The 105159-nt window shown below is 42.0% G+C and overlaps 4 protein-coding genes across 5 annotated transcripts; 2 read left to right on the top strand and 2 right to left on the bottom strand.

Annotated features, from left to right (window-relative positions):
- The first annotated feature begins 19759 nt into the window (after window positions 1-19759).
- Window positions 19760-46332, top strand: CALB1 (calbindin 1). The gene is made up of 11 exons (XM_035125950.2): window positions 19760-19947; window positions 20532-20608; window positions 25803-25874; window positions 33417-33500; window positions 33606-33662; window positions 36754-36831; window positions 39270-39325; window positions 40310-40349; window positions 40461-40514; window positions 40654-40725; window positions 42553-46332. The coding sequence occupies exons 1-11, from the start codon at window positions 19866-19868 to the stop codon at window positions 42664-42666; spliced, it is 786 nt and encodes a 261-aa protein (XP_034981841.1). The 5' UTR covers window positions 19760-19865; the 3' UTR covers window positions 42667-46332.
- Window positions 46333-48747: 2415 nt separating this feature from the next.
- On the bottom strand, window positions 48748-61606 carry DECR1 (2,4-dienoyl-CoA reductase 1). Its single transcript, XM_035126016.2, has 10 exons — window positions 61088-61606; window positions 58880-59067; window positions 57259-57316; window positions 57039-57125; window positions 55352-55499; window positions 54979-55078; window positions 52143-52215; window positions 50597-50743; window positions 49382-49444; window positions 48748-48953 (listed from the first exon to the last, which is right to left on the bottom strand). Exons 1-10 carry the CDS (start codon window positions 61361-61363, stop codon window positions 48894-48896), a joined length of 1200 nt encoding a protein of 399 aa, XP_034981907.1. The 5' UTR covers window positions 61364-61606; the 3' UTR covers window positions 48748-48893.
- A 190-nt stretch (window positions 61607-61796) lies between these two features.
- Window positions 61797-87035, top strand: NBN (nibrin). The gene is made up of 16 exons (XM_035124810.2): window positions 61797-61996; window positions 62402-62535; window positions 63199-63347; window positions 64271-64430; window positions 65555-65658; window positions 70193-70310; window positions 73185-73375; window positions 74146-74243; window positions 75378-75510; window positions 76042-76329; window positions 77072-77507; window positions 79337-79420; window positions 80017-80172; window positions 81273-81386; window positions 81849-81898; window positions 83170-87035. The coding sequence occupies exons 1-16, from the start codon at window positions 61960-61962 to the stop codon at window positions 83195-83197; spliced, it is 2280 nt and encodes a 759-aa protein (XP_034980701.1). The 5' UTR covers window positions 61797-61959; the 3' UTR covers window positions 83198-87035.
- Window positions 87036-87198: 163 nt separating this feature from the next.
- OSGIN2 (oxidative stress induced growth inhibitor family member 2) lies at window positions 87199-100347 on the bottom strand. Of its 2 annotated transcripts, none has more exons than XM_035124812.2 (6): window positions 100056-100347; window positions 96430-96584; window positions 94404-94540; window positions 93190-93381; window positions 91982-92073; window positions 87199-90573 (listed from the first exon to the last, which is right to left on the bottom strand). In XM_035124812.2, exons 1-6 carry the CDS (start codon window positions 100097-100099, stop codon window positions 89532-89534), a joined length of 1662 nt encoding a protein of 553 aa, XP_034980703.1. In that variant the 5' UTR covers window positions 100100-100347; the 3' UTR covers window positions 87199-89531. The 2 variants fall into 2 exon arrangements, with proteins under 2 accessions (XP_034980703.1, XP_034980702.1); XM_035124811.2 differs by lacking the exon at window positions 100056-100347 and adding an exon at window positions 99474-99661.
- Window positions 100348-105159: the final 4812 nt, after the last annotated feature.

Below are 105159 nucleotides of genomic sequence, written 5' to 3' on the forward strand. Positions count from 1 at the left end.
GGATGTTTGCACTGAGCTCCATTTGCTCCCCATTTTTCAATGCTAGCAAGCATAATGCGGCAAAATCAGGACTTGAAAATGGCAGAGATCAAGTCTTGACACGTGGTGCTATTGAGGTCATGTAATAAATTGCAGGAAAACTCAAATGAAATCCCGTTAAGCCCTTGGGAGCATAGAAATACAATGCCATAAAAATGAATGAATTTTATTTAGCCAGCCATCTTTTGCACAGACGAGTGATTGGTTAATCCCAGATATATGAAGAGAAATTAACACCCCAGTCTGTTAACAGCCATAAATAAGTGACTCACCAGTGCCACCAGTAACCCAGCAGTGAAATTGATGGTACTTTCTCAATGTTACTGATTCAGGGGTGCAGGGCCGTCTTAACCATATCTGGCGCCCCCCCCCCGTGAGTGAGGCGGGCAGGAGGGGTGCGCGGGAAGCTGAGAGGCGCGGAGGAGGCAGCCCCACACTCACGCTCCCTGCATGCCTCCAGAGAGTGGCCTGAAGCCGCTCAAAAGCTGAGAGGCGCGGAGGAGGCGGACCCAGGCTCCCCGTGCAAAGCTCCGGAGGCACACGGGGAGCGCAAGCGTGGGGCTGCCTCCTCCGTGCCTCTCAGCTGTTGAGCGGCATCAGGCCACTCTCCAGAGGCGCGCGAGGAGCGTGAGCCTGGGGCCACCGCGCTGCGCCTCTTAGCTGTTCAGGCGGCCCCAGGCCAGCGCTCCTTGCGTGCCTCCGGAGAGCTGCCTGAAGCTGCTCAACAGCAGAGGCGCACGGAGGCAGACACCAGTGTTCGGCGCCCCTTCCACGCCCCTGGTGGCCAGGCGCCCTGGCGCCTTGCACCACCCAGCCCGGGCCTAGGGGCAGCCCTGCAGGGGTGTCAGGCTGAGTCCCCCACTGACTGTAGCAGAAATAGTGTACTGTAATGAAATACAGAAGTGCTGTATCTCCAACCTTGTTAAAGGTTGCTAAGAATGATACACCTGTGAGGGGTAAACTACAGTTCCCAGGACTCTTGGGGAGGGGGGAAGCCATGTGCTTTAAATGCTTGATGTGAACGCAGCCTGTGTGTTTCTTTTCTGTTTGTTATGCTGTTTGTTATTCAAGGCCTCGGCACACCTGTCAAGGAAATCTAGCAACCCTAGATTATTCAGGCTGTTCTATCTGGCTCAGAATTCTCAATGATATACACCAGTTTATCTACTTAATAGAGAGAGGGGCATGCCCTCTGTTTATTTGATGAATAGAAATCAATAGATGTGTGTTAAGAAGGAGGTCCACAGTCCTCTCCTGGATCTCTTTAGTAGAGTAATGAGGGAGGCTGGCTGTTTGAAGATCCAGCCTAAAGGGGAAATTGTACCCAAGGTGAATTCTGAAACAACTGTGTCAAACAGAAACTGATCCTTCAATGATCCTTATCTGCAAACTCTGGAATATTTGTTCCATTGAACGTCACAAGGATAAAATCAGTCTAAAGTCTCAAGTTAGCTATCGGCAATGGCGTAAAGCCAATAAACCTGGGAAAATGCTTTATTGGTCATAAAAAGTCAACAGAACTTTTGTGGCTACATATGCAGCAAAATCCATTTACGTGAATGTTGTTAGAGGTTTTAAAGTCTACCTAATGTGCAGTTTAGCTGTTTTCAGTATGTATGGGCACCACTACTTACTCTCAGGTCCCTCCTTGTAAATTTTATACCAGCAGCATATCAAGGAAACTCAAATTCTACTATAGACGTGTGACAGCTGATTCATATATTTGAAAAGGGCAAACGGTACAAACTTCATGGAATTCAGAATCTTTATGGGGCGTCAGCTTAAGTTCATTAAACAGTTCTGTTTACTGATCTTCAGCAGTGGGTTCCCACAGAAAAAGCTGTCAGCTATTTTGGACAGCAGTGGCTTTAGCTAAACCCTGTCAATAAGAAAAATGCTTTGCTTTAACTAAAGGCTTCTGATGTTTTGTCATGTTCATGTGACATTCACAGTGCTTTTCTTCTAGAAAAAAGCTGCCGGTACTGCATACTCTTGAGTACCCACAGAAAAAAAGCACTGCTCAGTCACGTTTGTTCTACAACATGGGTTTGGTGGTTTTGTTATTCTCATGTTAAGCCATAGGATGTGGCACAAAAGTTTGAATTACTACAAGCAGTAGTAAGAGACAGTAAGAGCTGTTCGACAGTGGAATTTGCTGCCAAGGAGTGTGGTGGAGTCTCCTTCTTTGGAGGTCTTTAAGCAGAGGCTTGACAGGCATATGTCAAGAATGCTTTGATGGTGTTTCCTGCTTGGCAGGGGGTTGGACTGGATAGCCCTTGTGGTCTCTTCCAACTCTATGATTCTAAGCATGCGGATGGTTTTAGTACCAAAGAAATTGTAAGTGAGCCTGTCAAAAACATGGCAGATTTCAAATGTCTGCCAGATATTTAGATCAGGATTAAGAAGTGAGGGAACCTGCTTAATAGCATTAATAAATAAATAAATAAATTTCAGCCTCTTAAATGCACATTAGGTGGTTGTCATATGTTGCCAGGCAGGACTGGATATTACTGTGTTTATTTAACAGCATTTGGGGAGTGGGCTGAATCCTTACCTTCCAAGTCCCGGACTGCAGAATCCGGGACCGGCAGCCGTGTGACACCGGAAGTTGCATCGACATAACTTCCGGTGTCGCTTTGACCTTCTATGGGCACCAAAAATGGCCGCCGCTGACACCGGAAGTCGCGTCTATGCACTTCCGGACATGCGTAGATGCGACTTTTGAAGCCGACAGCGGCCATTTTTGGTGCCCATAGAAGAGCAAATCAGGGAAAAAAAATGGCCGCCAGCAGGAGAAAATAACGGAGAAAAATGGGAGACGAAGTGATACGGGGGACCACCGGGAAAAGGTAAGTAAAAACGGGGGGTTTCCCGGGGAAAACGGGGTACTTGGCAGCTATGGCTGAATCCCAACTGAAACAAAGAATCATCTGCACCCACTTGAGGGCACAATACCACAGTCACACACCTGTCTGGAAAAGGTTTCCTTCTGGAAACCCCATTTACTTAGAAGAGCCTTATTGTGACAGAGGAATAAAATGCTAGAGCAGGGCTGGGGAACCTGTGACATTGCAGAAGATAAACTACAACTCCCAACATCCCTCATCCCATGAGTTCCAGCCCATGAACCTCAACAAGAATATAACTCATGGAATTCTCGAATTCACTCTCTATACCAGTACTGAATTACTCCTTAGGTCAATTCCTTAGCCACTTGTCTGCATTAATCAGAACACCCAGAGATGTAGATATACAATTCACGGCACAATCATACGCATCTCTGTAAACTCTATTAAATGTAACAAAGGGCAGGAGTGTAGCCTTTATAGCAGTACTACTGGAGTGCCATGTTTTGATTTGACCAAGTACTTCCTTGTCACTGCTAAAGGATGGGCATTAAAGCCACATTAAAGCCATTTTTGAGATTCTGTCAATAGTCTAGGTTTTTTTGTTTTTTCCATAATGGTAAATATAGAAATGCTATCCTAATTAAAACGTTAATTGCATTTATTAGTTCCAAATAAGCTTTCATTTTAAAGAGGGAGCTTTTTCTCTCTTTAATTATAAGGAAGGAGAACAAAGAGGATTCTCTGCCTATTTGTGCGCAATACATGTAACTACAAGGCCGACTCATACCTTACTTAAAGCACATGACTGGGAAAGGACAAATTTAAACTTTAATGTGGCTTAGCTTGGTTGCGCACTGAGATTTTTTTTTTTTTACTACAATGTTCATTTCAAGCATTTTCTTTTGAAGAGCTGGGTCATCTTCAGCCTCTTAATTTCAAACACGGTGTTGGATCCTATTTAAGTTTTCTTAAACCATTGATTTGTAAACAATGGCTTTAAACCCTGCTTGTAGAATACGAGAGCATGGGCAGGAGATCTCCCAGAGTGCCAGCAGTTGGTGCTAAGAATGCATATATTTTTAACTATGAAGTATGAAACGAGTGACAATGGAACAAAAGGCAAAGAAAAACCCCAAGGATTAGGTGCAGTAGATACTCCTGTACTAGGGCTACAGAGACACAGATCTCCCAGTGAGGACGTCAAGCATTTTTTTACAGCCCTCCAACCCCAACCCCACCACACAAACTCTTTCCAATCCCACACATATTTCACTTCTTTGAATTTAGGGAGTCTAATGGAGGCATTTCTGTCCATCTCCCGTTCTCTGGCCAATCAGCTCTCTGCACCGCTTAAGTATAGCTATGGCAAAGATTCACCATAAAATATAAACATAACACATGCTAATCTCTTCATCGTACTGTGCATACATAGAAAAAAAGTTCTTTTGGAGGAGATCTGTTGATAATTTTGCACAGTGGGGGAAAGCCCTTGCTCACCAAAAAAGGAATGTATATTTAGGTTCCATTAATTCATGCTTGGTTAATCTGTGGGCGGCAGCGGCCGAGAGAGCAACTGGTGTTAACAGGCTGCTGGTGCATTGCCTGTAGCGCTGCTAACTTGTTAATCTGACCTTAAAAATAGATCTTGGCCGATAAGTGAAGTTAACTATATCTGACCGGGCTAGTTTTAGCTGTTCATCTCGGCCTCTCTGTTTTTAGTAGAGGACAGCACAGGAGGCTGCAAACAGCCACAGTTTGATAAAGTGCCCATGAACTGATTTGCCATGAATCACGGTGTTGCAGACTCATTGATTTATTGTAGAGAATGTTGTGAAGTGGCTGGTAAGAGTGTGGCTCCCACTAAATCAGCAGAGCTGGTACCAAACCTTTTGCCGCCTGAGGAGGAGATGGTGACACCAACTTCATGTATAAGAAGCTGATGCAACAACCAGTTCAATCTTGTTTTGATGCTGAAGATGGGCTAGTGCAGACATCCCCAAACTGCGGCCCTCCAGATGTTTTGGTCTACAACTCCCATGATCCCTAGCTAATAGGACCAGTGGTCGGGGAAGATGGGAATTGTAGTCCAAAACATCTGGAGGGCCGAAGTTTGGGGATGCCTGGGCTAGTGCTCTTCATGAGGACAGCTTGGCTGGGGTGGGTGCAGGATAGGTGCAGGATCTCCGTGTTGCTCGCTGTCCTCTCCAGCACCTGAACCAATGGATTCAAAGCTGAGCCAATGAATTCAAATGACAAGAAAGTAGATTCCAGCTAAACATCAGGAGGAACTTTCTGATGGGAAAAGTTTTTTGATGGTAGAACAGACTACCTCGGAAGGTGGTGGACTCTCCTTCGCTGTAGGTTTTTAAACAGAGGTTGGATGGCCATCTGTCAGGGATTCTCCAGCTGTGATTCCTGCATTGCAGGGGGGTTGCACTAGATGTTTAGGGAAGCTTTTAATGTTTAACAGATTTGTATTTTAATATTTTGTTGGAAGCCGCCCAGAGTGGCTGGGGAAACCCAGCCAGATGGGCAGGGTATAAATAAATAATAATAATAATAATAATAATAATAATAATAATTACCCATGGGGTCCTTTCCAACTGTACAATTCTATTATTCCATCTCCCTCACTCTCCCCAATAGTAAACCAACCTGTGTAACGTGCTGAAAATACCAGCCATGCTCTGTAGTCCATCAGTTGCTTGATAATGCCTCTGCTTTTGCAGTCTTACCAAAAAAAAGCTTGAGTTGATGGGCTTTGTCAATACACGACCACAAAAGTTGTGAGCATGTGCATTCAACGGAGGATGCGTCATTGTATTTTAGACAGCTCATTCCTGAAATTTGCTGAGTCGAGCTAACTAGCTGCACGGCTTTGCATATGGAGGATGTTGCTGCCTGCGAAACCGTGGAGCTTCATGCAGCTCAGCACATTGTGAGGAGGAACTGTCTCAGATACCGTGGCATTTCCGCAGTTCAGTGCAGGCTTGCAAAAATTTCTGAAAATCCCAGCTAAAACTGGTGCTGGATAATCTTCACATATGATCCCTACCCCAACCAGAGATGTCCAGTGTCTTTTTATAGTCTGCAGATGGAGGTTGCCAACCCACGCTATAAATGGCACCCCTGGATGGCTGCCTGTTCACATTTGCAGAAATGCAGGTTTAGGACGAAAATGCATGTGATGTGGATCGCATAGTTTGCCCTTGAATGCAATTGCTGAAATAGCGAGTATTTGGAGGAGGGCTAGTTCAAATTCAGATGAGCCTGGGGCTAGAGGGCTTTAAACCTTTGTCCCCTACTGCGGTCCCATTCAGGATCAGCACTCCCCGCTTCCCAATGCTCTCAATTTTCATGGGAGGTGAAATCATAGGAGTGAATGGGAGCTTTCACCCTAAAACCGGATGCCTCGGGACCGGTTGCTTGGGTTCCTGGCTGGTTCTCACAGCCACCACCTCCAGGGACACAGGAACAGAGGAGTCAGACAGCAAGACACAGTAGCTTCAAGGCACTTGTCTAATACCTCTATAGCATGGGTAGGCAAACTAAGGCCCAGGGGCCAGATCCGGCCCATTTGCCTTCTAAATCTGGCCCACGGACGGTCCGGGAATCAGCGTGTTATTACATGAGTAGAATGTGTCCTTTTATTTAAAATGCATCTCTGGGTTATTTGTGCGGCATAGGAATTCATTCATCCCCCCACCCCCAATATAGTCAGGCACCCCAACAAGGTCTGAGGGACAGTGGACCAGCCCCTGCTGAAAAAGTTTGCTGACCCCTGATCTATAGGCAAGGTGTTCCACAGAATAGGTGCTACCACACTAAAAGATCTGTTTCTTGCAAGTATGAAAGAAGCATTATGTGGCCCTTGTAGAAGTGCCATTGCACAGAACGAAGTGGTCCATTGGGCACATATGGAGTAAGGCTACACTTCAAGTAAACTGAGTCATTAAGGGCTTTATAGTATTGCCTCAAATTTGACCCAGTAATAAAACAACAGGGAACACTTGTGCACAGATTCTCAGGCTAAATGTGAAAGAGGCTACCATACCTTGCAGTAGTTCCTGCCTGGATTGGGCGAGTGTGTGAGTGTGCAAGCATAGGATCTGGTGCCATGCAGGAAATATTCCCATTAGCCATTGACAATACTGTAACAATAAAATACACCGCAGCGCTGTTAAATTTGTGATACGATAGATGGTAGGGCCATTAGAAACAGCACTGGAGGAATAATATAGCGATCCAGATATAATAGGCAATAAAGATAAACTTCTCATGAGTGTGAATACTGAATCTTTGGGACTGCACCAGTAGCCAGATAACACTTTGCCACTGTGGTAGAGCTTTGACGGAACTTTCTCATCACCTTCTGTTTGTTTAAACTTGCTACTTACATTTTCCATTCCAAGAATGTTGTAAAGGTCACTCTTTTCCATTAGCACACAGGGCTGTGTCTTGATCCTTGCTCTCAGAGGATCCAGTTCTGCCAATGCGTGTGTACCTGTGACCTCTTCATTTCTTTCTTTCTTTCTTTCTTTCTTTCTTTCTTTCTTTCTTTCTTTCTTTCTTTCTTTCTTTCTTTCTCTCTCTCTCTCTCTCTCTCTCTCTCTCTCTCTCTCTCTCTCTCTCTCTCTCTCTCTCTCTCTCTCTCTTAAAAAAACAGTGCAAGTTTCTCTATATTTGGCGACATGTATCTGCTGCAGGAAAGACACAAAGTCATGAACTCCAGCATAGCTAAGGAAATGAAATCAGATTAGACATTCAACTGTTTCAGATTCGGAACAGGGGCGCCATCAGGATTGTGGGTGCCCACCGCCGTAACGCGGGTGTGTGACAACACATGCACACGCCTGTACGTAGTGTGTGTGCCGTTGCGTTGTGTTTTGGCAGGGGGCGACGGTTCTCCTTCCTCCTTTTCTCCACAGCCAGTGAGGCACCCTTTTCTGTGGGGAGGGATGCAGAAAAGGGTGCGTCAGTCTCTGACTGAGGAGGGTGGAGCTGAACTGCTGCTTATTCTGTGGCTGCAACAGAGAGAGCAACCGTTCAGCTCTGCCTTCTGCAGCCAGCGAGGCACCCTTTTCCATGGGGAGGGGCTCAGACTTGGAGGCAGAGAGACTACCTGCTTCTCTCTGGCTTTGCTCATTGACTTTGTGGGTGCCTGGCCCCCACAATTATATTATTGTGGGTGCCAAGCACCTATGGCCCCCTAGAGTTGGCTCCTGTGATTGGAAAGCAAAATGAATCAAGCCTTTGCAACTCTTAGAGTGCAATCCATGTTGATGGCTACCCAAGGGTTAGGATGGCTTGTAGTTGTCAAATTAAGTTAAAGTGTCTCCCACATCATGGATGAGTTGCCTCCCAGAAGCGGTTCCAGTGGGACTCAGTATGGCTAGGATAATGAGCAGAGCCGACTGCTGGACTTAGAACCTGCTCATTATCCCAGTCATATTGAAACCATCGGAAACGACATCTGTGGGCCAGCTGATCCAGGATGCAACATACTGATACCTGATTGACATTTTATGCAAAAAGCGGCCTTTTCACTGAACCACAGGAAAAGTATAGGAAAGTTACATTGATAGAAATATAATCCAGTTATTTCCAGTTTATATCCATGTCTGTCATGGGCCAGGAGTCGGCTTCACCTGCTGAGCAGCAGCCCGAAGGAGCAGAAGACGAAGTGACTCCACCTGTTTCTGATGAGAACCAGCTGGCTCCAGCTTTCTTAAGCAGGGTTTCCAGTCTCAATCAGTAGCTGGAAACAACATTTGTCATTCCTGGCCAGACATTGCTGCTTCTTGCAACCGTGGACCCTTGGCTTTCTTGACCCCCGGATCATCTGATTATGTGAACTGAGACCTTAGGACTGGACTGAACCTTGTATATGAATTCTGCCTCCAGGCAAGTCCCCCCCCCCCCCCGAGACTCGGCTAGTTCCACTGAGCTCTGCTGTGTCTGGAAGCACCAAATCTCAGCTGCTGAACCACAGTGATCCATGTGCTTTAAATGTATGGGGTAGTATTCAACTAGCAGAAGTATTTCCACTTGTGCAATGGGACTTTCTCCATCTCCTCCCCCCATGTTTGCCCCTCCCCCCAGTTCTGCTCCAGAAGGTTGAGGAACCCCTAGAACACATTTTAGGCATGCACCGGGGGGGGGGGGAGAGAATGTCCCATTGTGCAAGCAGAAAACTTTGCACTGCTGTACAATTCATGTACCACTATGCTGGATACGACCCAAAGAGTGCAAGCAGCCATCAAGTCCATTTCATAGCAGTAATACTCAGCATGGCAGCCGATAGCTACACTTCTCATAGCACACAAGTTTGTGGGACTTCCCTTTCACACACACTGTCTGTGCCTTTGGTTTATGGGTGGCGGGGAGGCCGTTGCAGTGGCAACCAGGAATATAGATGTGCTTGAGTTCCCTCATGTTTTAATATGCAAGGACACAGAAGCTATGTTCTTGCAAATCTCAGCTGCTGAACCACGGGTGAAGTTCTTTGGTGACTTTAATAGCTGCACCTTGAAGCTGTCACACAAGTTTCCATCACTGCAAGCGACCGAGTTTGCTGGGAAGTAGCACTTTGAGTCTAAAGAGACTTTTATGATCGCCAGCAGCACTTAAGATATTGTGCTGAGTAAGTTGTAAGTTCAGCTGTGTTGTGAGATGACCCTATTCACCCATGCAGACTGTTTGCCTTCATTATTGGTTTTTCCATATTACGCTTTACTGAGACTTTAGTCAGGCAATTCTACTCCTTCTAAGTCACGCGGGGTTGACCTGTAATAAAGGAATTTGGGGTGAGATAAACCACTTTCCCCTCCCCATTACATGGGGAGGGCTTGGAACATCTATTAAAATACAGTCTTGCTTTATAACAGTGCTTGAATGTGTGCTTTCCCAACCAATAATTATGTCCAACCTGATTCACACAGTGCAGGGATTGTCTAGGACTGTATCACACTGGTAAGAGTATCACATATATTATTTGTTTGTGGCAATTTTTTAAAAGTGTATGGGTGAGAGCCAAAGGTAGCCATACTTAAATCAAACCTATTGAAATAAATGGACATTGGTCTATTGATTTCAGTGGGTTTACTCTGAGAATAAGTCCAAGACTCTGGCCAGGTATTGTCTAAAGGGTGAGAACCCAGTTCATAAATCTCACAGCGAACCCTCCATACCAATATGTACATAATATGGTCTTCCAAGGAGCTTGGGGTAGTATACAGGAAGTTCCTTCACTGCATTTTATCCTCACAACAACCCTGCAAGAAAGAACAGAGTTTGTTCTGTAGCCTGGTGTTATGAAAAAATTAATAGTACAGATGCACATGCTGGAATATAGCAGAAGTGGAAGAGGGCGGGTAAGCTCTGGTTATCCTCTATTTGCAGCCTTGGCTCACTTAGTTGCTTCTTAGTGAAAAGGGTGCGGGGAGAGAGCCTTGCATAATACGATGCATTTAAAAAGAGAAGCAGGATGCAGGCAGTGATGTCAACATACAACTGATAGGCAGTTCTGCACCATCAACTTTCTTTTTGACACTGACCATATTCCATTAATACAACTGCAGAGCGCAATTAACTGCGCTCCATTCAAACTCCCTGCTGATGCTCGTAGCCATGCTTGTAGTAAAAGATTCATTTCTCCAAATCCCTGGAAGGCAATTGGGTTATGCAGTCACCTAGGATACTCTTCCTGGCCTTGTGCTTGCAGTTCCATGTTCAGGCAGACTGCTTTCTTTAGCCTAATGCTGGTTATGCAGCATTTTTAGCTGGTTCATTCCTGGCTCTTTCTGTTGGCCATATAAAACCTCATCAAACTGGACAGTATCTACTCAGTTTTCTGTTAACAACCAGGTGCCTTCTGGATTCCCCACCCCAAATCGCTCGATCTCAATTTGACTCCAGGACAGGGGTGAGGAAACTGTCTCCTCCCCAGGTGCTGATGTACTATGACTACCATAATCCCTGACCATTGGACATGCTGGCTGGAGCCAGTGGTGCAGTGTGGGAGAGGCCACAGGGGCAGTTGCAGCAGGTGCAAAATTGTTAGGGGGCGCAAAATTTCAACACCCGGTGCTGCCTCAATACAGCTGCTCACTTCCATAGCTGGGCGAACCAGGACATGACCTCTCCAGACAATTGAACAGTTCGTCTTTTCTTATCTCTGCAACTGTGACCACCTGGGTGACGCAGACACCATTAGGCAGTTGAATGTGCATGTGTACTCTGTCCATTTCTGTTCCTCTCACTCACACCCTCTGTGTGGCCCCGGGTGCTGGCAATGCATGCTATGCCACTGGCTGGATCCAATGCGAGCTGGAGTCCAACAACAGCTGGGGGGGAGTAGGTTTCCTACCCCAGTTTAGGATTTGGATCACCGCCATTTTTTCCCAGCTGTTCATGTGCTGATCAATGGAGTTAGTGAACTAGGGAACTCAATGAAGTTAGCAGAAAGCGTTTACCGCTTGAAACATCTAGCAGATTTTTCTGATAGTAAGGTACCAGGTGAATGCTAAGCACATCTGGTTGTCCTCTGCTTTACCACCTGATAAGTGTCAACATGTCACCACTAAAAACCACTATATGTAATTACTATATATATGGTAGGAGGTATTAAGGTAAAGATAAAAAAGGTAAAGGACCCCTGGACGGTTAAGTCCAGTTAAAGGCTACTGTGGGATTGTGGCGCTCATCTTGCTTTTAGGCCGAGGGAGCCGGCGTTTGCCCACAGACAGCTTTCTGGGTCTTGTGGCCAGCATGACTAAATTGCTTCTGGTGCAACAGGACACTGTGATGGAAGCCAGAGTGCATGGAAACGCCATTTACCTTCCTGCCACTGTGGTACCTATTTATCTACTTGCACTGGTGTGCTTTCAAACTACTAGGTTGGCAGGAGCTGAGACAGAGCAACGGGAGCTCACCCCATCGCAGGGATTCAAACTGTCAGCCTTCTGATTGGCAAGCCCACGAGGCTCAGTGGTTTTGACCACAGCACCACCCACGTCCCTTCCTAGGAGGTAGTAGAGAGTGGGAAATCTGAGGTGGAAAGAACTAATGACCCCCTTTCCTTTTAATGCATTTCTTACAGAGCTGCGAAAAGTCCATTTTTAAAAGTTGATTTATTGCACTTTAATTGCACATGCCTAATGTTTCAGCATGCATTTGAAACCCTTCCACAAAATACTGACAGCCTGGAGATGCCCTTATACATTTTGTTGTTATGCAGTTTTATTTTTGTGGTGTCAGTTTTAAAGAGAAAGGCACGGTATACATCTGAGAGGAAAGAAAGTGAAGCCATGTTGCTAGTACACTGTGAGTTCAGTTTTCCCTGCTCATGCATCACCGGGGGAGGTAAGAGACATACTCTAGTTGCTTAGCAATCACAGGATACACTCCCTATTCACTCAGAAACTTTATTGGAAGTCTGTTAAAAAAAAACCCTCTACCATCATTTATTCTTCATGCACAAGAAACTGCAAAAACCACAAAACCACAAAGAAGACAGCAAAAACCCCTCTTTTCCTTGTATCAATGCCACTGCAAAATTACTTTGGAGAGTTAAAACTGTGGTAGAAAAAAATGTATTTTATTACTAGTGTGTATTTAGTTAATTAAAAAGCATTTGTAAACTGCTTCGGTGCTTAGAATTTCTAAGCAGCATGCATGAAAGTACAAACATAAAAACAGTAAAACGGTATCAGAAAAAGAGATTGGAAAAAACCCAAATCTAATAACAGGATCCAGTCTTACAGATCAAGGAAAGCCTGGGGGGGGGGGGGGAGAGATAAGTATTGTAATTAAGGCTGCAATCCAATGATCCCTGGGGCCGTAGGATTCTCAGGATTGGACTTTCCTAGGCTGTATACGCACCATACATTTAAATCACATCCCTGCCTCCAAAGCATCCTGGGAACTGCAGTTTAGCAATGGTGCTGGGAATTGTAGCTCTGAAGTGTAAACTACGGTTCCCAAAATTCTTGGGGCGTATGTGTGTGTGTGTGTGCTTTAAATGTGCAGCATGGGTGAAGTCCAATAAAGAGAGGCACCTACCTTTGGAGAGGCAGAACCAGCTTCATACACTTCCTCTGTGAAGCTGAGTTGGTGCCCCTCCAACGATATCGGGTTCTGGTGTTGAGAGGGCAAAATGAAACATTCTGGGAGCATGATGGGAGAGAGGTGCCGAATCTGGCAGTTTCTACCCATCAGCTGCACAAACACCCCAAAATGCATTCCCCCACTTTCTGTCTTGCTGGTGTGAGCCTGGCAGGGCACTTGAAAATGCACCTTACCCCACTTCTGTTCTCTCCACCACCACACTCTGCTCATAGATCACCCTGTAAGCGACTGTTAACCAAGGAATTAATGACAGAGGATAAATTTAGATGTAAACAGCTAACAGAGGATCCAAGTACAACTTTCTTAAGCATTCAGCCTTGAATTGGAAGCTATGTTGTATGACACAGTTATAGTTAAAGACTTTTTCAGAAGGGGACAGCCTTTTACCAAGTCAGGTCATCCCGATATTCATTGCCTTTTTGAACTTCTTCTCTTATCTGAAAAGTAATGAGATTCATTCTAGAAACTGGTTTTCAAACTCAGCTCCAGTACTACACATGTTTTATGTACATGCTCAACTTCAATAACATGAAGCCCACATGGAAATCCATCAGGTATTCAAAGAAAAGACAGGCTTTGATTAAAATTTAGGACTTTTCTCTTCATAACCTGATTTCTAGATGTATGAGAGATGTCACACAGCCCAACTGTATAGTTGTTTACTCAGACATAAGTCTCTCTGTGCTCAGTGGGACTTACTCCCTAGTAAATGTTGTTTTTAGGACTGCAGCCTAAGTAACTTCTGAAAAGTTTTCTGTAGTCATTTGTATACTATGAGTGGTACCCAACTAAGTTATCCAAGTAAGTCATATTCAGAGAAGACCCATCGAAACCAGTGGATTTACCTTAGTCAGGACTAACTTAAATCTATTGATTTCAGTGGGATTATTCTGAATATGATTTAGATGGATATCATCCTAGATTACCTGTAACTTTCCAAATTTTGTAGCACTAACTCCCATCACCCCTTTCCATTTGCCATGATGACTGAGTTTGATGGGGGTGAGTCCAGCATCTAGGGAGTCAGAGGTTCTCCATCTCTGATCTATAGATAAGGTGAATCAAGGTCTTTTTATTTCCCTTAAAAGAAAGTCTGTATTGCCTTCATTGTTTTTGAGGTTGTGCTGTTGCCTTTAAAATGATTATATTGCGGAGGCTTATACTTGCCTTTCACAGTGGAAAAAAGCAATTAGAACTAGTCCTGTTTGCTAAAGCAGGCAAGGTGCCAGGTATCTCAAAAAAGGTTAGAATTCAGTTTGCTAACAAACAAAGTAGCTTAAGTTATGACTTTCAACCTCCAATAATGTCATTTTGCAGAAAAGATAATGGCATATATAAATTTTGTAGATGCTCTAGAGATTCAGTTAATCTGCAGTTCTGTACTTAGGGATAAATCCCACTCAATGTGAGGATATCTGATTAACAGGGCTGCACTATTAAGTGAGAAATAGTTGCTAGCACCCATTGACAATGAAGTTACAAACTTTATTGTGTTGTGCAACGAAGCACTTACTTTTGTGCCTGCTGATCTTACTGCCTATCATTTGTTGTAGGACGACACCTGAAGTTCTACTATTTTCAGTCGCATCCATACTATACATTTGATGTGGGTGAACTACAGCTCCCAAAGAAACATATAAACTGTAGTTTACCCCTCACAGAGCTATTGTCCCCAGCTCCCTTAATCTACAGTTGTGGGATTCCTTGGTGGAAGTCATGTGCTTTTAAATGCATGGTGTGGATGTAACCTTCATTGTGTTTAATTGTTCTTTGGTATAAAATTGGGCTTCCTTGTGATAGCATCATACACTATTGATTTCACATACGTGCAAATACTACCACAGCATCTTCCATGTGTACTAAAAAGCAAACTACTCTCATTTAGCCCTATAATTAGATACATGACTTATAGGAACCTGCAGGGTGGTACAGTTTGCACTGAGTAATCTGCACCATCTCCTACGTTGTGGTTCCAGTCCAAATTGGATACATCCTGTGGTTGCTTTTAGCTACATACTGTACTCACAAAAGTTGGGCGATGCATTCATGTATCTTTGATGTCATATATAGCTTGGCCCTTAAGAATACTGCATTTGTTTCTTTAGAGCTGGGATACTTGATTTGGACCCTTGGCACACTTGCAAACTGGAGAAACTGTTGTGAGCACCCGTCCCCCGACCAGTTCTATTGGCTATACCATAATAGGCCTAATTTCTAAGGGGAGAGGGGACCCTGTGGGAGTTTCCAGGGGAGTTTTCTCCATGCACATCTGCATTTGCAGGCCTTTTGCTGGCGGCCGCTGCCTTGGAATGACAGAAGCTGGGAGTGAGGCATGAGGAAGATTTCCTATATGTATTTTCTCTTTTATATCTGTTTAGCAATCTTTCCAATGTTTGACCTCTACAAGCAGGGTTAACTTGCACTATATATGGAATGCACTTCAAAATTCATTAAGCATGAAAAAGATGTGGATCGCAGCTTAGGTACAGAAGTGATTATTTTTCTAAGTGACTGTTTTTTATGCCTTCATAAAAAAATAAGTAAGCTGGTGTCAGCCCAGCCCTTAGTGAACTCGTTCACCTCTTTGTCTGGTTATACAAGGAACATGAACATGATTTCATTACACAGTAGAAAAGGCATAATGGCAGTGTAAGGCTTGCAATTTCCATTCTTAACCATTCTGGAGTAGATTTAAAGAGGAGGCTTGGAAAGATAAAGCGAAAAGAAGGTGTTAGAAAGTGAGGCAGGAGGGCGGTAAATGGTAGCATGAGAGCAGTGATAGGATGGTCCTGATTTGCCTTTACATTTAACAAGACAGTGATTCAACTTTGCCTCATTATAGGAACCTTTATTATCTCCCTACTAAAACAGTTTCGTTCCAGCACATTGTATGCAGGCAATGTGTCAGCTAAATCTGCTCCACTTACATGTGGGGAGGAGTTGCGGTGGACCACGTGGCTGCCCACTCCCCTCCGGGAGCGGGGGACAGAGTCCCGCATTGCCCAGAGGATCCTGGCCATGTCATTGACCAGCCAGCCAATCTGCTGGCTGGGGAGGCATGGCCGGGACCCATTTAAATGGAGGCGCGAGCCGGAGAGCTTCCTCTCGGCTTACTTCCTCAATCTCCCATCCACCCTCCCTAATTTGCAGGTTTTCTTTTCTGGCCTTGCTATGGACCTCGGTTGGTCGCTGTGGAGGGGCCTGGTAGGAATTTTTCCACTGCAAATTGGCATGGGTCATTTGTTTTTGCCTACCTCGTAGCAATCATCACAACTTTGTAAGGTTTTGTGGTTAGGCATTGGTTGATCTTAGGATGGGGGAGGGGAGGTGTGGCCATCACCTGCCCATCCAAGCTTACGGGTATTCCGTTAAAGGAATCTGGGGGTGTGGATCTTGTCCGAAGCATGGGGCGGGGCTAGGGCCATGCCACAACCCAATTGGGAACTCTGGGGGAGCTCGAGTTGGTTTGCAGCAACGGGGCTCCCCCGTCTTGTGGTTTACCCTTACTGGACTCCCTGCATGACGGACAGGAGTCAGATATAGTCAGGTCAATCCAATGCCTAAGCCAATACTGCTCACATTCTGTAACCAATAAAGTTGTGGCCAAAAATTGCCCAATTACATTAACCTAATATCTGTGTCCTGGTGTTTTATTCACCAACAAGGGGGTGGTTACGGGGTCTCGACATGCAATCGAGGATTTTTGTGGTTGAATAATCTGCCTATTAAACGAAATGCAGCTCTAGTTGCATTCCAAGTTGACCAAATCATATGTAAAATGGGATGGTTTCCTTCATTTCTTCAACCTTAAGCAAAAACCAAGCAACTCAGAGTGCCTTATTAATCAGCTAGAATGATTGCAGTTACTACTCATGACAGATAAAGTATTCAGTTTGGTATGACTATTATTAGGAGTAATAGATTTGGAGTGACCCAGCATTTCCTGTGTTACAAATCAGAGTTCAAGGGAAGACAACGCATTCACTGTTGTCATTTCAGAACAGTGTGCCGCCAGTAGTTGTACCAATGTCAACAACAAGTAAGATGACAGTAGAAACTGGTTCAGTGCTGATTTTCCACTAGGACATGCTGCTAGAAGATGAAATTCTGCACTGTGCTGGGAAATTCAATATACTTGGCTGATATAAAAGGTCACCTCATTGGAAGGGCCTGTTTCATACAAAAATGATGGAAATGCCAACTCTGTCATTCTTTCTCACCTTCCAGTACCTTCTTTCACCCCTCTAACTTTTCGCTGTCTTTTAGGCACACTGATTGGTCCCAGAAAGCCTGCTGCCAAACTCAATTCCATTCTTGCATTGCCAGTGTCCTTCTCTTGGGCACTTGGAGCAGATTATTGTTATATTACCCTTCTTCCCCGCTCCTCTGTGAGACTTAAGATACTTTTAAGGCAGTAAACATGTGGCGAGACATCCTTAAGCCAGCTATGGACTCAAACCCTTACCCACCAGCCTTTTCCTTATGGTTTTATTAACACATGCCCAAAAGTGGCTGGGAGAATTTCTTGTGTTGAGGGAACATTGCAATTAATAGAAAGATCCATTCCTTAGCACAGTGCAGTACCAGCATGAAACCTTAAGGGTTTCTGAGACATTGCTTTAGGCTTATGGTGAAGGAGATGGTGGAGAGCGTTGTGTCGATGTGAAACAAAATTGCTTGTACTGTAGATTCTTTGCGACTGCAGCCAATAGTGAAGTTTCAGCTACTGCTTTTAACAATGTGTTGTGTGCTTTATGGTACACAGAAGTACCAGCCTCAAGATCTACTCCTTCAGAAATTAGACTTGAGGGTGCATACATGAGATCATGAACCTTCTGTATTGATGAATTCAGTATAACTGCTCCTTCCTGGTTCTACATCATGTCTCCAATATGACACCCCTGGGCATTACGGTGCCCTTGAGGTCTTACCCAGTGCCTGTTAAGTCTCTGTGCCATGGCACATCCCCTTGGTCATGAAATGGTGAGAATCATTCACCTTTTATCTTTGAACAGTATATAGAGTGTACAGGAGGGAGTTGGAAGAGTGACATTCTTCTCTACATCCTCTTTCAGTTATATATGCTTTTAGATACAGTACTCAGATTACTGGATCTAATTTTTACCCAGATTCCCTGTAAAAATGAAGTGTGTGTGCCCCATTTCTCTTTCTCAGGATCGGGGGGGGGGGGAGTGTGACTCAAATGTGCCCATAAGCCTTGGGGGGGGGGGAGCAAACTCTGTTCTACATATATGACCAGTAACACCAGTTATAATCCCTTATCTGTTATCAATATTCATAGAAGAGTAGCAGAAAATCAAATCCACCTTTCATTGCCTTAATTATGAGTACCCCAAAGTGGTTTAAATGTGTTAAAAGGTAGTTAATATGCGCTCAGCTGTTTCAAGTAGGCACCCTAATTTTATACAGGCATTAGTCAGAACTGCTAAATATAATGGGGAATAAAAAAGCTATGAAATGCAGGCATGCGATGCACAAAGCTCTGCGACAGAATTCAATAATCACTTATCAATTGTGCAGATGGTTTTCTCCAGTATGTCAACATCCTAGCCACAAAACCCATCAAGGTGTTTTGCAAAACAAACTGCCCCTTTGAATTAATACTGCCTTCTCATATTCTCCAGGGCCCTTTTCATTAGCCAGTGCATACCTACTTCTAATTTCATCCATTTGTGTGATATCAGATGTTTCAAGGAACACTGTGGGCAGCAATTATCATTATTATTTGCAACAGTTTGAACAGTTGGCTAAATCTACCAGAGAGATGAAAAAAATATGCTTCCCATGCTATTGGAAGTTGTCTAACAGGGTAACCTTCCTTTGAAAGGACTAATGATTGTGTAAGTCATAAAAGATTTTTGAGGAGACAAAAAGCATGCACACCAGTGAAGATGGTAGCCAAGAGCACAATGTTTCTTTATTAGATGCATAGCTCACCTAGTCATCAAGGTTTGGTGTGGATAAATGTCCTACTTTTCATTCACCGATCTTCATAACAGCTCTGTACTGTGGGCCACTGTTACTCCAGAGTGAGGCTGACAGTTGGTCTCCCTAAGAGTTTACAGAGTCCTCAAGTGTAGATGATTTGGATGTCTTCAAAAGATGCATTTGCAGAGAGGAAGTCTATCAATGGCTATTAGCCATAGCGGCTATACAGAACCTCCAAGTTCAGTGGCAGTATACCACAGGCTTCCTCTTCCTGGGATGCAGAATAGGGAGGCTGTTTTTCTATTCTGCTGGTGGACATCTCACTAGTTAACACAGCAAACAGGATGCTGGTCCAGATCAGAGGTAGTCAACGCGGTGCCCTTCAGATATTTACCACAACCCCCACCATCCTTGACCTTGAGCTGGCTAAGACTAATGGATTCAGAGTCCAGCAACACTGCATTGGCTACCCTGGTCTAGCTGGACCTTTGGCCTAGATCAAAACTGGTAAGCAAAGACGAAGGGGAAAACTGAATTGGGCCATCCTTATCACTTTCCACCCAGCACCTCCATGATGTCACCGGTGTAATCATTAACACTTTTGGGTCCCTAGTGGTGTGGGGGGGGAGGGGCAGGCTGCCTCCTCTCCTCTTGTGAACGGGGAAAGAGCAACGGAGGTGGAACAATGCGAGGAGATAGCAGGGGGGAGGGAGCGCTCCGGAGGCGTGGCTCGGCGAGTGGAGCACTGGATAAATAGAGCGCGCTCAGCGGAGATCGCCCAGGAGTGACTAGCCCGGGCGGAGAGTCAGTACCGCGGACAGCGACATCCCCAGCAGCTGCAGCAGCACCGCCACCACCAGTCGCCGCCTTTTCTCCTTCCTCCACCCAAAGGTGCACGCCATGGCCGCGGAGACTTACCTACAAGGCGTGGAGATCTCAGCAAGCCAGTTTTTCGAGATCTGGCGTCATTACGACGCTGATGGTGACTACAACCCCCCACCCCACCCCTTCTTCTCAACCTGTCCCACCTTGGCACCCAAGAGCGGGTGGAGAGGGGCTCCGAGGGCTCAGCTGGGCAGGGGAGACAGAGGCCCCGGGGGGAAGAGGACTTTCCTCGCCACTCCTCTGCCGCGCGCAGGAAAACTTTGTCCCGCGCGCGTGCCAGAACTTTTGCCTGCGAGCTGGAACGACCGCGAAGCTTTTGCGAAGACTTAACTGCACCGTTCATCTATCTCTCTGTCTGTCTCTCTCTGTCTGTCTCTGGGTTCCTTGGGAGCGGACCCTCTTGGGAGCAGGGTTCCTCGTTTTCCTCTCTGGAGGCACCTCAAAAGTTCAGGCGCACCCACTCAATAAAGAATGCATAGCCTTAGAAGTTACCTGGCCATGTTGCTTTTCTTGGGGAGAGAGAGAGATGGATGAAAGTTCTGTAAACAGGTTGAAAGGCACCGCTGTTTTTCAACGCGCAAATGTCCCTCCTTTCCCCCACCTTTTCCAGCTGGTAAGGGAGAGTGAGCTAAACCTCCGCAGCTGTAACGAGCGATGCTCTCCCTTTTCTTTGTGTTGCAGGCAATGGGTACATGGATGGAAAGGAGCTGCAGTGTTTTATCCAGGAATTGCAGCAGGCGCGAAAGAAAGCGGGCTTGGTAGGTTAAGATTTCTTTTCCCCATTGCTTTATCTCATCTTCATTAAAGAAGAGGAACTATCCTCAGGTGAACTCCAGCAATGAGGCGGGACCCGTTCTGGGTGCATACCTCTCGTGTAAAATGCAGGTGACTATGACCTAGCCATTATCAAAGGAAAAGTGACTTTGGGAAATCTGGGTGAGATGGGAACTAGATAAGAAAGTTTCTTGGGTCCTTCCATTCTATACAAGACTCAAACCAGGTGATACTGGAGTTCTTAAAGTGATGTAAAAAAATGTGCAAGGAAAGGATTGTTCTGTTGCTTCCACAGTTTTTCCCACCCCAGTGTTTAAAAAGAATTTCAAAATTAGCTGAATGCATTGTTAATACGTTGGCTGAAATACATTTCTGCCCCTTGGTGGCCAATAAACAGATCTGCAGATTAGTCGTACCTAGAACTAACTAGATATTAGATATTAGTATGGTTTTAGGATACTGGAATATTAGCACAAAATAGGGTTATCTGACTGTTGCAGGTGATGAACATGTTTACTGGGGGAAATGGGGTGATTAAAATGGTAATCATTGATGTGTTATTTGGCATTAAAGGTGGAAGATGTTTGGGAATTTTAAGCAAAAAGTTTTTAAATAATGCAAAACATATTAACTACTATCCCTATTTGAAATAAGAAACTATCTCTTATCGGAAAAAGAAATGGGAAAATAGGCTTGCTAGTTAATGAATATATCATTAAGAGAAACAAGAAAAATGAAGTATTGAGAGTCAGGCTTAAGAATATGTGCCAAATACAATGAAAATCCAATTAAGAGAGCTCAGCTCTGAAAGATATTCAGTGCCCCTTGAAATAAAGCTGAAGTTATCCAATGATATCTGACTAAGTCATACTTGGAATAGACTGACTGAAATCAATTAATTTAAGATCATTGAATTCAACTGATCAGTGTACTCCAAATTTGACTGATGTTGTTTATTACCAAGGATGTGTATTTGTAAAATATTTACACAGTTCCTGTAAGATTATTCCAATATTAAAATACATTTGAGCTGTCCTTTAATGATTGTGAGTTAACTGCATAACTGAAAGTTTGAGTCTATCTACAAGCTTACAATTTATGTGCGTACAGTTGAGGCTGCCTACAAAAATTGTAATCGAGCATTATAAAATACATATTTATGATTGCTATCAAGGACCTGAAGATGTGATGCAAAAATGGATTTTCAAATGAAGTGATGGCTGGTCCCTATCATATACTTTTTTATTCTTTGAAGTTTCTGCACTGTTTTCACTTTTGGCTTTGCAACATGAGTCATTGTCTACATCTCCATAAGAGAAAAATAGATTCATAATTTAGTTTTTAGAATCAATCACTATTAAATCTACTCTGTTTGATAAGTTCTTCATTCAACTGAAAAGATTGCATTTTTTACAAGGCATTCATTCCATTTTCCCCCAGGTTTGAAAATGGTATCAGACTGCTACTAACAAATTCAAGTGCTCGTAAAGTGATATATAAAATCTCTGTAGGCACTTTCTTGTGTGCCACCCACAGTGTAATATTTACCTTATATGTCTGCTTTGAAAGTCCTCAGGTGTTCTTGTTCAGTTTTCTATTGACATTGCTTCTGGACAAGACTATTTCTGGAATTTTCTGAAAAGAACAGCACCAAAAGTTCAGTTCTCTCATTGGATCATTCTTAGCTTCTTGATCCTCAAAGCTTTTCTCTTTTTCTGGACTAATGCATGTCAGACTATCAGTGGTTTCAAATCTAAGCTGATTCTTGGATTTGAAAGGCTTCTTTTGCAGACATTTCTTTAGATCACACATCTTGTTTCACTGGATACTATTTCAAGCAGCTTTTGAGTTTCCTTTGAGTGTCCTTTCTCAAAAGTGGTATGTGGCAAAATTAATGTATGTTCTAAGCAATTTTTTGTGGTTTTACCATTATTTTCATACACACGCAACAAAAACTTCAATTTCCCTTGCATTTCAGAAAGCTTTTGTTCCTTTCCTTTAACAACAGTACTTAATGAATTTTTTACAACTTAAATTTAAATCTCGTTCACCTTGCATATCTTGTCAATATTTCCAGTTTTGTTTTGTTTTGTTATTTTAAAAAAGACTGCTTAATTCTCTTTTCTCCCAATATTCATGACTTGTAATATATTTGTCTTAATTATGTTTCGGCATAGACTTGGTGGGTAGGATTAATGGGTGAAAATGAATACCCCCCGTAGGATATGCAGTGTATATTCTATAGGTCTGCCAAAAGTCCTACCCTCCCTCCCCGCCCCGTGAAGAACTTATTTTCTTCTGCCATTTTTAACCCCTAATAAATTAAAGAAAATAAGGCTTCTACAATCCTATGTATGTTTGCTTGTGAGTAAGACTCACAGAGTTTGGTGAGTCTTATGTAGTTGGTAGGACTGCTATTTAGAGCAGTCATAGGATTGGACTGTATGCATAGCAAAGGAAGATGTTTCAGAAGCTCTAAAAATCTATATAGTTAATCTTCCATGCTTCAAATTTACCTCATCAATAAATTCTGAAAACGCATTGCTTTGTGCATCACCTTGCTGCCCAGGAACTTAAGATCTGCGTTCAGTTGTGCTTTATGCCTGACTGACAAGTGCCCAGTACAATGAAGTGTGGACACAGCTGCTTAGTAACAACTTGATGCTTAATCATTAACTAGTTGTAGCTTGGATATAATATTCATTATGCTTCTCTTAAGCCCTGCTTGGGCATTCAAAGAATGTATGGATGAATAAAGCATGGAGTATTGGGGGGCGGGGCGGGCGGTGAGAGCATCCAGGACTCCTCTTTAACCTCTCAACATTGAACAGGAAGTCCTGAAGGGAGGGATCTTCATGCATTCAACTGAACTCTCCCTGAAATCGTGATTCTGGTTGCTTAGAGTCCGTGATCTGGGAGGCGATTCCAAGCATCTTCAAATGTACACATGAAGAATCTTTCCTTCAGACGTTTGGCCTCACTTTGAATTGTGCTCGGAAACGTACTGGGAGCCAATGTCTGTACTTGCTTGACTTTTCAGTACAATGCATGCAAGGATACAAACACACATTTGGGTTTTTTTGGGGGGGGCACATTAAAAACTCAAACTGCTCACCACAGAATTGGGAAATAGACCATAGCGAAGTGTGCCTTGTTCAGGGATCTATTATTCATAGTGAATAAGATCTAAGAAAATATTTCAGCGGCGCCTGTAGATGCCTTCCATAGTTGTGCTAATTTTATACCTGCCAGTAGCAATCTTTTTCACTTCAGTATCTTTGAGAATACAGCGTTATTTGTTTTCACTCCACACTTGAAATAACTAGTGTGGATTTCTGGTAGGGAAATGGAAGTGAATTCAGCGGTGCAGGGCATCTAGCAGTCTGATCCTATGCAAGTTTCTCAAGAGGAGGTGCTTCTGATTTTAGTGGGACCGACTTCCCAAAAAGCATCCTTAGGCTTTGAGTCCAAAAGGCTGCAGTCTCACGCACAGTTGCTTGGGAAGAGGTCCCTGTGAATTTAGTGGGACTCACTTTTGAGTCCACACACAGGCTCAGACTATACAGAAATTGACACTCAGCTGACAATGAACCACTGCCTCATATATGTGATTCATCTTAGATATGTGATTCATCTCATAGCCAGGTAGTGGAACTGTGGAAGGGAGGTTTTTGTTTATTAAACTTCACTTCCACTAAAAACACAGGTGGTTATTATTAACAAACTCCTTTTGAATGAAATTTGTAGTGATGATGAGAGACAGTGTATGCTACTGTGAGTGTCCACAATTTGATCAATGTTAACAGTGACAAGTGAATGTGGACAAGCCCAGACAATTTTCATAAACGTCAAAAGACTCAAAGATACATCTGCCAAAGTTGACAGTTGGTTCAATGCGATTGTCAACATTCACTGCTATATGTTCATAAAATGGCATTCTACATACATTTATTAAATTTGTCTGAGATGGTCAGAATTCGTGCATGAATCTAAAACCAGGACAAATTTTGGACATTGACCGTAACATAAAATGAATTGTACTGATGTTGTTTTATGAGTTAATAATAATATGCTCTAGAAACTTAATAGCTGTTATATATTTACTTGCTTGGAAATAGTTTTAATCATCTCTGTGTTAGCAGGGTGGAGAGAGATAGAGAGATTGCATGTTTAAACTGGGCTGAGTTTTTGTGAGGTTGAATTTTTGTAAGGAAAAACTGCTGTTCTGAAGCAGGTGAAACTGTGAGGGGAAAACCTCTACTTTTTCTTCTTTTGCACATTTCCTCCAGCCTGTTTGTGTCCGTTGTGTTCTTCACCAGCTAGTGCTGATTTTTGAAGTCCTCTTCGTTGCACGATTCTAGTTAATCGGATATACTTTCAAGAACATGGTGGCATCATGGGGCTATGCAGCCAATCAGATTTTACTGTGTGACAATATCACTGAGTGCAAATGGAACCCTCCCACTGCCCACACTCTCAATGGGGAAGGAAGAGGGACTCTGCCCCCATTGCCCATCTGGGGTAGAATGAATGAGAGAGGTGCATATTCAGATGAGGATGTATCCCATACTGACTGCATCAATTCCAGTGGAATATTCATTTGGATATGAATCCAAATGCACATGTCAGTCCATATCCTGTCCCAATTAGTCAAGTAGGAAGGACTGAAGGAGTGCTTACCTGGTTGCCTCAGCAACATGGGTGTGGCCCGTTTTCACACCCTTTTGCAAAGAGATGCAAATATCACCAAGAAAGAGGAGGGGGAGACTTTAAATAGTGTAAATTGCGGGAAAGCACAATAGTCAATGTTTTTGCATTCATTGCTGGATATGTGATTTTTTTTTTTAATATGCCACTGCGTATAACTACATTTAACAACATTCTGGAAAATGTGAAAGAAGAAATTCTGCAGCTTAGTGGTTAATTTTCGAGCAGTTAATGCCCTTAAGGCACATGGTTTTAGGCTCAGGATATTACCTAGACATGGCAGAACCAGCAGGATAGGTTCTTAATTAATTATATGACTCCTTAGTTTTAAGAAACTGCATAGGGTACAACCTACTGGGAAGCTCCTTTAGCACCATTCATTTCTGTGGAAATTGTGCAGGAGACATTCCTCCAATGGATTGTGTCTTTGGCTTTCTTTTAAGTAATAATCATTGTATTGCACATTTATAGGACCTGACCCCAGAAATGAAAAAATTTGTGGACCAGTTTGCAAGTTCTGATGGAAAGATAGGAATTGTAGAGGTAAGCTAACTGGTTTATTTACTGCCATTTAATGAATTTGTTTATTGGTCATAGCTCTGCAGTGATATAAGCCTGTCTGCAAATATTTGTATTATTTGCTTTTGATGTTTCTCAGAAAATGGCTTTCTTCATTTTATTATCTTTTATTATGAAATTTATGAACTTATCATTTTATTACAAAAACATTTCAGTGTTTTCATTCTGACGTTTTCCATGTAAACAACAACAACCCAGTTCTTGATGGCATTTAAACTTGAGACTGTTTTGCATAACAACAGCAAAAGCAATAAAATAACAATGCGAAATCAAACATAAACAAAATCATCACAGAAAACAGGTTAGAAATATCAAAGCAGAGACAAAAGGGGGGGGCAGAGACATCAATAGAGCATCTCTTTTTAAGAAATTCAAATTGCCAAAAATGTTTAGCTGCTTGAATAATATTTTGTTTAGGTTGACATTTTCTAAAACTGCTTTTCAATGGAAACCCTCACAGCAAAAGCCTTTCTGGTCTGGACTTAATTTGAGTAAGCAACGATATGAAGAGTGATATTGTTTCATTTTGGGAGTTTGCTGCATATTGCTCAGTGAGGCCTAAACATGCTTAGGTATGGCTGGATCATGCCCAGTGTGTTGGATATGGTTTTGTATAGCAGCTTCAGTCATTGACTGGTTATATAATGCCCTTTTTAAACATTCATTGAAACTGAAGCATAGAAAACAGTAGATGCTGCTTTGCAAACCAGCTTAAGCTTGATCTTGAAATTTGCTCCCGTTGTTTAAAATAACTTTAAAAATACAATCTTCACTCGAGAAAGATGCCAGTCATTGTGATAATAGGCAACAAATGAGAGTTCTTGTTTCTAATTTTGCTCCAATAACTTATCACTGGACACTGGTAAAACCATGGAAGGTTGATTCTTGAACGATGTGATTATCTCACTTGTGAATGCTCCCAATAGCCATTGCTGTCAATACGAAAGGTTAATAGGGACCAAGTATCTGGTTGCTGATGTAAATCTGAATATTAGAATAGCCATTCATTGAGAACTAAGATGTAGACCAGGCATCCCCAAACTGCAGCCCTCCAGATGTTTTGGCCTACAACTCCCATGATCCCTAGCTAAGAGGACCAGTGGTCAGGGATGATGGGAATTGTAGTTCAAAACATCTGGAGGGCCAAAGTTTGGGGATGCCTGATGTAGACTGTAAATCAATGTGGACTTTGGACTTTAGTCCAAGTAGACGTGCATAGAATGAAGCTTCACAAGAGTTGTGCATGTGGAGTCCTATAAATTCATAGAGTGATGTATTTAGTTTTATTGATTCAACAGTGAATTATGAACCCAAAAGTTCAAGGCAGATTCAATAGTTTATAGTACAGATATTTAAAAAGACAGCTCTAGTTGCAAAGCCTCATCCTTTGAAAAAGGACGAAGGGAACTGGAGAGTCAAAGGGAAGAGATCCTATGAAAGATTGAGGAAATGTATCTTCAGGCAACAAGAACCACCCCATCAGAACTACTAAAAACAGGCTTCCTCAAACTCGGCCCTCCAGATGTTTTTGGCCTATAACTCCCATGATCCCTAGCTAGCAGGACCAGTGGTCAGGGATGATGGGAATTGTACTCTCAAAACATCTGGAGGGCCTAGGTTGGGGAAGCCTGTCTAAAAACAATGTCAGAAGAAGATTAATTTAAAGAAAACCATACAGCAGGATAAAAGCAGTAAATAGCATTAAGAATCACTTATTTAGGAGTAAGACCACTTGAACTCACTAGGACTTACCTCAGTGGGACTTACCTCTGTGAAAAGATAATGATGTAGAATTATGTAATCTTTAGCACAACCATCATTCTTGATTAGTAAACAGAAAATGAGACTAGCATAATTTATTTCCTAGCATAAATCACCTAAATGCAGTTTTTTGAGGGTTATTTTTGGTGTGGGTTGTAGTTTGTTTTGTTTTGTTTTAATTTAAAGGAGCATTTAAGAATGCCGGCTAGCTCACCCCTCGCTTTCTGTGATCTCTCTCCTCCTCCAAGGTGGCCCAAGAGATCTTCTGTTTCCAAAATACGTTTTCTTGTGAGGCGGTATTTAAGCTCCTTAAAAGGCAAGCTGAATAGTTTAAGACATTTTCAGCACTGCTGCTGCTCAAGTTAAAGGAAATTCTCGGAGCATCTTCAGGAGGCTGCATTAGTGTGGTTCCTCCCTGAGCTTTTATCCATTGCCCTCGGGCTAATGTGTAGAATTTGTCAAGCCACTTGTTCTTCTAAAAGGCTCCCCCTTCTCAGCACTCCAGCTTATATGTTCAATGGAGATGGAGTTTTAAAAGCCCATCCTTTAACATTCTCAACCTGCAATCATTCCATGTTTGAACGATTCAATAGCTTTTTTTTCTACTAAGGAAAGGTGGCTGGGTAGAAGGAGGAAGGGATGTAATGTTGGAAATATACCTTTTCCTTGTTTTGGTTTTCTTTTCTTTTTAAAAGGGTGTACACAAACACTATTTATCTATCTAATCATTTCATGACAGAACAGAATGCAAACTAGAGGTTAATTTAGTCATCCACATAAGAAGTATTTTTTTAAAAAACTGTTTCACTACAGAACAGAATAAATTCCTCTCTAGAAATAATATTTTTTCCCAGCACTTTCACTCCTAAAGGCAGACCTGTATAATTTGCAGCCCATTAGTCACCCATGGTACCTATCTGGTGCTTGGAAACCCTGTCATTTTTCAGATACAGCCAAATGACAAAGTCATGAGATTTATTGACTCCCTACTAGGCCACCATGTGGCTGGTTAACTGCGTATGGCTTGGTGTGGGTCATAAGGTGCTAATAATAAGTGTCCTGATTTTTTCTGGGACTGTAGAAATGAGTGATAATTTGTCAATCTATAATACATGTGTTGATGGAAGAACTGTTCTATCACGTGTACCCTTCCATAATATAGGAAGTTGGGTTTGTTTTTGTGTGGTTTTTAAAAACCAGTTCTGTTTATCCATCTAGCATAATATTCTGAGTGGCAACATCTCTCCAGTTCTCAGGTGCTTTTCCTGTTGCCAAAATAGAGGATCCTATAAACTGGGTGTACAGTAGCTCAGTATACCCTGTAGCTCAGTAGAATACCTGTTTTGCATGCAGAAAGGTCCCAGGTTCAATCCCTGGCATCTCCAGTAGGACTGGGAAAGACTCCTACCTGAAACTCTGGAGAGCTGCTGGCAATCAGTGTAGACAATATTGTGCTAGATGGGCCAATGGTCTGATTTGCTATGAGGCAGCTTACTAGGTTCCTATGTAATGAGGATTGAACCAGAAACCTCCATGTGAAACACGTGCTATGATCCACACCCAGTAATTGATTGGCCCAGTTCTTTGCATTAGAATCTTAATTCTGCTGCTCCCCTCCCCCATCTTTTCTTGGTAATATTCAATTAACCTTTTTGGAATGGGTGGGGGGTCAGAAACATAAGCAAGTGAAGCTCATAATTTTAGCTTAACAAGGGACAGAATTGCTCTGTTACTAGTCACCAGTTTGAATCTAGGCTGGGATGCAGCTATTTCTGGAGCAGATCCAGGACTCAACAGGTTTTGGAACTGTAATAGCACAGTAGCTGAGAATACAATACCCGGAGGCACAACAGGCAACAATATATTGGTGGTATTTTGGAGACTTTGAAGGCATACGTTGGTTCCATTTGGTTCCCTATCTTCCCCAGTGCCATTTGGGCCAATACTGAAAAAGGAAACCCAGGAGCATACATTTCTTTAAAACAGCTGTGGGGAACCTTTAGCCATCCAAAAATGCTGAACCACAACTCCCTTCATCCCTGCTGGGGCTGGTGGGAGTTGGAGTTCAGTAGTATCTGGATGGCGAAAGATTCCCCACACCTGATTTGAAACATCCAAAAGTGTGAGGGGTGGATGCATTTGGAAGTTGTCTTGTGCTTCCTGTGCTAGTTCCAGATTTTGTGGGACCTTTTGGCGATTTGCTTCAGGGAGCCGCCCTCCTCCTTTCCTGTGTTGTCGCTGGCCATTTGCTTGCTTCTCCAGGGGGGCTCAGTGGGGGCCACCTCCCAGAAACAGAACCATGTGTGCTCATTCAGAGAGGGCAGGTGAACATGAAGAAATCACAAAGTGGAGCAGCAGCAGACTCTATGGACTGGCAGTAGGGCAGCCGGCTTCAGGGATGGGGGATGTGTCAGACTCCCCTCATCCTTGGTCATTGTCCATGCTAGCTGGGATTGAAGTAGAACTGGAATTCAGAAACGTCGGAAGGTCCACGGATTCCCCATCCCTGCTGGGTGAGGGGCTCAGCAGGCGCCCAATGATGCCAAGCTCCGAGAGCTTTGGTGGAGCTTCCTCTGTTCGTGTGAATTGAATAGAAAGAGAAAACAGGTCTTTTCAGTGGCGTCTCTCCAATTGTGAAATGCTCTCCCTGTGGACGTTCAACCAGCACCAACAATGCCAACTTTTAATCACCAGGCAAAGACATTTTCTGTTCTCCCTGGTTTTTAAGATTGTTATATGAGGTTATTTACAGCCTGTTTTGGTGCTTGTCTTTTAGTAGGGTGGGGAAGGATACAGTGGTACCTCTACTTACAAATAACTCTACTTACAAATGTTTCTACTTACGAATAGAGCTCCGTCCGCCATCTTGGATGCGGTTTAGATAGGATTTTTTCTACTTACGAATTTTTAAATAGGGTTGCTTCGACATACGATTTTTTTCTCCCAATGCATTCCTATGGGATTTGACTTACAATTTTTTTCGACTTACAAATGTGCGTTCGGAACGCATTAAATTCATAAGTAGAGGTACCACTGTACTTCTCTACGATGGTGGATGAGCACTTTTAGCATTTCTATGTTTTTATTGTGTGTGTGTGTGTGTGTGTACTTTGTTATTTTTGTATTTTAAATATTTTTGTCAATTGCCCTGCCCCACCCCCAACAAAAGGTGAATAAAGATTGCCATCTCATTGCCAAGCAGCGTTCTTTAAAAATATGGATAGAAAGTTTGGCCTTGATAGCAACCATTGATATATATATATATATATATATATATATATATATATATATATATATATAGGATTAGATAAAGTGACATATTGATGTGGAAGTATCCCGAGTCAGCTTATGCATTGATTTTACTAAAATCTAATTTTACCAATCTAATTTGAGGCAGATTAAATATTTTGAATTCCAGTGTGGCATGAGAAGGTTGTCAGCTGCCAGAATGTTCATTTGCCTGAGTGTTTAGTTCTCATGTGAAAAGGCAGCATCCATTTCAAGTATTCTTTTATGTGAAATAAAACCTTAAGTTTACTTTTTTAAAAAAATAATAATAATATCTAAATACAATTCAGTACTTGGCTTTCAGCATTTCCCATTGGTCTGGGCAACTTGAATAGTTCCTTTCTGAAATACTTAGAAAAGCACGAGGAAATTGAGGTTATGCTTTGAGAACTGTGCTTATAAGAAACCCTTTGCAATGACAACCCTCCAGACAAAGGCATTCTATTTCTAGCTCATCTAAATGTGTTAAAGCAAGAGCCCGTGGATTAGTAGATGGGAGCTGGGGACAACTAAGGTCCCAGTGTACTGCAGCCATGAAGCTCAAGTAAAGGCAATAAGCAAGGAACTGAACTTGGGGTTGGAACAAGGGAGAAGGTCAAAAGTGACATAATTTTAAGTCCAAATCTCAGAAGTTCACTGAAGGACAGTTTTGGACATGGCACTGATGGGAGGAAGGGGGGAACAGGAAGTGCAACGGCCTTGTACTTCCTGTTCCCTTTCATGTCCATCCTGTCTGAAATAGAACATTCACACCCTGCAGTCCTGGTGATGCATATAGGAGCTCTCTATTCAGGAACAGTTTGCTGGTGTGAAATGTAAATACAGTGGTACCTCGGTTTATGAACACAATTGGTTCGGAAGTCTGTTCATAAACTGAAGCGTTCATAAACTGAAGCGAACTTTCCCATTGAAAGTAATGGAAAGTGGATTAATCCGTTCCAGACGGTCCGCGGAGTAACCGTTCATAAACTGAAGCGAACTTTTCCATTGAAAGTAATGCAAAGTGGATTAATCCGTTCCAGACGGGTCCGCGGAGAACTTAAACTGAAGCGTTCATAAACTGAAACATGGGTGTAATTGGTTCCGGAAGTCTGTTCATAAACTGAAGCGTTCATAAACTGAAGCGAACTTTCCCATTAAAAGTAATGGAAAGTGAATTAATCCGTTCCAGATGGGTCCACGGCGTTCATAAACCGAAAATTCATAAACCGAGGTGTTCATAAACCGAGGTTCCACTGTATTCTGTTTATGAGACAGAGTTGCAATGGAAGAACTACAGGGCACTTCATTTTCCTCCATATCTGTGTCCCATCAAAAACTGTAGTTTAAAGGGATTCTTGGAATGCAGTGAAGATTCTCCCAAATATCACTTTGATACGGAGATCTGTAGCTGGTTGAAACCATTAGACCAGGCATGTCCAACAGGTAATTATGATCTACTGGTAGATGGACATCTGCGGTAGATCACTGGTAGATCATTGCCCCCCCCCCCAAGAAGCTGAACACCTGTGGCTCCCCTTAAAAAAAACATTTTACCCCCTCCCTAAAAAAACTTAACAACTTTGACCTGAACCCCCCCAAAAGGGGTAGATCACTGCCAGTTTTTAACTCTGTGAGTAGATCACAGTCTCTCGGGAGTTGGCTACCCCTGCATTAGACCATTTCCAAAGAAAGCTTTTGATCAGGGCTGGCCCACTCCTGAGGCAAGCAGGATCCATGGGGCAACTGATCCCAATGTAGATATTTATTTTTCCCCACCTTGTTCCTGATGTAGATCTTCATTCACCTCTTCTTCCCTGGAGGAGAGAGGGAGGGACCATTTTGCGGTTCTCTTCAAATGCAAAAATGTATTGGACTGGCCTTGCTTTTGATTGTGCATCAAACACCATCCCCACCCCTGCATAATTCAGTGCAAACTATATTTTTTATGCCTTTTCAGCCATGAAAATTATATAGCTCTGAATACAAGTTACAGGTGATCAGCAGCAGAAGGGACTATTGCATTCATGTCCTGCTTGTGGGTTTCTCATAGACATTTGGCTGGTCACTTTTGTAGGGAGCACAATGTTGGACAAGATATATTCTTCATATACTGTTACATTATTTTTTTAAAAAAAGAATATTGCGACAAAATTCAGGTTTATTAAAGGAAAACATGCAGCAGTTTTCCACTGAAGACTCCGTCCGCAAATATTATGGACTGAACTCCTGCTTCCTTCCTTTGGCAGCATAATTACAAATTAGAATATTTCAAAGTTTCAGTTAATCGTGCCACAGTTCATTTCAATGTGGTATGCATAGAAAATCCTGGTGGACTGTACTTGGTATTTACAGACCAATGATAAATATGCAAGTTATTTGAATTTTTTTTAAAAAAAATCTCTCTCCTAAAGCCGTAGTATGTATTATATTTATTTGACGAACAATGGATTTTATTCAGTCTTAAATCTTTTACAGCTTGCTCAGGTATTACCAACAGAAGAGAACTTCCTCTTATTCTTTAGGTGCCAGCAGCTGAAATCAAGTGAAGACTTCATGCAGGTAATCTATATAAATTTTGCATTTTGTAAAATTAAATTGCCAGGTTGAAAGAAATGTTTTTGGTTGTGCTTGATTTAGTTTTAATGGCTAACTTCTCAATTCCAGACATGGAGAAAATATGATAGTGACCATAGTGGCTTTATTGATGCTGAAGAACTTAAGGTAAGAAGCAATTTGTGTTTATTTATTAATATGCATTTCCTGCCCCTACGCCAAAGGTTTTCTTCCAGGGGCGGCAGCGGAATAAATCACAAAAACTGAAAGACATAGCAAAACATACAATATATTAAAGAAATTTGGTGTCTTTTTTAATAAGCCCTTTCCTGACTTAACTGTTGAGTCCCTCAAAATGGCCCTGGTTGTCTTGCAGTGTTTCTTAAGGTGCTCAGGGTCTGGGCAGTTCTGCAGAGAGTTTGAGTTCCCTTATTGTGGTGATCGTGATGGGGACCCACAAAGCATGCATCTTTTTGTATCTTTGTTGTTGTAACCTGATGTATAGCTGGTGTCATTAATAAGAGGCACTTTCAGAGGATCTGAAAGATGGCTGGGAAGAAGCTCTCTCGAAGGAATTCTGGGTCGAAGCTATTCAAATTAGAGAGCTACACAGCCCAATGTGGTTTTAATATTGCGCTCTCCCCATTCCAGTGATACAAAACCATGAATGTTGAAAGACGACCAGAATCTTCAATGTTGCAGAACAATAATTCACATACCTCTGTATCATTATTATTTTTAAGCATTGGAGTTTTTGTCAATTTACTCCCTTCCTCCTGGTATCATCATCAACAACTGTTCTGGAGTTTCCCACTACAAACCACAGATGATTTGAGTAGTCGCCACTGCAGAGGTGGATGGGTAGTATTTAACTAGAAAACTCAACATTGTAGTATTTAACTAGAAAACTCAACTCAACATTGTTCTAGCCTTCTCCTTGCCTGGCTAGTTTCTATGCATAGGGAAAGCATTTAATCATGTCATATGGCAAATTAGGGACGCGGGTGGCATTTAAACCACTGGGCCTCTTGGGCTTGCCGATCAGAAGGTTGGCGGTTCGAATCTGCACAATGGGGTGAGCTCCCGTTGCTCTGTCCCAGCTCCTGCCAACCTAGCAGTTCGAAAGCAGGCCAGTGCAAGTAAATAGGTACCCCTGCAGTGGGAAGGTAAACGGCATTTCCGTGCACTCTGGCTTCTGTCATGGTGTTCCATTGCACCAGAAGCAGTTTAGTCATGCTGGCCACATGACCCAGAAAGTTGTCTGTGGATAAACACTGGCTCCCTCGGCCTGAAAGTGAGATGAGTGCTGCAACCCCTAAGTCACCTTTGACTGGACTTAACCGTCCAGTAGTGATGTATGGAAGTGAGAGCTGGACCATAAAGAAGGCTGATCGCCGAATAATTGATGCTTTTGAATTATGGTGCTGGAGGAGACTCTTGAGAGTCCCATGGACTGCTAGAAGATCAAACGTATCCATTCTGAAGGAAATCAGCCCTGAGCGCTCACTGGAAGGACAGATCGTGAAGCTGAGGCTCCAATACTTTGGCCACCTCATGAGAAGAGAAGAATCCCTGGAAAAGACCCTGATGTTGGGAGAGATGGAGGGCACAAGAAGAAGGGGACGACAGAGGACGAGATGGTTGGACAGTGTTCTCGAAGCTACGAACATGAGTCTGACCAAACTGCGGGAGGCAGTGGAAGACAGGAGTGCCTAGCGTGCTCTGGTCCATGGGGTCACGAAGAGTCGGACACGACTAAACAACCGTCCAGGGGTCCTTTACCTTTACCTTACCTATAATGACAAATTGACAAAATGATTCCTCTAGCTAGCAGGACCAATGGCCAAGGATGATGGGAGTTATAGTCCAAAAACGTCTGGGTACCCAAGGTTGAGAAAGGCTGATCTAGAGAGTCTTGAGTGACAAGCTGGCTGGCTCGCTGCCCAGTATTTGGGAAATTATTCACTGATGGTCTGGGGAAATCCCTGTTGATTATCCCAGTTTTCTGGATATTTTGATACAAACCAAAGTGGATTGCATAGTTGTCAGAAGAAGGCAAAGGCCTATAGATCACTATGAAGCACCTGCTTTGTGTGTGTACAACAGGCATCCCCAAACTTCGGCCCTCTAGATGTTTTGGACTACAATTCCCATCTTCCCTGACCACTGGTACTGTTAGCTAGGGATCATGGGAGTTGTAGGCCAAAACATCTGGAGGGCTGCACAAGGTCCCTGGCAACTCCAGTTGAAAGGATCTTGGGAAGCAATGCTAAGGGCTTGAGATGTTGGGAAGTGCTGCTGTAAGAACAACAATATTGGACTAATAGTCTAAGGTGGACCAAGAAAACTTCATATATTTGCCAAGGTTGCCTACAAGCTGCTTGGTGCAGCTCAAGGCCTGGGAAACGTCTCTGGCTTGATGCCAATGTGGGCTTAATACTTCCCCAACCAGCTACTCTTGATATGTTTTGAGCTATAGCTCCTGCCACCCCTGCCCACTGTCTATGTTCCTGGGAGCTGACATCTAAACCATCTGGAAGACCCCAGGTTGGGGAATGCTGGCACAAAATTTGGAATGGGCAGTTGCCTGAAGAGCACAAATCTGCTGTCGGAGCGGTAAATTCTGCACTCACTGAATGCTCTTAAAGCTCTAGATTTAAATCTGGCTGCCCCACCTCCGCTGAATGGCCTGGTTTTAAAACTTTTATTAGACTGACTGCTCTTTTTCTCTTGTGAAGAAGAAAGCAGCTGGAACACGGCAGTGAAGCAAATCCACACTGACAAGCCTTTCTTGAGGAATGGCTTCATGGGAATCAACATGGGCCTTGTACCCCCAGCCAATCAATCTCTGCTCCATTTAGTGCAAGACTCTCCACCCCCAACTATCAGAACAAGCGGAAGATCTGGTGTGAAATATGAAAAGTAGCAATACTCCAAAGAATAATATTAAGAGGTTAGAACAGGTGTGTGTGCGAGAGAGAGAGAGAGAGAGAGAGAGAGAGAGAGAGAGAGAGAGAGAGAGAGAGATATGCTTCTAGGTAATAGGCATTTGAAATTCCCCAGCTCTCTAGACTTCTTGCTTAATAAGGATTTTAAATGTCATTATGAACTAGGACAATTGAGTGATCTCCTGGGGAAAAAAGTGTCGTTTCCTAGATGAAAAACAGTATTTTTTCAAAGGTCAGCAAAGCAACTTATTGCCTTCCTTCGGTTTTATTGTCTTTTTTTACACTTAGCACTCGTGTTTGTTTTCTTTCAGAGTTTTTTGAAAGACCTATTGCAGAAAGCAAACAAGCAGATTGAGGATTCAAAGCTGTCAGAATATACAGACATCATGGTAAGAGTGGGAAGCTATTTCGTTCAGGGAACTTAGCTCCCTGTCTACATATAAAGGCGTATCTGTTCTACAAGCTAGGATCTTCTCTCATTACTGTATTCTCCCCATCCCTTCTTTGAATTGTGAACTAGCTGGCTGCATAGGCTTCATAGATACCAAGTAGCAAAAGGAGACTCTGATAAGATATACCATATTTTTCTGTGTACAGTATTGGACGCCCCCTATTTTGGGGGACGTCAAATTAAGAAAATGGGGGGGGGGACTTGTTGAATTATTTTGGGGGGGGGATTGCCCAAAGGCTAACAGCCCTGCGTGTCTAACAGGCTGCCAATCAGCTGTTCCCTCGCCAGCAATCACTGAGCTTTTTGGGGGGGAGTTCAGAGTTGAGCTTTTTTCCCCCAGTAACTTTTAGCACTTTTCGCCTTTCCCGTGGAGCCTCTGTATAGTATTCTGCTTGCCTCCTCCCACTCTGCCCGCCTTACTGCGGGGAGGGAGACTGTAGGCCAGGGTCCCCAAACCAAGACCCGGGGGCCAGATGCGGCCCAATCACCTTCTAAATCCGGCCCATGGACAGTCTGCGAATCAGCATGGTTTTACATGAATAGAATGTGTCCTTTTATTTAAAATGCATCTCTGGGTTATTTGTGGGGCATAGGAATTCCTTCATATTTCCCCCCAAAATATAGTCCGGCCCCCTGCTGAAAAAGTTTGCTGACCCTTGCTGTAGGCAGTCCGTTTTTGCCGTGCGGTGTCTTCACGCGGCTCCATTTGTGTGCGGGCGGCGCAATGTTACACAGGAGGACCACAAGGCACAATGTTTTGCTGATGTTAAAAGGCGCAGATATTACTTCCATCGCCATGCTCCTCCTGTGTAACGTTGCGCCACCCGCACACAAATGGAGCCGTGTGAAGACACCGCACGGCAAAAACGGACTGCCTACAGCCTCCCTCCCTGCTGTAGGGCAGGCAGAGTGGGAGGAGGCAAGCAGACAACAGAGGCCCCGTGGCTTGCCTCTAGCAGCTGCAACTGCTAGAGCAGGTTTCATATTTATTTATATATTTAATTGCTATATTCCATGGATAAGATGACCCATGTTTTCAAACAGAAAAAATGGGCAAGAAACCTCGTCTTATAGACGGACAAATGCGGTACCATAATTCGAAGGAATATAGCAGGTATGGCTGCAATGTAGCCTTAATTCATTTCAACGAAGTGTGTGCAAGTTCTCATACACTTGAGACAGGAGTTATGTTGTTGGATTGAAACTCAGGGGTTTGGACAATGCCTTACACTGAATTTACACACAGCGGCTTCCTAGGTTTTGGTAATCAATTTGGCACATGTTCAGTGTCCTGGTTAAATATTGACATAATGGCCTTTAGATTGCTTTTGCAAAATCACAATACTTCTCTTGCTGTGGAAAATCAGTGCATGTGAATGTCTGGCTGGTTGTTACAAAGACAAAAAAAGGGGGGAAAGACAAATTAAATATTTATTAAATTGGCAAATTATTGTTTGATTGTGATATTTATGGTCTCCGTCCTTTTATTGCATATGAAATGTTCTGACATGTGCTTAAGGTGTCTCAGTTTTTTAAAAAAATGGTAAGACTACGGAGATGGACTATTCCAAATTAAAATACAGTGGACCCCCCAGATACGATCTTAATTCATTCCGGGGGTCCATCCGCAACCTGAAAAGTCCATATGCGGAGGCACTGCTTCTGCGTATGGCGCAATAGAGCGCTTCTGCGAATGTGCGTGTGAAGTATACCCTTCCGGGTTTGCCGCATTTGCAACCCTAAGTTTATGTATCCAGAGGGATATGTAAGTAGAGGTACGACTGTTAATAGATTGGATCCAAAAGTGGCCTTCTGTGAACCAAATGGCTTTGGGTGCAGCAGAGGCTTCCATTAATGGTGAAGGGGAAACATAGGAAATCTGTTTGTATACTAAGTCAGATCACTGGTCCCTCCAGCTCGGTATTGTCTACACTGATTGGTAGTGGCTCTCCAATGAGCTACAATCCTTCCCTAGATAGTAAATACCTGCCACTTCCTTTTGTTGCTCACTCCACCATCTTCCATGCTTTTCTGGAGGACTCCTCAGCCTTTCAAAATAGATTTTCCGGGGACACAGGCAGAAGCCAAAAGCACCATGTTCCATGACCAGGGCTTTACTCAATGAACCTTGGATCCAGCCCAATGAAAATAGTTACAAAAGCAGCCATAGGGTGAAAGCACATATGAGGAATCCTAACTTCAAAATAACCACAGAATCAAGGCCTTTTTTAAAAAATGCCCACCTGTCTCTTAAGAGGCCAATTCACTTGCACTAAACAGGCATTAAGAGACAGGTGACGTTGTTAACTGGTTTTTCTTGTTGTTTACTGCTGGTATTGGAGAGAAAAAATGTTCACACAACCCCTCCCTTTTCAGCTCAAGATGTTTGATGAAAACAATGATGGGAAACTGGAACTAACTGAAATGGCCAGGTATGTACTCTTCGAAGAGGGTGAAGGAATGAAATGAGCACCAATTAGCAGATGAAACATGAAAGGGGCAAATGGCCACATGCGGCAGAGAAACAGTTTCTATGAACTGCAAAAATTTGGGTTAGAAACCTCTCTTCTTCTCAGTGTTCAACCCTTTCATTACAAAGACAAATCCTGTATTGTAGAAAGAAAATGTGCTGTGTGTATGTGTGTGTGTATATATATATATATATATATATATATATATATATATATATATATATATATATATATATATAGTATGTTGCTTGTCAAAGCAGGGACGCGGGTGACGCTGTGGGTTAAACCACAGAGCCTAGGGCTTGCCGATCAGAAGGTTGGCGGTTCGAATCCCCGCCACAGGGTGAGCTCCCGTTGCTTGGTCCCTGCTCCTAGCAGTTCGAAAGCACATCAAAGTGCAAGTAGATAAATAGGTACCACTCTGAAGGGAAGGTAAACGGCGTTTCCGTGCGCTGCTCTGGTTCGCCAGAAAGCGGCTTAGTCATGCTGGCCACATGACCCGGAAGCTGTTTGCAGACAAATGCCGGCTCCCTCGGCCTATAGAACGAAATGAGCGTGCAACCCCAGAGTCGTCCGCGACTGGACCTAATTGTCAGGGGTCCCTTTACCTTTACATTTATCAAAGCAGTTTACAAAGCATATTGCACCCCCCCCTTAAAAATACAATCCACAAGTGAATTAAATAAATAAAATATACGGAAAAGTTTGAATAGGACAAGCAGCCTACAAAGAAGGATTTTACATGAAAAAAATGTACTGCGGTTTTGCAGCTCATTTTAGTACAGTAAACTGTTTCCCAGTCAGCTGTCAAGGTCATTTCCTCTCTCATTTCTTGAAAAGGTTTGCCTTTACATGTATACATTTTCCAGATATGCAGCTCAAGTTCCTACTACAGTATAACCACTCAGCAATTGTTCTGACTTCTGCTTGTGTTTTTCTCCAAAGATTACTCCCAGTACAGGAAAACTTTCTCCTTAAATTTCAGGTATGTAACACGATACGCCTAAATGTTTGAACACGCCTAATATAAATTATATGTTTGAGTAGTGATCCCAACCACTACTGTTCTAATACCTGTTTTCTTTTTGAAAATTAGGGTGTCAAAATGTGTGGGAAGGAGTTTAATAAAGCCTTTGATACATTTGATTCAGTAAGTAGTCTACCTACAATATTGATAACTCATTTTTATTTTTAAAAGATCTCTGACCGTACGTGTTCTGCAAGACAAAACAACGTAGCTGAAAGCAGCTGAGAGCAAAGTTATAATTGCTCATGTCTTTTGTTTTCAGGATGGGAATGGCTACATAGATGAACAAGAATTAGATGCTTTGCTGAAAGATCTCTGTGAAAAGAACAAAACGGTAATTCTAATTTTATTTCCATTAAAAGTGCACTTAAACTCTGCCCTCCCCCATCTAGCCAGTTAAGGTAGTTGCTCTGAATTCAATATATTTCAGTTTCTGGATACAACAAGAAGATAGGGTTGCCATATTTCAAAAAGATAAAACCAGAAAAACCCCAAGTCGTTGAGAAATCAAGAAAATGTGATTTTTCGATTAGCTTGTCTAAAATTCAGGACAAAGTGCCACCTTTAAGAGATTCCCCCCCCCCACGTCAATTCTCCCTTTGAAATCCTGGTAATATCCTGGAAAATCGAGGTGTATGGCAGTTCTATAGGAAGGTGTACAGATAACTTTAATTTCACGTACCTGCCATGTGCCCTGGGGGAAAAAAGACTTTCCGTTTTTTCGCACAAGATCAATTTTGAGTGCCACGCAAGATCTCACCCTGAAAAAAGTGTTATTTTTGGGGGGGTGAGAGCAAGGCGTGGGTCATGTGACTCAACCAGGGTTTCAACAGTTGGATGGTATGATATCATATAGGTAAATGTAAAGGTACCCCTGACCGTTAGATCCAGTTGCGGACGACTGGGGTTGTGCGCTTATCTCGCTCTATAGGCCGAGGGAGCTGGTGTTTGTCCACAGACAGCTTCCAGGTCATGTGGCCAGCATGACTAAGCCGCTTTCTGGCGAACCAGAGCAGCGCACAGAAACGCCGTTTACCTTCCCGCTGGAGTGGTACCTATTTTTCTACTTGTACTTTGACGTGCTTTTGAACTGCTAGGTTGGCAGGAGCTGGGACCGAGCGACGGGAGCTCACCCTGTCACGGGGATTCAAACCGCCGACCTTCTGATCAGCAAGCCCTAGGCTTGACATCATAGGAAGCTACTTTATGCTGAGTCAGGCCATTAGCTCAGCCACTGACTAGCCGTGGCTTCCCAGGATCTCAGCCATACCTGGAGACCCCCAATAACTGGCTGGGACCTTACGGATGCAAAACAGATGCTCTATCTCTGAGTTACAGCCCTTTCTCCTATCAAACAGCAGTAGTTTTACTCCCAGGTCATTTCCTATCTCTGTATAGTTCATACTACCACTTCAGTGGGCAACTGTTATCATCCCTCTGAATTTTGCCTCCAGGCAGAGTAGAAAAACACTAATTAGAGTAGAAAAACACTAATTATCTTATGCCTTCCTTTGTATTAAGTGGGCACTGATGATACTGCTTCAGAAAAAAAGGGACACTTTACTACCTGGTTTTGCTCAGTACAGAATCAGTTCCCCTTCTCCCAAACCACTGGCACCATTTCTTTCAAGCAGCCCAGAGGATGTAGCACATGGGCGGATTATAGCAACGAACAAGCTTGCAGTTCAAATATTTTCAGGCAGAGTGATGCAGTCCTTAACGGCAGGATTCCCTTCACACCTGCAGGCTAGAGAGGAGCAGATTCTCCAGAATGTGACTCCACAGTGCTGTGGAGCGATACCTCAGCCGTATGCATTGGGGCCGCTGTATGGGATTTCCCCGCCCCCCTTGATTGGCACTTTGCTGAAAGAAAGGACACCAGTTGCGGGAGGTGCGAAGGCAGATACCATTGGCCCTGCATAGGTGGTTGCATAATTTACTCATGTGGGCAGACCATGCGTGGAACTGTCTAGCCAGGAAACTAGCCAACACCCTCAAAACCATTTTTGTTCTCATCCATATTGAAAGTGCATGCGCTTGGGCTCTGCTGTCTTTTCTTGTGTAGCAGTAACACTTTGTGTACCCAACGTTGGTAACTGAACTGGGTTATAAAGCATTCTCTCTCTCTCTCTCTCTTAAAAAAACAAACAAACCCTCACAGGAATTAGACATCAACCACATTGCAACATACAAGAAAAACATCATGGCCTTGTCCGACGGAGGAAAGCTTTACCGAACAGAACTTGCTCTCATTCTCTCTGCTGACGGGAATTAGAGCCCTCTGATTACTTCCACTTAACTAGTGATATATCTTTAAAAAACGACAACAACAACAACCCAACAACAATAACTGTGCACTATACGAGGGTAGGCTTTACTTTCTTTTATATCTTGTAAATTTAACACTGCATATAGATAATTAGCCAGGTTATGTGGCGCATTCTTTTCAGCTTTGTTTCTATACTGTTTGTAATGTACAGTTTTTTGTAACTACAAGGTTGATAAAGAGGATGTCTATGTTTGGGCCAGTCTGATTCATTTAAAGTAATAATAAATAATAATAATGAATAATAATAATAATAATAATAATAATAATAATGACTCTTAAGATGGAGATAAGTGGGAGATTTCAACACTCAGCTGAGACTGTTTTGGGCTTGTTATGTACTTTGACATTTGGGGCGGCTGCAGCAGCAATAATGATCTCCATTAATGAAATGGTTCTTCTCACTATGGTGGAGAGAAACTCTGGAGTGGGGGGGAACTAAAAGTTGTCAGACTGCAACGCCCACCAGCCCCAGCCAGCATGACTAGGCATGATGGGAGTTGTAGTTCAAAAACATCTAGAGGACTACAGCTGCCTATCCACCTTTCCAGAGCTGTCCTCCTGCTGCCTGTCGGCTCCATCAGTGGACCATAGGGAAAACCACTCTTAAGACGTGGAAGGGCTACTTATATTATAAGCTGTCCTGGAGTGGCAATCATGCCCACTTTAGACTTGTCCCATGGTACACTTGCTGAAAAGGTTGGCCCTGACTTTGGAGTTACTGGAAGCTGTAAATAAATTATCAGGAAAGCAAGTCGGTAACTTGCAAACGATGCTAGATGCAGTGTTCAACTAGGTTGGGGGGAGAGGTCTGGGACTCCTGGCAAACAAGCATTGATATTAGAGAATGTAGCAGCGCTGTAGTTAATTGTGTTAATCCCCAATGAGTTATCAGTCTTACAGCTTTCCATTTCCCCCTGACTTCAGATCCCAAGGCTACAGGCACCTTGGGACACTGAGGAATTTAACTTCATGAGAAGCCTTTAAGCTACCTTGGTAGCCTAACAGGTACAACGATGTCTTACTGTATAAACTGCAAGCTTGGTAAGAAAAGTGTACAACAAAGGCAAGGCAGGCAGAAAAGGTACCACAAGCCGGCCTCTTTATAACTTTTAAGGTTTGATGATTGCTGCTGTGTCAGAGAATATAACAATCCATTTTCTAAAAACTATTTCCACTTGCAGAATATTATAATTCTAGCAAACTGCTGTTTTTACATCATTCTGTGTAATCTATAATTAAATTTAATATACTAAGACTGCTGGTGTCTAGTCTGTCTACTTCCTATGTTCTGTTACTTTGGCAGGTGATAAAGAAATAACTTGCACTTTTATACAGCTAGGATCCACAACACGGTTAAGCATGCATTTTGCCCAGGTTAATCTCAGTCGCCACATTCTAGCCCAAACTCGTTTCCATGAGAGAGATAATCGGGGATAGCCCTTTCATTTCAACAAGGCACGGCACCATTCCACTGAAATTCATAGGACTTACTAAGTTATGAAAATCCTATGCATCTTTATATGAGCCCAGCTAATTTTGTCTGTGAATTATCAGCACTGGAACTTAAACCACCTTTCATTGTTTCTGGATTATGTCCATTGGCTGCAAAAGGATGGCTGATATCAAAGTATTACCGCCCTGAACGTTTTGAAAAAGTGTATCCTGTCAGATTTCTGGACTACGTTAACAATTGTGTATGAGCATTTAAAACTGTGTTACTTCTAGAACTCCCATGTGTGCAATGCATTCAGTTCTTTGGTTTAAAACATGGGCCCAATTTTAGGAAGTATGTTAAAGAGGTGGTGGCTGTACATCCCAGTTAAATCTATGTAATTTCTCCAGAAATCTAGAAATGAGAAGGATATGAAATCATGTATATTTGTGTTAATTAAATGGGGTTGTCGCTGCTTATGAACAGGTCTGGGCTAAATTTACTCCATTAAAAATGCTTACAAAGATATATATATATATTTATATTTGAAGGGTGCTGATTTAATCCTTTCACCACTGGATAGCTCAGTTGGTTAGAGTGTGGTGCTGATAACACCAAGGTTGCAGGTTTGATCCCCATATGGGACAGCTGCATATTCCAGCATTGCTGGAGGGGGGGTTGGACTAGATGATCCTTGGGGTTCCTTCCGACTCTACGATTCTATGAAAGCTAGAAGTCATTTCGCAAAGATACAAAATGGCCTCCAACGAGCAAGTGCCTTGTTTCATTTCTGAAAATATGTACTAAATTAGGAGTGTCTCTAGGTGAAAAAAAAGGATTAACGCATTAAGAGGCTTAGTTAAGTTCGGTGGCCTATTTTGACAATTCCGCTACAAGCCGAGTGAGCTAATTCTTCACCTTCTCACTCACCTCTAACTTCTCTATGCAATGTAAAATATGACTGTATTCTGAAAGAGATACAATGATTTGAATATCTGCCTAGAGGCATAATTATGAATGGCAAAATGATTAAACTTAGATTGACAATTAAACCATCGATTTGTCTTTTCATGCTCAACTGAAAAGGGGAAACCCCATGCTGTGAATGTGTATGATGCAAGACCGATCAGAGAAGTGCTGGGCTTAACTTTTTCCCAAATGAAAAGCATTGGAAATATGATTCCATCTTTCTTTGAAAAGGATATTTTGGACCCCTCTTTCTCCCTGGGATATAAAAACTATTAGGGTGCTCCCTTATTATGCAAAAAGCGAAGTATTTCAAACAGACGTCATCTTAAGAAAACACGAGAAGTCTGAACATGGCAGAAAGTGTGCAAGACACCAATCTTATTTTCATTGATGACTCTGGTTCCTTTAAAGGATCACGTTCTATAAAGTTAGCCTAGGCCTCCAGAGGCTGACTCTTATTGTGACTGTATTAAGGCAGAAAGGAGGTGGAGATGGGGAAGGTCTGAATTATCACCCCAAGTAGTTGCAACAAAAATTAAGGGCTTCACTCTTCAATTTGTTCTTTGCTGTACTTCAAGCACTGACCAGTGGCGGTTAGCTCGCTTGGTTGAAGTGTGGTGCTCATAATGCCAAGGTTGTGGGTTCGATCCCTGTATGGGCCAGCTGCATATTCCTGCCATGCAAGTAGTTGGACTTGATTATCCTTGGGGTCCCTTCCAACCCCCACAATTCTAACTCTTGGGCAGCAGAGCCTGGGGGAGCTGCTGCCAGCCAGAGCAGATTGTTGTTGTTTAGTCATTTAGTCGTGTGCGACTCTTTGTGACCCCATGGACCATAGCACACCAGGCACTCCTGTCTTCCACTGCCTCCCGCAGTTTGGTCAAACTCATGTTCGTAGCTTCGAGAACACTGTCCAACCATCTCGTCCTCTGTTGTCCCCTTCTCCTAGTGCCCTCCATCTTTCCCAACATCAGGGTCTTTTCCAGGGAGTCTTCTCTTCTCATGAGGTGGCCAAAGTATTGGAGCCTCAGCTTAAGGATCAGAGCAGATAGTATTTGGCTTAATGAAAGAATAGTCTGAAAGCAGCTCAAGTGTGTTCACCCAGCTGTTGGAGCTGCCAAATGGAAGTAGACCAGGGGTCAGCAACCTTTTTCAGCCGTGGGCTGGTCCACAGTCCCTCAGACCTTGTGGGGACGACGACTATATTTTGAAAAAATAAAATGAACGAATTCCTATGCCTCACAAATAACCCAGGTATGCATTTTAAACACATTCTACTCATGTAAAAACACGCTGATTCCCGGACCGTCTGCGGGTCGGATTGAGAAGGCAATTGGGCCACATCCAGCCCCCGAGCCTTAGGTTGCCTACCCCTGGAGTAGACCAACAACATCTGGAGAGCCACAGGTCCCCCACTGCTGCTTAAATGCTTCCAGCAAACGTCCATCATATGTCTATGGTGCAAGTTTTCCTGCTGGCTGATAAATTACACGAAACATCAACAAGAAGACTGAAAAGCTGCATATGGGGATGTCATTGGGTGAAGCAAAATCTCACTTCCATTTTCATCACCTGTGCCATTAAAAAATTATATATTACCACCTAACATTTAGCAATCACAACTGGCATCAATATTCATGCCGATCAGAGCGATCAGTTCTAGATGAGCAACATGTTGCTCAGCAATCCATAATTAAGCACCTAAATATAAGTGCCCCAATTTTCCCAGCTGCTGCGTGGCTGCAAATCCCACCGGCATCGAATGGAACAGCCAATGCTGTGAATCACTAAATCAGGCCAAGGCAGATCATTTACCATTTTCTTTTACTGCATTTTATGGCTACGAGTTAAACGATAAGGATGCGAGTCACACTACGTTTAGTAGTGAGTCCAACTTACATAAATACAAAAAAGTAGAAATTCCACAAGAACTCAAGATAGCCAAGTGGTAACATCCCCTCCTCATTTGAAACATCAAATGCAGTTTTCCTTTTGTGCAATCCAGGAAAATATGGTTTCACTTACCCACACTGATGTGGTGGGTAGTTGCAAGCCCCATATAACCTGTGTGTCAATTGCCTCCAGTCAATTTCATTCCATTTATCTTGGCTCTTGGCTCTCGGTAGCTCTCAACTATATCAAAAGTTTGCCCCTTCCTGCATAGCCGTTAAAGCACACATTGGCCGCTCATTTCAAATATTCTACACATTTCAGTACCATGGAATTATGCTGGTGCCAGTTCAAGATGCCACCTACCTTTTACCAGGCTCATTTCCCTACAGCAATTCAACTTGCATAGTTAGGGAGGCTGAAAGTCGCACAGGTTGTGTAAGACCTTTATGAGTTTTCATAACCTGATATGTGCTTCTGGAGGTTTCCCTTCCTGTCTTGTGGTTCCACCTAGTGGCCACTTTTGACTCAGAAGACCAAGAACAAATCCTTAGCCCAGGCATCCCCAAACTTCGGCCCTCCAGATGTTTTGGACTACAATTCCCATCTTCCCCGACCACTGGTCCTGTTAGCTAGGGATCATGGGAGTTGTAGGCCAAAACATCTGGAGGGCCGCAGTTTGGGGATGCCTGCCTTAGCACCTCTGGTTCAAAAGACTGCCTTAAGAAAAACAGAACTGGGGAAAACTTGAGATTATGGGAAGCTACTGCTATAGTCAGAGTGGACAATCCTGGGTCTAGAATGACCAATGGCCTCAACTCTAAATAAAAGACGTTTCATATGAATACAGCCAGTCCCAAAGAAGCACAATCCCTATCAATCTCTAGGGCAGAAGAGGGAAACCTGTTTCAGCTGAAGGTGCATATTCCCTGTGGAAGATACATACCTGTGGGTAGGCAGAGCCAGGGACAAAACAGGAGCAGCAATGCATGTAAAATTTACCTTAGTGCAGTAGGCTAGTTTTTACATACATCCCTCTATACCAGGCATAGGCAAACTCGGCTCTCCAAATGTTTTAGGACTACAACTCCCATCATCTCTAGCTAACAGGACCAGTGCTCAGGGATGATGGGAACTGAAGTCTCAAAACATCGGGAGGGCAGAGTTTGCCTGTGCCTGCTCTAGGAAAGCAAGAGGCATTGCCACAGTTCAAACATACATTCTGCAATAAAGCTGCTAGGCACATTTGCGAAGCTAAGCAGGGTCCAATATGGTTTCATTTTGGATGGGAGAACATGTACTGGGATTCCTGCATTGCAGGGGGGGCTCGACTGGATGACCCTCAGGGTCCGTTCCAATTCCACGATTCGAGAAGAGTGCAAAAGCAGGACAGGCGAGGGGTCTGACCCAGGAAGACTTCTGAAGGGCAGATACAGAGGTCTGGAGGGCTGCGTTTGGCTCCTGCCCATCTGTCAAATTTTGTGGAAAGATTAAGGATCTGGCCTGCCAACTAGAAAAGGTTCCACATACTTGTTCTATTGGTATAGCTGTTCCAGCTCTCGTGTGAGTTTCCCCCCAGTCATGCTTGACACAATTACTTGACTTCAAACTCTAAAATCAAAACTCAGGCAAGATAGGAGGCCTCATTCTAAACTGGCATGCTAAATGAAGGTTGTTTTTTTTAATATCACATACCAAACCAGCCCCCCCCCAAATGAAACCACACGTTATTGATGCTTATTTTAAAAGCATTTAATATTGTGCTGTATGTAAATTAAAATTGTTCGGCCTTGAAAACATATAAAAGTCAGTCAATTATTACTACCATTAGTGGAATTTATAGTGCTTGAATTTCTAAATAAAAATATAGTTTGAAAGAAAGTTATGAGCCTTTTGTTTTCCTTATCATTTCTTCCATCTTATTCCATTCTTCACTGGTAACCTATCATAGAAAATAAAACATTTTAGATGAGATACTAACTTCAGGTTTTTCCATCTTTGACATAATGGGCACAATCAAACCTATTTCCCCATTTAAATGAATGTGATTAAAAGCTTACTTTTGGCAGGATTGAACCCTAAACATATTATTTTCTGCATTTTTAATGTTCAGGTGTGAGTGCCAGTGCTTATGTTGTCAAAACAACATGATCCATGCACAAGAGGGAGGTATCAGAAGGGTGGGGGTGGGGAACTTACAAACTTTGTTAAAGGGGGGGGGAGAGAGATAGTGAAGACACAAATACCCTGAAAAAACTTCCCAATGAAAACTGAGCATTGTTTGGTGACATTGGAAGGCAGACATTGGTGACAAAAAGGCACAGAGCATGCTGCAACATTTTATTGCCGATCCGACTTGTAAGTTATTACCTTGCTTAGGGTATTAAACTCTCCTGCCATAGAGACGTATTCACCACCATCCATTCTAATGACCTGCAAGATGAATGGACATTTCCCCCCATTAAGCCACTCCAACAATAATTTGAACTGGTTTAAGCTGAACCAATATGCTAAGGAAACTTAGTATGGCCAAATAAAGTACCGTATTTTTCGCTCCATAGGATGCACCTAGTTTTTAGAGTAGGAAAACAAGAAAAGAAATATTTTGCTTTCTTGAGTTGTCCTAGGCATAGCAGCCAACTCCAAGAGGCCTAGGTGCCTTTGCTCCCCATTAAATATTTGAGGAAGCTTCTTTTGCAAGGTGGGAAAGCTCCATTTTTTTGAGGGTCAGCTCAAAGTTGTGCAGCTTTTTTTGCAAATGGGAAAAGCCCCGTTTTTTTGGGGGGGGGGAGTCAGCTAACAGTTGTGCATCTTTTTTGCAAAGGGGGAAAGCTCCATTTTTGAGGATCAGCTCAAAGCTGTTGAGCTTACCTTGCAAAGGGGAAAAATCCTGTTTTTATGGGGTTCAACTCACAGTTCTGCAGCTTCTCTAGGAAAGGAAAGGGACCCATTTCTACAGTTTCCAGACACATGTCGCTGAGGAAACAAGCAGCCTCTCTCTGCAGACAACAATTGAGGCCTGGGCAAGGGGCCTGGGCCGGGCTGGGAAGGGAGCTAGCTCCCTTATCTCCCTCCCTAATCTATTGCAATCAGCTGCTGTTTGGGTCCTTTCAACACTTTCTTTCCCTCTTGTTAGCCTTTAGCTCTTTCTAAAAAAAAAAAGCACGATCTGCCTTTCGCCCCTGGGCAATTCGGCTCCAGGGACCACGCATTCGCTCCATAAGACACACAGACATTTCCTCTTTTTAGGAGGAAAAAAGTGCATCTTATGGAGCGAAAAATATGGTACTTTTAAGACATTAATGCTCTCTACTTAGTAAAAACATAATGGAAAGCATTATTCAACAGAACTAGTTATGCTAGAATATGCACAAACTGCTTTCCCCATCAACTAAAGCCACAAATAATTTTAAAGAAGTCAAAGGAGTACTTTGCGTGGTGAATTTGCATGGAACTTGTCTAGCCCCAAAGAAAGCATTTAGCCCCCTCTAATGGGACAAGGTGGAAATGGCTTCTGGATCACAATATTCTAGCATCAGTAGCAATGAGTTTTGGGGACCCCTAGCAACTAGAATGATAACTTACTGCTCCGTTAATCCAACTTGCATAATCACTACAGAGGTAGGTGGCAAGATTGGCAATCTCTTCTATTGTTCCCAGGCGTCCACAAGGAATTCTTTGGATCATTTCTTTCTCAAACACACCTGTTGGGTCCAAACGGCTGAAAGCTCCCTAAAGAAAATTATCAAGAAAAACTATTGCTTTCGGAACTCTGCTAGAGGCCAACAATCAAGGGTAAAAGCGTAAAGGTAAAATGACCATGTAGTGCAGATCAAGTGGAGAAATAATGTGGGCAACTCTAATAAGACTTGTATCTACTAAATGTCATACATTTCGCCGAGGCAACCATATCACTCAGAAAAATACTCCTTAAGGTAAAGGTAAAGGTACCATTAGGTCCAGTTGTAACTGACTCTGGGGTTGCGGCACTCATCTCGCATTATTGGCCAAGGGAGCCGGTGTACAGCTTCTGGGTCATGTGGCCAGCATGACTAAGCCGCTTCTGGCGAACCAGAGCAGTGCACGGAAACGCCATTTACCTTCCCGCTTGGAGCGGTACCTATTTATCTACTTGCACTTTGAGGTGCTTTCGAACTGCTAGGTTGGCAGGAGCTGGGGATTCGAACTGCCGACCTTCTGATTGGCAAGCCCTAGGCTGTGGTTTCTCCTTAATGAGCCAGAAAACAACAACACAAAAAACCTATGTTAGATATGTATAACGTGTAAGTTAGATAATAACTGGGGTAAGTAGATAATAATTTATGCCATTAGATTATCTATGTTAATAAATATTTATTATTATAAATTGCATCTATAGGATAATTTTCATTTTTGTAATAGGTATGTTATTTTACGTATTGACATATATTTATTATATTCTATTTAGGGACGTGGGTGCCGCTGTGGTCTAAACCACTGTGTCTCTTGGGCTTTCTGTTCAAAAGGTTGGCGGTTTCAATCCCCGTGACAGGGTGAGCTCCCATTGCTTTGCACCAACTCTTGAGAAGTTAGCAGTTCAAAAGCACGCAGGGCAAGTAGATAAATAGGTACCACTGCGGTGGGAAGGTAAACAGCGTTTTCGTGCGCTCTGGTTTCTGTCACAGAGTTCTGTTGAGCCAGAAGCTTGTTTAGTCATGCTGGCCACATGACCCAGAAAGCTGTCTGCGGACAAACACCGGCTCCCTCGACCTTAAAGTGAGATGAGCGCCGCAACCCCAGTCGCCTTTGACTGGACTTAACCGTCTGGGGGTCCTTTGCCTTTTTTTATACCTATTATGTTCTATTTATTATGCTACGTTGTAAACTGTCCTGTGGCCTTTGATGAAGAGTGGTATATAATTTTACAAAGTTGTTGTTTTAAAGAGAGAATGAAGATGGATAATGATTCTATGTGCTTCCAAGTTCTATTTAAACCAGTATTTATTTGCATCTCTCCTTTTCACAAAATGGTGCTCAAGGCAGCTATGAGATCTGTCTCAAGTAGAACTGAATTTAGGCTCAGAGAACCAGTCACTAAAGTCAATCTGATGTCTAGGCCAATTATTTAATGACTACAAACATGGTCGTGTACCTTAGTCTTTATTGGGCCTGGTTGAATCACATTGAATCTCATGCCATATTTACCCCATTCCGCTGCAAGAGACCTAGAAATTCATTAAGAGACTTTGTAAGTATTCGGCATATAAAGAGGATTAGAAGAAAGAAAGAAAAAATACATCTTGGCTTACGCACTAGGTTTTCTGTTCATAAGTCCCAATGGAGAAGAACTACACACATAGAGAAAACACTTTCCCAAAAATCGGGGAAAATAAGGAGAAAGTGAATAGGAAAGAAGGAACTCTGATGGGATAGACAAATGAAGCAGCTTCAGGGGGTGCTGAGGTAACATGAAATGAGGTTTCCCCTAGGGCAAAGGTTGTTCTTCTGTGCTGTAACTCTACCCTGTTTGTGGGCTACGTCCACTGAGGATAATGCAGGAATTCCTGTAGGTTATGAATCACGTGGATCTGTTTTAATCATAGTTCAAAAACAGAGCAACACGTGACCATATGCAACCATGCAATATCAACTCTTTATACAGTGGTGCCTCGCAAGACGAATTCAATTCGTTCCACGAATCAATTCGACTTGCGAATCGCATTGCGAATGCATTGAAATTTCTTTTTTTGCCGATTCGCAAGACGAATTTTTCACAAAATGAATTTGTCTTGCGAGTTACCATCAGATCGCAAGACGCATTCGTTTTGCGAAAAATTCTTCTTGCAGGGCGTTCGTCTTGCGAGGTACCACTGTAATATCAACAGAACAAAAACTAAACATGTATGAACAATGTAAACAACTCTTGAAAGATTCTCTTCAAAACCTAAACAATAAATTAGGATTCAATTGAGTCTCTGAAAGTCTCTGCTGGTCATAAATCAAGGAAATATGGCAAAAAGTCAATCATCGAAAACCAAGTGGAAAGATGAGTATAGTGTTCCAACGATGCTGAAGTGGTTAATAAACTGTCATGATGTACAGTGTTTCTGGATATAGTGCAGTTTCGTAATTACTTCTTCAGCACAGTAATGGGTAGTAGAAGTGTTTTCATAGACCCATCTCTTACAAGGATAAATACATACTGAGGAACAGTGCTCATAAATCTATGTAGTCACTTTTTTATTTATATTATATTTATCCAAATTTTTATAGGTGCTTTAATAGTCTCCAGGATAATAAGATATTTCATAAAATTGGAGCCTAATTTAGTCCACCCTAGAAGAGGTTCAAAGAAGCTATATTCGAGAATAGCCCAATTGGGATTCCTGCCAACTCTCCAATAATTAGTCTTACTCAGCAGGGGGAACCAAATTTTGTTCTTGCACAGGGAACTGAAAGGCCAAAGTCCGCCCCTGATTCAAGCAGTTTGGGGAATGCATTCGACATTGGGGAATGTGACTCTGGTCATTTGGCTGCTTTTGATACCTCTGACCATAGTATCCTCTTGGACTGCCTAGGCAGAATGGGTATTGGGGTTAATATTTTATCCTACCCTACATACGGGGTCATGTCCAGAAAGCAACATTGGGAGACTGTTTCAGCACCACGGTCCTTGTACTATGGTCTACAGCAGGGTACAATCTTGTCCACAATGCTGTGAGTGTCTGGAGGCGGTTGGAGGATGGATGGTGGCTAACAGATTGAAATTGAATCCTGACAAGACGGAAGTACTGTTCTTGGGGGATAGGAGGCCGGCAGGTGTAGAGGACTCCCTGGTCCTGAATGGGCTAACTGTGCCCCTGAAGGACCAGGTGCGCAGCCTGGGAGTCATTTTGCACTCACAGCTGTCCATGGAGGCGCAGGTCAATTCTGTGTCTAGGGCAGCTGTTTACCAGCTCCATCTGGTACGTAGGCTGAGACCCTACCTGCCAGCAGACTGTCTTGACAGAGTGGTGCATGTTCTGGTTATCTACCGTTTGGACTACTGCAATGCGCTTTACGTGGGGCTACCTTTGAAGGTGACCCAGAAACTGCAATTAATCTAGAATGCAACGGCTAGACTGGTGACTGGGAGCGGCCGCCGACACCACATAACACCGGTCTTGAAAGACCTACATTGGCTCCCAGTACGTTTCTGAGCACAATTCAAAGTGTTGGTGCTGACCTTTAAAGCCCTAAACGGCCTTGGTCCAGTATACCTGAAGGAGCGTCTCCACCCCCATCGTTCTGCCTGGACACTGAGGTCCAGCGCCGAGGGCCTTCTGGCGGTTCCCTCGCTACGAGAAGCCAAGCCACAGGGAACTAGGCAGAGGGCCTTCTCGGCCTGTGGGACGCCCCCCCCACCAGATGTCAAAGAGAAAAACAACTACCAGACTTTTAGGAGACATCTGAAGGCAGCCCTGTTTAGGGAAGCTTTTAATGTTTAATAGAATATTGTATTTTAATGTCTGTTGGAAGCCACCCAGAGTAGCTGGGGAAACCCAGCCAGATGGGCGGGGTATAAATAATAATAAATAAATTATTATTATTATTATTATTATTATTATTATTATTATTATTATTATTATTACATCTATATGAAGCCATCCGGATTTGAACTTCCGGCACCTACTGAATAATTTGTTTACTCCAGCAGGCATTTTAACTGAAGCCTGATTTTATAGTTCTAACCACTGTTAGCCTCCCTTTTTTGTATTGTATGCCTTGTAAAACATTTTGAGGTTACTGTGGTTAAACGGTATATGATTTGTTAAAATAAAATAAAAACCCAATGAAATATGAATTTGTTGAATACACCAGAATAGCAAACAGCCGCTTCTCAATCCAATTCTGTCACTTTTGGGTTGGTCTATTTCAGCCTTAAGAGAGTTTTGTGTGTGTGTGTGTGTGTGTGTGTGTGTGTGTGTGTGTGTGTATAGATTACTTACTTGCACAGGCCTTCAACGCCGGCTTTGGCAGAAGCGCTTGGCGACACAAACCCAGACCCACTTTCTGCATAAATTGTGGTGATGGCTAGAAAGGCTGCTCCTGGAAGATGCAATATTTTTTTTTAAAAAAAAAATAATTATATGTATTGCTCTCCTTTCCAGATTATCAATTTCCTAAAACAGGTCAAATCAATGAAGGAGAGACAGAGAGGCAGTGGAGGTTGGACTCTACAATTCTATAATTTTAAGAAAATAAAGCTTGAGGTTTTCAGGGTTCTAAGAAGGCTCCACACACACCCCACCCCCATAATCTATTTTTTGTCCAAAATGGTATTCAGTAAGAAAAGGACAAGCTCTATCAATCTCAATTTACCTTTTCGTGCTTTAATCAGTTCTTTTCCAATTCCCAGAGTTATATAGGCAGTACCGTTAAGAACAATATCTGTGATTGTCCTCCACGCATTTGGAGAAAGGCGTTCAGAAGGAGATACAAAATTTCCAGCTGCATTGTTTATTATAACCTGAAAGGGAGAAAGAAAGCTTAAATATTTGCCGAAATAGGTCTTCTGCACGTTTAAGATACTTGGTGGTGGTTTCAGAAATTCCAGGAGAATTTTTACATAAAAAAGAGAGGGGCCCAGTTCACACATGATTTAGCACAAATGACAAGAGTGCAGGTTCCTGGAGGGAAGATCAAAGCCATACTGCTCATTCCCTGGTCCTGCTGCCACCCCACTGCTTGAGGCTAAGGCATGGTTTGCCTCTATGCTAGAACTGAACCAAGGCTCGCGGTTTGTCTGGAGCAAGACAAACGACGAGCCTGGGTTCAGATGTAAAGCTAATCCAAATTGTGGCTTAACATCAGCTAGGGAGGCAGCAGCAGGAGTGGGGGGCGCAGTGCTTCAGGTGACAATTTCAGTCTAGGAAACCATATCTTGGTTCATGTATGCTGAGCCATGGTTTGGCTTAAAGGTACAGTGGTGCCCTGACTCACTTAATTTAATCCGTTCCGAAGGCACCTTCGTAGGTCGAAAAATTCGTAAGTCGAAAAGCGCCACTGGAAACGCGATTTCCCGTAGGAATGCATTGGAAACGGAAAAATTCGTAAGTTGAAGCAACCCCATCTAAAAATTCGTAAGTCGAAAAAACCCTATCTAAAACCACCGCGGTTTCCGTTCGGATGTTGAGAAATTCATAAGCGTGTGGCCATTTGCCCCATTCGTAAGTCGAAAAATTCGGTTGTTGAGTCGTTCGTAAGTCGAGGTACCACTGTACACACACTCTGAGTCAGAATAACCTACCAGCACCTTTTGCAAAAGCAAAAGATCAGCAGTGCAGAGAAAAAAACAAGTGACCATTTTGGTTTTAAAAGCTTTTGCATCAATTCCAGTATGTGTTCCAACCAACCAAGCAATGCCAGTCAACCACAGTTGTCCTCTTGAGTTTAACTCACAAGACATGAACAAATAGATGGTGACTTTATCTTACTGCCCTTTGGCCAGTAAGAAGTATATGAGAGCAGTGGAACCCTCCATTAAAGAAAAATATATCTCCTATCCACTGCTTTCAAAACTTTTAACAAGCCAATTCTGACAGCTTTGTGATGCAAGTTGGAGCTGCAGCAAAATGTTGAAGCGGTGAGCGCTCTCATGTGGAGCTCCAGGCAACCAGCCACACCTTCTTCCAGGGTAGTCCAATCTATTTGCCTTCACAACTGTCAGTGAGCACTGTGTGGCCACTGAGCATGCTCAGTCCTCACTGGGATGTGGGAGAGGCTGGAGGTTCATGTGTGCACACTAGTGCCCATCCCAGTTACATCAAGGTCATGTCGACACCAGGCAGTTAAAGTACACAGCTTTCTTAAAATACTGCTGTGACCTATTCCCATGGATTTTGTTCTATGGGTAGATTCAAGTGAACATTACTTTTGAAAATATTAAAATCCTTCAGAATCCTTTTCAATTCATTAGCTCGCTTACATTTAGGTTTTTTAAAAAAATGCACACTGGGTTGGATTTTTCCAGTAATGATTAATTAAAGTTTTGAATTAGGATACTCACACTGGGATGTCCAGCCACGTCAATTGACTGAGAAATTGCATTGCTAACAGATGCTGGATCTCTCACATCGCACTGAACTGCGTGGACCTGTGTAATAAACTATTATCAATATATCCACTACCAGCAGCAGAAAAGAAAAAGAAAGAATTAAATATATTCTTACATACATAAAATCCCATGACTGAATGTACCATTAATAACATTTGTTATTTAACAATACCTTATTTCCCGTTTTAGAAGAAATTTCTTCTGCGGTTTGTTTCAATACATCAAGTCTCCTATAAATAATTACACATTACGGTTGAGTTTCCATTACAGCCATAAACCTCTGGGGTGTCTTTCTTAGCATTTTGGTAAAAGCTTAGCGGTGATTCCATGTGTGATGTGGCAGACTGACAATGAAGAGCTTTGTCCAATGCTAGTCCTATTCACAGCAAACTGGCTGAGATTAATGGATCTAAGTTATTAATGTTCATTAATTTCAGTGGGTTTACTCTGAGTAGGACTAGCATTGGACGCAACCTAGTAAGTTTATATTTCAGACTGAAGTTGCTGTAGTGGAATGATATTCTACACATTCAAATCAAAACACCTGATATAACCGATAACGTAAATTAATAATACTCAACTCAATATAATAATAACAGGAACATATCGTACAGATTCAAGCTGTAATGTATGAAATAAAATATCGTACAGATTCAAATATCGTACAGATTCAATAAAATATCGTACAGATTCAAGCTTACTTCAATTTTCATTTTGTACTTTCTGGGTTTTCGACATGATTATGATTTGATCTGTCTTTGTTTTGTTATTTGCCTACATACATTCCACTATATCCCAGGAGCATTTAACATCTATGGCGATTTTACAATTTTTTAAAAAGAATTTTTATTCCTTTTTGTTCCTTCAAAATCCTTGGATGAAGATGAGTGTTTTGCCTCTCTCAATATTATATCATTAAACAGAAACAAAAAGTATGGTTTAATGATATTTTCCTATACACATAAAAATGTAAGGATGTCATTGCACAGCCCTTATTGGAGGATTCGTATTGCCTAAGGCAGGGGTGGCCAACTCCTGAGAGACTGCGATCTACTTTCAAAATTATAATCTGGCAGTGATCTACCACCGTTTTGGGGGGTTCAGGTAAAAGTTGTTGAGCTTTTTGGGGGGAGGGGAAATGCCCCGTTTTTTAGGGGTTCAGGTCAAAGGTCCTTTGATGTTTTTTGGGGGAGGGAAAATTTTCAGTTTTGAGCAACAGAAGATGATGCAGGTCACCATTGGGGGTGGGGGTGGGGCGTTGTGGCACAAAAAGAGAGGGGAGGAGGCGTTGACATGGGAGTGAATATGAAAACAAGGGAGCAAAGTGGAGCTAACTCATTCTTATGAATTTAGGTCAGTCATGTTTTTGGACACAGTCATACTTATTTAGGTAAACAAACCCCCCCAAAGGGCCCCCCAGAACAAAAATCCACTACTGAGTCTTGGTGTGGTTGTCTGAATGGTCCCTCAGTGTCCATTCACAACACAGTGCTCAGTGAACTTGGATTTCTCAAATATAGCCTAATGGCTTTAAAAAAATCAGAAGAATCCATTGCGCAATCCTAGGGTTGCATCCCACGAAGTTAAAATGAATGGGCCTAAGTTACCTTAGAGACATTAGTTTCAACAGGTCTACTCTGAGTAGGACTAACATGTCTACCCTAAATGTGTTTGCTTCCTCCCTGTGATCAGCGGGTCTTACTGCCAAGTAAGTGTGCGGAGAACTCCATACGGAGAGCTGTACTCTCAATTTTAAAAGACTACATCATGTAAAATGCAAAAGATGCTCTTACCGGCTTGCTATAACACACTCTGCTCCCAAAGCAGAAAGAGCAGCCGTCATCCCTTTTCCAAGGCCAGTGCCACCTCCTGTGATAAAGGCCACTTTGCCATGAAAAGTATCCGATGGCAGCATCACTTTCTGAAGAGGTGCAAAGGCACAATCAGCTTGATACATCACTTTTGTTCCATGGCTTAAAAGCTGAAAAGGGGAAAGGAGATAATTTACTATGTTATACAGGTTAATAAAACCTAGATGATTCTCAACTATAAAGCTGTGGGTATAGTTATATCTTTTTTAAAAAAAAAAAAACCATTGCTGTGAATACCAATAGCAATACTTAACAACTGTGTATAGCACTTACAAGTTGAAAACTTTATGTGCCTTAAAGGTAAAGGGACCCCTGACCATTAGGTCCAGTCGTGACCGACTCTGGGGTTGCGCGCTCATCTCGCATTATTGGCCGAGGGAGCCGGCGTATAGCTTCCAGGTCATGTGGCCAGCATGAGAAAGCCACTTCTGGCAAACCAGAGCAGCACATGGAAACGCTGTTTACCTTCCCGCTGTTTATCTACTTGCATTTTGATGTGCTTTCGAACTGCTAGGTTGGCAGGAGCTGGGACCAAGCAACGGGAGCTCACCCCGTCACAGGGATTCGAACCGCTGACCTTCTGATCAGCAAGCCCTAGGCTCAGTGGTTTAACCCACAGCGCCACCTGGGTCCATTATGTGCATTATCTAATTGTAAACTTTACAGCATGAGTGAAGAATTGGCTCTGGCTAGCAGACCAGATCCTTAATCTCCTCCATGTCACCCTACCCATGGGATAAGTTTGAAGTAAGGAAGCCTGGGGGGGGTGTTAATTAGTGCTGTGCTGCAGAGATTATCCACAACTACATTATATCAACCCTGGAAAGTAAATCTGATTTATTTATAAAAGACCCTTCTGCATCAGGCCTAAGGCCCATCTGTTCTCACAGTGGGCAATCGGCCCATGGGAAGCTCACAAGCAGAACCTGAGCACAACAGCACTAGCCCTACTGGCAATTTCCCCATACTGTGGGGGGAGAATTGACCTGAGAGTTGCTTGCCTAAGGCCGGCTAGTGAGCTTCTCTCTTAACCATACAAAAAAAATCTTACCCAGCCCATTTGAGTGAATGCTGGACATTCATGCCATCTCACATTTGATAACAGTTTAAGAAAACAACTTTTTAAAGAAAACTTGTCATTCTCAAACACCGGGTTCAAAGTTCACATTCATGCAGCTTGATCTTATCTCCATTTAGAGCACAGGCAAATAGCTCTGGGTTGGCCAATGAGTCTCTTAACTGAGCTCAGTAAACTGTTCAAAGCATGTGGACTTCAGTATAGATACAATTCCCACTGAAACCAATGGAGACCATTACAATGAGCTCCGGACTCTGGAAAAGTACTGAGCAAATGCCAGTTAAGCAACCTCTTATTTACCCACAACGGGTGGGTTACAAAAAGCTGCTTTTGCCTGCATAAAGAGCTTTTGCTACTGCGGAATTTTGGGATGAAAATCTGAGCAGCTGATACCCTGCCTCCTAAACACGGCAGAATGGCAGTGGTGGCATTACAGTTCTCTGTTGCTAGTACATCTGCTGATAAGTGGATTAATTTTGGCATGATCCTGTGAATGAATGTATTTTTCAGCACCTTTAAAGGCTGTCCTGTTTTATGCTGTCCCACCATTATTATTATTTTACATTTTACCTTTAGTTAAATAATTAAGATACGGATATATAGATACACACACAGAGGAATCAATTCCTAGGGGCAGAAATGTGAGGGTAATTCCAATTTAAATAGGGTCGTGCTATGGTCCATGGGGTCACGAAGAGTCGGACACGACTAAACGACTAAACGACAACAACAACAACAATGTGTGTAATGTCATGTGATCAATTATGCGGAGTGGGGTTTACCTGCCCCCCCTATTTTATTGAAGTTGGCACCCCTGCACACACACACACACAGACAGCGCCTTGCAAGCAGAAAACTAGCAGAGCCAGGGAGAGGAGTGGTCTTTCTATGTACGGGGAAGATTTGCTACTCCATCAGTCAGATGCATAAACAAATCACATACTGTATAGCTTAAAGGCAGGTGTTTCGCAAATTTACACCACTTATTTCCGTCGGGAAGTGCGGCAAAGTTCCAGCGTATGCATATCCAGGCGGAGCACAGAGCACCTTACCCGCACAGGTGAAGGAAGCAGCCGCGGGACTAGCCTGGCCCGCACTCCGCACGACACACGCAGCACCGCCGCCAACGCCATCTTCCCCCCACCCTTCTGAGTCCTGTCCGAAGAGGGCGTTCCGCTAGGCCCCGCCCTCTCAAAGACGTCAGAGTTGGAAGGAGCAGCTGAAGGGCTGGGCTCGACGGAACGCGCACGCTTCGGCCACGCCCCTTCGGCAGAGAAGCCACGCCCCACCTCGCTTGGAAAAATTGAACGGCCACTGCGCCGATCCATTTATTGCTCGCAGGTTTATCAATGAGCTTGAAATGATCTAGAGCTGCTTCCCCTCCAATCCCCGAGTCAGCAATCCAACCTTTTCAAGCAAGCAGGCGCAGAAGTGGCCGCGTCTCAACTATTTTCCTACTTCTGCTCTCTTAAGAACTAGCCCAGGCATCCCCAAACTTCGGCCCTCCAGATGTTTTGGACTACAATTCCCATCTTCCCTGACCACTGGTCCTGTTAGCTAGGAATCATGGGAGTTGTAGGCTAAAACATCTGGAGGGCCGCAGTTTGGGAATGCATGAACTAGCCTCTTACTAAACTTGCTTTCAAAAAGAAAAGAAAAGGTCACGCATGCGCTCAATTGTCGGAGGGCTTCCCTCCGCTCTCTGTAGGAGGCGCTGTTCCCTCTCAGTCTGGGCTCTCGCGATGTCGTCGCTGTGCCAACCTCCTCGAAAAGCGCATGCGCAGTGTGTGTGTTGGGAGCAGAGGTGCGTCGCGTCGGGCAGCTGCTCTGACGGGGAGAAGAGGGACTGGGGAAGCCGGTGAGGATACAAAGGCGACACGGGCCGGGGAACCGGCCGCTTCCAGCCGTTTCCTTCCAGCTCAGTATGTGGAAGCTGAGCCCAGCTGACGAGTCCGGGCCAGGTGAGGAGCGGAGCCTGAGGGGGAGGGGGCGTGTCCGTGACAACTGGTCTCACTCCGGTTTGACGCCTGTTGGTTCTAGCGGTCGTTAGCCAATTAGCCAATGTTTACTTTGGAAAACGGGGAATAGGTGGGCTTTGCATTGAGAGCAAGTGTGGGGGACTATTGCTAAAGCATGACTCCCATCAGCCCCAGCAAGCATCGCCAAGGGCAAGGAATGATGGGAGTTGTAGTCCAGCCAAACATCGGGAGGGCCGCAGGTTTTCCACACATCCTGCTGTAAGGTGGAAGGGGTGGCTAAACTCCTGTCTCCAACTCTCCATCCTTAGGTGGAAAACATGAATACAGATTGAAATCTGTGTTATACCATCAGAGGTTAATTAAAATTAGGTTTTTTTTCCATTTCAGGACAGTCATGTAACCTTCTAGTTGGTGTCGAATATGTTGTTGGACGTAAGAATTGTGCCATTTTAATTCAAGCGGATCAGTCCATCAGCCGAAGCCATGCAGTCCTTTCAGTTAGTCACCCTCAAGTGAACCTTGTAAGTACCAAATGTACAACTTTTTGAATAGGGGAGTGGTTTGGGGGTCAACCAAACCCATCATGCAATTTTTATCGTACTTTATGCAGTTATAGAACATACAGCACCGCCTCAGTCAAGTCACAGATAAATTTCTTTCTGCTCCCAGATTTTTAGACCTAAACTAACAAGATTATGTTTTGAATGTGTTTTACTCAATATGTTTACCGAATGAAAAACATCTACCAGGTATAGCAGCCTTCATTAGCTTGGCATCCTCCAGGTATCTGGGGCTAAGACTCCCGTGCTGGCTGTCTCTTAGGAGAACTATAGTCCAAAACACCTGTAGGGCACCAGGTTGAGGAAGGCTGAGATAGAGGGTTAATGCTAGAAACAAAAACCACAATGAACCAGTTTGCGTATCACAATAAACTATAGATAATGGTTTGCCATCAACCACTCTTGAGTGAAACATAGGGAAAACATTTGATCCCTTGCTTAGTGTTACATCCAAACCAATAATTGTGTTTTGTTTTGTTTCAACAAACCACAATCAGTAAGCCAAGAGTAAATATTGCCTATAGATTGTTACTCTCCCAACAAACCATGATGTGTGGTTTGGCTAAAATGAACTCAGTTGCTGTTGTTGGTACCTGAAATGTTATTTTTATTTTTTATTTTCAGAGCCAGTCTTCTACATTTCCTGTGTTAACTTTAAAAGACACTTCTAAATATGGTACCTTTGTTAATGAAGAAAAACTAGCAAATGGTACTACTAGAACTTTGAGGTCCGGTGACAGAGTCACTTTTGGAGTCTTTGGAAGCAAGTATAAGTAAGATCAACTTGTGCTCATCTTAAAATGTTCGTGGCTATGCTTTTTTTAAAAGTCATGGAATATTTCTGAGGACTACTTAGAAATGGACAAAAATAGTCTTTCTCATCTCTGAATCTTACAAAGGGTGTGAGATCCCTTGCAAATGTCTCTACTCTTAGATCAAGATACATTCCTGCCATAATCTTTGCTTCTGTAGCTCTGCCTCCAATGTCTGAATGCCTCATGTTCCCTCAAATATTCTACCTTAGCTGTTCTGACCAGTTAGAACTGCCTCCTAGAACACTGCCATGGTGCCAACTCTTACTTCTTTCAAAATCCACCTTTTCTATGAATCCTTTACCACAGCCACTTAGATGATATGCTTCACTGTAGCTCAGGCATGGCCAAACTTGGCCCTCCAGATGTTTTGGGACTACAACTCCCATCATCCCTAGCTAACAAGACCAGTGGTCAGGGATGATGGGAATAGTAGTCCCAAAACATCTGGAGGGCCAAGTTTGGCCATGGCTGCTGTAGCTGAACCTGTAATTAAGCTTAAGTACATGCAACTGAAACCACTATGTTGCTTCCCCTCTGTCAAATTTAGATTGATAAGCTCCTCAGGGCATTAAGGGAATTATTGTAATATTTTGAAATGCAGTAGAAATATGAGATGATTAGGATTCCCTCCGATCTCGAAGCATAGGAAGTCAGCTAATAATAATAATAATTTATAATTAGGCATAGCATTGGGATTTGTTTGATTATTTGTATAATTTGGAATGTATAATTTTGTTTGATTGGAAATTTTTAATAATTTTTTTTAAAGATAAGCTCCACAGGGCAGGGACGTCTTCTTGTAAAGGACCACGCAAACAGTTGCTATTATTTAGCTAAATAAAGTAATAATATTGTGTGTGTCTTTTAACACTTCTTTGCAGAATATTCTATGAGCCTTTGGTAGTGTGTTCTTCATGCTTAGCTGTTTCACAGAAAAGTGCTTTCAGTAAAAATATTCTACAGCTGGGAGGCCATGTGGTGAATGAGTGGAAAGAAGGATGTACTCACCTTGTTATGGACTCAGTCAAACTTACAGTTAAGGTGAGTTGTGAATTTTCAAGTGCATCTGATATACAAGCATAATACTGATTTTTCTGAACTATGCATTCCAATAAAATGGTCTGTAGTCCTATATGCTGCAAACCATTCTTTCGTATTTCCTTTCTTGTCAATTCACTTTAATATTTCATTTGGAAAATTGAGACTTCCTGGCAGCAGGCACTGGAGTATTGTGACATTTTCGTGTGAGGCATCTTTGTACAGTGGTACCTTGACTTACGAAGACGATCCGTTCCACGGCCGTCTTCCTAAGTCGAGGCTTTTGGATGTCGAAGCGCCGCTACGGCGCATGCACAAAGCACGATTTTGTGCTTCTGCGCATGCGCCGACCCTGTGCGCTGCTCTGTGCAGGTGCAGAACGTGCACGCCCGGCGCGCGGGGCGAAATGACTTCCGGGGGTTATCAACTTCGGAAGTCGAAGCGTTTGGATGCCGAGGTATGACTGTATATGAAAGATGTTTTAACAATGCAGTTATGCACATAATTACTTGGGGTTTACTCTTAGATGTGTATAGTATACCCATGATGGAGTTGAATAAGAGGGAGTGTATTTCTGGCATTCCAGAAGATGAGCGACACTGATGGCCATGCAATGAACAATTTAATAGAAAGATAATCACAATGAAGTTAGGATAGAGGAGGGTGTGGATTTGGCATAAATCTTTGGATTTGAGTGCAGGAGTGAGAAGAGAAGTTGCATTTTATAGAGTTAGCAAGAAAGCTTCTGTAGAGCATATGAGTAAAGGAAATGAGTGATATAGAGGTGCTTAGGTGTTGAGTGTAATTTATGGGGCTCAGTTTGGTAGTGATGTGTTTGGGAGTGATGGGAAGGTAACCATCCTGGCAGAGTTTGTTGTTAATATGGGGAGCATTAAGGTGTGCTGCTGATGGGAGGAATTGATAAGGCAGTGAGAATGGTGTCCACAGACAATGGCAGCAAAAGGGTTGTAGTTTTCTGTTTTAAGAGGGTACCACTAACCAGTGGGTTGTGAGACTGGGGTGGAGAGATGTGAGTGAAAGGCTGGGAATCAAGACAGGTTAGAGAGAGCATGCAGCGTTTTTGTACTATTGTAAATTATGGTAGTGATTATCTGCTTTATCTTTAGGCAATATGTGCCTTGATCTGTGGTCGACCAATTGTGAAGCCAGAGTATTTTGATGAATTAATCAAAGCAATTCAGGCGAAGCAGCAGTTACCAACACCTGAAAGGTAATAAGTTATAATACACACCCTAGATTTAAAAAGGATTTGATAATTATAATTTGTACTATTATGTTCTACTACTACTTCTTCTTTGGCGATCACTCTCATGTCCGAGTAAGATTGTTTTCCATGAACACAGTTTTAACAACTTGGCTTTAAAAACTCCTGGAGTATGCCCTGCTTAGATATAGCCAGTGCTTTTTTCTGGGGTAGGCAGGGGTACGCATACCCCTAAACATTTTGTGAATCTAAGTTTGGCCTCATTGAGGGGCAGGATTTCAATATGAGTAGGAAAATGAGAGTACCCTTTAACATTTTTTAAAGAAAAAAAGCACTGGATATAACCATATTCAAGTCATGTATGCTCATGAATTGAATAAGATGCATAACATACATGCTATAGATATCTATGCCGTAGTGTAATTTTATATGTCATCAGATTAAATCATTAAATGTTTACACACATTCAAAATTATATGGAACATTTATGTTTTTGAAGTATAGCAGAAACATTTTGTATAGCTGTACAATGGTGCTGCTATAGTTGGTTTTTCCTTAGGAGAGTCTATAAGGAGCTACTCTTTTATACTGCTATTTCTGGCCCACTGTTGTCTACTGCCTTTTAGCAATTCTTCATGCATCTGTATACTTCTTTAAGTAGAGAGTATCCAGAATAGACACTTTCACAACTTCTCAGATTCTGGAGCCTCCTACCATGAGTAACTCCCTGTTGCCCGGATTTAAACTTACTCATCCTTATCAAACCTACTACTGACTTCCGGCTGTTATTCATCCATTCTGCCTGGTTCACCTGGCAGGGAGAAATAGCTAGATGGCATGGTGACAACCCACTTTAAAATCCAGGCTATATTGGCTTCCGGGTTCAGCGCCAGCGCCGATCGGCGGGGTTTCGTCTCGTCTCCGAGACGGCCCGTCCCTGCTAGGAGTGGGGAGGGCAGCGAGAGCGACGCTGCGCCCCTTAGAACCTCGGGAAGGGCGTCCCGGGGGCAAATTTGCTCGGCACAGCCCCAATCCGGACTCCCCAACCCTTCGGCTAGCTCTAATAAGAGCTCCGGAGCGAGGAGGGTAGAAGTCGCGGGGGCCATTTTGAGCGGCAACATTATTCTAGCAGGGAGAAGCTTCAAGCCGAAGGCGGAGAGCGCTGGATTCTTCCGAAAATAAAACGATTGGAAACAAGACTGTAAGTAACCTCATGATTTGGATTATAAAACAATTTGGATCTGGGAGAGAGGGGAGAAAAGAGGAAGCCACCCCCCCCCCCACGGCAACAAAAGAGACAGTAAATAGAAACCCGAAGCCGTAAACAGAAGATTTGCAATTCAAAAGGATCCCTCAAAGGCATCAAAGAGAATCTCCCCTTTGATGCAGGGTGAAAGGGGAGAGAGACTGTGGTTGTGAGTGCCCTGCAGCAAGAGGTAAAGACTAAGAAAAACCTTTCTTTTCCTCGGGAGCCGGCAGCCCAGACAACCCAGTGAGTTGATCAGGATTTATAAGTCAATTTTTATTTCACTTTGTATTTCTGGACTTTGTGGAATTTCTTTTTTGGTTTAAATGTTTGTGAAATGTGAGTTCGAACTTTATTGTTAATAAGACTTGAAGAATGCAGCCAGTTTGTTAAAATGGAGTCGAGAAAATAAACTGTGATCATATTCCACCCCACGTGACAAGTTTTGACCTTGGCAGGATTGAACTATGTCAACAAAAAAGTGTTCCCCTGAGTTCCAGCGGTCTGTTTTGACCTTAATGTGGGAAACAAGAATAGAACTATGTCAAGAGGAGACACGACGGCAAGAGTTACAGCAACAATTTCAGATGGTGATGGCAGAATATGATTTTTTAGAAGATGAAGCTTTTGACACTGAAAAAGATGAATGTGAGAATGACAATGATGGTGACTGTGATTTGGAAGGAAAAGATGAAGATGAGGACTGTGATGATTCAACACAAAATGAAGCACACCACGAAAAAAATGATGACTTTACAAAAAGTTGGATGGAGTGCCCTGCCTTTGAGGGGGGCACGATTGGTATTACTGGAACTCCAGAACGCCCACAGGGAAGAAGGAAAAAATATGCAGAGAAGAGAAGAAATTCAGGGGTCCTGTATGGTGGCCTGGATGGCAAAAGACTGTAAACAGGGGGTGGGGTGAAGGGAAAGTGATGTTGTGATTATAAGGATGGATTAACAGGTTTATAACTGGTCTGCTGATTATGGAATTTGCTGGATTGGGGGGGTGGAGCCGGTAATCGGGGATGTAAGGTTAAATTGAGAATAGTTATAGTTTTAAAAGTGAATGGATTTTGGAAAAATGTGAAAATATGGAGGCTTATAGAGGGAGTAAAAATTAGGCACGGGAAGATAAAATGGGAGTTTGATTTTTCAGTGATTTGAATATTAGATGAAAATGTTAACAATTGATTTATAAGTTGTATAAGATACAAAGGTGTATTTTTATAAAGTAAGAAACTGTTGCAGATGATAAAAAAGGGATGAAAACCGGGGAAGGGGGGGGAGGGGAAGCCCACAAAATATGGTTTTACAATTATGAATGTAAGAAAAAAATTTCTGTTTTGTATTGTTTTTTTCTCTTTTTTTGCCCTTTCTTTTTTCTCTTTTTTCCTATTTCTATTTTTCTCTTTTTTTGGTATGACAATAGATGGTTGGATGGATGGCCTCCTGCGTACTGCCCTGGTTTGCTGGAGCTCCCTGGTGGCAGGGGGGGGCTTTGGGGTCAGGGGAGGGGGAGGAGGACAGAAATCCAAGCATAAAATGGACCATCTCTGACTGTTCACATACATGGGATACTTCTGTGGCAGGGGAGGACCCATGTGGGTGGGTAGGAAGGAGGTGGAAAAGGTGTTTATGTATGTACCGTTTTTTTTTGTTTTGTATTTTGTAAAATTAATAAAAAGTATGTTTAAAAAAAATAAAATCCAGGCTATATTTCCCCGTAGTTTTATATAGACCAATGTGGAACTCCACAAGAAAGCTCCCATAACAAATAATAATATAGACTTGTGTGGAACTCAACAAGAAAACTCCTATGGAAAAAATATCTGACTCCCAGCACCACCTTCTGTAATCTGCTAGTGCAGAAGTTGAGGATCATTGGCTTTCCAGATGTTGCTGTATTCCAGGCATGGCCAAACTCAGCCCTCAGCTGTTTTGGGACTACAACTCCCATCATCCCTAGCTAACAGACCAGTCATCAGGGATGATGGGAATTGTAGTCCCATAACAGCTGGAGGGCCAAGTTTGGCCATGCCTGCTCTACTCCAACTCTCACCATGCTATTTCTGGTTATATGTGCAAATAATTTTGAAAGTGATTGAAGTGATTGTATTGTGCAAATCTTTTATATATGCCATTTTGAGAGCCTTTTGGTGGAATGCAAGTATTCTAATCAAATAAATAATACACCGCCCTGGGGTATCTGGAGCTGCTTAGGCAATTCCTATTTATTTGTCTAGGAAAGGAGGATTCTATACTGGTTTGTAACTTCTCAATTCATGTTGATCTAGTGAGGACTTCCTCAGCTATGGTTTTTAACTATTTCCTCTTTCAGACTAGATGAAGCAAAGTCTTCCCATGGTGAGGAAGATTAAGTATAATTATATTTAATTGGCATAGTGTTGTATTGCAGACTTGTTGCTATGAGCTCTTGGGGAAGTGACAGGATTTTTTTGGATGTTATGCTAGCTGAATTGTCTTCATTTTCACAGGTTGCTATAGAGATATCTTTGGTAATATTTTTTCAAGTGGTGCAAATACTCTTGGGAATATGAACATTAACAAAGCATTGCTTTAAAAATAAATCATGTACTTAATAATTGCTTTGGTAAAATACATCTCTATTCCCAATCTGAGATCAGGTACATGTTAAATTATTTCTGCTGATGAATAAAATTAACAGTTTTGTGATGCTTTAATCTTCAATTAAAACTAAAATTTATATTGCCTCTAGAGAGGACCTACTGTCCATATAAACTGTATGGAACAGCTTTTATTTTTTATGTAATTTGAATTCACAACTTTTATTTAAACCTTTGATTTTTTTTTGCAAACAGCTTACACAGTGGGCATGTCATAAAAACGTGCCTGTGGAGTTTTCAGATTTTTGTTAATCAAATAGATCATATTAGGGTGCATGGTTGTGGTCTTTGCCTTTGTCCAAGACTGACGTCAAGATTGCATTCAGCAAAAAAAAAGGGGGGGGGGCTGGATAGAGAAAAAATGAACATGTGTTCATTGATGCCTGGGCTGTAAGACTACATGCTACGTGGGTGAAGAAGAAGCAGACCTTTATTGTTGAGCCTGTGTGCAGATGTTTAATGCCTCAAGATTACTGTATGCAACGCTATGCATACAACATAGTAAACCAGCTAGATGTTGGATAGAAAAACAGATGTATGTACTCAAACTAGGTAAGCAATGTATAAGTGAATGACAGTTAATAGCAGTGTAAAATGTAAGCTAAAAATGTAAGCTACATTTTTACGATAATTTCTTCCATTCACAGTTTTTACCCTCCTATTGATGAGCTGAGTGTTAAGAATAAAAAAATTGATCTGGCAACCTCTCCTATTAGAAGAACAATATTCATAGGAAAAACGTTTGTGTTTCTAACTGCTAAGCAGGTAACTGGCACTGTTCAACGCTTGACAAAAGTAATGTAAAATACTTTTATCTACAGAGATTATGTTAATAGCACAGATTTTGTGTACTCATTAGCCCTCCTTAAATGTTGTACACATGCAATAATGAGAGGAAGGTTTGCACACACCTTGGCCTACCAAGGGCCTTCTCAGTATTGGCGCCTTCCCTGTGGAACACCCTCCCTTCAGATGTCAAGGAAATAAATAACTCTCTGACTTTTAGAAGACATCTGAAGGCAGGTTTTAATGTTTGATGTTTTAGTATGTTCTGATATATGCTGTGAGCTGCCCAGAGTGGCTGGGGAAACCCAGCCAGATACCGTGTTTCTCCTAAAATAAGACACGTCTTAAATTTATTTTTCCTCCAAAAAAACACACCACGGCTTATTTTCAGGGGATGTCTTATTTTTTATTAAGTATTTTTTATTAACCATGCATTTTGTAAAGTGGGCAAGGCAAGAAAAGAAAGTAGGGTACTGTACCGGTAGTGTTTTGAAACTGGGCTTTGGGGCTCAGCATGGTGCGCTGCACACTGTGGCTCTTGCCGTCGGGGCTTGGCGTTGCGCACGCTGCGGCTGTTGCCGGCTCCCGCTCGGTTGGGGCTCGGCTCTGTGATTGCTGCGCCTCTTGCCGGCTCCCCTCGGTCGGGGCTTGGCTCCGCGAGCGCTGCACCGCTTGCCGGCTTTTGCTGAGTCGGGGCGGGCTGTTGCTGGCTCTCACCGGGTCCCAATGGTCTCCTGCTCAGTCGGGGCGGGCTGTTGCTGGCTCTCACCGGGTCCCAGGTCTCACCGGCTCTCACCTCGGGGAGGCGCGCTGTTCAGGCTCCCGCTGGGTCGGAGCTCGGTGAACGCTGCGCCTTTTGCCGGCTCCCGCTCAGTAGGGGCACGGCGCGGCACGCTGTTGCCGGCTCCCGCTCAGTCAGGGCTCGGTGCGGCGTGTGCTGCGCCTCTCACCGGGTCCTGCTGTGTCGGGGGTCGGCGTAGCGCGCTGTTGCAGGCTCCTGCTGAGTCGGGGCTCGGCGAGCGCTGCACCTCTTCCCTGCTCCCGCTCAATCGGGGCTTCGTGCGGCTCGCGCTACAGCTCTCGCCAGGTCCCGCTGGGTTGCGGATCGGCACAGCGCGCTGTTGTCGACTCTCCCGGGTCGGCCCTCGTGGGGTCCTGCTTGGTCGGGGCTTGGCGCGCTGTACTGCCGGGACCTGCGGCTCTCGCGGGGTCCTGCTGGTCGGCTCCCGGGGGGTCCTGCTGGTCGGCTCTCGGGGGGTCCTGCTGCAGCTCTTGCCGGCTCCTGGTCAGTCGTGACTCCACTTGGGACATGCTGCTGGGTGATTTGGCGGGGCAGCAACATCCGTTTCAGGGCGCCGACAGGAAACTTCCTTTTCTCTTCCTTCGCGCCATCCAGACCCGCTTCCCCCCCCCGGCTTATTTTCGGGGTATGTCTTATATTTATTCTACCCTTGAAAAGCCTGCCATGGCTTATTTTTGAGGCCCGTCTTATTTTAGGAGAAACACGGTAGGTGGGATATATATAATAACATTATTATTATTACAGGTAGGTAGCCGTGTTGGTCTGAGTCGAAGCAAAATAAAAAAATTCCTTCAGTAGCACCTTAAAGACCAACTAAGTTTATATTTTGGTATGAGCTTTCGTGTGCATGCACACTTCTTCAGATGCCTGTGCATACACACTTCCTGGTATCTGAAGAAGTGTGCATGCACACGAAAGCTCATACCAAAATATAAACTTAGTTGGTCTTTGAGGTGCTACTGAAGGAATATTATTATTATTATTATTATTATTATTATTATTAATGACATCCATGGACATCCGAGTGTGTGAATGCACACAGGGATTCCTATTCACATGGACTACATATGCATGTCCAGCTACTCTTTCATAGGTGCCGTTTTGCAGATGTCCATGCTCAGTGTGCAGATGTGGAGATTGGATCCCTGGGGGTTGTGATGTTGTGAGTGGAGCCACTGATGTGTCCATACTTCTTGTTATAAAAACTTGAGCCCCTACTATTTATTTGTCAAAAAAATCTTTTCCCTCAAGTGCCTCAAAGCAACTTGAGCAGTGAAAAATGAAAGTAACAAGGGCATTAAAATTAGATAATTCGATATATGAACATTTGTAACCCAAGTTAAGGGCTTTTGTACTCATTGGAGCTCAGAACCTGACTTTTCAGTCAATTTTCTACTTGTCTTTATTCAGAGTCATCTATTGAGCTGTGTTCATGTTAACAAAAGGCACATTGAACATGCAGCTTTTAAACGTGAGCAGAGAACTGGCTGAAAGATCACCAAGAGCTTGTTCTCTGATTGGAAGAAGGGCTTGCCCACTTCCTCCCATTCCATTGCATTGCATGCACCCATATGCATTACTGTGTGTACAGTGTAGCGTCCAAAGTGGGTACTCTGGCATTTTTTAGAATGCAGAACCTGCATGACTCTTTCCTATCTTGCTAAAGGAACTCAAGTTGTATGATATAAATCAAGGACAGGGAACCTCTCACTCTCCAGATGTTGCTTTCCATCAACCCCAGCTAGCATAGCCAGCGGCATTTGTAGTCCAGCTACATTTGGAGGATCACAGGTTCCATATTGCAGTTGATAGTCTTTGTAGACAAGGTAATATGATAAAATGGTAATATTCAAAGGAAGAAACCTTTGAAATAGCAATAAACACACCTGTAACTTTCTCTGTATATCCCATTGCATTTATTGTCACTTGTAGAGTCCTCATATTGGTTGCATTACTTTCTTAAATTATGGAATGGTATGCTTATTATAGAAATGTGTCATATTAATGTAGGCTCTGTTCTATGAACCTTTGGGTTTTGTATTTAATTTTAGTTTGCAAAACTGAGTGCAGCAATTAAATTTGGAGGAGGAGAAGCGAAACTGATAACGGAGGAAGCAGAGATTGTTTCTTCTTTGGTAGCACCTGATATTTGTGTCATTGAAGTAGGGTTGACAAACTCTCAAGGATCCATTTCTGACTCGGACAGGAAATGGATGGATAGAATCACAGCTGTCTTCCAAAGGTAGGATTGCTGAAATATTAGTAATTGAGTACTGAGGCTGTTTTTTGTTGTTGAAGGGGCTGTAAAACCATAACTGATAGAAATATACAAATAGGGTCTGTAAAATATGTGTGCATATCTAATGTTAAAGTAAGTCCACAGATTTCTATCACATGCAAGAAATGATTGTAGCTGAATTAGAATAAAAAAAGCCCCACAACTTTGGTTGGCCCTTTGGTCGGCCTCCACGGCCCTTCACTTCATCAAATCTGGCCCCCTTTGAAAAAAGTTTGGACACCACTGGACAGTGGTCCTCCAGATGATGTGAATTACAGCTCCTATCACCCCTAGCGCTTATGCTGGGGATTGATGACAAATTGGGTTCAGTCACCTTGAGATGCTTCAATAAAATGCAGTATATACATAGTGATAATAAATAAACAACATCTGAGTGTCTTCCAGACATGTTATACATGTGCAGTCTGAATATGAATGAATGTAGGCAGGAAACTGCAGGTTAATAGAATTAAATGTTTCACTGACAATTTCCCTTGGACCATTTTATTTAATATATTGTTAGCTCACCCTTCATTATAACCCAGCCCAGAGTCTTGTCACAATGCCATATATTTTATAAAACAAACACTGATATCCATCCCTTGCCAATTCACAGGTTGCATCCTGCATGATAGTCTGTTCCTTTTCTGTAATGTTTTAGCATTATTTTCCAAGAGTTTATTTGGTGAATGACTTCTAGTTGTTTTTCTGACAGTATGTTTTATTTCTAATAGGAAGCAATGGAGGACAATATCTGAGGCAGAAATTGGTCTAGCAGTTATTTTTTCATCTACAAAAACATACTGTAATCCTCAAACTCCACTTGATGCAGGTAATTTTAAAAATCTATTTTTTAAAAGTTTTTAAATTTTTTGTTCTGTGTTTTTGTTTTGTTTTTTACTTTTAAGGAACTGAATTCAACAGACAGCTCGAAAGAGGGAGCATATTATTGAAGAGTGCTTTGTTTTAGGATAACAGATATCCTTATGTTACTGATGATCTGCATCTTTTTTGCTAGCACATTTAACAGATTTTAAATAGCTTTCAATTGGACAAGTAAAAAGCACCAGAGTTTTAGTATCCAATTTTGACAGCAAATAAGCTGAATCTCACTTTCATTCACTTCCATTTTTTTCTGCAGCATAATTCTGTAACTTCTTTTTCTAATTAATTTGCTTATATGGGAGAGGCCAGAGATTGGGGTCCTGTGATTTGCTCCCAATTCATTAAGTGTGGCTGACCACTGGATAGTATTAGGTCTGGATTGGTCCTTAGTTTTAGGATGCTCAGACACCGCATGCAATAGAATTGTAAGTAAGAAGATATACTAGATTTTAGGTTTTGGTATTGAATAGTCAGGTCAAGTTTTTTAAATTAGATGACTTGTTTAATGATTTCAGTTTGAACATTTTTTTTCTTTTTGGCATGGGATTTGATGAAAATATAACTTGATGCTGAATGTGTTCATGGTGATCTTACTGACAATATGCTTATGTTTTAAGCAACAATAAAAAGCCAGAATCCTGCATAGAAAACCAAAGTTTTTAAAATTGCATTGTAAAAATACTAGTACAGTGGAACCTCAGTTGTCAAACGTAATCCATTCCGGAAGACCATTTAACTTCTGAAATGTTCGGCAACTGAGGTGCAATGGGCGGTTGGAGAATTCAATTGAAAAAAATGAGAAATGCACCTCGGAAGCCGTTTGACTTCCGAGGCACATTTGAAAACAGAAGCAATTACTTCCAGGTTTTCGGCGTTTGGGTTCTGAAACGTTTGGCTTCCAAGACGCTTGAAAATTGAGGTCTCACTGTATTGAAGAAGCAAGATGGGGAGATAAATGGACACTTCTTAGTAGGAAGAGTTGCACAAAAATATTTTTGAATAATATTTGTCTGAAATGGCATGATTTGTATAGTTTTAAAATGTTAACATTTATTCTTCTTTGGTGCTTTTAAATCTGCAGGTGTAAAACCCACATCAGCACCACTTGTTACAGGACCAAACCTTTCTCAAGGTGTAGTAGTAGATGAAACAGTAATGCCCACCATTGCAGTATATGTAGCTGACACAGAAATGGACCAGCTGATGGACACATGGTAATGTACCAGCAGGAGCTCTTTTGATTTGCTATTTCTAAATATGGCTTCATGATCATGCGACAGTTAGTCTGACTGTGATGCCTTTATTTTCACATGAAAATTTTCATCACATGCCAAAAACTGGATGGTAGATTCTTGAGTTTCTAATCTTTTGAAGGAGGGTGGTCGAGTGAGGATGAGATCACTGAGGGGCCCATCTGAGCTCATGGATTCTCAGCCAGTGCCTGATTTTATCAATCGCTGCCATCAGGCCTGTTACTACTTCTATAGCAGATGATGGTAGAGAAATTTCAAATTCTTGGGAGCTGGCAAAAAACTAAATTCTTTTGTTTCAATCTATCAAGAAATTTTCATCTTTAGGTGCAACCCATGCATGGACCTTACAAATACCTCACATTTCTAGGGATCAGCAGAATAACCAGAAATCTGAGAAACAGATTATAGATCATGTATTGTGATGGGACAGATTTTGGTCATTGACTTAGTTCTTCCTGCTCTGACCTATTACTTTTTTCCTTGTTTACACAGCATGGAAGAGTCAGGGGAGAAGAGAAAGAAAGCAACAACTCCTATCAAGGAACAAAGGAAAAAACCTTACCCACTGGATATAACTACTGTTAATGAGACTCCAGCAGGAACTGGCACTGTGAATGTTGGGGCTACATTACCCAGGTTGAATGCAAGGCCCGGGACTAACCAAACTAGCCTTTTGCCCTCTCCCTCTAAAATGTCAGGGAACAGAAGAAATAAAGAGGAAGATTCACAGCAACAATTGAATTCAATTAAAAACTACTTCCAGACAGTTACAAAAAAAAGGTAGTCTCTTGCAGTCAGGCTCGTTCTAATATTTATTCCTAATTTTTGGTCTTTACTTAGCCTTCAAAGATCTCAGATGTTTCAGTTCCATAGTTAACTGAAAATATGAGAAATTCTCACAAACAATGCATATTGATAACATGCTGGCTCCAAGAAGCTTTGCCTGAATAATGCTAATCAGTGCTACATTTTAATTAAATAAGTTTGCTTATCAATAAGCTACCTTTTGCTGATTGCACCTAAGGATGCTATCATGATGAATCCCATTTGAAATTAGTTACACTACAGTGCACAGTTAAATGCTTGCTATGATTATTACAAGTGCCATCTGAGTTGTACTTGATTGGATTCAGTCTGTCTGGGTTCATATCTAATCATCATAAAGATGAGTAGTGAACAAGTGTTTGTTTGATCTGTCTGTGTACATCCATTTGTGATGTTCTGCTTGTGCAAACGGAACTTAGCTTCCCTTTCCTCCCTCCTGTGCACCAGCAACATTTGCTCTAGAACAGACATCCCCAAACTTTGGCTCTCCAGATGTTTTGGACTACAATTCCCATCTTCCCCGACCACTGGTCCTGTTAGCTAGGGATCATGGGAGTTGAATGCCAAAACATCTGGAGGGCCAAAGTTTGGGGGTGCCTGCTCTAGAGGGTTGGGAGACCTATCATGTTCACTGGCACGATGTTAGGTGCTCCCTCAATCTGAAGAGAAAGTCTAAAATGCTTTTTTTCTATTCAAGGGAAAGGGACGAGGTTGAAGAAACATCACAGTCTAAATATGCAAGGATAGAGGAGAAATCATCACTGGCTTATAGTCATACTCAGCCTGTAACTTCTTTGTTGTGGGAAAGCAAGGCAGGAGGATCTCAAAAAGGGTCACATACCTTGGACCAGAACACAAACGAGTCCTGTATAGGTGGAAGTCAAAAGTCTATTGCAGAGACCAGCCAGTTAGAAAATAATAATAATGAAAGCATTATTGCATCAAAAAAGAGAAAAGAATTGGAAGACTCAATAGAAGATGAAGCATCATTAGAACTTGTCTTTGCAAGCCAAGAACTGGATTGGGAAGATGATATAGGAAATCATGGTGAAGGCAGTGCTCAAGGTGCAAAGAAGAAAAGGAAATTGGAACTGAAAGAAAAGACTTCAGATATGGAGACTGGGGTACTTCAGGTAGTGACATTTTTTTGTCTCATACACACACACACACAGAGAGAGAGAGAGAGAGGGAGAGAGAGAGAGAGAGATGCCATACACCACTATTTTAGACTATTAGCATAAAGATAAAATTCTTTTTGAATTTATATCAATAAAAGAAGGAAGCATATAAATGCTTCATATAATTTTACAAGAGGGATAACAAGGTGGGTATATATCGTACTCAGACTTCTAGAATTTTAGAGGGTGGGCTTCATAGAACTACTCTTCAGATCTGCCAAAATGGGGGACATTTAAAACAGGGCCAAGCCACTGTTGGATTAAAATGTATATTTGGTAAGGTGGAACACCCTCCCATCAGATGCCAAAGAGAAAAACATCTACCAGATTTTTAGAAGACATCTGAAGGCAGCCCTGTTTAGGGAGGCTTTTAATGTTTAATAGATTATTTTATTTTTCTGTTGGAAGCTGCCCAGAGTGGCTGAGGAAACCTAGCCAGATGGGCGGGGTATAAATAAATAATAATAATAATAATAATAATAATAATAATAATAATTTATTAGCTAAATATTCTGTAACATGGTAAAATATTTAAATCACTGATTTAGAGCATCAGACAGTGTCATTGTATCAATAAAAATCCCCTTCAGGCTGAGATTCCTTTTTATTGCTTTAGCCATTTTTTGTGTGGTGCTCATTTCCACCTCCCCAGCCCCCAAATGTGTGCATATCCATTCTAGCATACTCAGATTTTCCCATGTGCTTCAGTTGAGGGGCAGCTTCATGTACTTCATGTTTTTGCACATGCTTTCTTCCTCTAAGGATGAAAGCCACTGGGCACAGAAACTCCATGTGCTCATTGAACATGAAACGGATGTTTCGATGCAGTGTGCCTGTTTCTGCCAGTGTTGGCATTTGGTATACAGTACTCATACTCCCAGTGGAGAGAGAGGTTTATTTTCCTTTCTTTTTTCCCCCCTTTACAACTTTTACATGGAAGAACAGTGGTTGCCTAGTACACCTAAGGTTCAAATACAAAAATAGTCACAATCCACTGCACAATTAAAAACATTTATTCCCATTGAAACCACAGGTTTATGTACCAGTATGTCGAAGTCTATATTGAAATACGCTGGAAATCACAAGTGTGGAGAATGTAGTTGCACTTGAGTCTTGCTTGCAGGGCCTCCCATAGGCATCTAGTTGATGACTGTGATAACTGGATGCTGTACACTTCATGAGCCCCAGGCATGATCCAGCTGAGTTTTATCCATTTTTTTTAATGACCTCTTGTAAAAACCTACTTTCGTTGGGTCGGAATTGTTTTCCTGAATAACTTCACACTATTCTAGAGATTTTTTTGTGAGTATGTACTGACTCTTTTACATCCATCTTTTATTGTGCTGCCACAGGAAATCAGCCACACTGCTCTGCACATCAGCAATTTAAAAGTTGCTCATTAATGAAGGCGATTATTTCTTCTTTTATACTTTAAAGCTGTGAAAGTATTTCACTTGGAAACCCAAGAACTAGGTAACAAGTCAAGTTCTGTTTTTGCAAGCTGTGACCATAAATAAATTCTGCTGAACAGAAGGCTTCTTTAGCTTGGGAGAAACCAAGCTGAATAACTCTTTCATTCAGAGTAATTTATTTCAACTCTCTTGTGTGGGAGCTACCACACACTTTGACTACTCCTCAAAGAGAGGAAATAACAAATGGTTTGAGTTCAGTATATGCTAGCTAGAGTTCAAGCAAGCAGCTTTCAGCCTACAGTTTTCAGCCTAATTCTACTGTGGTGGTATAGAGTATATGTTAGATACTTACCAATACCTTTTGTTAAACAGCAAGAAAAGAAGCAGTCGCTTCCAGTTTTAAACCAGAAGCAAGAGAGAGAAGAATCGCCAGGCTCTGCAAAAAACGACTCCAATGTAAGGAACATCTTCATGTTAATGTTTTGTGTATTTAATTTTTGCAGTAGGTAATGCGGTAGGAAATGCATTCTTTTAAATTAAAAAGATACTCCAATATTGAGGATAGTGACATTTAGTTTTTTGAAAATATATCTGAAAAAATAGCATCAAGTAACTTGTAAAGTTGTCTTTAAACTACTTTGTTAGCATGCTATTTGTTCTCTTCCCTCCCAATTATTAATTGAAACTATCAAACTTTAATTGTTTTGCTAGAGACCCAGGAAATAGACCCATTTTCCTGTCCTACTTTGTAGGAGGAACAGGCAGTTTTGTTGACATGTAGAAAACGAGTGAAAGGTGTGAAGATACTGAATGTATAAATTGATGCAGATATTTCATAGTTCATTAAATAGCTAAAGGGAGATTTTGGTTTTCCTTGAAGAAACTGATTTAGTTAGAAAAAGTTTGGAAATGTTTTCAAATACCATATCAGAAAATAGATGATTAAGTACCTCCTACAATCTTATGATGAAGAATAAATGTTTATTGTAATAAACAAGCTTGATTAAATAACCTCAGTAATTGCTCTAATTCTTTTCCCCCTCCTAAATAAGAATCCTGATAGATGTGCAAATGACTCTAGCAATCTGCCCAGCAGACTCTTGCTGACTGAATTTAGATCATTGGTTGTTAGTCAGCCAAGGAAAGATGGTCGTTGCGCTACAAAAATAGATTATGGACTTCTGAACAACTTTAAAAAGTTTAAAAAGGTTGGTACATGCTTTTAAACTCACAAGAAGACATTACTTAGAACCTACAGAAAAGGTATAAAAATACAGTCGTACATCGGCTCCCGAACGCCTTGGGAATCGAAGGTGCGGCTTCCACTATTGTTTTCAGCGCGTCTGCACAATCGGGAACCAATTGGAAGCCGCACTTTCGTTCCCAAACTTTTCAGAAGTCAAATGGACTTCCGGAACGGATTCCATTCGACTTTTGAGGTACGTCTGTATTAGCTAAATCTGACCACCTTCTGGTTTGGGTTGTGTGTGTGTGTGTCTTTAAATCTAGAGGTTTCCAGTATAGTGTTGGGGAATAGAGGACTGAATTAAATGTAGTCCTAAAAGCTATTGCAAGGGTATCTTGAAGCAGAATGCTTCTTTTTTAAAATTATATTGCGCTCTTTGGGAATTAACAGAAATTGGTATTGTTATTGTAAAAGGACAAACTTAGAGCAGATCAGTCAGAATCCATTTGTAATGTTGTTAAGCTTGAATAGAAACATTAAGATACACACTTTTAAGTGGATAATTGTATTTATAACTGTATTATATTATTCCTGTAATGTAGCTGAAACCTGCATAGTGTGTATAGTGCCTCCTGCTCTACAGCCCAAACCTAGAATGAAAGAACAATACTCAACAACAGTATTGAATGTATTCTGAGTTTTCTTCAAAAGATAGAATGCAATACAGTGGTACCTTGGGTTACAGATGCTTCAGGTTACAGATGCTTCAGGTTACAGACTCCGCAAACCCAGAAATAGTACCTCGGGTTAAGAACTTTGCTTCAAGATGAGAACAGAAATGGCACGATGGCAGCGTGGTGGTAGCGGGAGGCCCCATTAGCTGGCCCCTCAGGTTAAGAACAGTTTCAGGTTAAGAACGGACCTCCAGAACGAATTAAGTTCTTAACCCGAGGTACCACTGTAATGACAAAGGGCATCCTTGTCTGCTTCTTTGCAGCTGAATTGAGCTAGTAGCTGTTTCGGATTCCATCTTTGCATAGTGAGACTTGTAAATGCATTGAAGCCCCAGTTTGAAACCTGAGTTAATTAGAGTTGAGATTAATACATCTTTCCATTTGACAGGTAGCTTATCCTGGAGCAGGACAACTTCCATACATTATTGGGGGATCAGATCTGATAGCTCATCATACTAGAAAGAATTCTGAGATGGAAGAATGGTTGAGGCAAGAAATGGAGGTAAGGAGCATGAAGTAGTTAAAGAAAATAACCTGCAGCCTTGGCATTATCAGCACCATGCTCTAACCCAACTGAGCTATCACGGTCATGATCATGAGCTGTAGGTCAGTGTTTCATACACTGGCTGGGTGAGGGGCTGCATTGGGAGTGGAAGATCATGGAAAATTGGCTGGAGACCGCTTGCAAGCAGCCTCTTCCCACTTTCCCCACTCCCACTGCAGCCCCACCGTCCTCACATCCCTGGCCTTTTTGTAGGATCTTCAGAAGAGACCTTGTGGCACAGGGCAGGCACTATGCAGTGGGGTGGATATGGTAGGGAATATCCCTTGTGTCCTTGTGCTCATGCAGTATTGGATGCCACCCATTGTATTTATGTGTAAATGCCTGACTGCACCCAAATCATGTTGGTTCAGAGCAGTTCATATCTGGCAGAAGTTCTCAAAGAATCATTTATTTTTCTAGGAACAGAGTCGCCAAGCAAAAGAAGATTCGCTTGCAGATGACCTCTTCAGGTGAGGGTTCCCCCCTCCCCATAACGGGCTCAAGGGTGGAATCTACACACATATAAAAACGTTCTGAAAATGCTTTTTAGAAAGTGTTTTAAAAAACACGTTGGATTTTCCATAAGGCCATCTAGTGTCACATTGTATTTTGCACTTAAAACACTTAAAATGTTTTATTTGCAGCTTTATAGCTGAGTCCAAGGACTCATTGTGTGTTTGCTCTAACTGCATGTGTCTGCCTGTTCTTCCCTCCAAACAAATAACAAACTATGGAATGGACATAGCTAGCTTTTAACTATATAAATAAATACGCCAAATTAATACCTGGTTCTTCAGAGCAGACCAAAATCAGAATTAAAAAGTGAGGACAACTTTCTGCCCCATTTATGCTTCTGGAAGGAAAACCTAAAGATGAGAATTTTTAATTAACATTTTTGTTGTTGACAAATTTGATAAGTGACAATTTTTGCTACCAGTTGCAAACTGCTCTTGCTGTTGGGTGATAATAGGCAGGAAGCCTCTGATCATATGGTGGAAACTTCTACACTCAGTCTATTGGACATCTGAAGAAGCAGTGTGCATGATAATGCATGGCTCACTGTGCAGCAATAGACTGCCCAGAAAGTATCAAAGTAAAGTATAAAGTAAAATGTTAATTCACTCTGGATTAGTCTGTTTCCTTTTATGTGTTCTTTGGCAAAGACCACTCTGCTTGGGGAATATGCCATATAAGTATTTAGAGACCCTTGGGTCAGGCAGTCCCAAATTCCCGCTGGGCATGTCGGCACCCTTTTTTGGTCTGAGACTAAATGACAGAAGAAATGTCTCCTATACAATCTGCACACGTGCTCAGATCGCCATCAGAGACCTTGTTCTGTGTTCTGCCATCAGAGGTATGACATGTGGGCCTTCTCGGACACTCCGATACTTAAACTGTAGACTGTCCTCCCACACTGGCCCCATGTGGCCTCATCACTGCTTAATATTCAACAAGCAATAAAGATACGTCTGTTTCAGCAGTGGGTTGCATTGATGCTAATGGATTTGAGATTCAACTACTCCTTAATGGTTTTATTCATTACATTTATGTTCCAGCTTCCTTCCAAGCTCAGGTTGTTGTGACCCTACAACCACCCTATGAGGCAGGTTGTGCCAAGAAGCAATGACTGGTTTATGGTTAGTCAGCTTCATGGACAACTTGCAGGCCACGTGACTGTGTTTTCTATTTTACTGGATTTCAGAACCAGGCATTTATGCATTTCATTTTTTGTTCCATTTAGATATGATCCCCATGTAAAAAGAAGATAAGGTGTGCCTTGAATCAGACCTACAGCGGAAGAAAAGCTTGCCTGGCCCACTGGCAATAAATTGCAACATCAGAGTTAATTTTACACTGATCATACCTCCTGAAAACTTGCTTTTCATATTGAAGAAAGGATGCAAGACTTTGAATGATTCTTCAAACATGTTACAGCTAGTGATGGATCCATGCATTATCTGCCCACAGCGCAAAAGACTGGTCTAGGCTGACTTTGTAATGCTCAATACAAAGGTAGCATTAACATTCAAACTAGAGTAGAACTTAAGCCATTTAAACTCTCTCCTACGTTTTGCTGCTCTGGCAGTGAATAAAAGAAGTATCTCTTCCATCCCTGACACTACAGTGGTTGCATGCTTTAATGGCTATTGACTCATGTTAGCAACACTTGGGAAATGACATTATTCAACAGTACTTCCAGCATCCAGCCTTAGCAGCATGCTGGACATTAGGAAGCTGAGAGAAGAGAGACCTCCCTCAATTGTCCTGCCATCACTGCCCCTGTTTGGAGCAGCAACACAAGTGTAGGGGACAGAAACATGGGAGGACACAGAAAGGTGGTTGAAGGAGCATTGGATATCATTGGGAAAGTTGCAGGAAGGATCAAATCCTGTTGTACTACCAATGAAATCAAGACCAAATAGGCTCAGAACTGGATTTGAAAGGGCCCCAAGTTATTTTCAGAGTTTGAGAGGGAGGGTGCAGAGACTTACTAAGGGGAATTTGCCCATCAATAGTTATAGCACACAAAGCCTTTGAAATTCTTTTTCAACTTGCATTCTCTATCCAAAATTTTGTTTTTATCAAAGCAAATAGGTTTCTTTTTTTAAAAAAACACACATTTGTTTTAACCTATTTTTTGTATGGTATGATGACTATCAGAATTGTCAAATGGCAACATGGGATTTGTAACATGGGTATTGCTCACTTCTGTACTGTTTTGCATCTCAAATTGGCTTTGATCCTTTTAGTAAATTATTAGTCTCCGTATTGATGGGAAATCTTTTCTTTGGTTCTCAGAATTTTGATGCTTACAAAGACTTGTGCCTGTTGAGATAGGAGTAAGAGCAGCTATCATCAAATTACTGTAGTTTATTTTGCCTAAGCAGTGTTGCATCTGTTTGGTGCCTTACATGAGACAGGGTGCTATAGGCCCAAATCTGCCATACTTCTGTTAAATCAGAGGAATGTAAAACAGATACTTCTCAGATGTGTCCCATAAACTCCTTAGATTTAGGAAAGTTTAGTATCAGTTTGACCATCTCTAGCATATGCATGGCTTAGCCAAGCTGGTTGAAACAGGTAATGCCAGGCATCCCCAAAGTTCGGCCCTCCAGATGTTTTGGACTACAATTCCCATCTTCCCCGACCACTGGTCCTGTTAGCTAGGGATCATGGGAGTTGTAGGCCAAAACATCTGGAGGGCCGCAGTTTGGGGGTGCCTGGGTAAAGCAGGCCTCTCCCAACCCAATGCTGTCCAGATGGTTGGGGAAGGCTCTTCTAAAGAATGCTTATGAAGACTAAACATTTGTTTCATGCTTCCAGTCGGTCCATGTGTGCAGCCTAAGCAATAAGCCTTTTCTGGGATAATTTTTGTGCTTAAGTGCCCATACAGAGGACTTTCCCTTGGATCAAAGCGGCAGCTATTTGGTGATTTCCCTTAAGAATAACTCTTCCCAGAAACACAGGTAAGAATGACTGGTAAATGCTAATAAAGTATTCTATACATGCATAATTGCTTGGTTTGCAGACTATATACCAACACATGGAAAAAGACAAATGGCTGCTAATGATGTCAAATATTTATTAGTCAATTTCTTTCATAATCATGAACTTACCTGCATAAAGGGTGTAACCTTTGCTTTCTAAGTGCATTTCCTCTTGGGGTTGTTGCATATTACAGGGAAGACTAGCCTTAAAGTAATAACTGCTAGTTTCCCAGATCCTGTGGATGCAAATTTTTGTATGTAGTAAAACCTATTAAAAATAAATAGATAAATTTCAATGTCTAGCCCTTGTTTTGGAGATAACCTGAAATACACACACAGTATAGGCACTGGCAATAACAATTATAATCATAGCTGCCAAGTTTTCCCTTTTTTAAAGGGAAATTCCCTTATGCTGAATAGGCTTCCTCGCGAGAAAATGGAAAACTTGGCAGCTATGATTATAATTGCTAAGCACTGGAGTTCAATGTTTACTATCCCCTCCCTATTGCCTTTAGAAATATTACACCACCCTAATTTCTACCACACCCCTTGGCAGTCATTACAGTATCTCACTTGCCACCATTGTACAAAACAAGGGAGATTAGTTTAATGAGTTGCATATTTTATTAGCACAGCATTCCTTGCAGGTGTGGCTAAATCACTTCCAATTGATCAACACTGAATTGTGGCCAGCACAGTGTGCAAGTTGCTAGCCTTAATAACCCCAAGTGTAGAAAGGCTACATTTGCCAGTTTAAATGACTAGGCCATTTCCAAAATATTGTAGCAGCTAGCATATTTTAAACATTTGGAAAATAAATTATTAAAAGCAGATCTCGGCAACAAAAAACCCACAGCCAGCTATCCAACTTGTCAAGAGTCTATTTGACCAGAAGTATATGACAGTCCTCTCTGCAACTGTGTACACTTCTTGTACGCTTGACTTTGTTCTTGCTAGCTCAAATGCTTACACATTTACCTACTCCATTTTAATAAGTCCCCTCAAATTACTTAAGTCCCTGCAATTGATTGGTGGAAGCAAGGTACTATTGTGTCTACTGACACATTAGAATTTTCTTCCATGCATGTGTAGATTTTGTGTTTTGCAAGATGTCTAAATTTATTAACCTGTAACTAAAATGTTTTCTTTCTGCTTTAGCAACAAGTCTGTTTTGAAAAAAGTTGATCTAAAGTCAGTTCTGTCATCATGCCCCTTATATTTGAATTAGAACTGCCACTAATAGCTGGAAAGGGGATTCCATCTTTTTAATCAGATGAAGCCATTATAGTGAAACTACTTTAGCCACCTCTACACAAAATCTGTAGTCCAGTGAACTAGAAAACTAAAACAGTATTGAGGATGCTGTTCTTGGTGTTGAGCCTAACTCAAACTGACGCTTAAGCAGGTGTAAAAGAAAGTCTTCCCTCATTCCTGGGTGAAAATCGGTCACTTGGTGGTACTGTACTGTGGGAGAAAGTGCTGATCATTGCCTCAGTTCTGAGAGACCTGTATGTCCAAATTCAGAAGCTGTTCCTACACTACAGATGTGGGGGATTCTTGAACCAGTACACACATAGATGGGAAATACTATGTTCTGTAAAAAAAATAAGCAAATTACATACAACCATGACACATTTTGAGTTAGATAACCTTTAAATGCACTATTAAAAGAAGTAAGTGGAATAACCTTCATTACCAGAGAAATGTAGCTTTCCATTCACAATTCTCAGACCTAGGGAGTTTAAAGATGTCATGTCCTTCTACATTAATTGGGTCTTGAGTCACACATGTGACTTCCATTATTACAATTTTTCAATTAATTATAAATTATTGCCTCCAAGGATTTAAAATGAGGACTGTCAATTTACAAAACCAAATCCTTCTAAAAATACCAGCAACTGACAGCTTATCCTGCCCTAAGTTAATATCCACTTACATAAAAGCACTTGCATAATTTCTTGGTATCACTTCAGTCAATAAAAAAAAATCACAATCTAGAGGCTTATTTTGAAAATTACCACCAATTTAACAACCTGCAATCCGTATTTAATTTCATAGCAAAGCACCTTTGCAAAGAGAAGCTTAACATTAGTATCTGGGTGGTTGAGAACTATAAGAGGCTAACGAGACTAATGTAACTTGTTCAGCTGCATCATGTGTTGCAAAACAGCACATGCTTGGTTCTTTATGTTGCTTTCATTAGGGAATCTTACCCTTTTCATTCCACTTGCGGTTTTATCAGAGCCCTGCTCTTCCTGGCAATAATAATCTGAGAACACTAGTGTGAGTGCAACACCATTCAGACAATATTATGACAATATTATAGGGAGACTGTCATGGGCACAGCCAGGATTTATGTGGGGGGGCAGTCTTTATGCTAGGTGGTAGAACCTCAGTTAAGTATTTTTTTATTGGTTTATTTGATTTAGAAACATTTGCAAGATCCTAAAACTTTCTGCACTACCAAAGGCTTGGAAGGGGGAATATTAACTGGTATAATGCTGTATTGTGGCATAACAGCGAGCAGATAAAAGTACTCCAATGAAGTAGCTTTGGGTAGTCCTTATGCTTTTGCATTTATTGAATTATTTCACAATTCTTTTCAAAGGTAGTTTGTAACAAAATATACAGCAGGTATCATTCAGATGCATGAATGCATTTGGGCTTATTGGCCCATTTTTCCTTGAACATAAGACACAAAACTACCAAATCTCCAATCTGCTTTTTAAACTGCCCAGGCTTAAAAAGTGATTAGCTGCTCGGAAAGGGATCTCTACAGAAAACAAAATGCCCCCAACTTATCCCAGTGTAATCACAAGCTCTATCAAGAATAGAATGTGTTGCCTCTTTGGCTTACAATAACTTAACTTGTATGTGCCTCTGCCTCTGAGGCCTCAAAACCTGAGTTCCAAGCCCTAGTGCTAGTAGGCTTTGTGTGTGTGAGAGAGAAAAGGCAGCTTAGTTTTTTTAAAAAACAAAAACCCTGACGTTCTCCATATGCACTTGGATTTTAGTTTACTGTTCAACTCCCAAAATGGTAAACTGGCAGATTTGCAAAAAAGGAAAGGGAAATTTGAACTTAATTTTGTACAACCGTTTAGGCTCCTCATGCAACATGAACCCTGAAATACTACTGTATACTGCAGAGCACATAAGAGAATAATCTGAATTACAGCAAATGTTTTCCCTTGCTAGGATTGATAACCTTCATAGTGGTAGAACAATCCTAGTCCCCAAAATTAAACACATTACTGTTATATATTTTGATCACATTTTTCATGTTTCCTCCATTGTGAGCAAACATAAGTTTAAAAGTTCTCTTTAATTAATCAAACCCAAACAGTTAAACAGTATGCATGGGGAAGCTGACTAAGGAAACTACTGAAGGCAGCTGTGATTTGTGTGTTGAAGGTGAGGAAAACTGCTACATGCAGAACTGACACATACACACAGGGAATGCAGCTAACAGGCAAATCCAAAGAAATTATGCTTAATACCCTTTGAAATCAAAGTTTTAGAACTTAAAGTATTCATAATTCACATCATTTAGTAGCATGTAAGGAACCAAATGCTTTTTCTTGTGGTTTTTATTTCTGCAATTCTTGCAATCAAGCTACTTTTATTTCATCGTTGATCTGCAGTAATGAAAACTACAGATATTTCCCTGTCTTTACAAATTACATTGGAACATGATGTGCGTGGTAAAAAGCAATTTCAAAGGGACCTAAAGATGAGTTTAGCCGTCTCTGGACTGGGCTGTGTGTCCAATCAGCATTAGTTCTGTTTGAGACCAGAGAGATCAGGCACATCTTGAATGTTGAAAAGCCTGCGATGTTCAAACCGAACAAGACTTCCATGCTGAGCTGTTATGAAAATACCTTTTACAAATAAGTGTCCTGTGACAGAGCAGGTTATTAATATAAAACACTGTGTTTCCAAGCCATTAATGTTTTTACCCATCAGGTAAATCCATTACCTGATCCCTCGTAATGTTGTTACATAAGCAGTACTTCATTTTACACCACTGTACAAGAGGCTAGTGTGCTACATCATTCCTTTCATATGGCATGCCTGCATACTTATGACAACTGCTTCCAACTACCAACTATGCTGGAATTTCAATCTGGAGTATCATTTAACTGTTTCCGTTTGAAACTATATTTTACAGGCCATTTTAAAAGTTATAAATACTTCCCACAACAACCAAGGGTAAAATAAAGTACTTGCTGCAAATCAACTGCTGAATATTTGTTTTGCTTTGTCTTAAAGAAAAGCTTCTATATTTCAACCATGGTCTAGTTTTATATAGCAAACCTATTAGTTCATGAGTAGAAGCCCGTTTTCTTTAGAGGGGTAAATATTTTCTCATCAGCGTACAAAGCCAAATAAAATCTGCACAACTTATAATCATTTACTGTTTCTTTTAACTGGAAGCAATTCCAGTAAAAACATTTTTTGTACAGGCTGGAATACTGTAGTCTCATTCTCTACAAGGCAATGAAAGTATGAAGAACACTTATGGATAACAAAAACAAGGCTGCCAATGACTAGATGTTATGGGTCAGTTATTAGCATATGCCTGTAGTCCCTTAGATGATGTCTGTGGCTGTTTGGCTTAGGGAACTCCATCTCCTTCTCTTTCAGCTATGAGTTGATGCTTCTGCTTCGTGACCAAATGCCGTGTAATGCCCAGTGCCCCCCCTTTTAAAAAACGTACAAAATTGTCTCCAATCAGTGGACCTACTGCAAAAAGATTGGGTTCCTTCGTGCACTCATATGTATATGGATCAATTTCAATAGGGTTACCCTTGCACATAATTGGTTCATTTGGGTTATGGCCTATACCCTGGCCTTGGCCCTTCAGGAAACATAGGTTAGGATGAGAACCTATTAACACTAAGGCTACAGAGAACTTTAAGATCTTCTTCAATCCAGAGGCACTCTGCAGGACACATTTCATATCTGGCTGAAATGAAAGGACCCGATGTTCTGGAAAACTGGTATAAGCATGGTGCAAATTATAGTCTGTAGTAACTGACTGAGTGCACATCATATGGTAGACCTTATGGTATTCGGGGTAAAGCTTTTTAGGCAACTGTTTGAAAATCAAACTTGGATCAGTAACCCTCCTACGGAATGCATGAATTACAGGGATGCTGTTGTTATAAGCACACAGAACTGCATCAGCCGCTGTAAGTCCACCACCTATGATCAAGACTGGGTCTGCTTTCCCACACAATATTCCTTTGTCGACAGCAGCGCCAAACTCAGATATGGAATGCAGAACGAAAGGAAAGTCTTCACCTTCTACTTGGAGTCTGCCAGGAGAATCAAAAGTTCCAGTGGCAAGAACAACATTCTCAGCAAACAAACAGAATGGCACATGAGAGCCATCTGCTGCTCTCTGATAACCTCTGATTTCCCAGTTTCTCTTGATCAGTACAGTCTGTCCACCTTGCTCTTCCAGTTGCAAATGTTGTGGCAAAACATCTTCACTCACTTCACTTTCATCTTCATGGTCCTGTTCTCGGTAAAGCCTTGAGACAGACGTTATGTACGTGTTTTCCCTGAAGTTTTTTTGAAGGCCCATGACTTTAACATAGTGCTTGTAATAGCTAGCAATTTGCTCTGGCAGAACTCTGTCACACTTTATATTTCTGAAAAAGATAAAGTTCAAATCTGATTATTCACATTTAGTTTACTGTTCACATTCACCACAGGAACACCTCTATAAACTTGTAATGTGACTGTACTGCCATATTCAGGTCAGATTGATACAGAAAGAATTTTCAGCTTTTGTATTAGATCGGTACATTTGTTCTTTCTTTTTTGGCATGATTTATTATTTGAAATGTTTTCACTGCTTATATTGGATTTGTTTTACCCCAACAAGCCAGGATAGTTAACCAGCATTAATGTATGCTTTGTTGTTGAGATATGAATCCTGGCTTTTTAGGGCAAAATAAACCTATGAACACGAGTTTGGACATAATGCTAAGCTATCACCTTCCTGGTTTGTTTCCCTCACACAGGGGAGGAGTGAAGCAGGAGCAATGGTGGTCCAGTTCAATATAGTATGGACTATTAAGCAAAGATTCTTGGCTTTCTGTTATGTGCAGATGCAGACAGTGGCTCTCAAAGCATGACATTCCAAGCAAGGCACAGACATTTGTGAGTGATGGCTCAAACTCTTTTCTGACTTTTGCATATGCACCTGTCAATCAACCCCATATTGCAATTAAATAAATAGTATTTACATTTCCAGCCCCTGTATTGAACGGAAGTAGATCATATGCAATATATATAACAATTTGAGGCCATATGCCTGAGGTCCTACCCCAGGAACCCCAAAAAGCTAGTTTATTATTTTTACTTAGCTCTTTAAACATACAAGTTTGAAAACCACTAGCAGTACAATCAATTTAGCTATGAATGCAAGCATGAAACATATTTTAAAAATTATGTAGTAACAGAAGATTTGGTCTCAGGGAAATTATGATATACTTTTCCCAGAAAAAAACCAATGAAAGTCTCTAGAATGTACAACAAAGGAAGAAAAATCCTGAATTTGCTGCCCAAGAGGAAATTTTTAAATCATGAGCAGCTAAGTTCAACTTTAAATTCTGAAATCATCGATTTTTACCACATCCAGCGGAACCCACTAGCACTCCTTTGCTCACAATTGTGAGAAGTACTTAAACTGAGCAAAAACATGCTAGGCTAAGTTGATTACTAAATTCTCAAAAACATAGAGGTCAATGCTGAGACTATGTGAGCTTTTCAAAAATAGGGGAGATAGAAAATTTGGCAGTCGGTTCTTCTGTGTCCCATCTCATCCAGCAGCCCTGGTTATCTAATCTATGAATGAAATTAAATGTCTTAAGCTCAAGTGTCAGAATGGTAGCCCATTGTTTACAAGCTGTTAGCATTATAAAATTACATGTACAAGAGCTTCTTGTACTTTTGAAAAATAGATCACAGAAACATTGAAACTTTCGATTCTCCATCCACTGACAGAAGCAATTTCCCCTCCATCAGTCATTACAAGAATGTTACAGTCCTCACCTTCGCTTGGTAGCAGTCCAGTCTTTAAATGTGTATCCAGGTAATTCCATCCAATCTCCAAAACTGATAGTCAGCATGGAACCTTCCATATTCTATGGAAAAGAAAATAATACCAGGACAAAATATTTAAAATATTGCTTAAGGTAATCTCATTCCACCTACCTAGGAGCAAAGTTAGATTGTTAGGCTTCATTTCATAACAAAGAAGAAAAAAGATCCCATGAATCATGTTCTAAAGGACCAGTCTATGTGCTATATTATCTGCTTTGCAGAAAGCTTCAACTTCACAACTCTTCTTATTCCAGTTGTAATGTTTGGGACAGCTTGCCATGCACATCTTCAGGACAGCATGGAGTTTCAACTCCCAACATCTGCTGCTGGTATGAGAACTCCCCAAGTGATCCAGAGGATCCCGACAGCAAATTACACTAGACCAGGCGCCCCAAACTACGGCCCTCCAGATGTTTTGGACTACAATTCCCATCTTCCCCGACCACTGGCCCTGCTAGCTAGGGATCATGGGAGTTGTAGACCAAAACATCTGGAGGGCCGCAGTTTGGGGATGCCTGCACTAGACATTACAGCTAAGGAAATAAAGTCAGGAGGAAATCTCCTACAGCAGGTAGCCTACTGCCTTTGGCTTCATTTCTAGCCTTCCATGGTCTATTTTGCCAACTATGCAGCCCCACAATATTCACAAAAAATTATTACTAAAATGCCCTCAGTTAATTGGGGGGTAAGGAAGTTGATAAACGGTCTGTGCTATATTATTATTGTATTGGCCCAAATAACCAAGTGATGTAACTTCACTCTTAGGGTGTAACTAAGTGTTGATCCTTTTAGAAACATATATACCTCCATAAAATCTAATACGAGGAGAGTAACGCATACCTAGTTTTCTACAAAAGGCAAGCACAAAAATGTAAGCCTTTGGAAGTGAAAACAAAGATCATTTACAAAACAGGTACTGTATGTAGTATGTGAAGTTTTTGGGAATTCTTTACACATTGGTTTATTCATTTAAAATATTAAGAACTCCCCATGATGCAGCTCCAAAACATGAACCTCTTGAACTGGGTACATGCCACAGGACTTCCAACCAATCAGGAACAATGGGTGGTAGGTACCCATTGTTTCCATAGCCAACATGTAAGCTGAAGTTCTCTGATCAGATGTGGTTCCAACAGCAAAATGGGAAAAGTTCTCACATGCCAAGCACCACCAGGCGGTCCTTTGCCAAGCACCATATGAGGGATATAGTGCTCTGGTTCCAGTTTCCAGTCAAGAACAGGTGGATAGTTAAATCCAAAGTCAGCATCAGGATGAAGCAGTGTGTCAAAGAGAACTGCAACAGGATTCGAAGAGCGTCCTTCTAGACCTTCAGCCAAGTACTCCAACTCCTAATTTGAGAAGACAGTTTTAAATGGCAATGTAACTTTCCCTTAGAATATAAAAGTAAAGTAAAAGAGCTTTAACTCTCTATACCATGTTTCTCAGGCCTGGCTATATATAGATATCAGCTGTACCAAACTTGTACTAGTTGTTTGCTTTTATCCCTTGGTTTCCTGATCACAATGAGTGCAAACAAGCTTCATTATGTCATCTGGCTTCCCTCCACGGATCATACACTTAAACCCTTGGGAATGATTTTAATGGAATCAAGTTTGAGCTGCAATTGATACAAGGAATTGGTAGCATGTTTTCTGTATGATTAGTCTCTTTTTAGCTTATGAAAAGAGACTAATCATTTGAGGAAGTCCAAGTGGGCTTCATGATGCCTAAAACCATTTTCAGCAATAGCTCATCTCTGTCATATCACTCATTAGAGTGATGTATACTGAACCCCATCAGCTAAGTTCACAACCTGTGGCCTTGCAGGTGTTATTGGACTCTTGTCAGAGTCCAATTGGCATGGTCAATAGTCAGGGATGATGGGAGTTGCAGTCCAGCAACACCTGGAGGGTCACAGATCTCCCATTTCTGGGCTCTTGCAAAAATAAATATGTTAGTCCTTAAGGTGATACAAGTCTGTTGTTCATGGAACACAGGTATATTAATGGTTATTTGACCCAATGCCTAAACATTGGAGCTCTGTATTTAGATACAGTACATTTCTCATTACCAGGTTTGGTAATGAGAACTTCCTGGGAACATTTGCTGTTGGAGGCAGAGTGCCAAACAAGATAGATTTTGGAGGCAGTTCTTATATTTTAAATACACAGGATTGTCATAAAAAAAATGGCATTTTGGATCTCCAAGTCCTATTTGACACTGAAAAACCTAAAAAAAGCAGAATACTCTGCTTCCATCATGAGGCACATCTGAAGTGTAAACTAATTTTTCCAAACTAAGAGTATGTAATGCACTTTTCTTCCAGTCCTGATATAAAATTAAATGCGCAATTTCATAAGTGGTAGCTTACCTGATCAACAATAGAAAGATGACTAGCTTCTTTTAATTTATTATGCAAAATAGGATTTGGATGTTCTGTTGCAGGAGACAAATATGGCCTGTATCCAGACAGCATGTATGAGAGGCAAATTCCTGATGGTCCATTACCTAATAGTATTTAAAAAATGATATAAGATTTACTAAAGTTTAAAATTATATCTTGTAATCTGGACCAAGATAATGACCAAGATAATGACTTTAAGCCATGAAAGTCAAAAACATGCTTCTCTCCCCCTCACTGCAATCAAGGAATTTAAAAGAGCTCAGCTTTTGCTATAGGATGCCTAGTATTTTTGCAGATATAGTCTAGAATATTATTTGCCAAGTATATTACCTCAATTCTGATCACTGAATTTCTGAGTCTACCAACACTGATCTGCTTATTGGTTGCTAACTTTCTGAATAGTGGCAGAAGAGCTAAACATCCCTTGGGTCCACACGTATTTAGCTAGACAATCAGACATGTAAAATAAAAATTTACTTTTACTGTTAAAGTGGAGGCAGATTACTTTTTCATTTGATGTGAGGTTTGTTGGCTTTTTGACAGCTTTTTGTGCTGATATACAAGTTTATTTAACAATATAATATAGTTTTAATAGGTTTATAGGTAATTAGTTGTTGATAATGTAATTGCTTTGAACCTGTATTTGATTACAAATCTGTGTTACTATTTATTTAGTTACTTTTTACAAAACAAGTTTGTTGCTATTGTAAATTGAAGGAGTGTTATGGGTGGGTGGGGAAGACTCTTTTGCTAGCAACAAGATACCTTGTGTTGAGAAAAGGCAGAAAAACCATCTGCAGCACTTTAGAACAATATTTGCATAGCATCATGTCACCAAAACTGATCCTAGGGCAGCATAAAGCCTCAGATATCGTAAAATAATAGTACAGTACTTCCTCCTTCAACAGTATAATCCAAACCACTTTCACTTCTAGGTTAACATCTATTATATAAACATCCAACCTCTTTGCAGGCTACATATTTTACTCCAATTACTATACAACAAGAAATTTGTTTCATTGTTTGATGGTTTTAATAAGTCCCAATTACAGATATTCTCACAGTCACCAAATATGGAAACAAAGCTATTTTGCCATTCAAAAACTGGCCTCCCAAGTTGTTTCCTCCCCCACCCAAAGTAGGAGGGGCGGCCAACTGGAAGCAGAAAAACAGCTAAGGATGAAACACTCTACTCTCCTTAAAAAGTGGAGGTGCTTGAGTCCTCTCATTTTGATTACATGAGTTTCTATGTACTTGTTGTTAGATACTTTTTAAAAAGTGCTTAATTTTTGTTGAGGTGCTGTTCAGATACAAAAAGATAAAGCACAGGTAAAGGACCCCTGGACGGTTCAGACCAGTCAACGGCAACTATGGGGTTGTGGCGCTCATCTCGCTTTCAGGCCAGGGGAGCTGGTATTTGTCCGCAGGCAGCTTTCCGGATCATGTGGCCAGCATTACTAAACCGCTTTTGGTGCAACGGAACACTGTGACAGAAACCAGAGCTCATGGAAACGCCGTTTAGCTTCCTGCCACAGCAGTACCTATTTATCTACTTGCACTGGCATGCTTTTGAACTGCTAGACTCATAATCAAATAGACATGATACAAAAGGAAAAAAGGAAAAAGAAATGGGGAGAGGAGAGGAAAGCGAGCATTAGAACAGCTGCTCCTTCATGGACATGACCAGGTTGCACGTAACAGGTATAAAGGGCAAGATTCAGTGACAAGGAGGTGCACTTTGGCAATTCCTATTCTACTATACAACATTACCTTTTTCCCAGTCATGGAGGAAACAATTATAGCTCAAATATTTTTCCAACAGTATCTAATCACAATATACCTGTATAATAGGATAACTAGAACTCTCAATTATATCACAACTTAATAAGCAGTCCGTGATAAGACAAGATTGTTAAATTATAATTAATAAATTTCAAACACATTCAGTATTTTAGATTCTTATTCATATACTGAAATTCTGAGAATAACTCACCTATTACTACCACTGGCAAACTCAGTGGTGGGTCCACAGGTAGAGTAGCTTCTTCTAGTAAGGGCATTGTTTTAACATCTGTCCCAAAGCTGTCACCAAAATACTGCACTAAGGAATTCAAAAAGTGTCCTTCGGTTTCAGGGCTACAGTAGTTTCTATTTAAAAGGAAATAAATCAGTTCATCACTACAACACATTCTTTAAAAAATTAACTTAAGTTAATATAAAGTCATTGGCTTTATGATATATAAGCAAAAGAAAGTGTCAGAATTTAGGAAAATTTCAGAGTTGCAACTCCACTGTGACTTTTCCTAAATTGATACTGCTATTTTGGAATCCTACAAGGAAAAAGTAGGGTTTTTTACCCATATATGTTTACAAAAGGACAAACTACGGTAATTATCAGAGGTAACTGGTCATACATTTAAATATCTACGAATCTACATTAATTTGTTGATATATTACTTAATGACTTGGATCCTTACTTTCTCTTCTACAGAAGTCTCCTTCTATTTGTGTTTTGAACCCAGAGAACACACCCATTGGTAGGAGGTGTTTTTTGCTGACCTCCCCTTCCCCCACACCTTCCAGAATCAGATGGTTCCTGAATCCTCCAGGGCAGATTTTGGTGGGGCATTTGCAGGGGGAAATCAGCAAAAAATTGCCTTCTCCCTTCCACCAGAACCATGAACTGAGTGCCACTCAAAGGATCTTTGGATCAAAACCAAAATATTTATTAAGAAGAATATATGAATTGGTTCCAAAATAGCTTCTAAGAATAAGTCATTGCATAATCTAAGTGCAATGCAAGCACTTCTTCAAGAATTTGAATGGAAATGTACAGTTCTGCAGTTGGTTCCCTCCCTCCTCCTACAATCCAGGAATCTGCCAACTCTGACACTAATTGTATTTCCCATCAAATCCACCTCTAAACTAATATTTAAGTAGGCACTGCTGGCTCTAGGGCTGCTTTTGCACAGTCCTACAGTCGGCACATGTCAGCCTCGAGCATTTTCCTTTCCTTGGTAAAGCTCATGAAACCTCATCCAGAATACAGTTGTCTGCCTCCCTGGAACCAAAAATCACACAGGACATTCATGCATGCAAACATACCATACTTATATGCAGCTAAAGATACAGATTAAGCTTAGGACAAACCCTGCAATGCCATACATGTGGCAAATTAATGGTTAAAATAACAGAAACCACAGAAAATTGGAACTACCAGTAATTCTATGCTTGCTGTCAACCATCAGGTCATTTAAATGGTTTAAATATAGGCACCTACTTTACTACAGAATATATCTCAAGAAAGCTTCATAGGTTCCATATCTCTGTTTTGGCTATAAACTAAAGGAAGCTACTGTATGTTGTTTTGCAAAAACCACAACGTCTGCACATTGACAAGTGTACCTTTTTCTCCCGTCCTCCCTTGTAATCTATGGAGTTTTACATTAAAGGCTAAAGGAAAAAAAGTATTTATGGGCTTTTTACAGGCATCTGTGGACAAAAGGATGCACAACTAGATGGGCCCCTGGTCTGCTCCAGCAGGACTCTCATTCTGTTCTTACACCAGTAAAAACCAGCACCAATCACATCTTTTCTACACTACACCAGTCTATTACAGTTGCATATTCATCTTCACAGGAAATATGTTCAGATATTTAAAATACAGGATATGACATAACACAACATCTGTTTAAAAGAGTTTGTTAAATATATGGCAGTTAAGTTATGCTTGCTTGTGCCAAGACTACAATTAACATGATAGCACTAGCAAATATTCCAGCCAGCCACCTTACACCAAACGCCACCAGTAATTACAGCAGAAACTAAACTGCAAAGGCCGCACTGTAACCCACAAAACAAATGACTGCATACCCTTTTGGGGTGGTGTCAGCTACTATAAGTAACATCTGAAAGATCCCTATGAAATTTGTCAAAAATCAGAAAACCATTATGAGGTCTTCAACACCCTTTCAGAGTTGACCTACTATTTACCCATCAATTTAAATTGCCAGAGATACAGGCTATGAGTTATAGGCATTGGGTAAAATTATTTCTGACTCTACGATAGTCTGGGACTTGAGGTCTAGGATAGCCTAACTCTCTGAAGACATTCTTTTACTAGTTGACTACCAGAAAGTATCATTTTGCTCCATTCTATGTCTATAAATTTGGCCTGCAACTATAATATTTAATCAAAATCCAAGAACAGGAAGGAATTTTTCTCTTCTCTTCCACCCAACATTAAAGACATCCCTATGGAAATTCCCAGTCCATATACCATTCCATGGAATGGTCTCAAGAAAAGACTAAAGTGAAGCAGCATTGGGGATGATCAGTGCCTAAACAATAGTAGACCTGCACAGAATCTTACCTACAACTAGTTTCTTCATGGAAGAATCTCCGGAAGTGAAGCGTACCCTAGTCTCTAAAAGCTTACACCATACTGAACATGTTAAGTCTTTTAAAGTGCCCAAACCCTCCTTTGCTGTTTTATTCATGGAAGAAAGATAGAATAGAAATATATTGTATACACGAACAACTGAGGTGGCATGTGTGCGTGTGTGCGTTTATATGAAGGTAAAGGACCTTTACCTTTATATAAAGGTAAAGGCGACTATGGGGTTGTGGCGCTCACCTCGCTTTCAGGCAGAGGGAGCCAGAGTTTGTCCACAAACAGCTTTCTGGGTCATGTGGCCAGCATGACTAAACCGCTTCTGGCGCAACAGGACACCATGACGAGTGCCAGAGTGCATGGAAACACCGTTTACCTTCCTCCTGTTGCACTACCTATTTATCTACTTGCACCGGTGTGCTTTTGAACTCCTAAGTTGGCAGAAGCAGGGACAGAGCAACGGGAGCTCACCCCGTTGTGCGGATTCGAACCACTGACCTTCCAATCGGCAAGCCCAAGAGGCTCAGTGATTAGACCACAGTGCCACCCACGTCACCCTGTGTGTATACACACAAACAAACAAACAAACAAACGTGTGCACATAAATGCCATGTGTGTTGCAGAGAGGCGATTTCCAAGCCTACCTGCCCGTCATGCAACAACATTTCAAATCACGACCCATCTTGGCCATTCAGAAATCCGCCGCCATCATCATCATCATCATCTATGGAAAGGCGACGTTCCTTTTCGTGTGGCTCGTTTGGGTGGGCCTTTGCTTTTCCTCCTCCCTTCCCTCCGTTCTTAGCAGCATCAGCCAGCAACACACCTTACCTTGCACACCTTCGCCTCTCTCTCCCTCCCTCCCTCCCCAGCAGCACCACCCAAGTCCCCGCCGCGCCTCCAGGATGCTCTTCAAAGCACCTCACCTCCCTTCCTCCGCTTACAGAGTACGCGCGCGCGCGCGTCCCCGCCCGACCCCGTGACCTTCCTCCTTCGCTCCTCCATCTCCTCCTCAGTGAAGCGCAGGCCGGCCGGCCGGCCAAGAAACAGCAGCGGGCAGGAAGGCATCCCACGCGGACTCCCACATCGCGTCAACTGAGAGGAGAGGGAGGAGCCGGAAGAGAAAGGGGCGGATGGAAGGCGCCTTTTCTTTCTTCTCTCTCTCCCCCCCCCCCCTTTGACCCACAAACCTATTTCCCTCGGCCGGCCTGGCAGATAGGCGTTACCTGAAGTGACCGGCCAGGGAACACCGGCAGCACCAAACCGTCATGAGGGATTAACGGGGGTGGGGAGGGGGAGGGGGAAGAGAAGAAGAGTCGAGGCGGCAGGTCACTCGGCGGCAGATGGGGGAATGTGGCCGTTGCTGCTGCTGCTTCCTCCGCCGCCTCTTGTTCTCCCTCCCGCCGCCGCACTGGGGGCCGCTGTCGGCCGGGCGCTTCTCCTCCTCCCCCCTCCCTCCCGCCTCCTTGCCTCACATGCGGCACTAGGCCAGTCACACGGGAGCGAGGGAGGAGCCTCCGCCTGGCACCGGCGGAGGAGGGAGGCGCCTCACGCCCCGCCAACGCCTTCCTCGCGGTCCTCAGCGGGCGGAGGAGCGACTACCCCGAGGGAGGCGGGGAAAGGAGGACCGCCGGCCCCCAACAACGGCCGCCGCCGCTGCTGCTTGACAGCGGCACCATGTGATAAGAAAGTCGGCTGCGAGCGGGAAATGATGGGGGTTGCGCAGTAGATACGCCGCGCACATAACGAGGTCGCGGTGGGGCGATGCATCGGGGTTTATCGACGCCTCGTTGTGGTTTCCATAAGTGGCGCCGTTTCCTTGGCTTCTGTCCGTCCCCCCACTCCATGAACTCGACCGGATGTCACCGCCTCTCTACACGCTTCCCCCCCCCCTCAACACCCTCTTCCCCCTTTCCGAACAACAAACATTCTAGCGTGTAGGCACGCGGAGCCGATGCAAATGCTGCTGCAGTAGTTTTACAGCTGAAAGGTCCTGATTAGTATTATTTTATTGATGATTTTCAGTTTTATATATTTCAATCATTTTAACATTTCAAAATCGACGTCCTTCCCCCCCTCTTTCTGAGGTTCCTTAAATATATTTTTATATTTTCTGCATATTCTAAATTAACATTTACTCATTTATTCATTCATCTACTTTAAATGTATACTCTTATAAAAACTGCAGGTTATTACAATAATTCTGCCAATGTTCTTATCTGTTTACAATTTATTTGTAAACATTCAATAAACCATTTCCATTATTCTATTTAAAAAGTTTGTTATCTTGATTTCTTATTCTTTCTGGTAAGTTTCATCATTTCTGCATATTCCATAAGCTTTTTTTATCCATTCTTCTTTCACTGAGACTTATTTCCATTTTTAGGCAAGTAACATTTTTGCTGTTGTAGTCACATACATGAATAAATTTCTATCCCGTTTGAGTAGTGCTGTCCCTATACTGTAATTCCCAAAAGGTTTTTTTTGGCACCTTTATCTCTTTCCCATTGCCCTCCTTGGCAGGTGGATACCTCCATGAGGCTCCTGGGTCCTGAATGTCCCCTGCCTGACATCTTGTGCCTCATTCCCTGCTATTAAGTGCTGGGGTGGGGGATAGACATTGGCTGATCAGATAACAGTCAGTGCTTTTCCACTAAGTAATTTGGGTTTTCAGTGGGGCTTCGTACCACATGTGTCAGATGATGCTTAGTGGAACCTTTGAGAGAGGAAACAGCATTTAAGGTGAAGGTTGTGTTCCCCACCAACTCTCACCATTTCTGAGTTCACCACTTCCTGCAGGATGCGTGGGTCAAAGACACTGGGCTGCTGTGAGTTCCTCAGCTGTCTTGCATGTATTTATTAGTGCAGAGATAATCACTAAAGTATACCCATTACAGAAGCTTTAACTATTCTGCCAACAGCTAAACCAATGATCAGAGAACATCTGAACATCCCACAGCTGGTAATGGCTCCCCCCCCCCATTTAAATCCTGATCTCCCTAACTTTTTTCCTTCTCAGAGCGATGCAATCACCCAATCACAAGGTTATTGTGTAAATAAATTGTATCCTAAATAAATTGTATCCTAATGGAAAAAAGTCTGTTAGATGCACAATTATTTAGGAACCAGCACCAGTTCTTGTTACCAAAACTATTAGCACCACCGAAGAATATCACATTTGCCTCTTCCCCGGATCATCTGGATATCAGTGACAAAATAACGAACCAGTTATATTAGCATTTTATAAGCAAAAGGGTATCCCTGCCTGGCAAAGCATCTCAGATGTCATGGACTGGTGGGATGCAGAGGAAGGGCGGGAGGAACCAGCTGAGGAACCTCCAAGGGAAGAAGGCTCAAAGCCTAGGAAATGGTGGTGGGATGGCAATGAGTGGTCAGAGGAAGAAGACTGGGGGGAGAAGGTGTCGGAAGCTGAAGAGGTAACAGTGAGCTGGGAAAGTCTTGTGTCAGAAGTCCAGAAGAAGCAGTGGAGGATGGAGGCCAAGAGGCAGAGATAAGTCAGGCTGGTGTAGAAGCACACGTGTCTCCCCCTCCCTAACAAGCTCCCCTCCTCCCCCAGTCTCCCAGGACCAAGAGAGGCATGAAGCGAAAGGATCAGGGACACAGGCGCAGTCTCAGATTGCTTGGGGAAAACCCTGGAGAGGAGGGGACTTCGGGCTTAGGCAGAGTTGCTGTGCTCATTAGGCCTGGCACCCCTGGGAAGATCCTGTTTTTTTCTCATAAAGAGCTGACTTCACTTATTCTGATTACTGCTGGCTCACTCCTGACATCAGTCACAGTGGCAAATAAGGTAAAAGGCAAGTTAGGCAGTTGTGTGATTTCGGCAGTAGGGCAAGGAGGCCAAGGTAACCAAAATTTGTATGTTGTAGTGACCAGCATAGGAGGGTAGTTGACTGAACCACACCAGCACAATGGAAATGGCCATAGCCTGTTATATTTAAAAAATAAAGATTGATGGACTTAAAAGAGTTTTTACAAACCTATATTCAGGAAGATTAAATGCAAATAAGTCATGGGAATATAAATGCTTCCCTGGTGAAGAATAATTCCATTATTCTACTATCCCTTGTAGTACAGTTTATCCTTTTTTCTAAAATTCTCTGTGTATTTGATTTCCTGGCACATGTACTGGGGGATTATTAGATTCAATGTCTAATTGTTCCTTTCCTAATGCTGTAAACAGAACAGCAGTGTTTTAGTCTGCCATGCAAGTTCCTGAGGGATATGCTGTGTTCAGTGAATTCCTCTGCATTTGTTCATCTTTATATCACACGGAATATAAGCAACAAAGCGATGGGACTTAAAAGTATTAAGATTAGGGCATTTATTTATTTTAAAAAAAACCTAAAGGGCTATGAACGTTATCCATTACTGTTTTTCAATTAAATTTGTAGTCTATTCTTTAAACACAAATGCTAGCACAAATAGTCAAATACTATGGTTGATCAGTCCTAAAAAAAACAGAACCTTTAACACATTTTCTTGTAAGTTTTGTTTCAAGATAATAATTTGGATTGAATGAATACTAATGGAATCTTAATTGAGCAATTTATGAAAAATAAGGACTTGCGGTACCACTCTGCCCCTACAGTCTCCTGTTCAAGTCCAAGGGTTAATAGGGTCATCTTCAGACATATTTTAGATTGGTGAATAGGGTTCAACAGGTTGGACCCGTAATAAAATGTTGACACAGTGGAGTGCTTCTGTGTTCAAGCCATGCCATTTTCCAGGGCATTCTATTCTATCCCCTCTTTTTCCTATTGCCTGGCCTCTTCCTTCTCTCCAACAGTCAGTCAACATTCTGTTTTAGCTACCAATGCTTTGGCTCTGGGAGAATACGTTTGATAGCCAGCATAGAGAGCCTTGTCAGTGGACAAGCTCTTTGCACTGGACTTTTGGATCAGGCTAATGTTTAAATAACTTGGCTTCAAGGCTCCCTCCTCCCAAGTGGGCAGCCAAACCCAATATGGGTAGTTCAAAAGGGATGCAAAGGTTGTATTACATTAAATAATGTAAAAAGTGACTGATAACAATGTGAAAAGTAAATTACCATAAGTAGTCTAGGCTCTTCTGCAATACTGTAATTGGTTTGTTGAGTAGTACCGGTATTATTTCACAATAACATAGTAATGTAGATTCGCTGCTAAGGAAAGGTGTTCATACCTTTATCTTGCAGATTTATTGTGTAAATAATATGGTTGTGTGGCAAGGCTTCTTGTTTAATGAAAAATAAATAAATAACCCCCAAAGCAATCGCAGGAATTGGCCCTTTCGTTACATAAAAACAAGCAGCCTGGTTAAAAATAGAAATGAACACTGTCATTCCATAAACAAATCCCTTCCACTACAGACGAGACATTTTTTCTAGCTCCAACAATAGATGCCTTTATTTACCATTCAATAACAGTAGAAAGGTCAAAACCAATGCTTTCTTTCCATAGACACCATTTTTAATTGGTAAGCACTTTTGATTTTTTCAAAGGATCATTTTCTATTAAATTGATTAATGCAATATAAATGGCTGAATAATTGCATCTTCCTAAGGATCAAAGGTCTGTTAATCGAAAACCACCATGAGCAAAAACCTAAGCAGCTAAGCCTGCAGTCCCAAATACATTTACTTAGGGAGTAAGCTTCACTGAACACAGTGGATTCAGCTTCTAGTACACCACATTTGCATTATTGTGTGTTGGTTTTGTGTTTGAGTTGCTCCAAGCCAGGCAAGGATTCGGCAGCGCTTGCATAAATCACTGCCACTTTCTTTCCTCCACTTTTCCTTTTCCCAATGATGGAAGGAAATCTCTAATACAGTCATACTTCGGTTTAAGTACACTTCCGTTTGAGTACTTTCAGTTTAAGTACTCCGGGAATCCGTCTGGAACGGATTAATCCACTTTCCATTACTTTCAATGGGAAAGTTCACTTCAGGTTAAGTACGGACTTCCAGAACCAATTACACTCATACTTCGGGTTAAGTACGCTTCAGGTTGAGTACTCCGCGGACCCTTATGGAACGGATTAATCCACTTTCCATTACTTTCAGTGGGAAAGTTCGCTTCAGGTTAAGTACGCTTCCGTTTAAGTACAGACTTCCGGAACCAATTGTGTACCACTGTATACTAATAGAGGCTTGGGTTAATCTGGAGTATTGCTCTATCAGAACGCCACACATACCATTGGCAACTAATCAAGGGCATCTCCAAAAAAAGATAGCTTTGTTACTATCTGGTCTCCCCTTTTCTCTTTTATTGAAGAAGAACAGGATATTTTAATACTGTCATCATCACAGAGGTGTCTGTGGAGGGGATATAT

The sequence above is a fragment of the Zootoca vivipara genome, chromosome 8, assembly GCF_963506605.1.
Source record: "Zootoca vivipara chromosome 8, rZooViv1.1, whole genome shotgun sequence".
Lineage (NCBI taxonomy): Eukaryota > Metazoa > Chordata > Lepidosauria > Squamata > Lacertidae > Zootoca > Zootoca vivipara.

What these genes read in the sequence shown, in the direction of transcription:
- CALB1 (XM_035125950.2), top strand. Translation starts at nt 19,866, where the DNA reads ATGGCCGCGGAGACTTACCTACAAGGCGTGGAGATCTCAGCAAGCCAG. An exon ending in CAGAATATACAGACATCATG is followed by an intron (nt 36,832 to 39,269) that starts GTAAGAGTGGGA and finishes CTCCCTTTTCAG; the next exon opens with CTCAAGATGTTTGATGAAAA. An exon ending in ACTTTCTCCTTAAATTTCAG is followed by an intron (nt 40,350 to 40,460) that starts GTATGTAACACG and finishes TTTGAAAATTAG; the next exon opens with GGTGTCAAAATGTGTGGGAA.
- DECR1 (XM_035126016.2), bottom strand. Translation starts at nt 61,363, where the DNA reads ATGGATCGGCGCAGTGGCCGTTCAATTTTTCCAAGCGAGGTGGGGCGT. An exon ending in GAGTGTGTTATAGCAAGCCG is followed by an intron (nt 57,317 to 58,879) that starts GTAAGAGCATCT and finishes AATTATTTATAG; the next exon opens with GAGACTTGATGTATTGAAAC. An exon ending in CAAGTTGGATTAACGGAGCA is followed by an intron (nt 49,445 to 50,596) that starts GTAAGTTATCAT and finishes TTCATCTTGCAG; the next exon opens with GTCATTAGAATGGATGGTGG.
- NBN (XM_035124810.2), top strand. Translation starts at nt 61,960, where the DNA reads ATGTGGAAGCTGAGCCCAGCTGACGAGTCCGGGCCAG. An exon ending in CAGTTACCAACACCTGAAAG is followed by an intron (nt 65,659 to 70,192) that starts GTAATAAGTTAT and finishes TTCCATTCACAG; the next exon opens with TTTTTACCCTCCTATTGATG. An exon ending in GACCAGCTGATGGACACATG is followed by an intron (nt 75,511 to 76,041) that starts GTAATGTACCAG and finishes TTGTTTACACAG; the next exon opens with CATGGAAGAGTCAGGGGAGA.
- OSGIN2 (XM_035124811.2), bottom strand. Translation starts at nt 99,520, where the DNA reads ATGGCCAAGATGGGTCGTGATTTGAAATGTTGTTGCATGACGGGCAG. An exon ending in TTTGCCAGTGGTAGTAATAG is followed by an intron (nt 94,541 to 96,429) that starts GTGAGTTATTCT and finishes AAATACTATTAG; the next exon opens with GTAATGGACCATCAGGAATT. An exon ending in CGCCTGGTGGTGCTTGGCAT is followed by an intron (nt 92,074 to 93,189) that starts GTGAGAACTTTT and finishes TCTTTTCCATAG; the next exon opens with AATATGGAAGGTTCCATGCT.